The sequence below is a fragment of the Eumetopias jubatus genome, unplaced genomic scaffold (genome assembly GCF_037043125.1).
Source record: "Eumetopias jubatus isolate StellerSeaLion01/CBP00866 unplaced genomic scaffold, mEumJub1_p1.0 scaffold_9, whole genome shotgun sequence".
Taxonomy (NCBI): domain Eukaryota; kingdom Metazoa; phylum Chordata; class Mammalia; order Carnivora; family Otariidae; genus Eumetopias; species Eumetopias jubatus.
Window position 1 is genome coordinate 30,299,339 of NW_028274815.1, and position 102,418 is coordinate 30,401,756.

General features: G+C 45.5%; 1 protein-coding gene across 1 annotated transcript; it reads left to right on the top strand.

Annotated features, from left to right (window-relative positions):
* Nucleotides 1-19,586: 19,586 nt before the first annotated feature.
* On the top strand, nucleotides 19,587-101,371 carry VIT (vitrin). Its single transcript, XM_088026617.1, has 15 exons — nucleotides 19,587-19,706; nucleotides 22,141-22,210; nucleotides 30,446-30,511; nucleotides 44,205-44,361; nucleotides 49,693-49,826; nucleotides 54,475-54,552; nucleotides 61,178-61,369; nucleotides 66,173-66,229; nucleotides 73,062-73,106; nucleotides 74,608-74,670; nucleotides 78,346-78,493; nucleotides 90,376-90,479; nucleotides 93,585-93,811; nucleotides 96,313-96,826; nucleotides 100,130-101,371. The coding sequence occupies exons 1-15, from the start codon at nucleotides 19,587-19,589 to the stop codon at nucleotides 100,306-100,308; spliced, it is 2,154 nt and encodes a 717-aa protein (XP_087882743.1). The 3' UTR covers nucleotides 100,309-101,371.
* The last annotated feature ends 1,047 nt before the right edge of the window (nucleotides 101,372-102,418 follow it).

Here is a 102,418-nt window from a genome sequence, read left to right on the forward strand (position 1 = left end):
CATGAGCAGGTTTTACTTCCCACTATTATTATCTTGTGTCCTGTTACTAGCAGCATGGACTACAGTCATTTCATTAAGCTTGCCAAAATGCAGAAAGGACCGAAGTGAGCTAAACAACAACAACAACAAAAATAGTATTACTATGTAGGAAAAGTAAGTGTTTTCAACTCTAAGAGTGAGAGCCCAGTAGAGCCAGCTTGGTGGTATTGGCACAGTGTTCAGTGTTCTTTCCTTATGCAGTTTAATCAGCTGTTCACTGGCATTTGAAAAAGAAAGAGAAAATTTAATTGCCCCGTGTAAGTCCTTTTTAGAGTATACGTTTTATTTCCCATTTTATTGAGGCACTTCTCTTCCACTTTTTAGATTTTCTAATTATAGAATTTGCTTACTGAAAATGTGTGCTTTAGGCTAGAAAAGAATATTTAGAAATCCTTACCCCAAAGAAAAGCAAGTGGGAGTGGAAATTTGAAAGAGGACCGCCTAATTCAGCACTAAAACCAGTGTGAGAAGCAGTGTGTGAGTGTGTGTGTGTGTGTGTGTGAGCATGTGCATGTGTGTGTGTGGCTAAAATGTGCTTTTCAAAGTGCTGAGAGGTTGATGGGAATGTTTGATTAGCTCCTCTGAGAAAAGAGAAAAGTTGCTTGGACCTCTTCTTGTTTCTTCTTTAGAATAATTTGGATGGGATTTGTGATGCAGAAAAGCTTAAGGAAAAAAGGATATCCATTCTGTGTGGTGGAAATTTTTTGAAAAAAAATTGCTCTCTTCAAACAAGGTATGTCTGATGAATTACTAAGCTATGTAGATAGTTTGCTTTCCATTTCTTATTATAAAAACCTTAAAATGTATTTATCATTAAGAAACTACAATACATACCTTGACCAAGTAATCAGTCTGTACAAATTTTAGTCTCAGGAGAATTGGGAGGGGGTGGAGGGAGTTGACATCCTTGTAAACAACTAATAATATGTAGATCCACTATAAATGAATTGTGCTGAGATAAGATTAGAACAAGATTTTTGACTGTATTTTTAAACCAATGTTATTATGGTTAAAACAAGTTGGAAAGTATGACATAAGTCTCTTTATTATGCTGCCCTTTTTTATACCTTGCTTCCTCTATGGAATATGATAGCAGTGTAACGAATTGCTTCCAACAATGTATGAAAAGCAGTATGAGAAAAGGACACATTGATGCTAAGTGAAGAGAAATGATTTAGTGTGGTTCTAAACTTCTCTCTACTCAGATCTCAGTGGAATGTAGCTAGTTGTACAATTCTGTATCTTGTTTCTACTGGAAGTGTTTTCTTAGGCTGAAAGCTTCTTTAACTGATAAGCCCGAGAAAAGGCTGGTATTGTTAAGTCTACTATTGTAGCTCAACTTTGCCCAGGGAAACAGGGTATAAAATCTCTTTTAAGTATGATTTGTGTCAAACTAGTATAAACATGGAATAAATGACTCAAGCACACAGGTTAAACAGAGAGGATAAGATTGAATAGTTAGACTTGATCGTTTCCTCCAAAAAACCCAGGCATCTTTGCCATCTCCAGATCGAGAGTGGAATTCCAGATTTTCTTTGGGTTTATTGTAAAAATAAAACCAGGCATTCTTGGCCGTGGTGGTTATTCAAAAATGTGAGCGCTAAGAAAGTAGCATTTTGCCATTACGTTGCGTTGCAATAAATTTGGAAGTTTTGGTGGTAAAGTTCTGAGGTTGTTTTTCCCTCCGTCTCTTGAAAGATGAAAACACCCTGCAGCAAAGCAAGATCAAACGCTATTTGTTTGTGTATTTTCTCTGTTATGTATGTTAGCTCCAAGTGGTGACTATGCCTCCTTCAGTAGGAAAGTTGGACGTGTCTGTCTTTTATTTATTGAATTAAAATACCCTCTTTTGTAAAAGGGCTTTAGACAGAGAATTGTGAGACTAAAGGGCTGCATTTTTAATTGCAATGTGCTGGTTTCCCAGACCAAGCTTGATTTAAATATATCTTACACCTCACCACGGAAAGGAAACACCTAAAGAACATTGGAAACACTTAGTATCCATCCTGAAATGGCGTTTACTCTAGGAATATCATTTAGAAGATCTAGTGATCTCTTTTGCCAAGTTACTGATTACAGGAAGAATAGTTTCTTTCAGAAAAAAAAAAACACACTGGGTTTCAAATGGTTTATGAATAGCATCGGGAAGACAGAAATGCTTGTGCTGTTCTCGTCTGTAATTCCTGTCAGACGTACCGGAACGCAGGAAAGCAGTAGGGTTAGCGCACTGTTCCAAGCCTGGAGTCCTATAACGGTAACGGTTCTGCCACTACCTGGCTGAGTCACCTCGGGAAAGGTGAGCAACCTTTCCTGACTTTCGCTTCCCCATCTGCAAAGGAGAAATCGCAATGCCTGCCCACATCCCTCCCACGGTGGTCATGAGCTTCAGTATTGATTCTCAGCTCCAATAGGGTTTTGAAACTTGAAAAGTTCTATAGACATGTAATCTCCGTCCCCCCCCCCATATTCAAAACCAGATTACACTGGAAGGAGTCATTGGTCTCAAAATAAATGTTTCGTGGCCTCCAGGATGTTACTTGTGGCCACATGTGTAACTTCTCTGCTTGCTTCTTTGGAAGCAGAAGCCAGGTAGCAATGGTGGTGGGTGATCTGTCAGGAGAAGGGCGTTCCAGCTGTGTGAGCTTGGGGAAGTTATTCCACATCTCTGTGTCTCCATTTCCTCATGTAGGAGATGAAGAATGGACAAGATCGTTTCTAAGTTTCTCTCCTAATGCTATGGTTCCGTGCACCGGGACCTCGCCAATATCAAGACATGGCCAGGCCTCTGTACATTACAAAGTGAAGAAGTAGCAAAATGGGTTTTGGAACCTGTGGTATATTTAAAATATTTATGTTTACCTAACTAATGACTTTTTGAGGTATACAAAAATGAAACCTACCATAACTGCATATTATATAAATATAACACAAGTATGTATATATGTATATACATGTGTATATATTATATTACTATATTATGATAATATATATATGTTACTAAGGACAGTGTGGGCCAAGTTGTATAACAGACTTCTTTCAGTTTTTTTTTTTAAGATTTTATTTATTTATTTGAGAGAGAGAGAGAATGAGAGATAGAGAGCATGAGAGGGAAGAGGGTCAGAGGGAGAAGCAGACTCCCTGCTGAGCAGGGAGCCCGATGCGGGACTCGATCCCAAGACCCTGGGATCATGACCTGAGCCGAAGGCAGTCGCTTAACCAACTGAGCCACCCAGGTGCCCCTGAGACTTCTTTCAGTTTTCTGGTGCATTTCTATGACTACCTATGTACCCTCGTGTAGAGATAATGTCAAATATCTAAATTTAAGGCCTTCCATGCAAGGCCAAGGCCAAGTGGCCCTCCTGGGCTCTGTGGATCCTGTGGGAGTTTGTCTGGCAGGAGGACCCACCCCTTCTTAAATGTGTTAACTTCGGCAAGTTACTTAAGCTCTCTTGGGCCTCAGTGTTCTCATCTGTAAAAGGTGTCTGTTATTAGTGCCTACCTCATAGGATTGTGGCAAAAGCTTCTGTTGGTGCCTGGTACACCATCAGCACCCAAATGTTAGCAAATATTTTCTTTATTATATGTGGCTGGAATGAAGAAATCTGATCAGCTGTGAAACAAATCAATTGTAATACTTTTCAAACTTTTAAACATTAACTCTGTGGATGTGGGTAGCAAACAGATTTGTGAAATTATGTGATATTAATATAATTATTAGAAATGTGTTGCCATTTCTTCCTCCAGAGGATGTGAGCTAATTCATCAATCAGCAAATGATAAGCAAGAGAGGCAACTTCTGTGATGCCTGTAATTCGAGAAGCCCCAAGGGCCCCCCCTCTCCTTGCCTAAGAATGGGTCCCTCTGTGGTTTGCAGGAGGTGGTGGTATTCCTGGCCCTCTGAACATACAGAGGGGGAGCTAGAGAATTGCCCAGGAGACCTGCTACCTTTTACAGGTATGACAGGTCCTTGTGCATGTGGCGATGAGCAGCTTCTGTGAGTGCAGAGAACAGGTAAAGAAAGGAGCAGTAGAGCAGGACAAATTTAGTTGCAGTGTCAGCAATGCCTGTTGGATATTGTGCTGGTTGCTAATTTTTAATTAAGCTGCAGGAGTGCACGCCAACAGCCGGGGCCTCCACAGCCCCTGGTCAGCCCGGATCCGGCCCTAACTCCTGTCATTTGCCTGCATCCCTGGGCTCACCGGCAGCTGGCCTCTCCAGGGGGTGCACCTGTGCCCTGCTGGCCCAACTCTTGTCACCAGCCTCCACTGCTGTGCACAGCGCGTGGTGAGACCCTGCAGCCACGGGAGTGCATGAGGACAGTCAGCGGCCCACACCTGCTAGAGGGCCAGCAGCAGGGCCTGGTTCTTGCCATGACACGTGTGTCTGCACCTGGCCCCTGCCGAGACCCAGGCCCCTGCAGCTGACCCCTGCAGCTCCTGCATGCACACCACCAGCTCTGGCTGTCACCACTGCCTACCCTGGTCTCTAAGGACCCAAACAGCCCTTGCAGATACCCCCAACATGCTCACCAAGGACTACCCGGTTGTCAATGTTGGGGACCCCAGCAGCCACAAGGCACCACAGGCCCCACTGGACCCAGAGTCACAGGGCGCCCCAGCATGCCTCGATCCACCAGTGAGGACACCTGACCAAAGTAACCTTCCCTTACTGAAGTCAGGCCATAAGGTCTAGAAGAGGTAACTCGACACCTACGCAAAGCTATGAGCATCGTGAAGAACTAGGGAAATGACATCACCAAAGGAACACAGGAAACCTCCATTAACTGACCCTCAAGAAATGGAGATGCATGAACCACCTGACAAAGAATTCACAAGTGAACACAGCTAAAGAATTTAATGACATCAGGAAAACAACATAAGAACAAAATAAGTTCAACAAAGACACAGACAACATAAAAAAGAACCAAACAGGGTGCCTGGGTGGCTCAGTTGGTTAGGCGACTGCCTTCGGCTCAGGTCATGATCCTGGAGTCCCTGGATCGAGTCCCGTGTCGGGCTCCCTGCTCAGTAGGGAGTCTGCTTCTCCCTCTGACCCTCCCCCCTCTCATGCTCTCTCTCTCTATCTCATTCTCTCTCTCAAATAAATAAATAAATAAATCTTAAAAATAAAAAAGAACCAAACAAATTTTGGAACTGAAGAGTAAAATTTTAATTAAAAAATCACACACACACACACACATTTAAGTCGGTGTGAGATCACCTAGGTGAGTTCCTGTTTGCAGACCAGGAGCTGAAGGACCAAAATCCAACGAGATTCCCAGAGGTCCATGTTCACAATGGAGCAAAGACTATTTTGGTCTTGTTTATTGCATTTTTCTACGGTTACCTCATCCATTACACAAACAGTTGTGGATACGGGATTTAGAATTTGTTTTTAATCAACTAGAAAACTTTTCCACTTCAACAGATTGCAAATCTTAAAGAAATCTCCTTAGAGACTTCCTATCTGACGTGCTCGGGGCTGCCTGGGGAGCGCACAAAGCAGGCACCAAGCGATGCTCTGAGTTGAGACCTATAAAAGCTGTATGTCATGTGGCAAACCTGCATTAGGCAAATCCCCCACACAGCAGATGTTGTGGCTCGGATGAAATCCATTGCCACATTCCAGTGCTTAATATCCTCAGGGAGAAAGGTGAACTGAGATAATGGGATGCCAAAGTCCTCTTCTGAGTCAAACCTACAAGCCGCGGGTCTTGGAACAAAAGGAATACTAGTTTGGTTTAGGTTCAGTTTAGGGACTATTTTGGTGTTTGTGTTTTATTTTGATGTTACAATTTTTAAAAATGTGTAGGCTCCTTTCTGCTTCCTATTACTTCACTGGATGCTTTTTTCAATTCTTTTTGAAAATGCTAGATATCATTCCTCCGCTATTTGATTGGTTCAGTTGTCCTACCATCATCTAGAAGATTTCCATGAGAATGGGCTGAAAATCCTTATAAAAATCTCTGAGAGAGTAGGAAGGAGCATGGGTGTTGAATCGCTCCCTTTCTGGGGCCCTAGAAGAATTTAGCTCAATGGCAGTCACAAACCCATATGGTTCCTTCACCAACAAGTCCCAAAATCAGCCATAATTAACCTGGGCAGCTTTGCCTCTATAGAGTCTTCAGCTAGAGTCTAAATGCACCATGTTTGCAAGAGGATGAGATAAAAATGACGTGATTGATGACAGTACTCACGATTAACCACCATTGAACAACAAAAAATTGTATTTGCTGACACCCACACAGCTCTTCTCGTGTGCCAGACACTGGTTTAAACCCTCTTCATATATTCACTCATTGAATCTTAACAGCAACCCTATGAGGTAGGTTGTAACTACTCCTATTCACAGATGGGACATCTGAGGCACTGAGAAGTTAAGTAAGTTGTCCAAGCTCACACAGCTAGTAGGCGACGGAGCTCAACCTCAAACCCAAGCAGTCTATTTCCAAAGCTCACGTTCTTAACCTACCAGGCAATGAGTACACATGCCCCTGGTTTTTCTGTCACCGCACCAAATTAATCTTTGCCATCCCTGAAAACATTGTTTTCAAGCCAAGTAAATTCCAAAGCAACTATTCCTTCCTGCAAGTAGAGACACAAGAGTAACCCTGATGGAGAGGAACTAAAGTTTTTTTATTTCTGTCATTCTTAGATGAGCTCCTGACTTAAGGACACTTTTCAGGTGTGTTGGGTAGAACCTGACTCTCAGGGGAAGGCTGAGGTACAGAGCTCATTATCAAGCCCTAGGAGTAGCCGGTCCCCAAAAGGTGTCCTTTATCTTCACTCCAGGGCTCAGTTAGCAGCAAGGCACAGAAAGAAACTTGTTTCCTAATGACTCAGACTTCAGAGAAGCACTTTCCCCGGTAAGGGTCTCTACATTGACAAGACTCTAGTAAAAATTTCTCAAATTCCTTCCTTCAGTGAAAGAAAGGCTAAAGTTTTGTGTGGACATGTGGTAAAAATTCATAAAAACCCCCCTTCAGGCTATAGTGGGAAGGACTCTCTGCATTCTTTCTTCTCAGATTCAAAAAGAAAAAAAAGAGAGAGAGAGAGAGAAACTATTCCTTCAGGGGAACCCAGTGTATAGTTTCCAAGAGATCAGGTCACTGGCATCTCAATGCTAAGTGAATTCCCTCCTCCGGGTTCCTCTGTGTCCCAGACAGAGAAAACAGGCTTTGGAAGTAAAGGTGCGAGTCAGCTTGCCCAGACTGGCTTTGCTTATATAATAGAGTGAGTGAATCTATAGTCCAAAAGGTAAAAGGAATTTGGGGAAGCAGAGATAACACTGAATGACAGGAACAACAAATATTTATTGAGCCACCATCATGTGCCATTATAATTCTACATGCTTGGGAAGAAGAGTGAACAAAATAGTCTCCGTTCCCCTAGAGCTTGCCAATCTGGGGAACATTGGTGGTATTAGGGGCTGTGAAAAACCTAAGAACATAGACTAAAGAGACTGGACAGAGCAGGGAGATGAAGTGATGATTTGCACTGCATGGTTAGATAAATGTCTGATAAAGGGACATTTAAAAAGAGAGAGAGAGGTGAAGGAAGCCATGGAGCAACCTATGTGAATACTTGGGGGGAAGAACAATCCAGGCAGACCAAAGAGCAAATGCAAAGGCCTTGAGGTAGCACCATGCTTGGGAGGGCCACGGTGTCTGGAGCAGGCAGAGTGCAGAGGAAAGTTCGTGTGGAGGTACTTGGACAAGTCGACGTGGAGGGCATTATCCTAATGTTCCTCAAGTTCCCCCAGGAGCCCCCCACTGCCCACTCACACACCCCACCTGCGGCTCTGGCCTCTGCCCTGGATGAAATCTGAGTAGGTCCCTTAATATTTCAGGCCACACTAAGAATTTTTTTTTTCTAACTTATCGCTATTTATTTTTTGCGTCGTCTCTTCTTTGTTCTTCTATTCCTCCTTTCCTGCCTTTTTAATTTTTTAAAATTTTTTATTGTTATGTGAATCACCATACATTACATCATTAGTTTGTGATGTAGTGTTCCATGATTCATTGTTTGTGCATAACACCCAGTGCTCCATGCAGAGCGTGCCCTCTTTAATACCCATCACCAGGCTAACCCGTCCCCCCACCCCCTCCCCTCTAGAACCCTCAGTTTGTTTTCAGAGTCCATCGTCTCTCATGGTTCGTCTCCCCCTCCGACTTACTCCCCTTCATTCTTCCCCTCCTGCTATCTTCTTCTTTTTCTTTTTTCTTAACATATGTTGCATTATTTGTTTCAGAAGGACAGATCTGTGATTCAACAGTCTTGCACAATTCACAGCGCTCACCACAGCACATACCCTCCCCACTGTCTATCACTCAGCCACCCCATCCCTCCCACCCCCCACACTAAGAATTTTTAAAAAGACCTTGCCCACATTACACCCCCAAACAATCAGTTTGGCCATTAATATGGATGTAACACTTAAGTAATGCTGAAAAACCGAACAATGGCATTCACAGTTTCAAGTTTCACCCTGCCCCCCGGCCTAACTGCTGCTGTGGGGAAGGGGGCAGGACTGGATTCTCTCTCTGCTCTGTGCCTCTAGCCCCTCTGCCCCTTGGCTGCTAACAACAGTATCTTCCTGCCCAGAGTTGAAGTGGATACAGAGCGGAGAGGTAAGGGGACAGAAGGGCCTTGTAAGCGGACACTGATGTAAGCTGGCCCCCGGGGCTCCCTGGGCTTGGCAGGCACGTACAGGGATTTCTTGTTCACATGGGGCACTGCCGCAGGTTCGGAGATGCTCCCTATTTGTTGGGAACCCCAGGTGCTGTTACATATGGATCTGCTCTGGCTGGGGGTTTACGGGGTTCCTTGCTCAGCCTCTGAACACCCGGCACTCCCTCTCCTGTGCCTCCTGCTGTGGCCTCCTCAGCCCTCCGGGCACCTGGCTTGGGCAGGACCTAAAGTGACCCCAGGCTGATGCTGACACAGAGGCTGGTTTGCCACAAGCTCTTCCCTCTCCTGTAGATGCCTGAATCATGAGCAGGACACCAGGCCACTGTGCCCCCAAGCCCAAGAGACACAACCACTCAGTCATCTCAAATGGGGCTACGGGACATCCAAGCTGGACTTCCAAAGATAGTGACCAAGAGCCGGGATGCCTGGCTGCCTGCCTCCCTCCAGACCACACCACAGTTGGCGGAGCCAAGAGGGAAGCTGGAGACTGGACAGCAGGAATTGCTTTGGAGAAAGTTATTGGCGTTTTCCCTCCTCCTTCCCGTCCCCAGATGCAGGAGGGGAGCAGGGGAACAGACAGTCGTGAGATGACACCGTCAGGGAGACCACTTGGGAACATGGGAGTAGTTCTCACGTAGTCTCAGCTGAAGCTAAGACAAAGGGTTTTAACATCTCATTACACAGTCAATTACAATACACTCCAGTGTTTATTTAGATGGGTGTGGTTATGCCTGGTTAAACTTAAAAATACGCCTGGGGCCTCACTGTACCCTAAATAACATTTGTGTGAGAGAGAAAGCTCTATGTGAGTTCATGCCCAGATAGGACTCAAAAAAATCTCCTGGCCTTACAGTCAAGACAATTATATCATACAATGTCCGTATTTTTGAGTGTGCGTCTTGAACTATTGTCAACAGAGTATTTCAAAAAGCCTCGGATATATGTGTCAAGGCGAAAAGGAAGGTGAACCCATCCTGGAGAGTGGTAGAATGGGGTAGTGAAGGGGGTTAAATGCGAGGCCTGGGATGGAATTCTGGTGCTGCTCTGTGTCCATTGTCCTTGGACAGCTCACTAAATTCTCTAAACCTCTATTTCCTACTCTGAAAAATAGGCATAATTGTACTTAGCTGGTAGGAGCATTGTGATAATGAAACAAGATGGCCCATGTGCAGTGCGAAGCATATGGTAAGCACTCAACAAATGAAGCTGTTGTCATCGGAGTGGACTCTAAGCTTCTAAAACTTCCCATGAAGAACAAAGAGACCAATCCCATCTCATGTAACAGGCCACACTGGACAGCAGGGCCAAAACTGTCAGGAGGGACGTGAAGGAGGGTTGGAAGCCTCCGGCAGAGCTGAGAATGGTCTGGAGAGGGCCTCTGGAGCCTGATGCCACATGGCTCCCTTCGGAGCTCCCTGGGTCCTCCTGCTTCAAAACAACTCCTTCTGCTGGTTCTCCCCAACTGCCGGGACTTAATCCTCCATCCCCTCAATTGCTCAGCCGCAGTGACTGCCCCCCTCCACACCCTCCCTTCCCCCCCACCCCGAGCCTATGGTTGCTGGGATTCAAGAATGTGCTTTGCCCCACAGCCCTGCACTTGCCTCTCCGCAGCATGAGGACAGCTAGGACCCTGTCATCTGCAATGAACCCACACGTTACCAAGAGGCCGACGGGAAGATGCTATGGACCTTACAGACACACCCTCATCTTCCTTCCCACCTCAGCTGGAAGGCTATGTGAGACCTGAGAATGTTTTTTCTGTGCCTCAGAATTGAAGGCAGACCAAAAAGCACAGAGTGTTCAGGCCAGTCAAAGCTCTGGGGATTGCAGCTGGACTGATCCAAACACACGGCTCCAAATTCACAGTGGATGGCCCCTTGGCAACCACAAACCTCAAAGCCCAAGGGAGAAAACCCAGTGGGAGGAGACAGGACTACTCCACAGTGTCAAAAACATTAGGTAAAGAAGCTTCTGATGAGAGAAGCTCCTCTTCCAAAGCTCCACGAGAATCTTTTAAACACACACGGTTTCCAGAGTAACTGAGAGGAGCGGTCATGGTCCACCTCGTCTTTTATTAAGGTCCTCAGCCCTTCCCCCAGATTGACTGCCCTTCTATTACAGAGGATAAATAACTCTTGGAAGGAGTTCTTTAGAGCTCATTTGGGGGCATGCCTGCAAACTAGTATTTTTTTCCTACTGGCAATATAGGATCTAAACTACCACTTCAGAGACGTAATTACTGTTTGCAGCCTCACTGGAAATCACTATTGGTCGAAGGTTTTGTGGATGTGGTAAGCATTACCATATGTCAGGTTCTTAACGAGATACAAAATGATGGTCTGAAACATGCACACCAACAAAGGCTTTCCCTTTTTGGTGTTCTGACATGTAGAACCATGGCCACATGGATCAACGAGGCTGACAGCATAGGCATAGCTCAGTCATAGGACACAGGGACGACCTCTCTAACCCACCCACTGCCCACAAGTAAAGATCGCTGCTTTAGGATTTGACCTGATGGTACATGGTGATCAAAAGTGGTCCTAGAGAAAGTGATCCTGAGTTGTTCACATCCTAGTTATAAAAAAAAAAAAAAAAATCACCTATATTGATGGAAAATTCCTAGGTTGGAACATCAGTAAGCATGATACATCCTTAGAAATACACTGGGGAAAAAAAATTCTCACAAATCAGAGTTTCTCAGCCCTGACACTATGCCCATGTCATGCTGGATAATTAATTCTTTGTTGCGGGGGCTGTCCTGTGCCCTGCAGGATGTTTTGCAGCATCCTTGGCCTCTCCCCATTAGAGGCAGAGGCCCCACCCAGATTATGACAACCAAAAATGTCTTCAAACATTGCCACATCTTTGGAGGGGTGGGGCAAAATCACTCTTGGTTGTGAACCATGGCCATCAACATACCGGGAACTCCACAGTGACATTCTGACAGCATAGTTTCAAGGTCACCCACTCCCATGTTTGCCTCCCAGAGCATTCCAGATGTGCAGGCTGTGTTCCTCATTCTCAGGGGCTGTCCTCACAGCTTATGGGATTCTCTGTCACACTTCTTCCCAGAGCCCTGCTCCCGGGTTGGAGACAGCCTCTCAGACCCCAGCTTGGTGCTACCAATGATAGGCAGGCACAGGTGCCCTTTTCATTTTAACCGTTTTCATTTTCCCACTAATCATGTCAGGGAAACAGATAACTAAAACAACAGAAATGAAAAGGCTTTGAACCAAAGCTTCAGGAAATAGAAACCAACTCCAACTGGCTAGAGTAAAAGGGCCCAGAAACATCTATGTCATGCGCTAGAGACTGGGTCCAGCTGGACCTCCTTCAGACTGGAAACGGGACCTGGGAAGTGGCCAGAAACCAAAGCGTCTTCTCGCCCTGCCTCTCCCAGAGAGCCACAGGCTTTCTCTTCTCCTCTCTTTCTGCCTTCACCTTCTCCGTCTCATTCAGGACCCCACGTGGACTTCAGGTTGGCTCCCATAGTTTTCAAGGCTTTCAGGATCCTGATTCCAAAATCACAAGGGAGCTCTTGATTGGCCTATGTTATCTTTTCTTGCCAGACCAGCCAAGTCACACAATTTCCGCTAGTGTTATTTCTGCATCTGACTATAATATTTGAGACATTTATTTCAGGTGTCTTTAGAGATTAAAATCCTAGATATCACCAGGCATTTAAACATGCAAAACACGACACAAATGAGGAGTGGAGTTTCAATGTTGTAATAATAGCATATAATAAATCACAGAATTATTTAGAATTTACAATAATAGTTATGTGAGGGGTTTGATATAGTAAAAAGAGCACAAGACTAAAATAGAGATCTGGCCTTAGACAAGTCACTTCACTGCTCGGAATTATAGGGAGAGTAATGTCCATTCTACCTCCTCAAGAGGTTCTTAGGTTCTTAGGTGATTCAGATGCGAGAATTGTTGAGAAAGCATCTTACAGACTCTGGCATTATTGGTCTTCTCCAGTTAAAAAGACAGGTACTGCGAGTTAGGAAGCAGTCAGGAATATTTTTTCCCTGCAAGCCCAACTGAAAGGGAAATACATTATCTCACCCATCAGGTGGTCCAGAGGTGGGTCCAGCCTCCGGGCACAAGACAGGCAGAGCTCCAGCTCCATTTCTCTGTGATTCACTTGGCTGCCTTCCACCTTTTGGTGTTGAATCGTTCCTCACACTGACTTGTCTCATGGTCACAAGATGGCTGCCAGCAGACCAACAAGGGAGGCACCCTCTCTCCCTGAAAAACATAGGACTAAATCTTTCCATTCTGTGCGTCTGATACCACTCAGGACACAGCCCACCCTTGAACTAAGCGCCATCACGTGGAGAGTGATGCCGTGCTGATGGGCTCAAGCTGAGGTTCTGAGGCAATCCCCAGCAAGGGGGAGATTGTATATAAACAATCTTTAGCTGAGACTTGGAATCAGGATGCACCCCAGGAGCTGGGGATGGAGCAGATTCCTCTGAGTCATCTGTGTAGATTTATTACTCTTATCAAATTGGGGCTGTGTTAGGAAAGAGGAAGTAGGGAAGCAGCTGCCCTGCTTAGGCAGCCAACAGCGTCCGGTCCACACAGCCTGATGGAGAGCACATCTTCAAGTAGCCTGTACATTCTTTGGAGCCAACATGGAGAAAAGGCAAAATCTCACCTGCATCCCTTGCCTATTTGGCTTGCACATTTCTCTTGGCGTTTCTTTAAGACAAAAGAAGGCTCAGTCTGTTAAGCGTCCGACTCTTGACTGTGGCTCGGGTCATGATCTCAGGGTCGTGAGATCAAGCCCTGCATTGTGTCCTGCTGGGCGTGGAGCCTGCTTAAGATTCTCTCTCTTCCCTCTGCCCCTCCCACCCTCTCTAAAATAAATAAATAAATAAATCTTTAACCAAAAAGATAAAAGAAGGAAGGAATTGGAAAGAGAAGGAAAATAAGGAAAGAAAGAAAAACCACCACGATGCTTTCTGGCTCGCTTCTGTGCTCCCTCCCTCCTTCCCTCTCTCTCTCTCTCTGTCTCTCTCCCTCTCCTTCACAAAATCCTGGGGGATTGTAATGGTGTCTGCTGGTGTCATGGCAACAGGAAATGCAGTGTTTCAGGCCCAGCCCAGAAGAATATGATCTGTGTGAAGGTTTATATGCAGATCAAGGCCACCTCCACATTGTAAAGGCCCCTCCTAGGACCCGGTCTTCCTTTTTCCGACCTCACTAGATCAACCCACATCCATTGACAAGCAGCTGAGGCTTTACATCAGGCAGAGATGGTGAAAGAAAGGCTGCAGATGTGGCCTCTCCCCATTCAGAGATGTCGGTCCTTAGGGGATTTTTGGCATTTTGGAAACATAGCACAAGCCTCTCATAACTATTAAATGTTTCCAGATGGACACTGGCTCTTTCTGCCTTGTGGACAAAGAGTATTGTTAGGTGCTCCCCCTTGTAGCGTCATAGATCAGACACACACCAGCATTGCATAAATCTTACACGCCCACTAGGGCAGATTTTCTGCAAGTGAGGGGCTCAAGTGAACCTCTAGGGGGCTTATTAAAAATGATGAATGCAAAAATAATTTTTTAAGTCTTCCATGTCTCCCTATTGCCTAAAGGATCAATTGCACATTCTTTAGGCATGACATTCAAGGCCAACATGGCCCCTTCTTTTCTCTCAACAGTCTGATTCCTCTCCTAGCCTCTCAGAGCAGCTCCCAGTTCCTGAATCTACTCAGTCCCTTGGGTCCTGTCCTTCCCTCACCACTCACTGTGTTCCAACCTGCCAGTTCAACTAATTCAAGCCCCTTCCGATCCCTACACCCCAGGCCTACTTGACCATCCACCCCTTCTGCCATCACTGTTTGCTCTTCAGCAGAGATTCTCAACTCTGGCTGCACAGGGGAGCCACCTGGGGAGCTTTAAAACAGTATCAATACCAACTCAGACCAATTACATCAGAACAGTTGAGGGAAGTGCACTTGCTTATTATGAAACAGCCATTGCAAGTGGTGAAATGCAAAGAAATCTGGGCTCAGGATGCCCGATTTGAAGTCCAGTTCTTCTTCTGCCCAGCCATGTGACCTTGGGCAAAGTACCTACCCTCTGCATGCCTCCACATTTCCACCTCTAAAATTAAGGCAGGAACTAGCCCCCACCTCATCAGGTTGTTGAAAAGATCATCAAATGAATTAATATATCACTGACATCATGTCATGTGCTCCATCAGTGTTAGTTATGAGGAAGGTGCATCAGACTCCCTCTAGAAGACTCTAGGCAACTTGGTGAGTGGACCTGCATCTTGCTCCTTTCTGCCTAGCACAGAGCACACACACAACTTTTTTTGAATGATTAAATGGATTCATGAAAGAAGATGCATTTCGAATTTATGAGGTCAGAGAGATTTACAAGGAAGAGGTGGCCCATGAGCTGAACCTCGGATAGGCTTGTGAGAGGCAGATGAGGAGTGGAAGGTATTCCAGAAAGGGCAATAGTTAGAGCACGGGACAAGACGTGGAAGTGCTGCATGTAGACAAAGACCCTCCTAGGACCCCAGGTATGCAAATTGCTGCAGTGTGATGGTTTGAAATATAAGTGGGGCCATTTCAGGAAGAGTCTGTAATGCCTCACTGAGGAATTCCGGCTTTATTCTGTAGACAATGAGTGGACTGTGAAGAAGGAGTCTGAGAGGGTGAATGGACAATCCGACCCATGCTTTAGGAAGCCAATCCTCCCCAGCTGGATGCAAGGGTGACCTGGAGCCTGGAGAGCAGAGAGCAAGGAGCAGGCTAGGAGATTATTGCAGCTTCTCATTTGATATCAACATTATCTATGTTCAATTTTCAAAAAAAGTTATTCTATTAATTCTGACTTATTAACATATGTGCACAGAGCAAGGATTAAAATAGAACAAAACCGTCAGACTCACTTCTGTCTCTGATCACCACTTACCCAGTTTTCGTTCTCTAAAGCAATCACTGCACTGTTATTAAAATAAAAAAAAATTATAGGAGAGTACTGTGGACAATTGTATGCCAACAAATTGGATAATCTAGCTGAAGTGGACAAATTCTAGAAACACAAAGCCTACCAAGACTGTGAAGAAATAGAAACTCTGAATAGACCCATAACTAGTAAGGAGATTGAATCAGTAATCAAAAATCTCCTGACAACAAAAAGCCCTGGGTCTGATGGTTTCTCTTGTGAATTCCACCAAACATTTAAAGAAGAACTAACACCAAACTTTCTCAAACATTTCCCCCAAAATGCAGATAAGGGATTACTCCTTAAGTCATCCTATGAGGGCAGCATTACCCAGACACCAAATCAGACAAAGGCACTACAAGAAAACTACAGTGTCCCCTATCAATACAATATCCCTTATAAATATTGATGTAAAAATCTTCTACAAAATACTAGCAAATTGAATTCAGCAGCATATTAAAATAATTATACAACACGACCAAGTGGGATTTATTCCTGGAGTGCAAGAATGTTTGAACATACACAAAAATTGATTAATGTAATACACCATGTTAATAGAATAAATGGGGAAAAACAAACACATGATGATCTCAACTGATACAGAAAAAACATCTGGCAAAATGTAACGCCCTTCCATGATAAAAACACTCAACAAACTAGGAATAGAAGGAAACTACCTGAACATAATAAAAACCATATATGAAATCTCACAGCAAACCTCATGCTCAAAGGTGAAAGACTGAAAACTTCTCCTCTAAGATCAGGAACAAGGCAAGGATGCCCACCTGTTTTCTCCACTTTTATTCAACATAGCCCTGGAAGCTCTAGCCAGAGGAATTAGGCAAGAGAGATAAATAAAAGACATCCAAAATGGAAGGAAGAAGTAAAATTATCTCTGTTTGCAGATGATATGAATTTATCTGTAGAAAATTCTAAAGATTCCACAACAAAATTGTTAGAATGGGAAAAAAAAAGTTGTTAGAATAAACAAATGAATTCAGTCAAGTAGTAGGATACAAAATCAACACACAAAAATCAGTTGTATCTTTATACGTGAACAACAAACAATCTATAAAGGAAATTAAGACAACAATTCCATTTACAATTGTATCAAAAAGAATAAAATACTTAGTAATTAATTTAACCAAGGAGGTTAAAGACTTGTACAATGAAAACTACAGAACATTGCTGAAAGAAACTAAAGAAGGCATAAATAAATAGAAAAGTATTCCATATTCATGAATCGGAAGACTTAATATTGTTAAGATCTTAATACTATCAAGAGCAACCTACAGATTCAATACAGTACCTGTCAAAATCCCAATAATGTTTTTTGCTGAAATTGAAAAACCCATCCAAAAATTTATACGGAACTTCAAGGGACGTCAATTAGCCAAAACAGTCATGAAAAAGAAGAGGCAAACTGGAGGATGTACAATTCCTGATCTAGAAAACTTACTACAAAGCTATAGTAATCAAAAAAGTGTGGGACTGGCATAGAGGTAGACATACATACAAATGGAATAGAATGGAGAGCCAGAAATTAACCCTTAACGTTATGGTCAAATGATTTTTGGACAAAGGTGCCAAGACCATTCAATAGGGAAAAGATATTAAACTGATAAGAACCTAACACCGTAAACAAGTACTAACTCAAATGGATCAAAGATCTAAATGTAAGACCTAAAACTATAAAACTCTTAGGAGAAAACAGAGGACAAAAGCTGCAAATCATTGGAGGTGGCAATGATTTCTTAGATATGACACCCAAAGGCATAGACAACAAAAGAAAAATAGACAAATTAGTCTTTATGAAATCTAAAAACCTTGTGCATCCAAAATACTGTAAACAAAGTACAAAAAATGGGAGAAAATATTTGCAAATCATATGTGATAAGAGATTAATATCCAGAAAGTATAGGTAACTCCTAAAATTCAACAACAAGGAAACAATCTAATTCAAAACTAGACAAGGGACTGGAATGGACATTTTTCCAAAGATTGACAAGTGGCCAATAAGCACTCAAAAATATGTTCAACATCACTAATTATGAGAGAAATGCAAATCAAAACTGCAATAAGATGCCACTCCACCCCTGTTAGAATGACAACTATCAAAAGAGACAGAAAACAGGAAGTGTTGGTGAGACTCTGCTGACCCTGGAAGCCTTGTGCACTGTTAGTGAGAATGCAAAATGATGCAGCCCCATTCTGAAAACAGTATGGTGTTTCCTCAAGAAACTAAAAATAAAACTACCATATGATCCAGAGATTTCCCTTTGAGGTATAATAATCACAAAAGAATTGAAAGCAGGGTCTCAAAGAGAGATTTGTACATCCATGTTCATAGCAGCATTTTTCACAATAACTAAAATGTAGATGCAAACCAAGAGTTCATCAGCGGATGAACAAATAAGTAAACTATGGCTTATACATGAAATGCAATATTATTCAGCCTTAAAAAGAAAGAAATTCTGACATATGCTACAACATGGTTGAGCCCTGAAAACATACTATTTGACATGGGCCAGTCACAAAAAGCCAAAAAATGTATGATTCCACTTAAATGAAGTACTTAGAGGCAGAATGCAGCCTGGTGGTAGCCAGGAGTTTGGGAGATGGGGGAAATGGGTAATTTTTATTTAATGTGCGTGGAATTTCAGTTTTACAAGACAAAAAGTATTCTGGAAATAGATGATGCCGATGATGGCATATTATGAGTGTATTTAATCCTGTTGAACTGTACTCTTAAAAAAATTGTTTAGCTAGTACATTTTACATTTGTGTATTTTATCCAAATAAAAAAAAATGGGAGGAAAAAAACCATGAAGAACCATATAAATGTTATTATTTATTACCAACTTGCTCTTTTCTAACTCCGGGCAACAAGAGATTGAATTAAATTGGCTGGCAACTCTACTACATTGGCATGTATTTTTATCTCACCATCAAGCTTCATTTTTCATCAGAACTTCATATTCAGGACTCTATTTTACAGTTCACAGCAGAAGCCGTAAATGCACAGATCAGGAACACATGCTTTTGGAAACTCCAGTTGTTTCTCTTCGAACCCCAGTGAGCGCGTGGGGTTGTAGGGCTCCAGCATTCCTGTGCGTGGCTTTGTGGCACAGACAGTCTGCAGTAACTGCTTAATGGTGTTGGTGGCCATCCTCATCCCAACCTCTGCAATGGTTAAGAGAGGGTTTGAATTTTTTTTTTACACACATTTCAAAAGGTACCTTTATGTTTTAAGCATTATGAGTAACTAGACCAAGCAAGGAGAGAGATTGAAGTGGTGAGAAAGAGGTCTGAAAACATTCTGATTCTAAGAGATCAGAGTGATTCTGGTCTTGTTCCATCACGAGCGAGTCAGCATTTGGGTGAAAACTCCTCCAAGGTTAGAGTGTTTCCTGGAATCCTGTTTGTTTTTAGCCACCCATGCCAGCGTGGAAAGATCAGATCCCTCATGTCTCCTGAAGTTGTAAGACAGATCTGCAAGCATTTCTCTCTGCAATCCATTTTCCCTCTGCTTGTTGACTATTGATAATGCTTATTGAGAAATAAATCACATGTCATAAATTGAAAGTGTACAATTCACTAGTTTTTAGTGTATTCATAAGATTGTCTTTGTTTTGTTTCTTCTTTTTATTTCCTAGGGAAAGGAGAGAGCCTTTGCTACTCACTCATTGATTCAATGTGTATTTATTGAGCACATAAAATATCAAGTACAGATCCCTGCCCTCATGAAGCTTGCATTCTAGTGGAGAACACAAACAATAAATAAGTAAAATAAGTAAACTATAAAGTATGTCAGTGGCGATAGTAACATGAAAAAAAATAGTAGAAAAAACAGGTTGTACCAGTTGGTGGTAAGTGGGAGATGGATCATAAATTTAAGCTAGGTGATAAGGAGACGTCTCAAGAGAAGATAACATTGAAGCAAAGACTTGAAAGAAATGAGGGAGTAAATCATGTTCTCATCTGCGGGAAGGGCATCCAGGTAAAGGAAACAGTAAGTGCAGAGACCATGAGATGTGTGTTCTAGAAACAGCCAGGAGGCCAGTGTGCCCAGACCTTAATACGTAAGGGAGAAATGAGGTCAGGGGGCCACATAGGGTCATAAGCCACTTGTCAAGACTTTGGCTTTGATTCTGAGTAAGGTGGGAAGCACTTTAGAGTTTTGATCTGAGGAATGCTGTGAACCGATGTACTTTGAACTGGGTCATGCTGGCTGTTGTGTGGATCATGGAGACAGAGGGAGAAGGAGACGCCTTGTTAGGAGGCTTGTTGTGTAACTGTGTGTAAGCCTGAAAACACGTAAGTTGTTCTGGAGCTTCTCAAACTAGTAAAAGACAAACAAAATATTACTTGTTATCATCCTATTTCTAAAACATAACCCAGCTACTTAAGCATCAAATTGCAAATAGATTGTACACATGGTTTTATTTCTATTTTGAAACTAAAAAGCGTTATCTGCCTATTATGTAACCAGTAGTCGATTACCTTTATTAGGAAATTTAATACATTGTTGCTGGAAATTAACAAAATCATCAGTTCTTTTTGAGGTTACTCTTGCTGCCTAATTTAATTGTTTGTAATAAAATCTTTCATATACTAAACAGTTTTATTTAAGTTAATTGTATCAGGTACTTGTATTACTCCCTCGGCCATAATTTGATAATTGCTTTTTATTAATAAAATCTGCATAGTCCTGAACCTAAATATTGGATATAAGCTTGCACTGGACCTAGCTAGTACCAGATTGTGTATTCATTTCTCTACTTTGGTGGCTTCAAAATCAGCCATGGAAGATTTACACACAGAAATCAACAAATGCTACAAGTTGGGGCTTTTTTTTCCCCCAGAGAGCAGATTTAGCAGCATACCATGGGGCATAGTGGCATGCAGGGTTTGAATGCCAGATTTAGGCCACACAGCGGTGGCACTAGGCAGAGAGGATGTAACAGGAGCCATCCACCCCAGAGGGTGGGGGTGCTTTATCATTGACATTGCTTGGAATGGCTAGCTTATAAAGATAATGAAAAGCATACCAACCTTAAACTTTATATTCTCTAGACAAGGTTCTTCCTTATTGCCCATGCTCACGGCAGATCCTTACCACCACTCCCACCCCCAATCTGGTCCTACTGACTGCCTGGTCACCATGGGTGTGACCAGAAACTTTTCTAACCCTTAGTTTCCTGAAGGGATCATAAAATCTACCACACTGGCTTATTGTGAAGATTCAAGACCATATAGAGTACATAGTATATGCTCTATGTAATGAGTAATGGTAGTATGACCAAACCTTTTAGCGTTTCCTCACAGCCTCAAGAGAAGGAGGAAACTCCATATAGATCAACAGCATCTTCATATCTACTCTGCTTCCCAGCCTCTGAGCTCCTGTCAGTGCTGTTCCTTCCGCTTGGGGTCACTTCTCCCTATTTCTGCACGTCCAAACTGTTGTCTTTCAAAATGACCCAATTACTATCACCTCTAGGAGACTTTCTCTTTTTCCCATGGCTGACATAATCTCTCCTTCCTCTAAAATTTGCTGGCTTCTTGGGGAATCTCTGGCACTATCCCGGACCTACTGGGATTAGAATCTGCATTTTAACAAGATCCCCAGGTGATTCCTATGCATGTAAGATTTAGGAAGTCTTGCTCTAAATCACTGGTCCTCAAACTTATCAGCACATTGGAATTACCTACAGAGCTTTTAAAAAACTTAACACCTAGACCCCACCTTAAGAGATTCTGATTCACCTGGTCTGAGGTACAGCCTGGGCATCAGGGTCTTTTAAAACGCCCAGATGATACTAATATGCATCAAAGTTTGAGAACCTCTGGTCTGTAAACTCCCCTTATACTCCCTTATGGAGCCTGCACACTTTCTAATGTTAAGGTTATTCGTGTCTACGTATGTTTTCCCACTTCTAGTAAACTGTAGATCTTTTAAGAGCAAGAACTATTTCTTTGCTCAATTTTTATCACCTCCTCCCTAACAATACCTAGCCATATAATGGGAGTTCAATAAATATTTGTTGCATGAATGATGAATGCAACATTTATTTGTAATCTAAAAATATTCTCTCAATACCATAAGTGTAGCTTTTGTCCTAATTTGAAGACTGGTTGAAACTATTCCCAAAATTATGGAGTCATTTCCTTTTCAGTTCTAAGGAAAGACCAAAGCTCTGAAGAATGGGGGCTGGTGGCTAGAGTGGGCTTTCTACCTGAGGATGGACTGACTCTCTGGGTAACAGCAAGGCTGGCCACTGCCATCTCTGTGGGCTCCTTGGAGAAAGCTGCAGCTTGGAACCCAGAGACCCCAGGGAGCAATGCCAAATGAAGGGGCCCCTCCCCACACTCCAAGCGTCCAACTCGGAACTCTTGGCTGAAAAGTGATGGTGTTATTGTTTCTTCCTCTCTAGGGTGCCATTTTGATGTTTATGGGGATTGTTGTCCTCACTATGAAGGCATCTGTTATTGAAATGTTCCTTGGTAAGTACTTTTATATGTGTATCTGGATACGCTTTTAACATTTTCCTAAGGTCCAAAGAATCTTGCCAAGAAAATGTTTAAACCAAGACAGAGCATATAAACAGTACAGTGTATCTTTTTATGATAAACATTTTAGAGAGACGTTTAAGTGAGAATGTTCAGTGTAGATCAAATTCAGGATGTACATGTGTATATATTTTTGTATAAAGAAAATTATGTATCACATGTGTGTACATATTACACACATATCTTGCCTTCTTCAGCAACTAGCAAATGTTTCAGATGGAGCATATTTACAGATTCTGAATTTAGAAATCTTGTTTCTTATTTCTCAAAAACAAAAAATTCTTATCACTGACATGGCCTTATTCGTACCATTGGTGACTCATGATTTTAGAGATGAAACCCATGTCCGTGATCAGCGGAGAACACAATTTTGGGTGGGCTCTCGAAGAGCAGCACCTCAACCGGAAGAGAGAAAAGGATTGATGGGTTTAGCATTAAGCCCAAGGGTAATCTTCTATTAATCTTGGCCGTATCGGATGGAGCGACCCTGTGGATCACTATAATGTTACCAGGGAAGGGTAGAAAGACCTTTTGGGCAGTCTATTTGTTTGCTAGGGCGCCACAACAAAATACCACAAACTGGGTGGCTTGAAATAGCACAGTTATATTCGTTCACAGTCCTGAAAGCTAGAAGTCCAAAACCAAAGTGTCTGCAGAGTTGGTTTCTTCAGAGGGCAGTGATGGAGACTCTGCTCCATGCCTCTCTCCCAGCTTCTGGATGTTTGCCGGCCATCTTTGGCACATCTTGGCATCACCCCAATCTCTGCCTGCATCTTCACATGGTGTTCTTCCTCGGTGGGGTTGGGTATCTGTGTGTGTCCAAATTTCCCCTTCTTGTAACACTAGTCATAGTGGATTTGGGGCCCAATCTACTCTACTACGACCTCATCAGAACTTAAATAATCACATCTATTTCTTTTTTTTTTTTAAGATTTTTATTTATTTATTTGAGAGAGAGAGACAATGAGAGCGAGAGAGCACGTGAGAGGGGGGAGGGTCAGAGGGAGAAGCAGACTCCCCGCTGAGCGGGGAGCCTGATGCGGGACTCGATCCAGGGACTCCAGGATCATGACCTGAGCCGAAGGCAGTTGCTTAACGGACTGAGCCACCCAGGCGCCCCCACATCTATTTCAAAATGAGGTCACATTCGGTTTTGGGGGCTGGGACTTCAACATATGAATTTAGAAGGGACAAAATTCAACCCATAATATAGTCAGAATGTTCCACATCTGTGTGGAGGGGTTCTACACAGCCGAGTTGGAGAACGAAAGAGAAAGAGGTGACACTGGGAAGACAAGAGGGCGCGCACACAGTGGAAGGAGACTAGACAGGGAGTCGGAGGGACCATATGGATTCTGGTCCAGACTGCCCCACCAACCCGCTAACGAATAGTCACTTTGGAGCTCAGGCTCCTTCATTCCCACCTTGTCCTTTGAGAGGCTGCCGCCTCTCACACTCCCCCTTTGGTTAGTGGGTTTCTTACATAGGGTAGGTGGGGAGTCAGAAATAGGAAGGCTTTAGCTCCTATAAAACACACAAAGCGAGTAAACCCCGAGGCCATTTCATACTCTGCATGTCCCCCATATCACAGAACCAAGAATGGAGACTTGACTGTCCTTCCTTGTCCCCGGCCTCTCGCAGCCTGCCTTTCTGCAGAACTCTCTCCCCTCAGGGCTGCTCATTCAGAAGGCGAGAAATCAAAGCAGGCAAAGGAGACTCCTGTCACACAATCCCCTCTCTGTGTCCTCACATGTCTACCTCCCCAGCATCTCTCTTACTTATCTGCTTGTCTCCATCCCATGGCCATTCCCCTGTCTCTCCTCAGGACTGGGACAGCCTCCCTGCCCCAAATCCTGACCCCTCTAACTCCTTCTCCTCCACACCCCAATTAATCTCTCTAAAGACCATGTCTGACCACCACTCGTGATTTAAACTCCTCCGTTTTCCCCTTTGTCTTTGGGATGGAGTCCACATCTCTAAAAGTGCCTTGCTTGCTGGGGAGGCCTTCCTGATATGGCCCTTGCTGTCCTCTGCTCTCCTCACTCCCCATGAAGCCCTCTCTGGTTTCCAAGGAACTAAAAAATTCTGACATTCTTAGTCCCTGGGGCTCACATCGTTTCTCCTCTCCAGGCCTTTGACCATGCTGGGTCCCTTGCCTGGAATGCTCTTCCTCTCGCTCCCACACCCCCACAAGCCCTACTGGTCCTCAGGAAGCTTCTCTCTGCCCCGCATTTGATCAGGCCATCTTCCTAAGGGCTTCCAGGGTGCCCTGTATTGATTCTCATCATAGCTGCATGGCGTTCACCTTGCCACTAGGCTGGCTCCCCCAAAGCTGTGAACTCATTGAGGGCAGGAGCTGTGTCCTGCCCATTGCTACATTTTCAGTGCTGAGCACATCTCATAGGTACTCAAGAAATATTGTGAAATAAATTATTCTCAGGGATGCTAGATTTGTAAGGTGTCAGAGTCCAACTCTGCACCTAATTCCAGTGTGTAGGATTTTCCTCAACACCGGCTGGGTGTCCTACAATTCAACTCAATTCTGACACTGTCTACCTGGAAACAGCATCAAATTCCGCTGGCTAAGGGCTCAGTCCCACAAGACTGCCACACACACCCCCACTTCAGATGCCAACAGAAAGTCCAGGTTGTCACTGTGCTTATGACTGACTGGCTAGAAATCAGAGGTTCCCATGACCCCCTCTCTGGGTTTGATTACTTTGCTAGAGTGCCTCACAGAACTCAGGAAACCAATTTACGCACGACTATAGATTGCCAGTTTATGACAAAGAATATTCAAGAATACAAACCAACTGCCAGACGAAGAGATATATGGGGTGAGGTACGAAACGAAGGAGCTTCTGTCCCTCTGCAGTCTGGGATCCAGCAGAGTAGCAATGTAGAAGCGTTCTGATTCATCAGCATGGAAGCTCTCTGAACCCTATCCTTTTGGTTTTTTTATGGAAGCTTCAGTACATGGGCACAATTGATTAACTCATTGGCCTTTGGTGATTGATTCAACCTCCAGCTCCTCTCCCCTGCCCAGGAATCAGAGAGTGAGACCAAAACCCTCTATTTGAGGTTGGTTCCCCTGGCAACCAGCTCTCTCATCTTTAGGGATGCCCCAAATTTACCTCATTAACATAAACTCAATTGTGATTGAAAGGGGCTTGTTGTGAATAGCAAGACATCTATTTCACCTTTATGGATCTGATTTCAGGAATGGAGGACAAGAAACAAAATATTATAACAAAAGATGCCCCTATTGCTCTTATCATTCAGGAAATTTCAAGAGTTTGGGGAGCTATGACCCAGAAACTTAGCCAAAAGACCAAAATACATATTCACTATGAATCAAATATCACACAGTACTGTCTAATGATTCCCCCCAAAACCCTCTAAATTAATGTCGATTAGTGTTTAATATATATCAGAGCTAGCATTTTTGTTTTAGACAGCCTTGAATTTAAGATACAGCAGAGTTTCATGCTGTCTTTGGAGCACCACGTGTAATCAACAGCTGCGCTTACGGGAAGCAAGTGGAATGAATAAACAGGCTAAGGCAGGAGCCAGCAAACTTGCAATCTGGTTCCAGCTTCTGCCCCCGAAGAACTGCAGCTTTAGCCAAGGTGGTAACCTTGACCTTTGTGTCCTTTTTATAAAATAAAAGGATAACCTCCAAAACTCCTCCCAGCTTTAATATTCTGTGATTTGAAGCATAATTTTATGATTTATACAACTGTAGAGAATGAGTTGTCCTGTCTTTGCTATGAAGCTCTGATTTATATGATGCTAGATGTTTCATTGAGTACATAATACCAAATTAAAGCATGGGGGAAATTTGAACTGCTTTAAAATGATCTGCTTTGTAAATCAGTTTTCAGGAAGGTACTATGGACACTTAAAGAGAACCAGAGCTGGAGAGTGTTTAAAGTGGTAAAAACAGATTTTAATCAGGAACTACTGCAGTAGAGCAGATCTCACTATAGAACAGGGCACAATTCCAAATACAACAAGGAACACGGAGATTTATATCTGAGCAGCAGGTTGCAGGGGTTGGTGGATGGAAATTACTGAGAGAAGACATCAATGGTACAGGGCGCCTGGGTGGCTCAGTTGGTTAAGCGACTGCCTTCGGCTCAGGTCATGATCCAGGAGTCCCTGGATCGAGTCCCGCATCGGGCTCCCGGCTCGGCAGAGAGTCTGCTTCTCCCTCTGACCCTCCCCCCTCTCATGTGCTCTCTCTCTCTCTCTCTCTCTCTCATTCTCTCTGTCTCAAATAAAAAAAAAAAAAAACTTTAAAATTCAATACTGGCCTGAAGACTGGGATACGAGTGCCCATTAACCATACTGATGATTTCGGTATGCACTTTTCATTGTCATAAGTCTATGGGATTTCAATATGACCCAATTAAAAAACAATTTATCTTGTTAATTGTAAAAGAAACATATTCTCTATAAAATATGGGATTTATATATGGAATATACTATAAAATGGGAAAATATACAAAATATAAAATAGAAATGACAATGCCATCATTATGAACATTTGGTATGTTTGTTCTACTTATTTCTCTCTGCATATATTCTAATTTTGTCAGAATCATCTTTCAGCTTAGAGCTGAGCATTTGCCAGTTCATCTAATATTCTTTAACACATCATTTGTAATAAATGCTCAGAATACCCCTACTGTTGGGACATTTCCAACATTTCACTATTTCCAGATTGCCATCATCAATAATGCTATAGTGAACATTTTTTACATAAATTTTTGTCTATATCTCTAATTATAACTTGGGATACATTCCTAGGGGTATAATTTCTAGGACAAAGAATATAACTGTTTTTAAGGCTATTGAAATATATTACCAAATAGCTTTCCAGAATGACTTCACCTACTTAGCTTCACCAGCAGTGTACCTAAGTGTCCTAATCTCAAATCCATGCCAGGATTAAGTATAATCTTGTGTTCAGTATTTACTGACATGATATGGGAAACTATCCTGTTGTTTGGCTTTAGCTTGCATTTTTTACCATTAATGAGATTGAACATTGTTTTAAGCTAATTCATTTGCATTTCTCTATCTATAAGCTATCTGGATGATAATTTATTTAAATTGAATTTTAAAACAATTATGCCTCAGCCATCTTAACTGTACGGATGGCTACTCTAGAGAGGAAAAGAGTGAGAAGTGGGAGGAAATCTTTTATTTGAAAAAGTAATTTCAACATTCAGTTTGTGTTGAAATTTCAAGCACCGCTGTCAAAGGGTGAGAACTTTAGTCAATGTTATTCAAAACTAGAACACTGAATTTTTAACAGCTGAGAAGTATTGCTGCAAATTTCATAAACCATGATTGCCTTGGAACTTTGGACTCTAGACTTAATTTCCTCAAGCCTTCTAGACACTAATGGCCTCAGTACCCTAATAACTAGCAACTCCCGCAGAAGGGAATGGCTTTCAGACCTGTGGTCCACTTTGTACTTTGAAATGAGTATCAGTCATCCATCCCCATGCTCTGCCTGGCTTCCTAAGAAAAGCGACACAAGACTGATTTTTCCCTTTCCCGAATTCAACACTCAGTTCACACCTCACTGTAGCAAGAGAAGCTTTACAGATGAGAAATGAAGACTCCGGGGCACAGGCACATTTTCAGCCTATTGACCAGCCCTCCCCTTGAGGAGTGGTTTCTGGGGAGTTTTAATTAACAAGCATCTAAGCCTAGGAAAGGGCCTCTGTGTACCATTGAAAATAATGACTTTATTAACCACTGCGGTAAAACTGAACCCAGCTATGCAGGTTTTCAGCCTGGAGGGTCGTGGGTGAGCAAATGCGAGTGATGGGATGGTCTTACTGAAATATTTATAGTCCTAATGATATGGAGACTTATAAACCACTTGCCACAGGCACAGAGGCCCAGAAGGACAGTATTTGATTTTCCAGAAGAATTGATACCCAAATTTATGACTATTTCAATTACTCCTTCTAATTAACTTGCTTAATTTTCTTTAACATATTTATTTAGTATTTGTTCTTTAAAATATTCTAGGATTCGTTGTTTTTGTGTATAAAATGAAGACGTGTCTTCACACAGAGTTAAATGACACAGAGACTACTATAAAAATTAGACCTCCAGGACACTCACACCCACCCAAACCCCAGAAGTAAATAACACCTAAAAAATGTCTGCCTTCATTCCACTTGGCTAGACTTGTGGTTCCTACTCAGTTCTCTTTCATGTGTCTGTTCTTGCAAGACATGGTATGTCAACTGTCCAGCCTCAGCTCATGCTACTGGTCAAAACTGGGGCTAATTCAGGAGTTGCATCATTGGTGCAGACTAGCTAGATAATCACAAGATAAATAAAAATTTTCTTAAAAACCCTGGTGGCATTTTCCTTCAAAGTTATTTGCCAATCAAGAATTCCTAATTCCATTTATGCCTAAATTGAATATCTGTGTTGTGATAAACACACACACACCACGAAGCAGAATGCCTATTTTGATTACTCTATCGCTCCACATTTACCTCTGGAGTCCCAACCCTACCCAGAAAGTGAGTTTCTCAAAAAAGTGGCTAAAATGGAGGCAAGTTAAGCAGTGGGTGAGGTAGAAGGATGCTTGGAGAGGAAGGAAGAAGAATGGAGAATTGGCTAGCCTTTTGAAAGGAAAACACTGCTTTTCCATCTACAGGTAGAATTAGCATCGGGACAGAGACATGAGCATTTTCAGATGTTACTAATAAAAAAGTGCTATGAGAAATGTTCACAATACATATCGAAATTCTAAGTGGGCATATATTCCAGACAAGAAATCTTATTTGGAAATTTATTTAAAGGAAATAAGGGCACCTGGGTGGCTCAGTCGGTTGGGCGTCTGCCTTGGGCTCAGGTCGTGATCCCAGGGTCCTGGGATCAAGTCCCGCATCGGGCTCCCTGCTCAGCGGGGAGCCTGCTTCTCCCTCTCCTCCCTGCTTGCGCTCTCTCTTGCTATCTCTCTCTCAAATAAGTAAATAAAAATCTTTATTTTTCTAAATAAAGGAAAAAACAAAGGATCAGGACAAAGAGGAAGTTATTTATATTGTCAGAAGTGGACTAAATTATGGTACATCCATACATTGCAATCCTTTCAGGCACTCAAAATTACTGTGAGAGGAACATTTAATGACAAGAAAAAATGTTTATATATATCCTTAAGTAGAAATAAGTTAAAAAACATTGTAAACAGTGTGAGCATGATCAAACAGAAAAAACGAAAATATTAGATCTTTTGTGTTCATCTATGTTTTCTGTACTGTTCTTAGTGTTTTTTACATTCTTCTGTGAGGAACATGTACGATTCTGGTAATAAGAAAAAACTGGTCAGTGTTATTTTTTAAAAACACAAGGCTCAAGCTGGTAATGCGACTTTGAACTAAAAAGAATAAAGAGTTCCCCGTTCTTCCTCCGTTGTTATACTTCCTCAAGAGAGCAGTCTCCCAAAGCTGCTCTGCTCCTGTTTCTGAGGAGGAAGGTCAGCTACAGCGCAGTTGGCCTTAACGGGGTACAGAAGCTGGTGCTGCTACAGCGGACCACCAGGGGACACTCTGGTCTCCCTTCAGACCCTGTGACCAGTCCCTCTCTTCTCCCCGGCCCACTTTCCCCTTGTATCCTTTCCCAGACGGCCCTCCCCTGGGCTTTTCTGTAGCCCCTCCATTCTACCTTCCTTCTACCTCCCTCACACGCGCACGTACGCATGCACATGGATTCTTGGACCAGTTGAAAATTAGCCATTTGGAACACCAGTGTGGAAAAGAGGAAAGAACCCAAGAAGGGCCTGGTGCTCACCCTACCTCCATCGTTTATTTCTGGCACCAAGCAAATGAGTGTACTTCTCGGGTCCCTGGTTTCCTCCTTTGGTGACTAGAGAGGGCAGACTCGGTGTGGTGAAATACAAAGCAGCAGAACAGAGGACAGGTACCCAGGAGGTATTTTTGGAAGGCCTTCAGCAGGGGCCAAGTTAAGTACACAAACCATTCATCTTATTTCCTCAACCTTCATTTAAGGGAACATTAGTTCCACCTATGAGACTATTTTAACATGTGATGGAAGCAACAATAAGGGTCAAAAGAGAGAAAGTGTTTGGGTAAAATGATATTGATTAGATTTTCTTTCATTTCCTCCATGTAGTTTTGCTGGCAACTGGAATACACTCAAATAAAGACATGACCAAGAAGATCAAAAGGCCCAAGCTCGGTAAGTAAAACTGCAATTCCTCATTAGCATAAGGCTTGTGCCTTCCATGTAGAGGGCTGTTGTACTTGTTTCAGATAATTTGGAAGGTTTGGGGACTTTTTGTCTTACTTCAATTGCTTTGCATTCAGACGGATTAGTAATGATTATTATTTATCACCTACTTCATTCCAAAAAGCATTTGGGATAGGAGTGCTGATTTTAGGTGAGAGATATGTGGTTCCATTATATTGGAACATTTCAAAATGCACATACAAAGACCAGGCAACACTGTGTCTCTATGGCTAAGCTGGAGTAGGTATTTTCTTGCCATTGAAATGTCAATTCCCCATACCAATAAATTTAGTCTCGCTAATACAAATCTGCCCTCCTTCCAGCATGCTCTGGGATCAGAAGGTAAATCTCACAGCAAAGCCCAGAAGGCTTCACACCTAATCAGTGGATAGAGGAAAAATAAATTTCATTTTTGGATGGTATATCAGTTAAGATTAGATGACAGGAAATTTAGAATAACAACTGCTTAAATAAGACTTAAGTTTCTTCCTCTTTCCTGTAAGCATAGTCAGTCTGGGCTTTTATGGAAGCTTCACAATCTTCAGGGACCCAGACTCCTTCTACCTTGTCATTCTGCTTTCCTCAACATGGCTCTCAACTCATTGTCCAAAATGTGTGCCCCAGCTCCATCCATCATGTCCATGTTCCATTCGGTAGGAAGGGATGAAGAAGGATGTATACCCACCGCTTTAGAGATAAGTCCAGGAAATCAAATACACCACTTCTCCTTAAATACCACTAGCCAGCATTAAGGGAGAATGGGAAATGTCTTGATTTCAAGCATCCACATGCCTAAGCTAAAAGTAAGGGGTTGTATTACAGGAAAGAAGGAAGAATGGATATTGGAAAATCACTAGCAGGACAGGACATAGAAGGAAATGCTCACGTTCAAATGCAGTAAGCACACTGAGATATCTGGACCTAAATTTGTAGGCTTGACCGAGGCCTAGTTAAGGCATATTTATAAAGGACCATAAAAGAAATGCCATAGATAGAGTTAATGTTCTCTGCTCTCTACAACTGAAACTTCTTTATAGGCATTAAATTTAGATGCTTGAAATCAGCAACATTGATAATCTGAAATAAAAGAAAGATATTTGCTTCACACACCATTCTTTTTTCCTTCTGTTCCTTTAAACCCTCCATGTGGGATTTCCTGTTGAAATGAGACCAAAAGGGCAGCCAGCCACAGCCTCCAAGCCTAAAATACTAAAAAGGAGTCAGTTGCTTATTTATTCCTGTCAGTACTGAGAGCCAAGAGAATCAGCCGAGGGGCAGATGTGTGTTCAAAACAATGATTGGGTTAATATAGAGACAAATGCACACCCAAGTATGAATTCCTTTGGGCTGTTTCCAGTATCTTCATTAACTCATACACAAAAATCATGAAAGGTTCCGTGATTACCGTGACAACGGTTTTCAGTGACTATGAAAGGCTGTGCTAAATGACCCAAGGGCAAACCTCTTTGAGAGATCTCAAATGGATTGAGTTTCTGATATGCTAAATTCTAACCTTATACTCAAAATCTCCCTGGTGATGCAGCACATTTGAATCAATAAATGCATGAGGCCTTTTCTCTAATTAGAAACCCTGGCACAATCATTAAATAAGGGGGTGGGGGGGAGATACAATGAAGGTAATAGGATATTCCCAAACCATGGCAGTATCTGATTCTTTACCTCAGGAGTATTAACAACTGACAGTCTATAGCTTGAAGCCAAAGCCATTTTCATTTTTTCTTTTTAGTGTTGTCAGTCTGCCACTGGGGTAGGTGACCAAAGGCAAGAAGGCACACCATTCATTCACTTTACGAGCATTTATTGGGTGCCCACCAAGTACCAGGTACTATGCTACACACCCAGATACAATAGCGATTGAGACTCAGCCTTTGCCCTTGCAGAGCTCAAAATCTAGGGAGAAAGAAAGACAAGTCACCAGGCAGCTAAAGGTGCTCCAGGAACATGGAGAAGAAGCTGTATATCTGGGAGGGCTTCCTGGAGGAAACGACACACCTACACTGATATGTGAAGACCACATAGGTATAGACCAGGCAAAGATGGGGAGGAAAGAGTGTTCCAAGCAAGAGAAAACAGCATGCCCAAGGCCTGGAGAGTGGAAAGAGCTAAAAAGTAGTCCAATATGACTGAAATCTAGAGTAGGAAGTGAATGTATTGAGATAAGAGATGGAGGGGTAAGCAGGTATGGGATCGTGGAGAGCTTTGTTACCATGTCCAGGAATCTGGACATCCTCATGAGGGCAACTGGAATATCTCCGAGCAGGTTATGTTGGTTGCAATTAGCATAAATCCAAAAGGGATTTTTGTAGGACATGGAGCGGCTCGCGGCGGGTTGGCAGCTAGAACTCACTGGAACTGTACCCCAGATGACAAGCCCTCAGTACCTCTACTTCTCTCTACATGTCTGCCTCACTGTCTCCCCTCTCCTCTCCCTGTCCCTCCCTCTCCCCATCTCCCCCCCCCCCCGCCCCCTGTACACACTGTGTCTCTCAGTACTGTCCACATTCCTGGGAGAGAGGACCTCATTGCATCATCCCAGGCTGCAGGGTGGTTCCCAGAGAAGAGTAAGCTGGTTAGGGTTGTGCTAGGGAAATAAGACCATCCTGCCAACCAAAAAACCCTCCCTGCCAACAAATGAAGAGAGAGGAGAGAGAGAACGCCATTTGTTAGTGAGAAAAAGCTTGGAGATTTATACGCATACATGGGTATACCGTGAAAGTGTCTACCATGTCTGAGCGGCATCTCACACAAAGGAGTCCAGCCAAGTGGGGGACAGAACAATTACATCTCTTATCTCCTTGAGAGATGAATGCGCCTGTCTCCTGTATGCCTGGTTGCCCCTGAGCTCCTTCTGGAGGTAACGTCACTGTTTTACTCTTACAGCTGATACCTCAGAGTACATCTTACAGGGAGCTGCTAAAGGGTTTTAAACAGAGAAGGGAAATCATAAAAGTCAGGCTTTAAACAAATCACTCTGGCCTCGGTGTGAGAACAGCCTGGGCCAGTGCCCCTCAGTTCTTAGACCGGCAGCACCTGCGACCTTCTGCCCAACCCCACCCCACCACCCCTCACCCCCACAGCCGGACTGCGGGAATCAGACCCGCTGGGGCTGGGGTCCAGCCCTCTGTGTCTTAGCAAGCCCTTCAGGATCTCCAGTGCCTGCTGACATCCAAGAACCCGTGGAGCAGAGAGCTATCCCAGATCAGGGTTGCTTCCAGATCCGAATGTAAAATCACGGGTACCCTTCAGTGCCCTCTGACCTCTCCTCTAGCCAGCCCTACACTGGCACCAGTGTTCCTGCAAGACGGATGGTCCTCACCACCCAGAGGACTGGAGGTGAAGTAACAAGAAGAAAGTGATCCAAGAGTTCTGGTCGGTGGACACTGACCCCTACTACGCATGCAGCACGGCTCTTGAGTCCTGAGGATCTAGTGCCCAAGACCCAGTGCCACGAGTTGGCAGAGCCAGATTGGAAATGCAGGTCTGTGTGAGGTTCCACCCCGGAGGCTGTTCCCAGTCCCTCCTGCTAAGCCAGCCAGGGCGGAGGAATAGAATCCCTGCTGCCTGGAGGCAGAGGGGGTTTGGGATGATCACAGGCTGACCGAATAGGAAATAGAGTAGAAGAGCTGTGCAGGTAACAGGAAAGGAGGAACCAGCATGGGTATCTTCCTTTGGTCTGGCCAGAAGCCATACGCCATATGAGTGCGTCTATTCGGTGTACAAGTAGGGTCATTTTGCTTTAGGCAACTGTCACATTCTCTCCCCCATACTTCTTTTTTTATTTCTGTTTCTTCTTATCTCCTTTTCCTTTTTCCAATTCTTTGGTCTGCCCATGGCCCTCCCAGGGGCCCTCATGGACATCACTCAGCTCCACTGGGGGCTCCTTGAACCGAGAAGGTAGTACATGTAGAAAATAATCTGAAATGGGGGGTTTACAAAAGGAAAAACAAAGATTTAAAAAGAAAGAGAGAGACAGAGAGAGAGAAAGAGAGAAAGAGAGAAAGAAAGAAAGAAAGAAAGAAAAAAAGAAAGAAAGAAAGAAAGAAAGAGAAAGAAAGAAAGACAAGTTCTTACAAATCTCTTCCTCCTACTTACACATGACCATTCATTTCAAGCTGATATTTTGCTTTCCCATACACAGCTGTATTGGGCACAATGTTATTCCACCATACTTGGCTTATCACCACTTCATTTTCTAAATCAAATCAAGTCGGACTCCAAACTGCCAGTTTCCAGGGGCTGAGAAATTAAAATTCCATCATTACAGGGGCTTCCTCCTTCCCCGAGCCAGCCCCTGGAAACCTTGTGCAGTCAACAACATCCAGGGAGGTCCCCTGCACTGCTCAGTGTCCAAGCCCATGTTACCTGTAGAAGTTGGGCACTCCATTGTTTTCTGAATTGGTGGCATCTTAGGAAAGATGGGGAAGCCCCATGCCTAAGGTTTCACCCGGAGGGGCACCACCCCAGGTATTGCTCCAAGATGATGCTCCTTCAAGGCAGCTGTTAGGGAACAGGATCATTTCCCTTACTGGGACCGTCCTGCCCACTCCCACCTTCCCAGTCTCGGATCATTTCCTCTCCATCACTCTTTGGGCCAACCAAGCCCAGTGCCCTCAGACAAGGGGGATTTGGAGAGACTAATTCGCAGTGCCTGAGGGAGAGTTTTCTTTGGGCAACTCTGCCCTCTCTCTTACAACCTTGAGTTCCAGAGGTGTTTAAAGACAAATGGCTGACTACCTTCTTAGAATAGTATGAGGGAGTGGTGCCTGGGTGGCTCAGTCACTTAAGTGGCTGTCTTTGGCTCAGGTCATGATCCCAGGGTCCTGGGATTGAGCCCCTTATCGGGCGTCTGCTCAGAGGGAAGCCTGCTTCTCCCTCTCCCACTCCCCCTGCTTGTGTTCCCTCTCTCTCTGTCAAATAAATAAATAAAATCTTAAAAAAAAAAAAAGAATAGTATGAGGGAAGAAATACAATGAAAAGAAACGTAAGTTAATGTCTCAATAAATTAGCCTGCTGTATGGTCCATGGTAAAGTTCACCATACTATATGAAATGAGAGTTTCACCAAGTTTATGTTTAGAGGTGATTTTCCGAGGTTCTCATTTCCCTGTTATGTTTCGGAGCCATGGAGCTGGCCTTCCTTAGAGGCATGTCAGTGGTAGATTTAGTCAGCACAAACCTGTTCAAGCATTTTATAACAAATGACCAAAATGTGGCTACATTTTTCTGGATTGTGGAAAGCCTCAAATAATGATTGAAGGATTTAGGTGTGTTCATAACACTTTTCCGAAGGCAGTCATGATACCTTATGAATTTTAAGGATTAACTTCATTTATGTGTAGATTATGTGTTCAAAAAGGGCCTACTCTTCAACTCATGAATATTTCAGCCCACACTGTAATAAACACATCATATGTTTCCCCTTAAATTATGTCTGCCAACAACTCTCGAACAATCCCTGCCCGTCAGTGCCTGTAGAGAAAGAAAAAAGCTTTTAAGTTATCAAATTTCCTCGGTAGCTTTTCTACATGGAAGGAAGCCCCAGAATAGCCTCAGAAGCAATGGCTTCAGCGAATTGTGGGTTCAGATGAGGTGGCATAACACCAGTGAGAGCCATGATGATCAGCTCCTTAGAACATGTTACCAGCTCTCCAGCCTGCAGTCTCTCTGACTTCACTGAGCACCCAATCTTGTGTCAGATAAAATAAAGTTATGCCGAGGTCAGACTTTCTGGACCCAATTCCCATTGCCAAACATACACTAAACTAGTTTAGGTGGCTCCTGTGTGTGCTGCGCTTCCTCTGTTTTGTACTTATCACCCGTTCTTTTTTAAAATATTTTATTTATTCATTTGCCAGAGAGAGAGCATGCACACAAACAGGGGGAGTGGCAGGCAGAGGGAGAAACAGACTCTCCGCTGAGCAAGGAGCCCAATGCCAAGCACACGAAGACCTAATTAGTGTTCATTGAGTGTATGTTGAATGGATGGACAAATGAACAGCAAAAACAACAAAAATCCACTATAAAATAAAGCAAAATGTGGTGATTATTACATAAGAATAACAAGGGATATATGAGTAGGGTTCATACTGATTTCACAAAGAAGCATTTGAGGTAGGACATGAACTATAAGTAGAATTTTACAGACAGAGATAGATGGAGGGCTTTCCAGGTAGACGAAGCCCAGACATCCTGGGGAAAAAGTGGAAGGTGTGGTCAGGCTATAGTGAGTGAGGTGGTTGGTTTAAGCATGGGGGAAGTCCTGGGAGATGCAGCTGGGACGTGCATTTGGACTAGGCAAGGCCATTCAGAGAAGTTTGTTCTTGGCCATTCATTAGACGGTGGGGACCCTCAGAGTCTTCAGAGCCATCTACATGATGAAGACAACAATCAGCAAGATAAACAGCAGGATGTTCTCCACAGGCAGTGAAGCTACATTCTGAAATATTTCCACTACGTTTGAGTCTGTTGAAATAGTCTTAGCTTGCGGTGAAATGTACAACCTTTAATTCACATAGTTCTCTCCAATAAGTTAACCTTAATACTTTGTAAAGCATGGAAAGATCTTTGCAATCAACCTTGAAAGGTTGATGATTCCCAGCGGTACTGCCTTGGGCATGAAGAGGTAATTGTTCTGGGGCTTGGTTATTTAGTGCATTGGACACTGATGAAGAGAGATACAGCTCGAGGTGGTTGTCAGATTTGGGTATAACACGCACACAGCTTCTTGAGTAGGTTCGCATGTTGTTAGCTGCAGCAACTTGTAAGTAATCCCCAGTGTGTGCTAGCTTCTTAGACACCTGGTGCCAACACCCGTGCATCCTCTGCACAGATAGGTGTGTGTGCCCTTTCTCAGACCACGAAAATGGAAGAGGATTAACTTTCTAGCCCTCCTTCTAGGGGTGAGAAGAGAGGTGCAGTTTTTTAATTGGTAAACTCTACCATGGCAATTCTCAGGAATAACAGGAAAACAATGGGATAAATGCACAGATGCATACACACACACATACACACACGTGTGTGTGTGCACACACATACACATAACCTCTATGCAAGAAATATTCACCTGTTGATGGTTGTCAGTGATCTTTGTGTTCAGAAAAGTCCTGTAGGATTAGAGTAGGGAAGAGCAATTTAACTCTTTCTCTTCAGTTATGGAAAGAGCAACCAGGTGGAGGTGGCAAAGTCTTGGCTTTAGAGCCAGAGGGCCTGAGTTCAGGCCCTCCCTCTGCCACTTATTTGATACCTGAGCTTGAGCAAGTCAACTCACTTCTCTGAAATATAGAAACAATATACTTCTCAAGGTTTTGTAAAGATCAAGTGAAAAAATGTGTATTAGAGTCCTTAGTGAACTAGAAATAGGTTATTTTTAGAGACACAAACTTTTGCAGCTGCCCAAAACTGTGTTGCCACAGATAGATGAACCTCCGCTATCCAATCACTCCTTCATCGCTGTCCTTCCGTGGCATATGGATAAAGGTATTGTCTCAAGCCTGGTTAGAAGGACCAAACTTCACAGACTTTTTGATGTGCTTAAAGCTTGAGCTTGGAGTTACCTGTTGAGGCACGTGCTCTTTACTGGGTCTGTCTTTATAAACATTTTCCATCATATGTCTTATGTTTCCCTCAACTATTGCTTGATATGGTCTTCTTGAGAAATCTTTCATGACCAGAGGAAAATATTTCTTTGACCGCCCCCCCCCCCCCCCATGGCTTCACAACTTGGCAAAAAGCTTGGCTCACGTGAGAGCGTGGGACAGTGCTGGAATCAGACATCAGAGTTCAAATCCAACGCCACCATGAACTAATGCTATAATTTCATCATCCCAGTGTTAGCTTGGCCACCATGGGTCCTCAAATGCCAGATTAAGCCTGTGTAAATACCAATTCTATAGTCTTTTTAGAAGTCTGGAGCATGCGCCATGATTTCTGGAGAATCTGCAGTGTACTTCCTCATGATTTCTCTACCTGGTCACTCCTGTGTTCCCATGGCCTTCCTGTTTTGCCCTGCCCTGTGACTCAGCTACTTTACTAACTCTTACAAGAAACTTCCCTGCATCTGAAGTTTTATCTATTTTGGAGTCTTTACTACAAATATTCAAGGACCAACAGATGAGGTCACCTCGTGGATCGTAAAATTTTCTTCCACCAGCTCCTCATTCTACCCTCACACTCTCTCCCTTACCATCTCATGCCCCACCCACTCTCTCCTGAATAACAAACCGATTTTATGGGTAGATGTTTCTCCTTGCCTCTCTGAAGAGTTCAGCCCACACACAGGCCCTTGGAAGCTCAGCCTCTATCCCAAGTAGGCTTATTAAGAAATTTCTTGTGAAAAAAACTAACGTGTAGTCCTGAAAAGAGTGCTAGCAAGGACACTTGTTGACATCTTGGTTATAGCGGGATTATTAATTCATCTAATTCTCTCATTATTTGACCCCTGCTTACCTCCCAGACTGCATCATAGACCCCTCTCTCCCTCATCCACTGTTCTCTACACACACTGGCCTCCTTTATGTTCTTCCAACCACCGAGCCCATTCCCACATCAGGGTTTTTGCCCTGGTTCCTCTTTCTGTCTGGAGGGTCCTTCTTCTAGACCTTTGCTGGCTGGCACCTTCTCATCACCAAGTACCAGTGGTAGGAGATTAAGTAGACAGGAGTACAGAGACCAATCTTTTAGGGCCTTGTAGAACATCTCGAGGAACTTGGGCATTATCCTGAGGGCAATAGGAAGCTAGTGAGGGTTTTAAGCAGGAGATTGATGAAATGTGATTACTTTTTTTTTTTTTTTTAAATATCACACTGGCTGCGCAATGGAGAAAGGAGTGGGGCAAAGGGAAGGGCAACATGGAAGGAAGAAGACAAGATACGAGGCTATTATGTTAATAGTCCAGACAGGAAATATTGGTGACTTGGACCAACATGGAGGTAGAGAGGAATAGCAGCTTCAGAAATAAAACTAATAAGATTTGCTAATGGACTGGTTTCATTCATTCATTCATTCAGGATTCTTTTTTTTTAAATATTTTATTTATTTATTTGATAGAGAAAGAGATAGAGAGAGGGCATGTGCAAGTGGTGGGGAGGGACAGATGGGGAGGGAGAGAATCTCAAGCAGACTCCCTGCTGAGCATGAAGCCTGTCATGGGGCTGGATCTCATGAACCTGAGATCATGACCTGAGCCAAAACCAAGAGTCGGATGCTTAACAGCCTGGGCTACCCAGACGCCCCTCAGCAGACATTCTTGATCAGCAGTAAACAAAACAGAAATCCCTGCCTTTGTGGAGTATATATTCTAGTAGGTGAATGAAGTTACAAGTGAAACTGGGACCTTGAAAAGTAGTAGCATTTAAACAGATAAAAGGAAAAAGGGTTCCAGGTGTGAGAAATGATCCAAGCCAAGTTTGCAAGATAATAGGCATTTGAAAAGTACCAGCAACTGTAAGTGGCAAGCCCAAAAGTTCTGTGGAAGGGACTGTGGAAAGGCCTTACGGATTTTAGAATTTTTTCAGAGGCAGCAAAAAGGTATTGATGTGTTTTTACCCAGAGATTCGAGGTAGTTTGAGGACTGTTTAAGAAAAATGGGAAAGAATGCTTTGCAAAAGAAGTCACTATAAAGGAAAGATTACCATGATTTGGTCACTGGGTGTCAGGGTCAAGGAGATGGAAATATTCATCTTCAAATTTTACTTAATGGTCATTTTTGTTTCATTAAATTAACATTTTTGTATGATTCTCCTAAAGTAGGATTTTGCTCTAGTTCAATATCACAGCCTAACAGAATCAACTTTCATATGAAAACTACTTTTGCATAAGTGCTTTTATGTTACAATTCTTCTAAACAGCCAGGAGGTGAGCTTATAATGGCTTTCTCTGAATGGATTAGGAAATCTGTTTTCCAAAAGCAACACAGCTTGCCTGGGATCAGCGAAAAGATGAATGGAAAACAAGAAGTAGAGTCTTCCCTTTGATTTGGCCTGCTGTGTCATTGGCTTATTGTATGTGACATCTCCTGGTCTGATAACCCATCACCTGATCCATTATTAGATCAGGCAGGGCAGAAGGGCAGAAGGACGCACAGTGCTGCCTCTAAGATTCCAGTGTTGCGTGAAATAGTGGCTCAGACACTACCGGTTTTGCCCACAGACCCTCTGAGATCCATACAGCAATCACAGGACCTCAGGGAGTGCAGTTAAAGGTCATCTTTCAGTTCTAACTATCCGGGTTGCAGGTGGTTCTCTTTTGCCTGTGGCTGGTGCCAAGGGCCTCTGGGAAGAAATCCTTGGCGGATTCTGCGATGCTCTGATGTTGAGCTGTGTCATGAAAGTGATAGCGACCATGAGAAGGCAAGGCATCCTGTGAGGGAGAAGAAGAACACATGGCCGAGGAACAGGTCTCTGTGCAAAGGTTCTACCCAAGCAGCTCCGGGCAACCCCAGGATCTCTGGGCTCCCTCACCACCACGGTGACGACTCAGGAAGGAATGGGAGAGGCTCTTGCCTTGCTTTCTGAAAACATTCCTGGCAGGAAACCTTTTGATGACTTCTAACTAAGTTGTCTCCTGAGGTTAACAGTGGGGTACTCTTGAGCTGCCTTAATTTTGACTTGTCCTCTTAAAGAAGTCTTATTTCTGCACATCTGAGAAAACATCCAGAGAAAGGTGAAGGGAGACACGAAAATGAATCTAAACAACAAAAGAGAAAGAAAAAGGAAAACCTAAGCTGTAGGATCGAATAGTTCAAAAGTGTTCAGAGGAAATGCAAAGAGAAATCACTTCGTTTGGGCCGTAAGTGGATGGAGGAAAGATTCTCAGAGGTTACAAGAAAACAGACGACTTCACAAACAACCGGGGGAATACTGGAAAGAACTAAACCGTGGTTTCCATACTCAAAGAAGAGTGGCCAAGAAGATGCAAATGGCTGCCACTTCCAGAGGCCGGATTCAGACATTACACTTTCCAGTGATTTTGGCAATTACTTTTAATTAGCTCACTCTCTCCAGCTTAATTTTCTGTACAAATTTAACAAATATTTGACCTTTAGCCACACTTTGCCATTGCACCCTGTTTTTCCAAAGCACATGAGCGTATGTGCTTGATTTAATTTTTTCCCTGCTATGCGTCAAGTTAAGTCACTGATTTTACTGATCGAACTGGGTGCACTTAAAGCAGATCTCATTTAAGGTACTTCTAGGCCTTTGTAAAAACTGAGACCAAACAAACAAACAAACACCCCTTAAGGGAAAGGGGAACTTGATTAGCAGGAAGCAAAATATTCCCATGTGACCTTTTCCCCCTTGTCTTTTTAAACCAACTATTTCATGGAAAACCCCTTCCTGTACTGTGAATACCCTGAAGTCTTTCTGTAGCTTTGATCACTGTGTAACACTCATGAAATAAGCTTCTAGATTTCTCCCCTTTTAACTTCTCCACTCCAGAAAATTTGGGTTGGCCTGCCAGGAGAGCCAAAACCTCTGGGAGCCAAAGTCACATCCACATTAAATCCCAGTTCACAGAGCCGGTCAGCTCCTAGTTCAAATACCTGAGAACCAAGAAGGCAGGCTTCCATTTTGTGTCCATGTGAAGGAGCAGATGCATTTGGGAGTGGGGGAGTGGGGAATGGGGTGCAGAAGGGAGGGGAGCTGAGCATGTCCAATTACATCCAGGGATCAATTAACTAATTTCAGGAGAGACGACACTGGTGCCTTTAGGCCCCAAATTGCCTTTAAAAAAAAAATAAATAAATATTCTACGGCTCAAAATAGTAAATGCAGCCTTGAATATCAGGATTGAAAAGAATGAAAGATAAAAGGAACACAGCTTTGGAGAGGAGGCCACCTGTGGTAGGGAGGAGAAAACCCGCAGGCTGCTCAGAGCACAGGGCTTGGCTTCTTAACCGAGACCACAAATTGTTTTAGCCTGCGATCAGACCTGCCCCCCACCGCCACCCCGCCCCCAGGAGAAGGGCTTGCACGCTGGCCCAGCCCTGCATGGCCAAGATCGACTGGGAGGGGTGTTTAGGAGAAGAGCAGGAGTTCTAACTTCACTTCTCCCCGTAGTCTGAGTGAAACGCAACTCTGCTCTGTCCAGGTACATAAGGGTTAAAAAAAAAAAGTGTGCATCTTGGATACAGCTGGAAGCCATTAACAACTCTGAGACCATCTCGGTAACCCAGTCAGAGGGTGGGTGGCCTGGCAGAGATCCTGGATCCCTGTGTGTAATCACGGACTCTTAGCACTGGGCGGGGCTTTATTTCTCCCTCCCACCCAATGCAGAAATCCCCTTTTCCACTGTTCAGTCCCTGCTCGCAAGCTTCCCGAGCATGCACTGCTTCAGGAGGCAGCCCCTTCCTTCAGGGGCAACCTCAGGCACTAGAAAGTTCTTCTTTGCAGAATTTGCTCTGTAGAAAATCTCCCCTTTCACTCTCGCTTGGCCGTCTGGTGTCATGGCACACAGCAGTCCTACTTGGGAAGACAAGGACCCCTTTCCTCCTCCAGATTCTCACCTCCTCGTGGCTGAACAGCCCCGTCTGACAGCCCACCCTCACGTCTGATGGTTTCTGGACTCTTCCTGAGCCTGCTTACTCTCTGAACTGTGCTCATGTTTCCGAGTCCCTTGTGAAGAATGGGGCCCAGAACAGAAGACATTCCTAGCTACAAGGGCACGAGGATAGGATCGTCTAGGAGACCTTTTCCTTCAGGAGTTTTGAGGGCCATTTTTTCAAGAAAGACGCAGCAAGTCCCCCTTTTAGGTACTGCCACTAGAGAGTCTATGCCACCTCATTCTGGGGCAAGCTTTCAGCTCTAGAAGACTTGCCTGATGGACAGTGCTAGTCTGGCAATGGCTGCAACAAAGCCAAAAAGGAGAGAGGAAGAATGAATTCCCTCTGGATGCTCCATGGGGGAGTTCCTCGCTTTCCACCAAGTGTTGGGGAGATGAGTAAAGATGGGTCTCATCTTGCTCTGGATCTAGGACCCGTTCTCTAGGACCACAACCAAAGATCTCTTTCATGATCTGTCTCCCCATCCAACAACCTTCCATTGTGCCCCACCTCCTGAAGAGAAGACAAGCACTACCTCCTCCCTCACCTGGCCCAGCCCTCCCGTTCTCCATCCTCCTGGCCAGCTCCAGCACAGGGCCTCTGAGGCAGCAGGCCAACCTGGTCCTGGCGTCCTGGCCCCCGGGCCCAGCCTCCCTCATTTACCCTTCCTGAAATGCCTTCCCTTTGTCCTGTAAGGTTGTCTGAGAGGTCCCTCTTTTCCTGGGCTAGCTCCTGAGCATCTGAAAAATCAGTGTTCTCCAGCCATGGGCTCAAGGTGACATTTCTGACCCTTGGAGGTGGGTCTTTTCCCAGAGTTCTCCTCTTCAATTGTCTAGAGAAGCACAAGATTCCACCTCTGTTTCTGCTCTCAGCAGGTTAAATGCAATTGATGGTCATTGTTGTTCTTTGGGTCTGAGGAGTGTCCTAATTATATCTTTGTTTTCATTATATGGAGAGGACCCAGGGCCAGCCCAGGCTCTGGCTTTTGGAGATTAAGTAAATGAACAGTTATGACCTAACAGAGTCACCCCATATATAAGCTGATACCACTAAGTGTAATTTTGACCTCATTTTGCTTTCCCAGCTGTGCCCCAGATCAACTGCGATGTCAAAGCTGGAAAGATAATCAATCCTGAGTTTGTTGTAAAATGTCCGGCAGGATGCCAAGACCCGAAATACCACGTTTATGGCACGGATATCTATGCATCCTACTCGAGCGTGTGTGGCGCCGCGATTCACAGGTGGGTAGCTCCAAGCTCCTTAACAAGGAGCAGTCAGGCTGTGGGGAGGGAGCTCCCCGTGCAGGTTGCCTGACTGAGCAAGCAACACTGTACACATGTAACCGTGGCAACCCTACCCCATGGGATTATACAGAAGCCATGCGTGGTCCCAGATCTCCTTTCACAGCGCTCCCTGGAAAGGACCAACTTCTCCCTGACCCTAAGGGGATGGGGAGGAGAATTCCACTCTCCCATGTTCATGACAAGGAAACCATAGTTCTCGGTGACATAAAGCATGTTTTTTCTACCGGTAGGTGCTGAATGAGGAAATCATAGGGATGTGACTAAGGAAGGCCTGGAAATTCGGAGAAGAAATGCCACGGCAGTGGTGATGGCCTGGAGACAAGTAGAACAGGAAAAGTGAGGAAGAGGGTGACAGGTGGTTCTGCTCAGGCAGCTGTTGGTTTGGGCTCCAGGAACGAGGGCAGGAAGTAGGACATGCTTTGAACTAAGTCACTGCCTAAATGAAGAGCGGCAGAAGTGACCTTCACAGAACCCTTTTGCTTAGGCTGGGAGTCCAAACTCGGGAGATGCATGTTTACTTCCTGTCTTTGATAATAAGGCTAAGAGTGTCCACGTCGAGCATCTCACTTATGTCACCTTATTTAATCCTCACGGTTCCCTATGCGGTAGCTACTACTGTTCCCCACATCTTAAGGATGGAGAGAGACTGACTAGCTTTTCTAAGGCCGCACTATTAACAAGTATCCAAGTGGGGACTCGAACCTAAGTCCAGTGCCCACGCTCCTAACCACCACTTTGAGATGGTTTGGGACATGACTCCTGAATCAATGCTCAGCCACCAGACACTGGGCAAAGTTTCTGAAGTATTCGGGCTTCAGGATCTTTTTCCTTCTCTTCACTTGCACACCAGTCAGGTGATGGAGCCATTGTGTCCCTGCCAGAGAGAGGGGGAAAGATGTAAAACTTACTCCCTCTACAGGTGTCTCGTCAGTAGCCTCTCAGAAATTTGGGGAAGCAGCAAGAACAAAGTCTACGTGTAAACTGAGATTTAAGAATTACCAGCAGGGTCTGTTGGCCGTCCTCCTCACCGCTGCTGCGGAGGGCTGATGAGCTTGACTGATTTTCCAACGGGAGCAGGACTCTGAAGGTTCTATTATGGAGAAGTAGGGAAACATTCAAGAAAAACTACACCAAACCCTGTTTCTTAACCCCAGACTGTAGAAAAAATATTTTGCTTTCACTCTGAAAGAAATTTCATGCAAAAAGGAAAGAGGTACACAAATCTACCCATACATGCATACGCATGTGCACGAATACACACATGCTCCCACACGTTTGCACACATGTGCATGCTCACATGCATCCTTACACATGTGTGTGCATGCCCGAACAGCATCCACACCTTGAGCACTCTCCAGTCCGTGTCTGTGTGGACACTGATGTCTGTTGCAGGGGCCAAGCCTGTCTTAAGGTCGCCTATATTTTTCCAGCTGGAATCCAAAATGGTTGGCACTTGCTTCCTCTGGCCCTCGCTGGCTCTGTCTTGCCTTTCTGTGTTTCCCAGGCAGGTCAGAGTCGCGTGAGTTAATCCAGCCTCACAAAGATGTCGTCATAATCACAGTAATCCCTTGCACTGTGATTCTCTCCTTCTAGCATCATTTCAACCCCACGAGGCTGCTGTTAACATTCCCGTTTGTTAGAAGAGGAGCTGAGAAATAAGGAAGTTAATTCAATGGCTAGTTAGTTGCACATTCAGGATTAGAGCTCATGTCCCGGGACTTCCAGTCCAGAGCCCAAGAGACACATTTACCTAAGAACGGGGGAGCCCCAGTACTGTTTAATAGACAAAGGGAAGTGGATGCAGACTTTGGACCGGTAAAAGTCGGAATGGCTTTACGATGGATGGACACACCACCGGGGACAAAATAAGAACGGTATTGACAAGGACCAGGACTTGGCAATCCCAGCGTTTGGATTGGGGTGTAGGAACTCGTGGAGAGACTATAGAGGAGGGTAGAGGGGTGAAAAAGAACTTGAATGTTTCAAAAAACAAGACTTGCTACTTGAACAACCAAGTGCCCGTTTGAAACTTCCTGGACCAGCGTCTGATCTAGTGGGAAACTCTATTCGGAAAGAAGTATCACTGTCCATGAGGAGGATGAATAGGGGTCTTAAGGGAGAACAGATAGGAATTTTGGATACTCTCAGTTTTTTGTTTTTTTTTTTCACACACAGAACAAGTCTGTTTTCAGAAGGCAGGATTCAAGACAGAGAACTTGAGTAGAAAGTACACACGGGGCCTCCAATATTGGCCTGTCAGAGCCCCCCATGTTCAGAACTGGAAGGCTGGGGAGAGCACACTTTGGTTTAGACATTCAGATTTAGCTTTAGGATTTAATATTCATACAATATATCATAATCAGATGTCTTATTATGAGTGATTCCCTCAATTCTTTCAAACCAAAAGGATGATGAACATATTTGAGGCATCATATTTTGGCTCAGTCTTGTCCTGAATCAACCTCTGTATTTAGAGTGGGACCAAGTACTGGAGAGAAGGAAGATTTCTCCCCAATGGGGCGATGAGGGGGCCATCCTCATGCAGAGCACTCTCCATGCTGATTTCTGACCAGATGCCTACCCTGAGAATGGCAATTGTTCAAATCCCAGCCCTTTTCTCCGAACATGCAGCTGACCCTCAGCTGAGCCCAGGTCCCTGGCACTGGGGTCGGGGAGGACAGGAACCTGAAGGCTATGTCCAGCATCATGCAGGGCATCTGAGGATGCAAAGAAGTGAAACCGGTTTTTGCTCTTTCAGAGAATATATACGAGGTGCCTATCCCTGAGTGAGGATAGAAATGAGGTCACATTTACATAAATTCTCCAAAGTATCATGGCTCCTATCTGCTTGCTAAGTGAAACCACAGCCTCTTGCAGGCTCTCTCCCTCCTCCAGTGTCTCCTCCAGTGGTCGAGTCTCTGGTGCTTTCCACCTCCATGGACTGCCGTTGGCATCTGGAGTTTATAGACCACTGACCTCCCCAGCATCTACCCTTCTCTAGAATATCTGAGAAGATCCACATCCTCCAGTTAAGTCCACCCTCAAGATGAGGCATCCCTCTTGCCTGCAACAGAGAAATCTCATGAGCACACCATAGTTCCGTCCTGCACCTTCCCTAAAGGCTGGGTTTTCAGTCTCACATCACCCTCAGATGGGGCGTCAGCAGCCCTGTCCAGCTTGAGAAGCCCCTGGGCCCTTCCCATTTCCTCAAACAGCCTGAGGGAAGCTCACCACAGGACCCCCTCCCCCCTCACTGCGAATGGCACCTGCCGTGCTTCGGACTTCACTTCAACAGGACCAAGTGCCCCCACACACATTTCCTCAATACAATGGACTATGAAACTGAGGGCAGAATAATTTCCTGGGAGGGAAAGAAAAAAGCTGTTATTTCTATCTTCCCCATTAATTATAAGTAAAGGGAGCAGGGGATAATTTTTTTTTCAAATAAATAGAATGTTCAGCTGTGCTCGTCAATGCTGAATGGCCAGCTCCCCCAAAGCAGGGGTAGTGCTGAGTTACCAATTTCAGGGGTTTAAATCCTCCCACCATGGCTGATTTCAAGCTACCGTGTGAAATGAACCAACTCTCACAATCCTGGAAAGTTAACGGTTGGCTTTCATAAGCCCATGTGGGCGGCATCCACACACCACCGACAGGCCTTCCAACGCACACAGAAGGATAAAATATTGTCTTTTCTCTAAGAAAATGTCTAATCCAGTTGGGAGACAAAAATCAACTCAAGAAATGTTTAGGAAAAAGCACAAGACCGAATAAAAATCAGAGTCTGGGTTGTGAGACAAGAGTCTGAGGCATCGTTAGGAAGGGATGGAGCCAAGTCTTTTCAGAATCTCTCTGGAGAAGAAACTGTTGGGCCTCATCAGGCAGAAGTGGGAGCTGGTTTTCCAGAAGGAAAGAGCAGCATGAACAAGACACGTGAGTGGAAACCATGTGCTCTGTGGGGGTTGCTGAGACCAGCCTGGCTGCACCTGGGAGACCTGAGCTAACGGATTCTGAGCTCCCGAGAGAAAAGAGAGGGCAGGGTCACAAAGATTTGGAAAGATGACCCTCAAAAAATAAACAAAAATAAAAAAATAAATAAAAATCTCTCCAGGTCAGAATAAAAAGAAAAAAAAGATTTGGAAAGATGAGGAGTTGGCATCAGGAGGTACCTGTGCTTTTGGACTCTGAGGGGCAACTGTGACCAACTGGGACAAACCCAGGATTCCAGGTCAGCTAGACCTGGGTTCAAATCCCTCCCTTGCAATTTAACCAGTTACAAAATCTGGCCTGAGTCACTCCACTGGTCCAAGCCCAATTCTGGGAAATGGGAACAATAGCACAGCCTTCCCTCTGCAACCCACAGGTTTGCCAGGAGGAGCCGATGAGAAAAAAAAAATTACACAGGGATGATTTTAAAGCAATTACGTGCTCTATATGTCAAGTACTATTATCACTTTCCTTCCTTCTGGGTCATTGAGCAGTTGAGTGTTGAAAGTTCTTGACTCATGAAGGTGGAAGGGCAGGAAACGGCAACTCTCATTCCTGGGGGGGAGGGAGGGTGTTGATGAGAACAAATCCAAGTGCATTTTTAGCTGCCTGCGTGCCACAAATCAGAGATCCCCACAGGAGCCATTTTAGGCTCTGGGGCAAAGAAAGGACAATGGGAAGGGACACCGAGGAACCAGAATGGAGGCCTTGCTTCACATGCAAGCAAAGAGGTAGATAGGTCAGTCTCTGTCCCATCAGGATCTAAAATCTTCAAAATCGTAGAAATTAAAGAAACGATTTCTAGGAGCTAATCTTTTTAATGAGTTCAGTTTAGCCATGCACCTCCCTTCCCTGGCCCAAAATAAAAGGAATAATGTGCTTTGTAAAATGTCATGGCCACCCTTCAAAATAGCGGGAGTCATTCTGCCATGTCATGACACCAAATTAAAAACGGTCAGGAAAGACATTTTACTTAAAAGAACAAACTAGTGGGAATGAGGAAACCAAGGAAAAGAAATCTGAGGCATGGTGGCAAAGAGAAATTGCTGCCTAACGAAACAACCAGGTCCTGATAATAAGAAAGAGGACATCTGACCTGGAGGTCAGGTGCTGGGCCATGCGATGGAGGCACCCTTCTTGGGGGGTGGGCTGCAAGTCAGGGTAAACCTTGTCTGAATCTCCCTACTTTCATATCTTTCAGTAAAGACAGAGGCCGGTTTGATGGTCGGTTGATTGCGTCAAACGGTATTTTTCTGTTCACATTTTTGTTTCTCTTCATAGTGGCGTGCTTGATAATTCAGGAGGGAAAATACTTGTTCGGAAAGTCGCTGGACAATCTGGCTACAAAGGGAGTTACTCCAATGGTGTCCAGTCGTTGTCACTGCCACGCTGGAGAGAGTCCTTCATTGTCTCAGGTAGGCCCGCGCTCTGGAGACGCCCCGCCATGCCCGGGAGCTTGGCCTAAGTGACCTCACGGGATGAAATGTGCTCTTTTCAATGTTCTGTTGGCTTTAGTGTGTGGCCCAACTCATTTCATCAAAATCTGAAGCATCAGCTCTTCCGATAATTAGGATCATGAAACAATAAATTATAATGATGGTGATAAATCACTACAAAGTCTGGAAATATTAAAAGGCTCCAATTGCTCATTTTATAAAACACTGCAGCTACCTGTAAATCCAGTCAAACTTTTAATGAAGTGAATTACATTTAATAGCTTGGGTTTTTTTTTAACTACTTCTTTAGTGAGGCCAAATATGTCTCATATCTGGATCCTCATTTCTTGATATTTCTGGTAAATGGAGAGGGATATAGGCTCTTAGAGAACCGAGCTACTATTCTGAGATTTCTTTTTGTTTAATTAATTGTTTAACTAGTCAGTTCTTGCTCTCTAGCTCCTTAGGATTTCTGCAGATAATCATTTTCACTCTTTACTTTTCTCTTCCAATGAGGTGATGTCAGTGAACTAATGACTAGTGTGATTTCACAGTGAAAAGGTAGCCAAGTGTCTCTCTATTATCATGACCTGCCCTTGCCTATTTTTGTGAAATTCCCCCAACCTAACCTTTTATTCTGAATTTTAATTGAAAGAAAAATTAAAAGAATACTACAATGAATACCCATATTCCCTTCACCTAGCAACATTTGCTTTATCTATCTACCTATCATTTATTTTATTTTGTTCTAATCCCTGTGAAAATAACCTGCAAGGCATCATGACATTTCATCCCTCAATACTTCGGCACACAACTGGTAAAATCAAGAACATTTTCCTAAATAACCACATTACCAATACCACCCCTAAAAAATGAACATTGATACAAGAATGTTATCTAGCAAATAGTCCTTATTCAATTGTATCCAGTTATCCTAAAATAGTCTTCATAGCAAGTTCTTCTTCTCCTTAGTTCTCCTCCTCTCTCCTTCCCTCCCCTTCCTCCCCCCTCCCTTCCTCTCTCTCTCTCTCTCTCTCTTTCTGATCCACAATCTAATAAAAATCACCCATTGCATTTGGTTGGCATGTCTGTTTACTCTCTTTAAATCTAGAACAAGCTACCACCACACCACCTTTTTTGGCCATGAATGGCAAAGACATTTTTGAAGTCCCAGCCAGTTGTCTAGTGCTGTGTCTCACGATCGGGACCACAAACATGTCCAGCTATTTCCTCATGACTGGATTCAGGTTAACTATTTCGCCAAGGGTGCTACCTAGGTAGTATCCTAGCCTATCCATTCTGCTGTATCACAGTGGCCCTCTCAGGAGGCACAATAATGTCAGTTTGTCCAGTCATTGGTGATGCTACAGTTGACTGGTTGAATACATTACAGTCTCTCTCCATGGTAAAGATACCTTGTAATTAATAAGTAATCTGTAGGGTGATACTTCCAAACAGCATGAATAACTCATTCCCCAGCAAATTCACCTAATGATTTTAACATCTATTGGTGATCCTTGCAATAGCAAGAATTGCACTAGAAATTAAAAAATTATGATTGTTCTAATCCCGTCATTCCTTCCACATTTATTAGCAAGTATTCTTATATAAAGAAGAGGGGTATTTCCCCCTCTCTACACCTATTTTTTCAAGTACCATTATGGACTCATGGATTGTTTTTGAAAATATGTTATAATCCATTATTATCATTATTCTTTTTGGCACTCAAATTTTCCAAGTTTGGCCAGTGGGAGCCCTTCAGGCTCTTTTTTTTTGACATGTCCTGATTGGTGTTTGAGCACAACACAGTGTTCTATCACCATCTTATACTCGCCTTACTCTGGGCCTTGAATCTCCCATTTTCTTCAAAAAGGCTTCACATGATTTTAAGTAGATTCTAATAAAGCTTCCCAGCACCCCAACAAGATTAGGAGCCGTGCCACTCTCCTGAGGAACCACCTATGGAAGGACCAACTGAAGCAAGGAGGGGAGAAATATTTTGTAACATAGTAACTCTTCCAGTCCAGGTAGTTTTCTTGTACCTTTATGTGTCCCAAGCCCCAACTCCTACTATACTCCATTGACCAGAGTTTTAACAGAACTAAAAAGAGACCTTTTAGGATTCTTCACAACTTGAGCAGTCCCTGTTTCCTCTTGCCTGCAGAATTCTGCACACCCAGGGCTCAAATTAAATGGGTTTCTACGTCAGATAGTAGAAGGTCATCAAACACGGTACTGAGAGAATGCAGAATAGGGGCCATATGAAAATGCTAATATCTAGAATCCAAATGTGTCAAATATAGAGAGAAATATAATCTCTACATAGGTGTTTACCAAGTCGCTCCTGGCTAAGTAAGAATGTTTCAATCTTAAGTACATAGCCTGCAATTCAAGAATCCCAACGGAGGTTTAAAAAGAAAAATTAACTCCAAGAGAGTAGAGATATTTGGGGTTTTGTAAATGAAAATCAGTCTGCTGAGATTATTCCCTATAAATCTCAACTTCCGTGTCCCCTCATTTCACGTAGTGACATCTAACCAAAACACTTCTTGCCAATTATAACAAACGTGTGTGCTTCTGCAATGGCTAGGAGCCTCTTCCAAATGGGTGAACAGGGAGAGCTCATTGCAGCATAAGGGCATTGACTGGCCAGTAGCCAAGGCTTGCTCCCCACTATCTGGGGACTCAAGTTTAGCTGGATTGGGTCCGAATCCTCCTCTGAGGGCTCAGGTGCCTCCGTAACCTCTCTCTAGGTTTTTATTTCTAATTTTCACAGATCACTGTGCTTTTAGTTAATTCACTTTGGCGGGCAGGGATGGGAGCAGGACCCGGAGTGTGCATTTTTGGTCAGCACAATCTTTTGACAGTCCAGGGATAGGGAAGGTCAGAGAGGGACCTCCTAATACAGCCCATTTGTTCTTTGATCCACATTTCAGAAAACTGAGCTCATGTTCCTTTTCCTTCTGAATAGAAGCAGAAAGAACCAGAGGATTTCAGATGCGAGAATAGTAAGCAGAGGGAGACGATGTCTCTGCGGTGCACTCTGTTGATAAAATGAGGCCTGCAGCCGTGGGGCCCTCCTTGGGTCCGAAATAACCTCAATCACTGTTATTTGGAGGAGGCCCAGACAAGGGCGGGGGACCTGGAAAGGCCAAGCTCTGTTCCCGGGGTGAGGGGGGGGTACTTGAATGAGATGAAATAACTCCATAAGCCCAAACATTTTGCCTCATCACCACTTTGAGTGATATTTATAGGTAATGTCAGCATAGAATCTTCGCATCTCTCTGGTAACATATAGTTCCAAAAGAGTTTAACTCTTTTTTTTTTCATTAGATCCCTACAACTTAATGTAGTAAATTGGCCCATATCGTTGTCCATATTTCCCGAATGAGAAAAATGAGAGTCTCAGTGATTGAGGCAGCTAATTAATGGCAAATTGGAACAGAAACCTAGAGGTTCTTATTCCCAGTGCCAGGTCCTTTCTGCCCCTGTCATTCCGTCTGCCTCCTGACTCTGCAATCCCTTGTATCAATGGGGTTTTTGGCAAAATCCTGCTCTAGATTCTGTCCCACCCGTCAGGCTCTCCATACGACACTCCTCACTATCTCCTCCCCAAGCCTATCCTGTAAAACTACTTCCTTAAATTGTGTGTTAAAATTCTTTCATTATCAGATGTAAATATTGGGGAACAGGTGAGACCCCTCTGAGTTGTAACAGAGACCTAAGCATTAAGGTATTCCTTCTCTGAATAAATACTTATTGAGCATCTCCTACATTGCAGACACTGCTCTAGGTGCCGATTCGACAGTTACCAAGTGAGACGGATCCCCTACCTTCGGGGGTGAGGGGAGGCTTCTGTATCCCAAGTGACACTTTCCATCTCATTGTGGAGCAAAACTCCCATGGAGGCATGTCAGGCATCATTTCCTGGTGGAGGGAGGCTTTGTAGACTGCAGGCTTCTAGGGCAATTTTCAGTCCTATCGGGCTTGGTACCTCCTTACCCAGCCCCGATCACCTGATCGTCTTTCTTTTTTATGCCTCCTTTGTTTCCCTGATACATATTAACATTCCTTCTCGTCACCTGGCCTCTAAACTCTCTTTCCCTAGGTGGGCAACAAATGCTTATTTTGAAAACTACTTTTAGGTTTCTCTAGTGCCATGGAATTCAAATGGATCCCACAGGGTCCGTGAAAGGGAAAGAGAGCTATTCTGCACAGCTAGCCTGTGACCAGAGCTCTGGGGCATCCAGAAGGAGAGCTTGGGGAGTGTTTTTACATCCATCTACTGACCTAATTAAACATTCAACACCACATGTATGAAAACCTTAGCTTACATGTCACATCTTCATGAGCAGAATAAGGGTTACTAATGGGAACTCTGAGTCATGGAGATTTTATTGCTTCCTTCCTAATATTAATAAAACACAGGCTCTACAGGAAAACAAAACATCTCTTGACTTTCTTATTATAATCAACAATTCACCTGGGGGGGGGGGAGACTGACGGATTTATTGAACACCAGAGAGATAAATAGGAAGGAGAGAATCAACTTACCAGAACAGAACCATCTAAAACTTCTAGCTCTAGAAATAAATCATTTTTTTCCATTTTTTTTCTTTTTTTGCAGAAGGTAAACCCCAAAAGGGTGTAACCTACCCATCGGCTCTTACATATTCATCAACGAAAAGTCCCCCTGCCAAAACAGGCAAGTGTTCACGTGTGATTTCATCTACCCAAGTTTGTAAACACGTGTTTTAGGAGGTAGTATAGAAATTAACATCTTAACTGGTCAAGCTCCACTGACTCCGGCAATATTATAACAGATGCCAAGAACACGGGCACAGAAATCAAGGGGATCAGATGGGTAGGTTGAAGGATAATGCTTTAGTTTTTGGGTTTTGTTTTTGCAATTCCAAGATTATATCTATGTTTGTGTCATTTGCATTCAGAATGATGGTTGCCTTTGATTGTACTGTATTGTTGCTTTAGAAGATGACAGGTCCAGGGGCACCTGGATGGCTCAGTCAGTTAAGCATCTGCCTTCGGCTCAGGTCATGATCCCAGGGTCCTGGGATCGAGCCCCGTGTCGGGCTCCTTGCTCAGTGGGGAGCCTGCTTCTCCCCCTCTCTCTCTGCCTGCCGCTCTGCCTACTTGTGCTCTCTCTATCTCTCTGTCAAATAAATAAAATCTTTAAAAAGAAGAAGAAGAAGAAGAAGATGACAGGACATTCTGTCTAGAAACGTTCCCTGGCCGTTGAGAGGGGAAACGCTGTCTCTGCTCAGGTAGGAAATGAAGGGAAGCAACAGGGATAATGTGGTGTATGTTCACAGAAAGCAACTCATGGAAATACACCAAGCCAAAGATACACTGTTTATGAAGTTGTGTGGACCCAGCTTCCTGTGAACCACAAATGGAGTACAGGTGGACCGCAAACGAGGAAAATACCTTTTCCTAGGTTTCTGTGTTAAAGCGGGAGCTGGACTATGCATTATTGTGTCTTTGGGGGCACTTTGATTTCCCACACAAAGAGAAGGGATAAACATCCCTTTCCAACATACACATAAAAGGGATACTCGGGGTCTCGCCCAGCTTCTAGAGGAACCGCTCCTTAAAATTATAGTCTCATTAAAGAGTAAGCTTTCACCAGTTCAAATAAAAAAAATCCCAGTGAGAACTGTAAAAAGTGCCCCCCTTTGTGGCTACCCAAATGATAAAATTCCTACAGAAAGTGGGGGAAGCAGATGAGATGAAGACGTGAGGGCCAGCAGTTGGTTCCTCCAGTCTTGGCATGCCCCTATAAAGTGCTTCTTAATCCCTCCAAGACTGTGAGTTAACAGGTAAATCAGGTTAGGATGACCCCCTCAAAGCATAATAACCTTCTTCCACGGGAAAATATCTCACTCAAAAAAATAGAAAGCACCTTCAAAAAATAAAAATCAAAAGCATCTTGATTTGCCTGGTGCAGCTCCTGCTGAGGATGGACATTCCTAAGATTTAAATGCTGTTTCCCCAGGCAGTTAGCAACCATCATGCAGGCAGCTGTTACTTGGCTAGAGTCTCAGGCTACTCTGAGCTAAATACAAACAGGTAAGTGTTGGTTTGTAGAAGCTCATCAAACCCGAGAAGGCACATTGCTGGCGTTACAGTAAAAGAAAAAGGAAAGTAAATCTTTATTAGAGGCTGCTGAGCAAGAGTGGCAGGAGAACCCCCTCCTGGTTCCCTTTGGTCATCGGCCCAGCCCCTCCCCCTGGAGGCAAATCAAGCTGAAGTTTATGATGATATGTTTGATTTCCTAAGAACCTCCTGCCCTCGCTGTCTATCCCCACTAAGGCCACCCCTTGCCCTTGTCTTGAGAGTAAGACAGTTTCTACCAGAACTCTACAGTGGTCTTGGGCCACCCTCTGATGGGAACCACGTTCTGGAATCTTGAGGCTATTTATGACTTGCCTTCCACTTTGTTCCCCTTTTGAGGAAAAACATACAGAATTTGGAATATAACAAATGTGGGTCCAAATCCTGGCTCTGCTACCGATTGTTTGTGAGACCTTATGTACATTCCTTGACCTCTTGGAATACATATTCCTTACCCTAAAAATGGGAATTCTTGAATTGGCTTCCAGGATTGTGATTAATATCAAATGTGAATGCTTATGTAAAAGAGGCCATCACAGTTGTCTGGCACATAGTAGATGCTCAATGAATATTAGATTTCCTGCCCCCGTGTGTAATCCTGAGGCCTGTAGTGAGTTAGTGGCAGGAAGAGCCAAGTCCCCCCCAACACTCCGACCTCCAAGCACTGCTGTTAAACTGGCTTCAGTGTCTTTTTCATGGTGCCTCACATTTGACACCTACTGAAAGCACTGTTTTCACTGGGGCAAAGAGACGTGTGACATAACATGATGACAGACGTCAGCTACTGCCATTGCTCGAATACCTACCACGTGGCAAGCAGACATGATCTCTAATTATGACAACAGCCCGGCCAGATAGGTCCAACCATCCCCATTTTTCAGGAAAGGAAGCCAGGCACAAAGAACTTTAGTGGCCAAGCTGGTGAGAGCTGAAGTCAGAAGTCCAGTCTAACATTGCCTGGCAGTTCTCAAATCAGATTTCCAAGGCCCATCCCAGATCCAGTGAATCAGAATCTATGTGGTTAGGGCCCTGGGGTCTGCATTTTAACACTATGATCTAATGATGAATCAAGTGTAGGGAGGAGCTCTGAGGACCTCCTACTGCTGCTGAGAAGGTAGTTGTCTACAACTGTTCATGACCTCGGGGCGCCTGGGGGGCTCAGTTGGTTAAGTGTCTGCCTTCAGCTCAGGTCATGATGCCGGGGTCCTGGGATTGAGCCCCACATTGGGCTCCCTGCTCGGTGGGGAGCCTGCTTCTCCCTCTGCCTCTCCCTCTGCTCATGCTCTCTCTCACTTTCTCTCAAATAAATAAAATCTTAAAAAAAAAAAAACCAAAAACTGTTCACGACCTCGTCCAAAGAGTAATATGTTAACAGCCTAAAGGAAGTTTTTTATAAAAGTTTTCCCATGAAAATCTTTTGAAAAGATTTCCATGAAACTTCCATGTATCTGAGATTATATGGAGAAACTATTTTACTGGTTTCATTTTTTTTTAAGATTTTATTTATTTATTTGACAGAGAGAGACACAGCAGGAGAGGGAGCACAAGCAGGGGGAGTAGGAGAGGGAGAAGCGGGCTTCCCGCCGAGCAGGGAGCCTGATGCGGGGCTCGATCCCAGGACCCTGGGATCATGACCTGAGCCGAAGGCAGACGCCCAACAACTGAGCCACCCAGGTGCCCCAACTGGTTTCATTTTAATTTGCTCAAAAGGAACCAGGTACTATGAAGAATTCATTTTGGGTCACATCTAGCATTATGTTCAGTAAGGAATTGTGAGCAGTTGGGGTAGAGCTTTTTCTCTCTTCATTTTAAAGACGGTTCTATTCCATGCAGGAGAGCAAGCAGAAACAACAGCCCGTGGGAGACCATGGAAAACCAGAGATGGACCTGTTGGTTGAATTGATGACATGCTTGAAAGTATCTGTGTTTTAAGCAAGTAACACAAATGGCTGTCATCAGGATATTTAATCTGTTCTCCAGCAATCAGTATTAGTGAAGGAAGACTGGGGTATTTAGAAATATCAGAATTATCCAATGGTGTGATAAAAAAATAATTCATAGTTCCAATATCTAATAAGTGTAAGGTGGCAAAAATGTTCATTATTGCTAGTTTTATTTTTTAATTATGGTTTAATTAATAATTTGTAAGTAAAATGTACTATAGGGTTTTATATATTTCTTTCCAAATTAATAATTTTATCCTATTTCATAAAATATACGAGTCATTCTATTAAATGGCTTTTCCCTTTATGAAGTAGGTCCAACCTGGGCCTGCATTCCCCTGCCAAGGCACTAATGGTTCATGGCATTTACCAGAGGGTGAGACAGAAGACTATTTTGGAGAAATTAGAAATTTCCCTAGGACTTGTTATGAACACTCAATTCCTTTGAAGTCACGGAAATGTCGTAAATCACACAGGTTCGGTTTTGCCCAAGGATGGCGTTAAGACTGGCTGAACCCCCAAGGCCACTCACTGCCAGGTCTTTAGCAATTTGTCTGACACGGTCTATGGGCAGATTTAAAGGTGACCCACTGTTAGCAACAACAGGGTGAATGAGAGATCTGTCTCCTGCCCTGATGGCCCTATGCCCACGAGAGCAGACTGAAGGGCCAAACTCCCATCCGTGCCCGGGGCACCATCAGCCAGCCTGCTCTCCTGAGTCACTGCTGTGATCCCTGCAGAAGGTGGCAGTGGCAGGGTGACAAACCTCCAGATGCCAGTGCTGGGTAGTGGGTCTACATGCCCCGCCCCACATCTGTCTGCATGGCTGGTCCACAGGCCCAGGGCCGACACCATTTTCCCAGCATGCTGTGTGGTGTCAAAGGGGAAGTTGTGTGGTGTCAAAGGGGAAGTTGGGTGGTTCAAAGGGGAAGTTGGGTGGTTCAAAGGGGAAGTTGTGTGGTTCAAAGGGGAAGTTGGGTGGTGTCAAAGGGGCAGTTGTGTGGTTCAAAGGGGAAGTTGTGTGGTGTCAAAGAGGAAGTTGTGTGGTTCAAAGGGGAAGTTGTGTGGTTCAAAGGGGAAGTTGGGTGGTGTCAAAGGGGAAGTTGGGTGGTGTCAAAGGGGAAGTTGGGTGGTTCAAAGGGGAAGTTGGGTGGTTCAAAGGGGAAGTTGGGTGGTGTCAAAGGGGCAGTTGTGTGGTTCAAAGGGGAAGTTGTGTGGTGTCAAAGGGGAAGTTGTGTGGTTCAAAGGGGAAGTTGTGTGGTTCAAAGGGGAAGTTGTGTGGTTCAAAGGGGAAGTTGGGTGGTGTCAAAGGGGAAGTTGGGTGGTTCAAAGGGGAAGTTGGGTGGTTCAAAGGGGAAGTTGGGTGGTGTCAAAGGGGCAGTTGTGTGGTTCAAAGGGGAAGTTGTGTGGTGTCAAAGGGGAAGTTGTGTGGTTCAAAGGGGAAGTTGGGTGGTTCAAAGGGGAAGTTGGGTGGTGTCAAAGGGGAAGTTGTGTGGTTCAAAGGGGAAGTTGGGTGGTTCAAAGGGGAAGTTGGGTGGTTCAAAGGGGAAGTTGAGTGGTGTCAAAGGGGCAGTTGTGTGGTTCAAAGGGGAAGTTGTGTGGTGTCAAAGGGGAAGTTGTGTGGTTCAAAGGGGAAATTGTGTGGTTCAAAGGGGAAGTTGTGTGGTTCAAAGGGGAAGTTGTGTGGTTCAAAGGGGAAGTTGGGTGCTGTCAAAGGGGAAGTTGGGTGGTTCAAAGGGGAAGTTGGGTGGTTCAAAGGGGAAGTTGGGTGGTGTCAAAGGGGAAGTTGTGTGGTTCAAAGGGGAAGTTGGGTGGTGTCAAAGGGGAAGTTGGGTGGTTCAAAGGGGAAGTTGGGTGGTGTCAAAGGGGAAGTTGGATGGTGTCAAAGGGGAAGTTGGGTGGTTCAAAGGGGAAGTTGGGTGGTTCAAAGGGGAAGTTGGGTGGTTCACAGAAGCGTGCAGTGCCTTCTCATCTCACATGCGGTCCTCTTGGCTGCTTTTTTGTGCACCAGAGATGCATCAGCCCTAAGCAGAGTCAAAAGCTAGAGCTAGGATGCGGTGGATAAGCTGAAAAATATCCCCCCACCAAAGATACCCCTGTCTTAGTCTCTGGAATCTGTGGATTCTTCGGTATCTGGCAAAACACCAACAGGGAGAGGGAGGGGGGCTTTGCGGATGGGATTAAGTTAAGGCTTTTTAGATGGGGAGGTTATCCTGAATCATCTGGGGGGGCCGTGGGGGGGCAGAGGGAGATCTGATACACACGGAGGAGAAGGTCATATGAAGATGGAGCAGAGGGATACCCGAGGATGTCGGCCGTGAAGCCTGGAGGGGGGTGGCCGCATGCCAAGGAATGCCAGCAGGTGCCAGACAATGGAAGAGGCAGCTTCTGTACCTGGCGTACCTGCCATGGGGCTCAGGAGACCCATGTAACTGTGGCTGTTGTTCCCTCCCAGGACTGGGGCACTGTTCAGTTTGGGGGGCCATTTTGTGTCTCCTTCTGGCACAGACCCATGGTTGTCAATTCAATAGCCAATGCCCACTGGGTAGCCATTTGTCCCCTTGCCCTGAACCTTCAGAGAAATTGTCAGGGCACTCAGAATACTAATAAATCGAGACTTGTTTAAAATCGTGGAAACAATCTAAATAATTACACATGAATGAAGAGCCCAATTTAGAAGTAGAATCTAGATGGTCCTGACCATCTAATTATTTCTGTCACCCCATTTTACAGATGAGAAAACTGGGACCCAGAGGAGTTAGTTGACTAGCCATGAACCAATGTAAGCCAGAACATCTAGAATGAATTTTCTAAGAGTCAATCATAGAGAAAGCCCCAAGGGTTCCTTCCATCCCTAGGTCAATGCTAACTGACACAGAAGGAAACAGAGGGAGGGAAGGAAGAAGGACAGAAGACAGGAAGAAAGAAAAAGAAAGTTCATGAACCATTGCTCCTGGTGTCTGGCAAAATAATTTCACAGTTAATCGAGTTCTACCCTCTCTATGTTGCTGTAGCATTTAAACACTGTTTTAAATTGTTTAAATATTTTATTGTTATTTAGTGTTTGGTTTGTTTATTGGCTCATTGCTCCATCCAGGCTGTACATTCCTTTCAGACAGGTGGATTTTATCCTCCGCAGCAGCTAGCACAGATCTTTGCTCAAAGCTAGCATTCAATAAACATTTATTTTGTTTCTGTCTTCAAGAGCCTACCAGCAATTTTGTAGGCCCCAGTATCATTTCGTCTCTTTTACAGGTGAGGCCACAAAAGTCTATCAGAAGCCACCAGTCCCAGGAACAACCGCACAGCCGGTCACCCTGATGCAGGTAACAGGAGCCCCGGCCACTGAAGCCACCCACACCAGCCTGCCAAAGCCATCCCCATCCACAGGTTCTACCACCAGCAGCCTCAGACCACAGCCTGTGGGCCACAGGAGCTGGGAACTGGGTCAGTAGGTAGATTGTGTGTTGTCATGTGCTAGCAAAGTAGGAGACTGGGCTTTCTGAATGCTTGTGTGGAGTGCCCATCTCCCACCTTTTGAGCTGGGTGAGGGGTCGTGCTAAGACCTGGGCCGGGAGTATGTGGTTGTGTCCTCCCAGACTCAAGGGGTAGACTTGAGCCTAAGGCTAATTCAGGACCAAGCTATGAGCTAAGCAAACCATGCAGAAGGGGCTGAAGACAGATTCAAGAGCGGGACTGTGGAAGGTAGAAAATTACACAAAAGCTTCCTATTGCAAAATCCGCATTTCTCCACGAGCCCAGATGAAGGAATAGTGGCTTCAATGGAAATACTGTTGGGTTTTAAGTGACACATTGTATATTCCCGGAAGCCTCCAAATATTAGAAGCAAACAAAACAAAACAAAAAAACTCCTATAGGGAAAACCAGAGAGCTACTTTTATTCCTTTTCTGATCGCTTTTTATGCATCCATCTCTTAAGTCATGTTTTAGCTTTTACCAAAGTCCGTTTTATGAAATTAATCTCAGTAGTACATCAAACAGGACCTTAAGAGCTCATCTGAGAACCCCATCTCTAGTTTCTACACAGGCTTATATGCCAGCCGCCCAAGGCTAATAAGCACCCCTCTCACTTGTAAATGTCTTCTGGCAAGAGCTTGGAAAATTCCGCAGCAGGAGTGACACTTCTGTCTCAGCAGGCCTTTCTAAATATTTCCCACCTGGGGCCATTTTTCCCTTCCAGGAGGAAGTGCCGGGGTCTTGTTGTCTTCAGCGTCACCTCCAGCTTCCAGACATTTCTGACACACAGCATGGCCCTTCCCCCTCTCATATGTATCAGAGCCCAGCCATGTATTCATCCCTTTCTCTAACAAATAATTTCAGCACTTGCTAGGCGCTAGACACTCTTCGAAGCACCTTACAAACACTCGCCTAGGACATCCTCATACCAGCCCTCTGCAGTAGATCTCAGTGGATGGATGACTTCTACTTTGACTAATCCCTTGTCCTGATGAGGAACCCGGGCAGCAGGGCTGTGAGCAAGCCTGCCCAGCTCACACAGCTGAGAAGCGGAACCCCCAGCAGCCGGGGTCTCCTGTGACTGGCCTGCAGCAGGCGCCCCTGCCATCCACGAGCGCCCCGGGCATAGATGAGGCCGTCGCAGAAGCAGGCCGTTAGGCACCACCAACTCCCGCTGTGATGAGTAACAACAACAGTGGAATGCAGGTCGGTCTAGGCTTCCCCGGGTTGCGCACACCGCGCACCCCTTTATTCAATGTTCCTAATGACTCTACGAATCTAGGAGTATTATCAGTCTGTTCAATGAACGACCCATGGAAGAAACTATGATATAAAGTCCCCAAATAAAAATACCATAAAAATACTGTCTGGAATACATAAGACACGCCCCCCATCCCGTTCCTGTGTAACCCTAGCCGGCGGCCAGAGCACAGGCTCAGGGTGCCTGCCAGAGAGAGAAATGGAAGGAAGAAAGGAAGGAAGGAAGGAAGGAAGGAAGGAAGGAAGGAAGGACGGACGGACGCTGGGTGGGGGAGCCCCACAGCCAAGAGTTTTCCTCTTTCTAAACTTCAGGCTCTTGACTTTTAGAGCCCTTGATTCTTTCAAAGACTTCGGAGGACTTGAGTAAGTTGTTTGTTCCTGGGGCCTCCTTCTTTACATAACACATATAATTTTTACATAACACATATAATTAAACATGTGGCATATTTATTTGGCTACACTGGGAGCCTGGAAATCCTGGGACACATTGGGCCTGTGCATGTAGAAACCTCAACCACCTCAGGTTGTGGTTCCCACTCTGGCACAGTCTCATTATTCCTGGCCGGGGCACAGGGCCGTTGGCTGGCAGCCTCCAGCCCATCGGCCTCCCTCTTCAACCTCACCCAGCCCCCGTGCCCAGGGCATCCCACAGACTGCCAGGCAAACACTCAGAGCGAGGGCTCCGGCCCGCATCCACCGTAGCTGCCAAGAAAGGGGCCAAACTGGGCAGGGAGGAGGGGACAGAGGGTGAGAAAAAATGATATTGCCAACTCAAAGGATTTTCTGTAGGGACGAAGAGAAGTGAAAATGGGTGTTTGAAGACCTGTGTCTTTTTGTTGTTAACAGTTAGTTGAGATACTTTTCACATATCATACAATTCACCCATTTAAAGTGTACAATTCAGTGGTTCTTAGCAATCACCAAGTTGTGCAACCATCACTGTGACCGATTCTAGAACATTTTCGTCACCCCAAAAAGAAACCCTGTGCCCATGAACTAATCCCTCCCTCCCCAGCCCCAGGTAATTGCCCATCTACTTTCATGAATGCCTATATTAATGTATGGCCATAGATATTTGCTGTGATATTTTAGCCCAACTAAATTAAATAATATTTAGTGCACAGATAATCCCTTTTCTTCTTCAAATGAATTGAGCATGTTCTGCCAACTCTAACAGAACGACTCTTCTACTGTTGATAGACAAGTGAGTTGTCGTTACTACATTTATTAAGGGCTTTCCCCTCTCTTTTTATATGTGACTAGAGTCAAAAGATTGTAGAAGTTGGTTGTGGATGGGGTGGCCAAGTAAAAGTTAATTTATTTATTCAACCAACAAATATTTATTGCATGCCTACAATGTGTCAGGCACTGTTCTGGGATCTTGGGCCGCACGTATGAACACATTGTACCAAGATCCCTGCAATGGGTTCGCTTCAGCTCTGGACACCCATAAGTGTGTAGCCAGAACAGGAATAATCTGCATTTGGGGTCTATGAGTCCTCTTTGCTCTACAATGAGCTAAAGAGCTGCCGCTCACACAGAACATAAGAACTTGGAGGGAGTCTAGTGGAAAGTGGGAACTTCGTAGCTGGAAAAGACAGGGGCTCTCCCGGCCCAGGAAGAGGAGCTGATACACGTGGAAGAACAAGGAAGATGGGGCTGGACACCCCTTAACTGACCCATGAATGGGTAAACCTAACAAGATAGCAAGGAACAAGTCAAGGCTGGGGGTAGGGGAGCCAAGAGCCAGAGCGATAGAGACCTCTCGGAGGGACAAGAGTGAGGCTGTTCTGTTCGTCATGGAAGATGCCAAGGACTACACAGGCACCCACGGGGAGCTAGGCAGCTGCAGGGCCGCATCCCAGGGCCAGAGGGGGCAGCAAGGTAGAACCAGATCCACAGATATGCTGAAGAAAGAGTTCTGGAAAAGGCCTGCTACAGGGTCAGCTAAATCTACCACAGGCTTCCAAGGGTGGGGCTGCTTTGCTGGGCATTATTTTCCTAGTCAGGTTCTTTCCAAGAAGTGCCACAGTTGCCTCAGGAGACCTAACTGATTATGTCTGTCCACAGAGAAGGGGCAGACCAAGGAGGGGAGCGGAGCGCCACCTAGTGGCAAGGCATGTGGATGGCTGTGGGCATTCACCTTTCCAGGGAGGAGAAGGGAGACCAGCATCTCCGACTGCCCTTCCCGCCCCCCACACGCGATTTCCCTTCTCACCAACACTTATCTCCTCTCTGAAAGTTTATCTTGTTTTCTTAAAATCCAATCTTACAAATAGCAAGAAAAAGAGGAACCTTCCCATAGAAAAATGGGGGAAGGTCATGACCACGCAAGCCACAGTGGAAGAACTGTAAGCGACCCAGACTTCGCACTTACGAGAGTATATCCTAAGGTAATTATCATCTGAGGGTGAGAAGGAGCCTGGACACAGATGTTGTTCCTCATAGAAAAATAAAGATAAGCGGTTCAACTGTCTGCCATCAGAATGGTTAGAGCGATTACCACACAGCTATTAACATTTTGGTGAATATATGCACTTACTGACATGAGGTTGGCCCGTGACAGACTGTTCGGTCAAAGAAGGAGGCGACAAAACGGCACGGGTGCTGATCTCGCTTTGGTACTTGTCCGTACGTGAGAATGTGTGCCTAGAGAGAGGGAAACAGTGCTTTATGCCATGGTTGCGCACCCGTAACTGCAGGATAGAGGGATTGCAGGTGAGTTCTTACTATACATGGTACGTATTTTTACAGTGAGCACATATTCTCTTTGCCATTAGAGAGAAAACAAAGTTACTTTGAGTTTGTATTCAAATAATTGGAACAAAGTCAAAGGGAGTGAAACATTGACTGTGGATAGATACGGCTTTCTGAGGAACTGATACTGTTCCATGACCTTCTATCTCTTCCCCTCTGTGAAATTTGCCTCTTTCCCTCAGCTCCTTTTCACATTGTTCCCTTTCCCCCAAAACGGACTTTGCGTCCCTTTTAAAGCCTTGCTTCAGAGAAATTGCCCGATAAATAATGAATGCTGAAGTGTATTTGATTTTCTCACAAAGTAATTAAGGATAACCCATTGTGTACCTTTAAGATGACTGAAAGCTAATGTTGTCTGCATCAATACTGGGCAAATTGTGAAATGTTAAGTGACATTGCTACTGAAGGATTACTTTAGCCTCCTCAGGAGTGGCACAGTTGAGGAGAATTATTGTAAGAATAATGAAGTGTAAAAAATATATGGCCATTTAGCAAAAGATACTTACTTTGACAAATGTGAAATACAGGGGTTATTATTACCTGGAATTTTCAGTCAGTATTTGGAGTTAAATCCCCACCACCAGCCCCCTTCTTTTTCCATTTCAGGGCCTCGAGGCTTGGGGTGGATTCAGACCACCCAAGGACAAAGCTTTACCTTAGTTCTGACCTTCGTTGGTAATGTCTTGCTAGGTCGGATCATGGAAAGAATGAGAACAGATTAAAATTCATGCTCTGACCAGGGCAATGTTATTACAGGTCGCTGGTCCCCCAGCTCTCCCACAAGCAGCCACAACAGCTCCCATGCCAGTCCAGGTAAGGACCTGAACTCACCTATCCAGCTCCTGGTGGAAGTCGAGTGTGTTTCTATGGGTTTGTCCTCCCAGATTCTTGCCATTTGATTTAGATTTGGACAGAGAGCCTTAAACCAGTGATTCCAACAGAAGATACTGCTCAAGGGCCCCACTTGTAAGGAAACTTGAAAGGAAAGCAAGGGAGCCATTAAATAAGCAAGGCTTTCACCAGTTGTCATTCCCTCGAGGCAATTTTGTGGAGGTTGTGATCGAAATTCCTAAGGATTCAGTAACGAGGCTCTTATAAAGCTGAAAAGGGATACTCTCTGGGGTTTGTGCTTGAGGAACCAGGGTAAAAGAAAGAGAACATTTTTTAGCATTGTCTAGGAAAGGGCAGGGCCAACTTCGGTCGGGTGCTTCTCTGATAAGGGGAATAGAAACGCATTCTCTCGCCTCCAGGAATTCTATGAATTATGACACTCCCGACTCTCCTTTCTTCACTTCTGTGTGCATCCCTGAAAGGCTTGGCTGAAACACTGGCATTGCAGAGGGATGAGGCAAGTTCTCTTCTCTGCAATGCCTGTGAGGCCTGCAGAGATTAGAAAGGAAAAATCGAGCAAGGCTGGATACTTTCTACAAACTCTGCTCAGGGCATGGGCCACAAACTGATACACTTGGTAGAAGGACACAATACCTTTTGCAGCCACAAGGCACTGCCACGAGGGGGGTGGGGGCGAGGGGGGTGGGGCTGGACCTCCTAAGGAAAAGAGTTCAGGCCTTACTCTTGCTGGGGGATACCAGTCTGTCCTCTGCTTGTTAAAAGATTCCTGGAGACTGTAGGTTCTGTTTGGCTTTGATACCGCATCAGAGCAGGGGCTCCACGGGAGCCCCCAGACAGGACTCGCATCTAGGAGCTGCACAATTGTACCTTTGCCAAAGGACACGCTGTTGTCCTGGACAAAGGGTTTTAGGAATCAGATCGCTGGGCAAAGCAAGGACTCCCAGGCCATCTTAGCCTTCAACAGGCCCGTGGGACTCTTCAGGCAGCCAAGCATGGGGCACTCCCTCCTCCTGTCCCTATGGCTAGGATCTTTGCCTCCTCCACAACCCCCAGAAGGAGAGCCAACCACAGACAGCTCGACCAACTTCCGAGGAAAAGCGGAACCAGGGGCAAATGAAGGGAAGAGAGCAGCTTGCAGGTTGCATGTGAATCAGCTGGTGCTGTGTCATCCCCTCAGGTATCCAAAGTCAGGATTCTCCCCAAGCTGCTTTCCAGAAAACTGCCAGAGCACAGGTCAAACTCGGGAAGCTGCCAGCTGCGAACCGCCCCGGCTCCACCACACTGGCAAACACCTTTCTCCCTACCCACTCACGGCTAGCCTCAGCAGCTCATCTCCACGTCACCAGAGCTTGGGGGCAGGCCAGGGTGTTTTCACCTCCAGAAAACGTCTCTTTGCTTTGTCTGTTCTCAGTGTGTCAGAGAGAAAATCTCTGGCAGTCCGGACACCCAATAGCATTCCTGGGCTGGGTTGGCTTGAGAGGTCCCCAGCTGGGTGGCTATGCCCCCACCCTGCACAGCCCAGGACCCACCTCGGGGACTGAGCTCAAATACCCAGACACACCACCGCAGATCAGCTGTGCTTCAGGGGGTGGGTGCAACAAGGCACATTACCTGCTCTCCAGCTCCTCTTTGTCACTGCCAACAACCCAAGGTTACTTGCGGTGTTTGATCCCACTCCCTTTCTCGAACCTTACTGCCTCTGGTCCTCTAGCTCTGAGACTTCTCTTCGCCTTCACGCTCCCATATGCTCTATCTCCTTGAACCTCACAGATGCTCCCAGCTCCCTATGAACCCTCAAATCCTACCCAATTCTGCTGTTCCTCTCCCTCCATCATCATCCCCGACACTTTGCTCTGAGCCTCTCACCCACTCCCGGAGAGCCCTGGCCTCGGGAGCACCTCCTAGCCCATGGGCACCCAGACCTCACTAGTCCCGCAGCCTCCTTGGGGCTCCTGCAGGTGGACGGAAGCCACTCGCACACCGTGAGTAAAGGCAGGTCAGAACACTTAGATGCCCTTCTGCCGGCTCTTCCTTCAGAGACAATCATGCCTATCAGGCAAGTCACCCAATTCTTTGGCTAGAAAATCTTGAAAATATGGGATTGGGAAGAATTGCATAAAGTACCTCTGGTCTCATTCGAAACCAAACAAATGAATCCTTGGGGCATGCCAGATAGAGGCTTCTGCCCGTGTCAGAGAACTTTGAGTGAGCAGTCAGGGGTTTCCCAGCCCCTTCGCTGTTAGACAGAACTTTCTAGAACTTAGGCCCACAGATCCTAATTTGTTTGAATTGGAGCTTCGCAAAGTGTTTTCCGAGGACCTTGCTTCCAGGGATTTTGTAAGGTTCTCCCTTCTCCTACTGCACAACTGTGTGAGGCCAGATTTTCTTTGTGTACTTGAACCAAAACAACATATCACACAGACTGAGGAATAGATATCAGATTCGGTCTGTCTTCTGTTACGCCAGACATTGAAGAAAGTTGTCACTCTTCTCACCGAATTGTTTAAAAAAAAAAAATAGCTGTTACTCATAAAAAGTGTGTTAAAACAGAATAGCTCTATCGTTAAATGGGAAATAGTTAATATTCTGTTTCAGATGAGAGAATGCATCAATTTTTAATATGATAAAAACAATAGATATGACCCCCACAAACAGCCGCCCTTTGGGATCTTCAGTCATTTTCAAGAGCATGAATTTGAGAGTCCTTCAAATATATGAAAGGAGATTTCATGTCCACGTTTAGGTCCCATCTTTTCTAGGATAAACTTCTCCAGTTCCTCCCACAGGTCCCTCTGTGACCGGTGGTATACCCCTTAGCTACACTACAGTCCATGAGTGACTCAGAGCAGGGCACACAGAGCAGAATGCGATCCCACTCGCATCGTGCGCCCGGGAGGGTTCTGCGCCCGGGAACTACCTCTCTCAGCCTAAATATCCCGCCTCCATGAAAACATCCCAAGTTGCATTTGGGAGAAGTCCTGTCAGCCCATCCGTTCATCTCCTCCTGAACTGGCAATAACTCAAGCCACCAGGACTTTTTTTCTCTTGCTCTTCTAGAGAAGTGGGTCACACCAATCCTGTCTTTGTGCCATTGAGTTTTTTGAACCCAACTTAGAATATCATCACACTTATCGCTATGAAATTCTCCTTTAGTTTTGTCTCTTGTAATCTTCCTGAATCTTAATTCTGTCATTTAGTGTATTAACTGTCCTTCCAACTTTTCTGTCATCCACAAAATTGATGAACATGCCACCTGCCTCTATTCTTGTCACTGATAAAAAGACACCACGTGGGACCAAATCTCATGAGCCCCACTAAATACCTCATCTGTGTTTAGGGCAACCCATTAACAGACACGAGCAGCTATGTATGGACATAATGAGGTTGTCATTGACCTCAATACTCATCCTCTGCTCCACAGGACACCAGACTTAAAACCCATGAGTGATTCCTGCTGTCCCTCCCGCTATGCCTCTGCGCACTGATGTAACTTCACACATCCCCAATTTAAGCCACCCCCCAACACACACACACTGCAGAGGAATCATTCTTCAAATGGTTCAAAAAAATACAAATTTACTGAGCATGCTGTATGTCAGACCCTGTGCTTTGGGTTAGAACTACAGAGATGAATCGGATATTCTCAGATCCTAGAATTGTGCTGCGGGAACTTCTGCCTCTACAGGTAGAGGGTCCCACCCTCTGGTCCTCTGCCCCCTTGAGGCCCCAGCGCCAGACCCTAGCCCTCCTTCCGGGCCCCCTGAGCGGGGACGGGGCCCCCCCGCGGGCATGGCTGCTCCTGCTGGATTCCCGGGGGAGGGAGGGGTGCCCCTGATGATTTCAGTTAGAATTCAGTGACTTTGCCTCAGAACCATTCGGCTTCATGCTGCCATGTTTGATCAAATAAGCTTCACTGGGCTGGAAACCCAACCATGGAGTTAAAGTCGTTTGCGTGAGAAAAGGTGGCCAGCTCACACGGAGCTCGCAGGGAGGGTAACCCGTGTGCAAACCCAGGACCGTGGATGGGGAGGGTAACCCGTGTGCAAACCCAGGACCGTGGATGGGGAGGGTAACCCGTGTGCAAATCCAGGACCGTGGATGGGGAGGGTAACCCTTGTGCAAACCCAGGACAGTGGATGCTTCGCCGGGACGACAGCTCCCGCCCAGAACCTCGGACGGTCCTCAGCCTCCTCGATAGCCCCGTGTCGTGGGCCGGCGCGCGGGGACGCCCCACGGCCAGCAGCTGGCCGGGCGCGCGCGGGTTCACGTCAGCAATTGGGAGCCGTCCGAGGGAAGCGGGCGGCTCAAGGCGGGAAGCCAGGCCACCGGGAGGGCGGGCCGGAGGCGCCCCGGAGGCCCGCTGCCTCTCAGACAGCCGCCTGCTCACCCCCACACCCCTCGGGAATCTCTGGGGCAGAAGCCAGGGGCCCGGAGGGCCACCTGCGCTTCCGCCCCATGAGACTTCAGAGCCCTGAGGGCTGTGTGTCGTGGCTTCCGCTTGGGTCCTGTGCTGGTGGCTCCCAGATGGCCGGGGAAGAGAAGCTGGAACCAGATCGAAGATGATCACCAGGGTCTCCGAGGCGGGATTTTGGGCCGTCCCATTTAGTGTGAGTCACGGGGAGTGTGGCAGGGGGGGTCTCTTCGGGGCCTCACCCAGTAAGTACCCTGCGGTGCTCAAGGCTCGAAGACTCCCCGGGAGTGATAAACAGTGGGGGGTAAGCCCGGCGCCCAGCGCAGCCCCACCTCGCCCTCTGCAGCAGTCTCCTCACCTCTAAAACGGGGTCGTGGTTGTCACCCAAGTCACGGGGTTATTTGTGACTTACCGTTGCCACGTGCATGGTCAGTGCCTGACATTGAGCGCACTCTCGGCCAGTGTTAGTGGTTCTACGTTTTTACCACGGGAATCCTTCGGAGCCAGTGTCTCTCCTGGACACGGACGGTATGGAGGAGATGAGCGAGCAAGCTCGGCCACACACATAAGTGGTCGTGTTCTAAGACTGCCTTACCCCTTTTGGGGTGATTTTGTACACATTTCCCTCCGTGGCAGGCAGGTCAGGACAAGTGTTTACGACCTCAGCTTTACACAGGAGAAGACTTAGGGCCGGAGAAGGTGGGCGAGCCCCCCAGGCTCCCAGCTAGGGTTTGGTGGACACAGGATGGGCCTTCTGCTGCCTTTCATCCTCCCATCACCTGGTTTCTCCTCGACGCCAGGTTGTAAGCGTTCCCACAGACTGACGTGCCATTACTACCAAGTCCAAAAACACCAAGTCTCAGCTGTCCAAATATTTGTCAGCCCTCGGCGTTTGGAGAAAAGCGATTCGGTTCATACTTGTCCCAAACAAATATAAATGGCACCAACAGAAGGACTGGCGCCCAGGACGGGAATGAGGGCTTGGAGATCCTTGCTGTCAGTGAACTGTTTCTCTCCTGCTGAAGTATGCCCAGCATTGTAATTCTCTGTAGCATTCGAGGGGGCTGAGAGCCTCGAGCAAAAACGGAGATGCCACCAGCCCTGGTTTTTGGGTTTTGTTTTGGGGTTTTTTTAGGGAAAGGGCGTGTTTTGCCAGCAGGTGGCGACAGAGAAGCAGAAGGTTTAAACCTATTAATCAGAAATCTGACCTGGGAGATCATCTCACCCAACGTGCATATGTTATTCCCAAACAAATTAAGGTTCACAGAGGGTCTGTGACTTGTTTAAGGTCATACACCCGGTTAATGGCTGAGCCAAATTATACTCCGTTCTCACCATGAACTCAGAATGTGCACGAACACAGACTGCCTTTCAAAATAGCCTGACATCCTCATCATACGAAGGAAAATACCACTTCTTTTGAGTGTGTGTTCATCATTGCAGCATGCAGCCAAGCTGATGGGCTCATCAGGCCCTCAGCTTTCCGAGCTGGGGAGGTGGGCAGAGAAGAGATAGAGGAAGAGAAACAGCTATTTTTGGTGTCCTTCTGAGGCTTCATAACACGCTTGTGCTGCCTCTGGGAGCTTCCTGGCCATGACCCCCGCCACAGCCGTCAGGGACTGCGGGGTAAGAATACCCCTTCCCGACCACTCCTTCTACTTTATTAGCACCAGCTTATAGTGGGGGCGTTCAACATTTTACTGAAAGGCCAGGCGCCGCTTTGCTATCTACTGCTGGTGGCACAGCGTGAGAAGCAGAGACTCAGGAAACGAGGGGAACACCTGCCCTCTGAAGGGGCCTAGATTTGTTCTGTATCGTTCTAAGGAAGAGAACATAAACAGATGGGTAAGTCAGAGGTACCTAAAATGACTTTGGGCACTTAGTGGGTGCTTCATAAGCGTGGATGGAGGGATGGATTAAGATTTCAGATCGATACAATGAAACATTTTCTAACAGTCTCAGTGGTCCAAGAAGGAATGTACTGTCTTGGTTGAGTATGTAATGAATTCCCTGTCCCTGGATGTATTCAAGCATCAGCCATGCAGTCAGTTGGTAGGGATGTTGTAGAAGCATGCTGGGGGAGATTGGTTTGGATTGGATGAGCTTTTGGGTCCCCTCGAATCCCGGGATCCTTATTTTCTATGATTCTTGGTGCACAGTGAAAGAATGGAAAAGGCAAAGATGTTTCTGTCTTTGGTTTTCAGAGCTTTCCAAGAGAAGAATCCTAAAGGTTTCAGGTGGCCTTCTAAAGCCTGGTCCCATGTTCCTTTACTAAACTTTCTGCCACAACTGAAAAATGTTATCATCCTGGAAGTTCATTTGAGAGCTTCTGCTGGTTTCACCAAAATAACAAGTTTGCTTCTTTTTAATTTTGAAAATCAGGGGAAATGGACTTGTGGCAACCTGGGTTGGTCCTGTTAGATGCAGGTATTTATACAGCCCAACCTCCTGGCCATGACGAGATGGAGACACATAGGATGACAGAGTTAGGAGAGTCTGGCAAGCCGGCGGGTGGCGCAGAGGCCACTCCTGTCCATCGGGTAGCAAAAGGGAAATGAGAAACCTGAAGGCTAAGATGTACAACGGGAGTGAGTTCCTCGCCCCCAAATGAGGCTTTGACGCTCATTCCATCTCGAAGCATACCCTGACTTCCTGCTATTTCCCCTTCTTTCTTTGCAGAGGGGTATTCAGCTTTCCCTTCACGTGAGTGGGTGTTGTTCGCTTTTTACGGAATTAAGTGTTTGAAACTCCAACAGCAAACCCAGCTCTCGGTCTGAGGGCAGATTTTACCGGTAGGGAGAGACAGGGTGGAGGAAAGGACGCTGACCTCTCGTTTCTTACCCCCTTCCTCCAACGTGGAGCCTTGGACAGTTTCTCTGAGAGGCTCCTGGCTGAGAAATGCCGTTAGACACCCAAAGCGAATTTTTAAAATGATGCGAGGAAGTGGGATGAGCAGACTGACCTTTCATGGAAAGATGAAATCATGTGCTTGGCAAATTGGAAAAACTAACAAGCTTAGAGAAAGCTCACCGCAGCCAAGAGCGAGCAGAACCTCCAGCACCTTCCTCCTCTCCCAGAGCCTCTGGGAGGGTGCCCCTGGACATCCCAAAAACAGGGAGACCAACTGACCAACCTCTGGTGCTCCCTGAGAAACTCACTGGCCTTCCTGAGCCTGAAAAGATTCTCACTGATTGTCTTTAATCCCTTAAATAATACATGTGTGAACTTGGCTCCCATGTAAATGGCTCTAAAGAAAACTGCCCAGCCTGAAAATACACACGCACGCATGCGCACACACTCTCAAAGCACAAAACCCTTTTGCAACTTTACCTCTAATCTCAGGCTGTGGAGGGGAGGGGTTGCTCTCTGGACCCTCTTATTTGTTTGCGTTACTGGGGATCCTAGGTCCTCCCCTCAGTCTATATCTGCTGCCATTAGACTGTCCACGTGTCTCACCCATCTTTGTTCATTGACTCAATCACCAAATGTTGACCAAGGACCTACATGGGGTAGGCACAGTGAAGGTTTACATGATGAGCAAGACCCATGCCCTGACCTTGAAATTTTCAGAATTTTACAGAAGGATAATTTACACTGGCCAAGTGTTTCCTGCTTACAGGTAAGGAAACTAAGGCTCAGATAGACTCTGAGCCTTAACAGGCTAACAGGCAGTAGGAAAGAGACCCAGGTCTTCTGACTTCAAGCCCCCTGAGCACCCAGGAGAGTCCGGTGTCTTTTGTAGGCTGTCAGTAATTCATTCTTATCTCTGAAGGCGGGGGCGGTGTGGAGAAGAGCACAGTCAGCCTTAAGCCAAGTCTCCCCCCGAACCCCAAGCTGGGTGTGAATAGCCATTATGTCCCCATCCCTGGGGTAAGGCCAGATGCTTCCTGTTCTTGTAAGTCACCAAAAGTTTTACTGTTCTTTCCAGGATTTGTTCCAAAAGAAGAATTAAGCACACAGTCTTTGGATCCAGTGTCCCAGGGAGATGCAAGTAAGTGAACTGACAACTGGAAACCCAGAGGGGCTGTGACATCCGATCTGCTCCCCTCTCTCCACACTCAGCCCACCCAGATCCCCTTCTCTCCCACCCTGGATCTATTTATCTCCTCTCTTCTGTCACTTTGTTCTAAGGGGAAAGGGAAGCTTATGGAGGATTTAAACTGTCTGTGTGCACGAAGGGGAAAGGATCAGGTTTTTTCAACATCACCATGGCAACAGGGTGGGATGGAAAGGGGAGACAAAGGAGGGGGTTAAAGGAAGAGATGGGCTTGCCGGCAGGGTCAGTGGCTCCGTGAACAGGTTGGCAGACAGAGCTCTGAGCTGGAGGTGGAAATGCGGAGAAATGGGCAGATTCAGGAGACAGAGAAGGACGAATCTAGAGGTTTGGAGGTGGAGGTGTGAGAGAGGAAACGGACGAAGATGATTTGAGCAACTGGGATACTGGGCACTGCCATGAGGACCCCTGGGATGGGGCAGGTGGGGGCAGGGAGATCGTTGCTGACGGCCGTCTTCCACAAGACATTCGGCCTAGTAGACAGTTGACTACCCAGATCTGACTCTAGAAGGAGCAGCCCACCTGGGAATTCAGAGTTGGAAGATGATGAGCTAGGATTCAAAACCAAGGTTAGGAAAACAGGAAAGGTGACCGAGGGAAACAAGCGGCCTTACACCTGAAGAACTTCAGCACTGAATAGGTGGAGGAGAAGCCACCTGAAGATACCAGGAAGGAAGGATCAGGGAAAAAAAGGAAAACCAAGAGGCAGTTGAGCGTTGCGGGCCAAGGAGATCACCTGCAGATTCCCTCAGAGAGTCGTTGCAAGTCAGCCACCCGTGGGCTGGGAGTCCCAACCCAGCTATGTAGGAGGATCACCTGCAGACATTTTTAAAAACTCAAGATGCCCAATTCCTGGCTCATACCTACTGAATCACCCTCACCCTAGATCTTCCTACTCAGGATACGGGTTGACCACACCAGCATCACCTGCGGGCTTGTCAGAAATGCAAAATCTCATGCTCTACCTCCGACCTACTGAATCAAGTGATTTCTTTGCGCGTCCAACCTTGAGAAGCCCATCCCAGAGTGATTCCCGGGCATCCTCCTTTGTTGAAGCTGCGTAAGCGACTCTGATACATATCCAGGGTTAAGAAACACTGGCCTACTGCATTGGACAGCACAAAGTATTCATCCATAAAATCATATGTTGGAGAAAACCAAAGCAATTAAGAAAATTGGTAGATTGATTCCTGTGGACACTCTCACCTTTTCTTCCTTGTCCTCCAACCTCTGTCCTCTGTGACAGTAATAAATTGCTCATGCAGAACATTTAGTGACTCAGTTCTATCCTGGAGTATTGATGTCATCTTCCTATCGGCATGTTTTCATCTCACTACGAGGAGGCCACTAGGTCTCAGCCCACGTGCAGAGCTGAAACCATGATCCGTAAAGCATCGTGGGAAATGGAGAGCACGGGTGATTCCAATGTCAGCCATCAGGGTAGTGAGTAAGGAGAGCCAAGCAAATAGAGAGCATCTCAGCTTCTTAAAACCTAGCTATGAAGTGAACACTTCAATCCTGAGCACAGCTCAAGATGTAAGAAATAAGAAAAAAATTGTCTATGAAGAAGCAAAACAGAGACTCAAAATCCATGTGCTTTATTTATTTAAAAAGAAAATCACCTTTGGGCCTCATTCTAATTAAGTTATTTAAAAAAAAAAAACTTTTCATTTTAAAAGGCATATTGAGCTAATCTGCTGACAGCTGGAAGGAAAACCCCTGTCCAGGGGCGTGTCTCAAACTTTCGTGTGCACACAGTTCACCTGGAGATCTTGTTAGAATGGGGCTCTGATTCTGTAGATCTGGGTGGAGCCTGGGAGTCCTCATTTCCAGCACACCACAGGTGCGGTGAGCAGGGGGCCCTGAAGAACACCACTGCCACCTGCTGGCAACAATTCTCATTGCCAGCTCAGACCCAGGGAAGAAGGGGTTGGCCCTGTGTGGGGTACAACATCACAAGCCTTAGAACAGTTCTGCTTTTTCCCAGGCTTCCGCAGCATTGTTAAGGCTCTCACTTCTTGCTTTTATTTGATTCTTCCAATCTTCATCTCAAGGATCATGCTTTGGCATAGGCAGTTTGGGGACAGCAAAGGACAAGGGAAGCCAGCTGAACAGGACGAGTTGGCAGGCACTGAATGTCCAGGCAGACAGGAAATGAAAGTTTGCAAGAGCCACTAATGAGCCAAGGCACTAATTCCAGATGGAGCAGAGTCAGCCAGGCCCAGAGAGGTCCCTGTCATCGCCCACTTCTCTGCCTTTCATTGCCAGGCGCCAGTGCAAGGTGATGAAGCACATTCTCAGATACAACTTTTTTCCTTAATCTGCCAATTCTGCAGTATCACTCTTTAATAAGTATCTCTTATCGATTCTGCTTAACACTGTGTCAACTCATGTCCATTTCTTGCTCTCGTTTAATACATACCTATATCCCTTCCTGCCTACTGATCTCCTCCTGGGGAACGGGAAGACCATGGTCGCACGGAAGCAATGCAACATGCATCGGAGAGAAGAGAAGCCTAGTGGTGGCCTCCTGGGCGATTGTGCTGGAGCCTAGAGAGTTCCAGGCGTGTCCAGGCGGCTGCATGCCCAGGCAGAAAGGACAGCACTGCCCGCGTGTCCTCGTGGATACTCCAGCCCAGAAATTCCTACCTTTACTGTCCCTCTCTCTTTCTTCCCCCCATGGATCTCTGTTTTGAAATATTCTTGTCTCCCAAATCTCAGTTGTCCAATGATCCATTCCCCATTTTTTTTTAACCAGAGGGATATATACCTCCTAATAAGAACTTCTGAACAGTATTGAATAATCAGTTTTATCATACTAAGATGATGTAATTTCAATCGAGAGCAAAGAGGACTTTAACTATTAGCTTATGTGGCTTTCCACCAACTCCTGCAGCATTTGAAAGGTTGAGAAAAGCTTTTAGCCCCCTGCCTCCCTCACAACCTTCGTGTATGCACAGGGGTCCAGAGATCCTAGCCAGAACAACTGGCCTAGTCTTTATCACAACTAAAAGAGAGGAAAAAATTCAAAGCTTGCTACAAACAAGTCCCGAGATGTGTAGATATATGCGGGTAATTCTATGGTTGCCTCACCTGGGGAAGTGAAGACGATTGGTATCAATTTCTCATTCTACCATTCCTGCCCTCCCCTCAGCACTGGCCTTGCAGAATTTTTCATACCTTTATAAAAACCCAACACATAATTCTACAAAATTAAGATGAGGGTAAGAGACCGCAAGCTCCTGAGACTCAATCTGGGTGAATTCTACATTTGGGGGGTCTGCACTGAAGTGGTCTGAGCCAAGGAAACCATCCGCAGGGCTTTCCCACACTTGACCGGGAGGCCATTGCTTCTGAAGGCTCTAAGTTGGCTGATACAGAGAATTCTAAAGCAGTTATAGAAATAAGTGCTAGCCCAAGTGTCCAGGACCTTGGTGCCCAGTGAAAATCAGTTATGAATTTAAATAAGTGAATAAACCCTGCATCTTGCCATTACTTTTTATTTTCTTTGCATTGGATTCTCAGGGAGCTCTGGGGGAGAAAGAGGAGAGAAAGCCTGGGTTAATGCAATGAGAGATCATCAGAATAACAGAGCCCTTTTCCATTCCTCAGACTGCAAAGTTGACTTGTCATTTTTAATCGATGGGAGCTCGAGCATTGGCAAACGCCGATTCCGAATCCAAAAGCAGTTCCTGGCTGATGTTGCCCAAGCTCTTGACATTGGCCCTGGCGGTCCACTGATGGGCGTTATTCAGTATGGGTAAGTGCTGTTCTTAATCCAGAAACCGAGTCGTGCCACATGCTGAATCTTATGCCACAAATAATACCATCCTACAGCACAAATTCATCTTCTTCCCTAATACAAATGTAAATGAAAGAAATGGAAGCAATTTCAGGTGCCACTTAAGAAATCTGACTCTTCCAGAAGGGAAGGACAAGTTAGTGAACACTTAGAAGTAAATGGCATTTGCACGCAGGGTTTGTAGAGAGCATATTTATTTGGGAATGAGGAGAGCTGGATTCAAGTCTTAGCTCAGCCAGTAACAAGCTACGTGGTCTTGGGCCAGGGCTTTGCCTCTCTGTCCTCAGTTTCCTTTTCTGTAAGCCAAGAAGGTGGGCTGCACCCTGTGCTCTGTCCACCTGGAGGTAAGACGCCTAGAAAATATGGTGCTGTAGGTTGACATTTCTCTTTTCTCCATATGGCCTTAGGCCTCTGTGCTAGTCCTGGAAAAGGTTACCAGGTAATGGGGAAGACTGAGTGGGGAGGGGAGTGGCCTCTATCAGTCAGCTGAGCACCAGGTGACTGTCCCCAGCCCACCCTATTACTCTAGTTAGGGTAGAAATTGAGTGTTCATACTGACATCCAAGCTCAACTTTTTCTCTTATTGGGGGCAATAAGTCAATCTTATTTCATAGTAATAGGTTTCTCCCTAAATGCCGATGTACAGATGTTAACAGATAATAAGCAGACAATCGGAAGAGCAAACAAGCACAGATCTCAAACAATAGCTGGACTTTTGACCAGGAACCATTAAGGGCAGGATAATGGTCTCACTTTCCACAAAGGACCCTCGGACACAATATGACCCCTCCTTCCCCACAGATCTTCAGCTTAACCTTAGCAATGGAAACTAACATAGACCTTGGTGCCTCTTGCTGAGAAGCCGTGGCCCCAGCTTATTTGCCTCCCCCCACCAAAAAAGTAAAAACATTTATACCTGACAACAATCAGAGGGTCTCCAGATCCTTCAAAATTTCCCAAGGATCTCCAGGAGCAGTACTTTAACCAAGGTTGTTCTATCAAAGGCCCTAGAATATTGATTTTTTGAACTGTCAAAAGAAATAATCAAAAACCCTTTATTTTCATAAGAACGTATAACGTTTGTATTTTTAGCATTAAATCCCAATAACACATGTAGTACTGTCTCCTGTTCCTGTGAAGAAAAAGTAGTAGATGAGTTACCTGGCACTTGTATACAGTCAGAGTCAAACAGATGAAAATAACCAATTTCTGCAAATGTCAACTCTCGATGTCAAAGGATCTATCTTGAGGACTTTAACTTGAAGTAGAAAAATAGGATTTTTTTTTTTTGGTCATTGTTTTCTTGTTTTCAATATGTCAACCTATTTTCATTCCTGCACTACTTTTTAAAGATAGCAAACAGAGGGCAGTCTTCTCTGGGGAGGAAATGCAAGCACTTTAGCACCAGATGTCCCCGGTCAATTTTATTGGGGGGTTCAAAGCTTGGTGTGTCATCTTGAATTAAAAATAGCTCCTTTAAAAGCTGTGTATACTAAGGTTTATAGTATAATATGAAAATAAGGTAATAAATATGTCAAGGAAGAGAAAAATGGCAGGAGAAAAGTGTGTGCCAATGAGAAGGTGGATGAACGAGCCAATGTAGCAAGGAAGGAAAAACAATTCGGTAAAGGCTCCTCCCTGCCCCCAGAAGACCATTTCCCCCCACATTTTCCTAATGTGATCACCATTTGCAGGAGAGAGTTACCTCCATGCTTTCCAATTTCACTTTCTAAAAATGCCTTGCTATTCGTCTTTTTTGCGTCCCGGGTCCTTATTAATTCGGAGCACTTCAGAGAAATGGCGTCTGTTTTCCTTCACTTTACGCTCATAGAAGCACATCAATCATCGGCACCCTTCTTAAGCCACAGGGCGCAGGGGAAAGCACAATGAACTAGTGACAGGATATCTTGAATTCTGGCCTGAGCTCGGCTGGGTGACCTGAAGCAGGGGCTTTGATTTCTCCATGGGAGCACTGCCATCTATAAAGTACCGGGGGTGGATGGGATGATGTATTAGGGCTCCGCCAGCCTGATGGTCTGTGATTCAGTGACTGGCTCTGTACTCGGAAGATACTCAATAAATGAATGTTGGGCTAACAGACTAGATGAGCCACTTCTCTCTTCCTTCCAGCCTCGGTTCCAGTTAGAAATAGGTGGGGAGGGGAGGTGGGGTGATTAGTAACAGCATGATGTTTTGCATGGAGGCGACGCGTCCTTCAGTGGAATGTGGGGAACACAATAAATTGGAGGGCGGTATAAGAAGGATGTGATGAGGCACAAGGGGAAATCCTCGTGCCCAAGTGAAATTGCTTGATTTCAGCCTCCTGGCTTTCTCCTTGAGGGGCTCCCTCCCATCCTTTCTTTACCAAATGGTCATAGTGCCCAGAGAGGGAGGGAGTGGGGCGGAAAAGGGGAGGACGCAGGAGTCAATGCAGATGTGGAGCCTGTGTTTCTGGAAAAGGAAAAGCAGGAAGAGCCAATGCTTGGCCGGTTGGGAATCTGATTCTTCTCCTGGTGCAATGCCCACCTTACCATCACTGGGATCAGCCCTGCTCTCTCAGATTCACAGAGCCTTGGGGCCATAGAAAGATCCTGCTTCCACCTCCTGGTGTTATAGAGAGGAAATGAGGCTCTAAAAGAAATGACCAGCCCATCAAGAATGAGCCCTCCAAGGAGAGGCCAGTGCTGCCCTCAGAGAGATTGAGTGACTTTCCCAAGAGCACACAGCGAAATGCATGACCGTTGGGGAGAGGGCAAATATTAAATCTTGGGTTAATTCCTAAAATGTCCAACAGAATTGACTTCAAAGTGAAGCTTTTGCTCATCTGCCCAAAAAGCTTCTGATAATTGAGCCTTACCACCACACTGAAGACGGAGACACTATCCTTAGACAAAAAGCCAAGGACTGAGCCCTCATCTGGCAAGTGAGTTCTAATCGAGAAGCACACAGCAACAGTCTTGTGATCGCACTTAATACCAATGGGGACACAGAAAGGCCGAGTGAGAGGACAGCCAGAGCAAGTAGCTGTTAGGTGAACTCTAGCCCGCGGAATGAATGAAGCCAAGCCGCTTGCGTTTTCACGGCAGCCTGGATCCACAGGCGCTAAGTGCCTCCTGACCTTCAAGATGATTTGGTTTTAGTCTCCAGTTTCAGGATAAATGGAATAGAGTTGCACAAGTTCTTCTGAACTCTGTAATCAACCCTAGGATATCAACAGTTGGAAAATGGTTATAGAACAAAGCAAAATGTTGGTTTTTCTTCATTTCAAAATGAAATAGACTTTTCTTTGCTCGTGGTTCTGTCGCAGCCGCCCAGTGTTTTGGAAAGTGGCTCTGGGCTGGGCTGCACACCCTTCCTCATCCAGGGCTGCAGCTGTACCCTCAGCGGCTCCCCCCACCCCTCACGGTCACCCTCTCCCAGAAGGAAAGATGCCCAGAGGCTCCCGTGGGTCAGCTGAGCCACCATGTGGGGGACAGAGTGGAGGGAAGAACAAGTATCAGGACAGGTGTGGTAGGCAGAAGAGTGGCCCCCAAACTCGTCTACCTCTGAGTCCTTGGAACCTGTGAATATGTTGCCTCACATGGCAAAAGGGACTCTGTAGATGTGATTAAAGTTAAGGACCCTGAGATGGGGAGATTATCCTGGATTATCCAGTGTCCCCATCTAATCACATGTGACCTTGAAAGCGGAGAACCTTTCCCTGCTGTTATCAGTCAGAGGAACATCTGACTATGGAAGAGTGGTCAGAGATAGACGACTGCTGGCTTTGAAGCTGGGGGAAGGGAGCCGTGAGCAAAGAATGCAAGCAGCCTCTAGAAGATGGAAAAGACAATGGAATGGACCCCCCCATCCCCACCCCAGAGCCTCCAGAAGTGAACACAGCCCTTCCAGGAAGACCCATGTCAGACTGCTGACCTCCAGAACTGTAAGCCTAATGAGTGTTGAAGCCACTAGGTTTATGGTCACGTGTTACAACAGAAATAGGAAACTAATACATTCTGGCACATTCTCTTGAGTCTGCAGCAAAGGAGGTGTGGGCAGGGCTGGAGCCTGAGACAGCTCCATGGGGCTCAGAGCAAGAAGGTCCCAGCTTCACACTGGCATTACCTAGGGAGCTTTAAAAATGTTGATACCCGGATCCCATTCCAGACTTACTAAACCAGAATCCAGTTAATACCCAGGAGCTGATATTTTAGTCTGTAATTCCAGTCTGTTGCCAAGAGGGCAAGAGACAGCTCAGCTCCCCAGGAGTCAAGTGGCCACGCTGTCCAGAGCCCAGATCCCTCCAGTGCCCACCCCAGTCTTCTTGCGCCCTCACTGCCTTTACAGAAATTAACAGGATCCCAGAGCCCCTGCCTGTCATTGGCTCTCCGGGGCCTAACTGCACAGACTGTGCCTCTACCCAACACTCTAAGAGACAGCAGGTGAGCCACAGTCCTCAGGGACACAGTCTCAAGGCTGAGTGAGCCCTGAATAACATTTACCCAAAAATCCTATGCTTTTTCTGTTCCTCCCCATTGAGTCCTCCCGGAGGTAAAAATAAAACAAGGACTGCACTTGACTTCCACCACTTGCATTTACCAGCTCCACCCCCCCCCCCACCGCCCTGCCATCGCGTTGACTGGGCTTATTGCAGGGCTCCCCTGAGATCATTCTCCCTGTGTCCGGATCCCTAGATCATTGTGCTAGAGAAGCAGATAGCTACCTCGGTGCACATTAGAACCACTTGGGGACTTTTTGAAAATCCCAATTCCTGGACCAAACCTCAGATCGATTAAATCAGAGTTTCTGAGTGTGGGACCCACGCATCATTAATTTTCAGAACTCCCCAGGTAATTCTATTGTGCAAGCAGAGAGTGCATACTCGGCTATTCCCAAAGGCTTGTGCTGTCATCCGGGGCATCCTCTCCCGGCTCTGGGCTGCCTCCTCCTTCTTTTCTCAGCCTTTCTCATGCTTTCTCCAGATTCTTCTTACTTGTTCTCCTCCCTCCTCTTATGATCCATGGTATCATCTGCGACGTTGTTAGAAAGGCAGAGCCTCAGACCTCACTTGGACCTACAGAATCAGAATCTACATTTTGACACGATCCCTGGGCATGGGGCCCGAGTTCAGGAAGTGCCAAACGTGGAGTCTGTTGCAGACGTTCCATGTCATGGTGCTTCCGAGCCCTGTGACACAGGTACTGACCAGCGAGCCCAAGAGTCTGTGTGTTCCAGCGTGACTCTCAGATCGGCACATTGCATGTCCACGTTTCCCTCCACAGGAAGAGCTATGCAGGTTAATTTTCTTTTTGGTGGGTGCATTGAATTCTTGTTATTAATTACCAAAAGCATTCATCTAAAAACAAAATTTGATTATAAGACCCTGCTTCCCATCTATGGTCCTAGGAAATGTAGGACCAGCGTCCTTTCAAAAGGGTCTAGTTGTACCAAGTCCCTTGGCAGGTTGGCCTGGGCCATGGGGGTGGCCAGAGCCACTCAGTCCTTTGAGAGGATGGGGGCAAACTCATTTTTGCTCTGAGCCAGGAGATGCACTCAAGGGATAAGTCTGCCACCCAGCCTGCAGCTCCCAGCATGTCCTTGGGCAAGCAGGGCCACCCTAGAACATACTCCTGATTCCATAGGCATGGTTCGTCTTGGTGACTAAGCCCATAAATTATCACATTTTAGCATTAAGAAGATGAGAAGAGTCAATATAGTTGGGTGATTTTATTGTAACCTCAAGGTGATGCCTTGTGGGAGGAAATGGTTTTGAAAAGTTGGTGCCTATAGGAGATCTGATCAGTTAGTATGTCTCTGTTGGCATAAGAGAGGCTCACGCGGTATTACTGCGAGTACGTGGGGCTAATGCAGGACTCCTCTGGGGCTTCAACTGAAGGGGACTCAGAAGTCTTCCAGACTCCAGAGCTTCCCAAACTTTCCTGAGGATAGGATTCACCTGGATCCCTTGTTTAAAACAAACAAACAAAAATGTCCACCTGCTGCCAGGATGAGATCTGGTTCGTGGGTACTTGAACAGGTGCATCAGGCGAGTTTTACCATCAGGGAGGCCTGGACACACTGACATCCATTCCTGTGCCCTGGCCCCAGGTGCCAAGCCTTCCTCAGGATCACCGGAGACCATTTCTGACAGGCATTCTTCTTGTTTCTTAAACACCCCCAGGGTCATCATTTCTTGTCACATAAATTATTCCTGTCCCTGCACAAATTCTCCCTATAATCTCTCATCATTAGCTTCTCTTCCAAACTACAATTAGTTATTTTCTCCTTGAGCTATAAAACTTCATTTATTTTCTTCCCTTATTTGCAAAGGAAATCTTTGATATTGCTGAGGGGAAAAATGTTTTCCTTTAATGAGATCTTGTAATAAAATAACAAATTAGAAGTTTGCTTAGATAGAAATATAGCTGAACTTTTTAACTAGTCTCTGTCTCTGAAAAGTAACCTGGCTAGGGTGTCAGGCCACCAGCCTATATATCCTGAAAAAGGATACACACACCCATGTGTGCTGGTACCAAGAGCTGCTACAGTTTGCAGATTAAAGACATATCATTCATTCCTATGATTTAACTACATTTCAATTTAACAAAGATTTATTGAGTGTTTACCGTGCACAAAGCTCTATGTCATTCGCGGGGGATACAATGTAAAATTCTTCTAAGTGGTTTGATTACATTTGTCTGCAAGTCCCTTGATGAATGGCTCAGTAGCTTTGCCCATAATAATAATTTTAGCAATGGGAGAGTTTCAGAGGTCCTCTGGTCCAAATTTGCAGTCCATTAAAAATAAATCAACAAATGTGATAGAGATTGTGTTTTTCAGGACTTCACCATCTAGTAAGGGAGGCAATATTTTTAAAAGAAATAACACTAAATAAAATTAAAAGCATCTATTCATTGGGTATGTGAATAACTCATCTGTCTGCCTCTGTAGATGGATTCATCCACCTCTGTGATGTAATAAAGAGAAGGATCAGTGTTGAGCTCAGGAGCAGAGTGTTCAACTCCAGTAAGGGTGATCCAAGAAAGGAGAGGACATTGAGCTTTCTTCATTTATTTATTCCACAATTTCCTGTTTAAGCACTAGGGATAGGAAACACTAGGACATAGAGCCTGTTCTCAAAGAGTAACAGTCAATCTTCATGACCTGTGGCTTCCATATTTGCAAGCAAATTCTCATGGTACTTTTATAGCCATCTGCAGACTAGCATGGCATAGGGGTGGGATTTGAGCTGCTTGACACACTGTCCCAGACGAGGTCAAACAAGGCAATGCTCTGCCTTCTTGTTTCAGCTGCCATACTGTTAACAAGTCTCTTTGTTGCAATCTATTTAGTGCCACATTTTTCCTATTTTTGTGCTTTTCGTTGGTGATTTCACTATTTTAAATGGCCCCCAAGAATAGAGCTGGAAAGCTCTCTAGTGTTCTAAGCACAAGAAGGCTATGAGGTCCTTATGGAGAAACGGCAACTGCTCAATAAGTTTCCTTCAGGCATGAGTTCAATGTCAATGAACCAATGATTCAGCACTTTCAGAAAAAGAAAGGAAAACCACCGATCTGTGTGTGATTCTGCTCTAGAAAATGCTAAAGTAGTAACTAGAATGCCTGATGAAGCTACGGAGAAGTAGCTGAACTTACGAATTCATGAAGTGACAACCGATGTGAAAAACAACAACAATATAGTGGACAGCATTGTGAGGTTAAGAGCCAAGGAGATTTATAGTAACATTATCCAGGGTCAGAAAGCTATTAAACCCTTCTCAGCTGGTGTTTTATTAAACAGAAATATTGCATATGATTAATTATTTTTAACAAATATACATTAAATTAGGTGTCTTCCAACAGAAATGTACATAAAACAAGTTTATATATCGATCTACTGATAAAAATGTCATGACCAGAGGCCCACAGGAACCTAAGCCAGTATTTCCCCTAGGAGCAATGATTCAGTATTTGCTAATTTGATGTTTGCAGCAACTTTATAGAACTTAACTACTGCAAATAAGGAGACTTGGCTGTAAATGTAGTATGGGAAAGAGACAGGTAATCGATTGCTCTGCAAAGTGTTCAATACTAAGCCTCCTCAGCAGCATTCAGGGGAATGCCACGGATGTGACTAAGTGACTAAGTTCTACATTTAAATACATTTTTTTTCTGGAAAAACTTTTGAAAAAAAAAGTTACATTTTTGCTTTTTAAGTTATTTGTGTATGAGCAAATGATTAGCTTATGATTAGCTATGATTTCTTCACAATCATCAGACATACTTGGGAAATCTTGCAAGGGAGAAAATCTAGCCCACAAATCATTTTCAAATGTATTTAAGTTTTATGAGTTTAAAATTTTACAATTAATGAAGTGGATATTGTGTTAATGTTTGGTAGACAATTACATACTTACCATTGACAATATCAATTTTGCAATTTTTCATTTTATATCCAATAATATTTTGTTTGTTTTGGCTCAACTCATATTTTATTTTTTAGGCCCTAAGAAAGTTCATATTCTTTGGTCACCAAGGGAAGAGCAAGACTTTGGGAACTCTGAAGCTTATGCAGTTCGAGGGTCCTTTTAAGAAAAAGAGCACAAAATTACAAATACAAAATTAGGCCCCTTGGAAGAGGTATTATTAGCTCCCAGGTTAATTTGCCTCTGAGCAGCATGACAGCCTATTGAATAAAAGGTCCCCTGCAGAGGCTGCTCTGGGAAGACCAGGTAGGAAGCTATAGCAATAGTTCAAGAAAGTAAAGATCAAAGTCCAAACATGAGGATGGGAAGGATGCGAGAGAGACAAGAGATATTTAAGAGGTTGGTCTGATAGGACGTGGCATTTGATGAAGAAAGCCTCAGAAGGTGTCCACAATGCATTCTGCTGGGATGACAGTGAGTGAGAAGAGGGAATACAGAAGGGAATATGGGTGGTTGGATGGAGCAGATTTGGAAGATATATGAGTTCAGTATTGGAAATATCAAACCTGAGATGGTTGTAGACCACCTCCAGGCACCACCCAGTGCATTCCGGATGGAGATGGATGGGAGTCATTTTATGTCTATCTGGGGTTCAAGAGAGAGGACCGGCCAGTGTGCACTGGACAGCTGTTGGCATGTGAATGGTCTCTGAAGCCCAGGAGACTGAAATTGATAAGCTCTCCCATGGAAGTGCATAGATTGAAGAGGGAGGAATGAGGGAGATACGTCCTGGGCAATGCCAGCATTTAGAGGTAGAGATGCACAGAAGAAGAAAGAAGAAATGTGTTTCTTCAATACTGTTCACTGAGAGCCTACAGGTGCTATGGACTGTGTAAGGTGTTGTGGGTTAGAGAAGCAGCGTCAGGTGCAGAGGCTGTAAGCTGGGCAGGAGGGAGGTGACAGGGAGCTGGAGCCGGAGGGTGGGCACATTTGGGTTTTCCAGATGAGGGGATTGATGAGCAAGGTCACAAAGCTAGCTAGAAAACCAGGAAATAGTGAGCCATGCATTCTGCCTAGAATATAGGCTATCCTGAGAGAGAGAGAGGGAGAGACCAAGATGGAGACAGAGAGCACCATATGAACATGATGGGTTGGAATTAAATTACGGATGGACTTTTGAAAGCCAAAATATGAAGTTCAACAATGGGAGCCTCTGATGATTTTTGAGTAGTTTTTTTAAGCAGATATGCATACAGTTGGCTCTCCAGAGACCAAATAGAGACTCTTAAACAATAGAAACAGCAAGAAGTAGGGTGCCTGAACTCAGAGGGTCGCTGCAGGCATACGGAGGAGGGATAAAAGCAAGTGATCTTGGACGGAGGGACTTACAAGATGTTACTGACAGGACTCACAGGCGCTAGGATGAGCAAGTAAAGATGGAGCCCACATTCTGAGTCTTGATGGCTAGGGGGCAAGTTCAGCATTCGCTGATATTGATCTGTAAAGAATATAAACCTGAAAGCCTTTGAGCGATAGAGCTCCTTCTCTGTGTGATTCCTCTGTGTGACCTGCACAGGGGTTGTGTTACTGTGGCCCCAGTTCAAGAGGCTTCACCCCGCACACAGGTTGAGAGGAAGGTTGGACTTGGCTAACATGCCCACGTTTGCTCATTCTGCAGTTGGCTTTGTCATTACTGTTGTTTGTTTCTGTCGAATCCTTGGTTTTCATCTGGTGGCACTTCATCTGGCTGGGTTTGGCCCCAACGCCCTTCTCCCTGAGCTTCTTTTAAACTTCCCTTGTCTTCCCCAAAGGGAGCTGGTCCTCCCAGTCTCCCGTCCCCTCTCACAGAGATAAGCATGCCTGCTGGGCATTTCATTTTGGTTTTGTCTAAGAACCAGCCTGTGTCCGTCATATTTACTAATAAAGGGGAGAACAGAGGGTCACACTTCCAGCCTCCAGGAGTTCTCCTCCAACAGAGATTGATCACCTGGAGATAGTTAGAAAAGTTGGAAAATAGGGATGGAGCAGGGGAGGGAAGCGGGGAGAGAGGCAGAGGATGTCTCCTGTCAGTCCTAGGGAACTGGCTTCCTGGTGACACCCTGCCAGGTCCCCCCAAGGACTTGCTAAGAATCCGCTATAAGTCCCCTTGGAATTCCCACATAAACCGCCTAAAGCTGCTTCTCCTAAGACCTATTCCTGGTGTTTGTGGAAAGGCTGCTTTTAAAAGTCTTTGCCCTTAAAAAAAAAAAAAAAAAAAAGTTGGGGGGGGCACCTGGATGGCTCAGTCAGTGAAGCAGCTGACTCTTAATCTCAGCTCAGGTCTTGATCTCAGGGTTGTGAGTTCAAGCCTCACTTCGGGCTCCACACTGGGCGTGGAGTCTACTTTTTTAAAGAAGTCTTTTCCCTCCCCTCAAAGGCTTAGTCGCCTGCAGGTATGACCTGCTACATAATTTGCAGAGCCCTAGCTTCAAACATTAAGGATTTCAAGATGGCAGCATCAGAGCATGGAACCAAGTGCAGGCTCTTCTGGAGTGCGGGGTCCTGTGGGACCTTAGAGGTCATACTTGCTTGAAGCCTTGCCAATGGCTAAGTGTCAGTGCTATGTGAGATGTGCTTTTACTGTGCATCCCCACTTCATCATGGGTATGAGAGCACACACACACCTGACAAAGCCCCCCTCCCTCCCAGCCCCCGTACCACCTGGTCATAATATGCATCCACACCCTCTGCTCGGCTGCTCCCGTGCCTATCTGCCCAGCTTACCCGCAGAGACTCCTCTGTAGAAAAGGATTCTCATTCTGTTTTTCTACTTAATTTACCCCACCTCCTCTCCAGCCAACCTTTTGGTTAATAGAGGTTAACCTTTTGGGTAAGATGTGAATATTCTCACCCAGTCACAGGAACCATAAAATGAGAAAATGAAGGGATGTCTTCTCCTAGACGCCACAGTTAAGATGCAATTCCAGTGTAGGGGTAACCCAGGGAGTGGCTATCGGCTAGAATTTTCTCCCTGGAGAGGAGGGTCTGGGGCAACCTGGGGACATGGTGACATTTGCAAAATCCCACTTGACAGTTCGTCCTGTTTTTTAGCAGTGTGAATGCTGTGATCTTTGCTTTTACCTAGATGAGGAAACTGAAGCCCAGAGAAGTTAAGTGACTTCCCAAGGTCACACAGCAAGGAAGCAGCACAATCAAAACTAGAACCCTGAGGCCTGGAACAGACTACTTTTCTCTACACACACTGAGGAGGACCCCAGCCCTCCCATCTGACCATTACTTCTGTCCACAGTGGGACATTTTATAAAATGCAGCTTAAGGCTCTGAAGCGGCTTCCATTCTATTTGTATATAAAAGAATCGACTCTGATTTCTGCTTTCCTCCAAAGATAATAACTTCCCAGCTGATTTTTATTTCTCCAATTCTCACTCTTCAGAGACAACCCTGCTGCCCAATTTAACCTCAGGACTCACATGAATTCCCAGGATCTGAAGACGGCCATAGAGAAAATCACCCAGAGAGGAGGACTTTCTAACGCAGGTATGCGATCCGAATTCACATCATTCTATTTTGCTTCCACGGTTCTCCCTCTGTGTGAAAAAATAATAATAATCCATCAAGAAATGACTCACATAATATTTGTATTTTTTCTAAAATATCATCGAATTTAGGGGCAAGAATCATTATCACACGTATGCTGGAGAGTTCCAGCATGTCTGGTTCCTCGGGTTGGCAGCTTTCTTTGGGAGAAGCAGGACTGCTCTTATAACTGTTTCCTGGTTGACTGACAAGTCATCAACTATGTAACATTAAATGTTATAACCAATTCCATTCAGAAAGCTTCACAGCGTCCCTTGGGGATCTTCTTCCAGTGAGTTCCTGTTATAGTGACAACTGTACAGAGAGAGATAGCTTCTTTGTTTCAAGCTGAGTCTCCTGAGATGTCCGAGTCTTGGTGGCTAGGAGGTGGGGTGGCGGGTTTACCAGAAGTCCGAGTCTAGCCGGCATGGGGCAGGTCCAGAAACCATTTTATCAGTTCACCAGGAGCTAACCAGCCACTGGGAAACAGTTTCACACTAACCAAGCTCAAAGGCTGCCAGTGAGCCTATGCCAACGTACCAATTCATAAATGATGGTCTGGCTTTGGGGGCACTGGGAGGGTTGTCTACCTCTCAGGAAACCTCTTTGTATCATCAACATCCAAAGAAATGGAGAAGTGAGCTGCGGTGGCTTGGCATGGAGTGCACACAGACCTGCCTTTGAAGAAACCTCTTTGAAGTTACTGTAAATATGATACAGTGTACATCTCTGTAGACCAGTATAGTAGTATCTTGAAAATGAAGAGGCTTTGAAAAATGCTAACCAAACATTGGCCAAGTCACTGCTATCCAGGACCCCAAATCAATATCACCTCATTTTAAACATGATAGAGTTGATTTCTGATTTGTTTTTGATTGAATACTTAGATCAATGACATTCCAGTAATGTATCATGGAATAAGACTGAAACTTCAGAAGATACCCTATATCCTTGACGGGATTAGAGTGGTGTCTGAATAAAATCATATACCTTTTTTAGGGGACAGCATATTCTGTTTCTGCCCTGTACTGATCAGGGTTTGGGTTCAGAGAACAGGATCCATTTCAGCAGTTGAAGCAGAGAGGGATTTATTCCTAGGTACTAAATGGTTTTGAGAATAATCAAAAGGCTGAAGAATGAGCTCGAGGCTGAACTTTGAGAGATGACTTCTGACGGCTTCCTGCAGAACCTGGACCTCCAAGGAGCTGCTGTCTCTTCCAAGATCAGGAAATTGCATTCTCAATTCTGCCAGCACAGCCTCTTTGGGAATCTGACTCAGCCAGGAAGCCCCCACAATCAGAGGGCTTCTGCTACAGCTGTCAGCCCCCAAACCAGGCCTCGCCTTTTCCATTCACACCCACAAAATGCATGTTCTGCACCCTCCCACCCCAACAGCAACAAAGCTAGAGTCCAGACATAGGTTCCTCTAGCACCACCCAGAGAAGTCAAGTACCCTACAGATGCTCAGCAGCAGAAATAGCAGAGTCAAAAGTACATACGGTCTCTGCCTTGCTTCCCTCTTCTAAATCTCATGTGTGTGCATTGATTCATGAAATTAGCACAAATCCAGGGCTGTAGCTGCAAGGGAGTCCCAACAATGTGATTTTCGGATTTCTGGCCTCAGCTTTCAAGACATGCTGGAAGGTGGATGGGATCTGGGGTTGAGCACTAATGGACCATGACCTCCAGATTTAAGATTGGGTGAGGCCAGGGGTGTGCTCTGTTTACAGGCATCCAACATTCAGCCAGAGGGGCCTGCTGGGTGCCTTGGGCCTTCAGGGACATTATCCCTTGGCTGTGAAGGCAGTTCTCTTCTCAGCGCCTGTTTCCCCTTAGCAGCTGTGCTCTGTGCAACCCGATCACATGGGGTCTCCAAGCCATTTCTCCAGCTCTTACAAATGTAACTATTTGATCCTGTCATTTACCAGGTAAGATTATACTAGCTAGTGGAGCCAGAACCCTGGCCAAAACCAAAAAGCATTGAGTATAATGACATTAGTCCTAAAGTCTTAAGACTTCAGATTGATTTTATTTAGATTGAGGACTGCTTTGAGAATCTCCTGAAAGCTACTCTTCTACCTAAATAAATACTTATATACACAAAATATTGTGTATAATTTCAGGGGATTTGTGGATATACCATCCCTCCCATGCCCCACAGTGGTCCATAGAGCCTGGGGTAAGAGCCCTATCTTCTTATATGCAATTATGCTAACTCTACAGTGACCTGGTCATCCCAATTTACCCCGGAGCATATGGGGTTTCAACACTTACACTGGGAGGGGCCCAGTAAACTGGGACAGTCGGTCCCCCTCCTTCACTGAGAAACTCCTGAGGTCCTAGACAGTGTGAAACAAGTGCTTTGGAAAGCTATGTTCGTGGCTCTGTTACACCTCCCAGCCGTGGCTTTCTGCTGAAATGGAAATCCGGAGTGGCCTGCCTGGGTCCTCACAGCCAGGGCTGGAATGCAGTCCCTCAGTTCTCAGTGAGTACTGTGCTTCCCTGACCAGCCGGACCCGTGCCCCTCCCATGGAACTGGACAGAAGATGCCACTGCACCTGGAATACAGCCGTCCACACCACACAGCCCCTGGAGCCCCAGGCTGTCCAAGCCCCAGCTGCAGGAGGTTAAGGAGAGGCTCCTGCCCCTCCAGGCCAGCCCCTCCTACCCCGTGCTCCCAGAAAGAGCTTTGTGCACTTCCAGCACCCAGGCAAAGAAGGGACCTTCTTATTCCCGTGGAAGCCTTTCTCATCTGTTTGCTGGTCCCTAAGACTCTTTTTTTTTTTTTAATAATAGAGAATTAGAAGTGAAAGGCCTAAAGTGAAATGGGGGAGGGAAATGGATGGTGGTGATGGTTGTACACCAATGTGAATGTGTGTAAGACCACTGAACTGTACACCTCAAAATAGTTCATGTGGTTTTAAAAAAGTAAAAAAGAGAAACAAACACTCAAAGGGTGGGCATGAGAGTGTTTCTCTGGCCCTCTGGAAGCCGCTGGGATCTTGCCTCTATTTCCAAGCCGTGTGATCACAGTCGCTCCAAGCACAAGTTCTCGGTTTCTTCCAGGTCGGGCCATCTCCTACATGACCAAGAACTTCTTTTCCAAAGCAAATGGGAACAGAGGCAGTGCTCCCAACGTGGCCGTGGTGATTGTGGACGGCTGGCCCACAGACAAGGTGGAGGAGCCTTCGAGGTTCGCAAGAGAGTCAGGAATCAACATTTTCTTCATCACCGTGGAAGGTGCCACTGAGAATGAGAAGCAGTACGTGACGGAGCCCAACTTCTTGAATAAGGTACGGAACCGCCCCAGGGACCTGCCCAACACCAGCATCCGCTGCACTTCGCATAGCTGTAACAGCCATCGAGACTGTTCTCGGGCCTTCAAACGGGTATTGAGCTTACGTCTAGGCAGGGAAGCCTCCAGTGAGGGCCTACTAAGTGAGGGGCTGGAATTGCCCTCTCAGAGCAAGACCCCCCACTGCCCTGGTGAACTGAGGCCAACAACAGCACCTCAGGAGAAGCGGTGTCCCTGAGGTCTCAGATAGAGGCTCCCCAGCGCACCTCCACCAGGCAGCCCAGCAGGGCTTCTCATGAGCACGCACACAGGCAAGCATATACTTGCTTACCCACATGTGCATGCACACACACACACACACACACACTGCAAATTAAACGACCCGATAAACAAGAAAAGGAAGGCAATGGCTCAGGTCAGGGAGATCAGGTTTTCAAACCCTCCTCCTGGGTTCTGTAGAGAGAGCTAGCAGCAGATGGGGGAAGGACAGATGGGGACCCAGGCCTCTGCACCCCCTGCAGAAGAGCAGCTCACCTTTTGTATGTGTTACACAGTGGGGCTCCACAAAAACCTGCCTCCAAAGAAAAGGCCCCAGCCTGGAAAAGAAAGGGAGGGAGGGAGGAAGAGAAGGAAGAGGATGCCTTGTCCTGACGTGGCTTTGATGCCTTTCCAGCTTTAATAGTCTGTTTCCAGATCTGATAGGGCTCAACCTCTGGCACCCTGCCAAGCTGCTGACCACTCGATCATCCTTGAAATTCTCATCCCCCTTGACTTCCAGGACCCAATGTGGCTCTTATTTCATCGGCTCTCTCCTCTTTCCTGTCTTGCACCCTAAATGTAGACTTCCCCGGACTCGGTTCTTGGCCCTCTCCTCCGCTCTCACTGGGCTTTTTCTCCCTGGAGAGCCCCCGCATGCCCCAGCTCCCCCCTTCCCTCCTCAGCAGCAGACACCCTCATCCTCTCCCCGTCCCTGGTCTCTCCTGAGCTCTGTAGCCATCTGCTCCAGCGGACTGGCTTTTCTCCACCTGATGAGCTGAAGAACCTTAAATCTGACATGTAAAAAGCTAAGTGTACCATCTTTCCCACCAAATTCGTTCCTCCTCTAGACTTCACATGAAGGGCCCCACAGCTGTGCCAGAGGCCCAGAGTCATCCCAAGACACCTCATCAACTCCCAGGGCCACCTCCCTAGGGCAAGCTAGCACTCTACCTCTGGTCTGTCTCCCTGTCTGGGCTCCCCAGTTTGGTGTACATTTCACAGTGAAGCCCACTCATGTTGATGATGAGCTCTTCCAGTTTTATGGGGCCCCTGCCCCAAACCCTTCATTGTCCCCCATTCCTCTTGAGGCCCTCTGGAGTGTGGTCCTGACACGCCCAGTGTCTCCTGCCCATGCCCAGCACCACCGCCTTCTCCCTCCATGACCTCAGCCAGTACCTGGTGGGACTCCCCCAACTCTGTCCATTGGCTAGAACTCAGCTCAGCCGGGACACTCATCTCAAATACCACCTAGGCTATGGAAAGATTTATAAACCCCTTTTAGGTTTTTGCAACCCATTAAAAATATTTCCTAGGACATTTTAAAGTCATTTCTTGTTTTAAAATAAATTGTCAGTTCTACAACTTCATGTATAGTCACCAGGTCTGTGACTGTCCCTGTGACCCCCGGAGAGACAGCGGCAAGGAGAAAATGCTTTACTTTAGGAACACAACCCTGGTCCCTTCCAGGAGCACACGGGCCAGGTTGATCCATGGTTATTTGCAGCTGCGTTGAGTTTTTTCTGGAATAAACTTGGGCACAAGTCAATAAATATTCATTTGTCTGGAGGCAGGGTTGTCTGGAGGACAGAGCTGGGGTTTTGAAGGCAGAGAGATTTGTGTTCCAGTCTCGGGGACTCAAGGATGTCCCTTCACAGCTGGCCCTCCATTTGCTCCTTCATGAAGGGGGGTTAGATCTGCCTTGTAGGGTTAGGATGGGGGTTTATGAGAGAATGTCTCAAGAACACCTAGTGTGATTCCTGACGTATGTGTGGGACTCCTTGCTGCTGGGCACAGGGCCGCTCTGGAAACACTCCTGTAGCTATTTCTCATGTGTCTTGTTTTCCTGATCAGAACAAAAGCTTTCTTTAATCCTCTCAGATGCTGGTGCCCACCAGTGCCAATCTCATGGACAGCTGCCCGTACAAATGGACCAAGGGGCCTAAAGAGGCATAAATATGACGCTGAAACCAGTGATTCACCTCTCTCTTGAAGGATTTGCCTCACTGATGGCTCTCCCCTAAAGCGGAGACCCAGCCAAGGGAGTAGGAGGGAGTCCAGGGGTGACCCCAGTGGGCATCTGAGTGAGTGGACCGAGGTAGAGAAAGAGCTGTAGGAAGAAGAGTGCAGAAAACAAGAGTCTGTCTGCTTCTTTCTTCGCCTGCCCAGGCAGTCGGGGTCACAGTGACCGCCTGGAGAACTCGACACCCGAGCTGGCGAGTACCCCTCCCCTCTGTCTTGCAGGCGGTGTGCAGAACAAACGGCTTCTACTCACTCAGTGTGCAGAGCTGGTTCAGCCTCCACAAGACCGTGCAGCCCCTGCTGAAGCGGGTCTGTGACACTGACCGCCTGGCCTGCAGCAAGACCTGCTGGAACTCAGCCGACATCGGCTTTGTCATCGACGGCTCCAGCAGCGTGGGGACGGGCAACTTCCGCACAGTTCTCCAGTTTGTGGCCAACATCAGCAAAGCGTTTGAGATTTCAGAAACAGACACGCGGATCGGGGTAGTGCAGTACACCTACGAGCAGCGTCTGGAATTCGGGTTTGACGATTACACCACCAAGTCCGACATCCTGAATGCCATCAATAGGGTGGGCTACTGGAGCGGTGGGACCAGCACCGGGGCTGCCATAAACTATGCCCTGGAACAGCTCTTCAAGAAGTCCAAGCCCAACAAGAGGAAGTTAATGATCCTCATCACTGATGGGAGGTCCTACGATGACGTCCGAATACCGGCCATGGTTGCCCATCACAAGGGTAAGTTGGTCTTGCTGAGCATCTCTGGGGCCTGGTGGGCCAGTGGGACAAGGAAGCGGCTGTCTTTTTAGGCACTGGTTTTGTCTACCATGTAATAAAATGCTCAAAACCACAGGGAACACATTAGGGGTGTTGTTAAACACGACCAGCCTTGCTGAGCAGCAAAGGAGAAAGGCAGGGAGCCCCAAGGTGGTTTCCAAAGTGTCGTGGCAAACCCCAGGCCTACAGATGACTGGGAACATCAACCCTCTCCTTCACGTCCGGCACTCTGAGGCCTTACACATGAAGGTGTAACACACTAAAAAGGAATTTGACTCATTATTGTAATCTCTACCGAAGACCACCAAATTGTGTTAGAAATTTGAAGAAAACTAGTGTTTTAAAAGAAAAGTACTCTTTTTTGTAAGCAACTGCTAGCCAGATGGGGGTTTTGAGGAGACCTCAAAGAAATTTTCATCCAAAGTATTTAAAGAGATATTTCCAAGTAAAAATTTGTAAGAGAGCAACAGAAAGTTTAAAACCATGAAAAATGAGCAAAAATATTTTTGTAAATGCTTAGAAAATCAGTCACATTTGACACCTTTTTCCACAGAGTCAATGTTTAATCACCATTTTCAAAAGTACCATAAAATACCATGAAAATACAAACAACCTGATGAAAACCCCTAAGTGATAATAATAATAGTAACAATAATAAAAGTAAACCAAGTTGTCAGTGAACACCCAAGACCCACAGATAAGTGTTAGTGTACAAGACTCACTTGGGGCCAGGGTTGCTCCCTTCTGTGCCTGCATTTAATTTGTTAGTTTGCAGGATTTTCAGTATTCTTTAAAGCTGCTTTGAATCCTTCCCTAAACAAGGAGGGGTAAAAACAAGCCTTAATGGACCAGCAGTTCTGCTTTCTGGAAACCAGAGTAAGCAGACAGCAGGTTCAAGCAGTGACTTACCCTCGTAGAGCCTGTGGGGCAGACTCACAACGGCAAGACGGGGGATGGCCTGCGTGCCAGCAGTCACAGCATCCCTTGGGCTCATGTCAGCAGAGTGAAGATGGCTGAAGGCTCAGAAGGAACCTACTCAAAAGTTCCAAAGTGAGTGGGCAGAGCCTGGTGGGCCAGCTCTTGACTACAAGCCCAGGGCTGTCCTGCTATGTCCAAACATCTGTCTCCAGCTCACGTTCAGCCCCACTCTTACTTATTTTTCTAAGTGGACTTCCATTGGCCTCACCCAAAGGCTATCCTTGGCCTCCTCAGCAGAAGTGAAGACTGAGGGAGATGTCCTGGGAAGCTTTAAAGAACTAGGACCAATAGATGCAATTACATGGAGACAATGAGCATTGTGTCCCTAGAAGTGTCCACAGCAGGGCTGGCTGACCATCTGTCAGAATTGCTAGGAGAAGGTTCCCACGAGGGTGGACTCGAGGATCTGAAAAGCTAAATTTCGAATACCATTTGTGTTGTCTTTATTGGGGGGCAGCCTTTCAATCTTTGTGCAAAAACGAGGGCTTAGTCCATCTAAGCCATGTTCTGCAGCAAATCTGTTCCCACTGCCGCTGGGCAGCATGTTTAAGCCCAATGCTCATGTTCGTAGACAACAATGTAGACAATATGCAGGGAAAAGACACTGGTGAGGCAAGAGAAGGGACTGGCAGCTTAAATGCAGCTTAATGAGCCACAGTTGAAAAGCAGCTTCGGGCCAGAACCATGTGAGGTGTGGATTGCTCTCCGATCAGCATAACAGGGCACTGGGGAGATGCTGGACGTGGCGGCATGGGCTGCCACGGGTGGCTGGGCAGGAAGGCCACAGCCCGGCTCTTCCCTCTGTTTCATGGCCATGTAGCTGACCCCACTCTGCCAGCCTCCCATGCCAGGCATGAGAACAGGCCTTTGTAGAGTAAGGTCAAGCCCCTGCTGGCCAGCCGTCCCCAGCCCCAATCAAGAACCACCCACCAGTCTCCCAGCTTCCCCATGAGAATAGATGCCTAGTCTCTGAGTCTCCTCTCCTCCCTGGGGCCTCTTGCTCCCCACTGCAGTCCTCCACCTTTGGTCCCCCTGCACCCTTTCCCATTTGCATCTAGACGTGCTGGATCCCTCCGGAAAGAACAAAAACAAACTCTCTCTGACACCACATTCGGCTCCCCTTCCCTTTCTCTTTACAGCCAAACTTCCGGAAAGGGTTAGCTCTATGTGCTGTGCATCCACATCTTCATTGCCTTTTTCACTCTCAACGCACAGCAGTTCATTTGGTTCCTTTGGCATCTATGCCCCTGAAACTGCTCTCACCAAGCTACCAATGTCTTGGTTTTTTTCTAAATCCAGCGAGCACTTTGTTTTAATCTCATGTGACCTTCTGGTGAGGTGACCTCCTGCAGCATTCAGCACTGCTGGTCACTCCCTTATCTTGAAAACCTTTCTTCATGTCAGTGATGGAGCAGATGCTGGGTCACCCTCTCTCCAGGTCCTTGTGCAAGGGTTTCTACACTGGGAATGAGATTGCATTTTATGGCTTGTAAAGTCACCTTCAAGCCTAAAGTAATTCGACTCCACTGTTTTAGGTTAGGAAGATCTTGAACTGACTTTTGATGCATTTAAAACTGAGGGGAGGGGAGCCTGGGTGGTGCAGTCGGTTAAGCGTCCAACTCGGTTTCAGCTCAGGTGATGATCTCCGGGTCATGAGATCGAGCCCCATATTGGACTCTGTGCTCAGCGTGGAGTCTGCTTAGAGTTTCTCTCTCCCTCTGCCCCTCCTCCCCATAAAATAAATAAATCTTTAAAAAATTTATAAAATAAAATAAAACTGAGGGGAGCCTGGCTGGCTCAGCCAGGGGAGCATGAGACTCTTGATTTCAGGGTTGTGAGTTGGAGCCCCACATTGGGTATGGAGATTCCTTTTTAAAAAATAAAATCTTTTTTAAAATAAGTAAATAAAAACTCTCTGAGATTTTGTTTGGCTCTACACACAGGTAGAGCAGGCATGTGCATTGTGATGTCATCTGCATGGCATCAAGTTTCACTTGTCCCAAAATATCATCCCTTCTACTGCCCGTGGACATGAAAATCTTATTTATTTGCTCCATTTTGTCTGTGTTTTCTTCCTCCCAAAGATTATAAACTCCTATGAGATAGCAACTACATCAACTCTGTTACTGTTGGTGTATAGCAGATGTTTATGCTTTGGGGAACATTTCTGATTTTGAATTTGTTTGCATCCCAACACAAGAGCCAACAGAGCAACAGAAAGGCAAGTGTTCATTCGTAGTACCTCTTCTTGGGCACACTGGTTTCATCTAAACTTTGTCCCCACAGGAGTGATCACCTACGCGATAGGTATCGCATGGGCTGCCCAGGACGAGCTGGAAGTCATAGCCACTCACCCTGCCAGCGACCACTCCTTCTTTGTAGATGAGTTTGACAACCTGCACAGATTTGTCCCCAAGGTCATCCAGAACATTTGCACAGAGTTCAACTCACAGCCTCGGAACTGAATTCCGAGCAGGTAAAGCACCAGCCCATGCCGCTCCCCTGACTGGCTCTGGCACAGCCCCCACTGCTTTATGGGGCAGCAGGGTGCGTGCGGCTGGGCGCCCACATGTGCTCTTACTATTCTTCGCCAGTGTGGTTCTGCAGACTTCAGAACTTGGAGTGAGAAAGATGATCGTAGGCTTATAGAAGAAGGCAAAATGATACCTCATTTTGAGGGTTCTGGGGATGTGCATTTTGAGGACTGTTTTCAAAATAAATGTTCAGAATAGAGTGCAGGACTTATGACAGGCTTAAGCAGAGTTTTTGTGAAATTTTTTTCCTTTTTTATTTCTAATTAGGATTCTGTAACCCTCAACAAATTTCATTTTTATGATGACCATACAGGAGTTGCTTAATTAAATGTTTTAAAGGATGACATTCTGAGCGTGTCATGGAGAGTGTTCACAGGCTGTGTGGCAGGACCGCCCTCTGCTCTTCCCGTTCTCCGGAGCACCTGCTATGCGCTCAGTCCTGGCCCACGGTAACAACACAACCACCGGGGTGCAGAGAAAATGTGGCGGCAGCAGGACCACTCCTGATTCACCTCCCTCTTCTCTATTATCTGAATCACTGTGTACCTGCATCCCGTAGCTTTAGGAGCAGTGGAGGAACGGCCCTGGAGGACCAAGGTGATCTGGCCCAGAATCCCTTGGGAGACTACGAGGCTGGTTGGCAGGCCCCATTCCAATAGCTGTGGGATCTGGGTCTGTGGGGCAGTGGCCCGAACAGTGGCATGTTTGAAGAGCTCCCTGGCAATACCGCTGTGCTACCACGGATGGAGGTCCACGGAGCTACTTCGGAGGGGTCGGTGTGATAGGAGAGCCCCCGTTTAGGCCTGCTCTCCTGGGTCGCACCCAGCTTTAGCACTTGTGCCGCATCTGTCATGTGTTAACCAGATATTATCATTAGTAGCTGCATTAAAATAAGCCGGGATGGGGTTTAGTTGAGCTCTACTTTTTACTTCCAGCTTCTGCCAAGGATTCATCTATTAGGATATGAAATCTGTGTGTGCTGGGGGAGTGTTCAAAAGAATCATTAATAAAGATGAATTACTTGAGAAATCATGTTTTGTAAAAGTGTGTGTTAAAGGATGTTGCTGTGAATGGGGGCAAAAAGGTAACACCTGTGTCAATACTTGGGACAAAATATCTACATAAACGACTGGAAGATATCATCCATTCAGCGGAATTTGCCCCAAGCTTGCCAAATTTCTCAGTACCTGGAGAGTGTATTTATTATCAACTAAAAAGATTGACGTCTACAGAGAAGAATCCATTAAAGGTGTCAGCAATTTCAAATTCATTAACCATACATTTCACTTTAAAAGCGATCGCAATTTGCAATTTGTTCAAAAACCTTCAAAATACAAAAACTATTTTCAGAAAAGAAATTCTTTATAAAGATACCAGGGACACACACTACTAGTGAGAGATTCAGCTAAGAAACTAATTAAAGAACTTAAATAAGTACAAGGAAAAATTATTCTGCCTATGGTTTTGAATATGCAGAGAATCAGTACAAAAGAGTTTTTTTCAATGTCTCTTCAATGTACACATATAACTTTTTTAATTGAAGGAAAATTTATTTTGGAAAATAGCTTTTGAATATGATTATTTTATATTCAAAAAGGGGCCTTAATACAAAAACCAGTTTGTCATCAAGAAGTAAATATTTCCAAAAGTAATACAATCTTAATTATTTCAGTGTCCTCTTTCATTCACAAAATTGTCCCCATCTGGAAAATAAACTATGTGGGCACTCTGGTTATAGGTATCACAGTTTTTAAGATACATGAAACCTCTCTAAATGGGCCCATCGTGTACCTGTTGTCAGCTAATACCTGAGTGTGTGTGTGGAGGAAAGGAGCATCAGAGGTGCGGTAGTGGAGGCGCCCAGAGGCTGTGGTGTCGTCAGAGTTGTCTGAGGACGTCCAAGTCACCACAGACGGCAACGGGAATCGGGATGGAAAGAGCAGAAGTGAGCCAAGCTTCACCGCCTTCAGTGAACGAGAAGTGATCCAGCTGGGAGAAGACAGCGGTGATCAGGGTGAGGGCCTGAGGTCAGCTCTTCAGG

Coding starts and splice junctions, on each gene's coding strand:
- VIT (XM_088026617.1), top strand. CDS start 19,587: ATGGATCATAAATTTAAGCTAGGTGATAAGGAGACGTCTCAAGAGAAG. Junction 19,707..22,140: donor TCTGCGGGAAGGGCATCCAG/GTAAAGGAAACA, acceptor CTTCCTCTCTAG/GGTGCCATTTTGATGTTTAT. Junction 30,512..44,204: donor GATCAAAAGGCCCAAGCTCG/GTAAGTAAAACT, acceptor TTGCTTTCCCAG/CTGTGCCCCAGATCAACTGC.